The sequence below is a fragment of the Pempheris klunzingeri genome, chromosome 24, assembly GCF_042242105.1.
Source record: "Pempheris klunzingeri isolate RE-2024b chromosome 24, fPemKlu1.hap1, whole genome shotgun sequence".
Classification (NCBI taxonomy): domain Eukaryota; kingdom Metazoa; phylum Chordata; class Actinopteri; order Acropomatiformes; family Pempheridae; genus Pempheris; species Pempheris klunzingeri.
In genome coordinates, this window is record NC_092035.1 from 10961665 (window position 1) to 11105843 (window position 144179).

At 43.0% G+C, this 144179-nt stretch overlaps 4 protein-coding genes across 6 annotated transcripts in view; 3 read left to right on the forward strand and 1 right to left on the reverse strand.

The window, feature by feature from the left end:
• Positions 1-12442: 12442 nt before the first annotated feature.
• tns1a (tensin 1a) lies at positions 12443-66112 on the forward strand. Its single transcript, XM_070855895.1, has 33 exons — positions 12443-12511; positions 21163-21201; positions 24876-24917; positions 30075-30124; positions 31037-31208; positions 31453-31503; positions 31659-31781; positions 32775-32839; positions 33351-33434; positions 36886-36998; positions 37089-37149; positions 37273-37348; positions 37527-37656; positions 38323-38388; positions 38617-38742; positions 50700-52382; positions 53472-53552; positions 54141-54304; positions 54580-54727; positions 58711-58785; positions 59158-59184; positions 59543-59624; positions 60304-60848; positions 60941-61027; positions 61326-61454; positions 61604-61699; positions 61784-61861; positions 61976-62047; positions 62423-62449; positions 62825-62993; positions 63319-63387; positions 63481-63510; positions 63695-66112. The coding sequence occupies exons 5-33, from the start codon at positions 31059-31061 to the stop codon at positions 63822-63824; spliced, it is 4737 nt and encodes a 1578-aa protein (XP_070711996.1). The 5' UTR covers positions 12443-12511; positions 21163-21201; positions 24876-24917; positions 30075-30124; positions 31037-31058; the 3' UTR covers positions 63825-66112.
• Positions 66113-90440: 24328 nt separating this feature from the next.
• On the forward strand, positions 90441-99338 carry igfbp5a (insulin-like growth factor binding protein 5a). The gene is made up of 4 exons (XM_070855643.1): positions 90441-91230; positions 95843-96054; positions 96457-96576; positions 96754-99338. Exons 1-4 carry the CDS (start codon positions 90897-90899, stop codon positions 96889-96891), a joined length of 804 nt encoding a protein of 267 aa, XP_070711744.1. The 5' UTR covers positions 90441-90896; the 3' UTR covers positions 96892-99338.
• Positions 99339-99530: 192 nt separating this feature from the next.
• On the reverse strand, positions 99531-133105 carry igfbp2a (insulin-like growth factor binding protein 2a). The gene is made up of 4 exons (XM_070855561.1): positions 132697-133105; positions 102189-102370; positions 100630-100770; positions 99531-100084 (listed from the first exon to the last, which is right to left on the reverse strand). The coding sequence occupies exons 1-4, from the start codon at positions 133094-133096 to the stop codon at positions 99926-99928; spliced, it is 882 nt and encodes a 293-aa protein (XP_070711662.1). The 5' UTR covers positions 133097-133105; the 3' UTR covers positions 99531-99925.
• A 4366-nt stretch (positions 133106-137471) lies between these two features.
• Positions 137472-144179, forward strand: part of stk11ip (serine/threonine kinase 11 interacting protein) — a 20238-nt gene continuing 13530 nt past the window's right edge. For all 3 annotated transcript variants that reach the window (XM_070855824.1, XM_070855827.1, XM_070855826.1), the window contains exons 1-17: positions 137472-137634; positions 137870-137937; positions 138395-138597; positions 138733-138807; positions 138939-139034; positions 139129-139236; positions 139331-139402; positions 139529-139658; positions 139903-140006; positions 140131-140220; positions 140754-140795; positions 140991-141158; positions 141313-141394; positions 141607-142107; positions 142307-142527; positions 143004-143114; positions 143911-144148. In XM_070855824.1, the coding sequence (XP_070711925.1) occupies positions 137871-137937; positions 138395-138597; positions 138733-138807; positions 138939-139034; positions 139129-139236; positions 139331-139402; positions 139529-139658; positions 139903-140006; positions 140131-140220; positions 140754-140795; positions 140991-141158; positions 141313-141394; positions 141607-142107; positions 142307-142527; positions 143004-143114; positions 143911-144148 (2308 nt within the window). In that variant the 5' untranslated portion in view covers positions 137472-137634; position 137870. The remainder of the gene's footprint in view (positions 137635-137869; positions 137938-138394; positions 138598-138732; positions 138808-138938; positions 139035-139128; positions 139237-139330; positions 139403-139528; positions 139659-139902; positions 140007-140130; positions 140221-140753; positions 140796-140990; positions 141159-141312; positions 141395-141606; positions 142108-142306; positions 142528-143003; positions 143115-143910; positions 144149-144179) is intronic.

Below are 144179 nucleotides of genomic sequence, written 5' to 3' on the forward strand. Positions count from 1 at the left end.
AACTCAGAAACATTGTTTTAAATGGAATTAATCCTGCCTGCAATTGAAGATTATCAATTTATTAAAACATAATTATTTGTGTGATCAATTAGTTCATCATTTAGTCTATAAAATCTAAGAATATAGCAAAAAGTGTCCATTACGGCATCTGAGAACCCAAAGTGATGTCCAGAAACCAGATATTCAATTTTATGTTGTGTTTTGAGGGAATTGTTCATTTTCTCACAGGAAAACTCATCTAAGCTAAAGTGGAAAAAAAAGAAAAACATTCAATAAAACAAAGACATAAGCGAAGAGGTCAACGAAAACCAAATGCCATCAAAGACTCAGATCAAACCCCCATGTGCAGCCACAGACGAATATATCACTGCTGAATAACAAATGTGTTTCTATTGGCCGTGGACCTGCTGGCATCATTTCAGCCGACCCTCTCCTGATCTCTCTTCCTTCCTCTTCTTCCCTCAGCCCGACGAGCTGGAGGGCGTCCACACACACACCTTCAAGCTGAAGCCATTCAAGAAGGCCAAGAGCTGTGACATATGCAAGCAGGCCATCACCAAGGAGGGCCTCATCTGCAAAGGTGAGTGTCTGGGAAGTTCGCCGCTGCTGGGAGTTCAACTTTGAATCTGAGCAGACGGGAGATTAGAACAGGAGATTTGTGGCCAGACAGTGGCCGGGTTAAATTCCTGGAACGGATGAGGGAGCAATTCATTCATAAATATGTTCTCCTGATTCCTGTTCACGATGGCTGGGGTCCATCCCAGCATGCATTTGGGTCAAAAGCAGGGAAAAACAAATCTATAAAAGCAAAATTTTATGGTACAAAATCTAGATTACATTGTAATGCCAAGTGCACAGAAACTGAAAATATAATCATTTATTATTCTGCCACATGCCATAGTGCCGTATTTTGTACAAACTGAGCTCTAAAATAACATTTTAAAGGCTTTTAAGTGGCTGCAAATCATGATTACTATAATTAAACTGATTTAACACACTTTTTGATTTACTAATTCAAAGTTAGTCTACAAAATAAAAAAAGAGGAGTTCAAATGTGCGTCACATGTCTTCAATCACAGTCTGAGGCCTTCAAATTGCTTGTTTTGGCCAACCAACAGCCCAAAATCCGACGATATTCAGTTTACGAGGATATAAAATGTTTCTGGCAGCTGTTACTGCTGCTAGAAACAGAGCGATGCATCACGTCATGTCAGCAGGTTTTTTTTTTTTTGTTTTTTTACCAGGCAGGATCACGCAGATATCAAGGAGTTTCATTGTTTTTGCGAGGCTAAATCTCTGTTGTTCAATGTTTGATAGATTGCAGCACAATCAATCCAAATTAGCTATTTAGGTCGTTTTATCCTTTCCAGATGTATTTTACATCTGTCTCTGTCTCTCTTTGAGGCTCTTCATCCTTTTGTTTGAACTGTGCTGTGCATACTGTGTGTGTGTATATATATATATATATATATATATACATACAGTATGCATGTATGTATGCACATGGCTGCTGTTTCAGCTTTGGTTTCTTCCCCCTCTTCCTCCCTCCCTTTAAGCCCCTGCCTCCCCATCTTCCTCCACAATCCAGTCACATGTTTTGGATTCTAATTTTAGACGAACTAAAGGTTTTATTGTAACTCCCAAGAAAAGTCCAGGGGAAATTAACGTTAGAGGACTCCTGGGCAGCTTCACATTTTTCTCCCTCTTTCTTTCTTGTCTTCCTCCCTCCATCTCTCTTACTCACTCGCTCTCCCTCTCTCCTTTTTGAACTACAAACACAGCGTCTTTAGCAGAAGCCGAGTTGACAAACACTCAGAAGCCCGGCAGTAGGAGAGCGGGCCTGTGCAGGGCTTTGGCTGAGGATTTGCTGTTAAAATTAGCATGGCTGCTGCTGCTGCATTAGCCTAGATAAGAGGGAAAAAAGGGAAAGAGGGGTGAGGGGTGGGCGGGTAGAGAGAGCCAGAATAAAGAGAGAGAAATTGGGGTATGGGGGGATTGGGAGATAGACATGGAAAACAAAGGAAAGAGAGTGCAAAGGGGAGCACAGGAGAATTACTTTCCCTTTCATCCCTCTTTTGTTCATTCATCCTCTATGTTCAAATACAGTAGACTGCAGTAAGCTTTCCTTACCAAATGGTAAAGCTTAAAGTCATCCAGCTAACAGCCCAAAACTGCCTGCTGAAGTCTTACAGTAGTTTTATACGGTCAAACCATCTATGCTATAATGTATTTGTGCTATTAAATGTGAGCCTTTTACTGTAATGTATGTTCACAAGCTAAACACTCGGACACATTTTAATCTGAGCATCCCTCCTGCCCTTTACAGTTACCAGGAAGTGTTGCTAGGCGCCCCAGTAAAAAGGCCACTTTGCCAGAGGGCTTGTGGCCAAGAGATAAGATGTGACAATAAGATGATGTGTTGTGCGCTCCTCCAGATGTGTGCATGTTCTACCAAACTGAGACTGTATCGTTACCTGAAGGGTCTTCTGATTTACTGTTTGTGCCCTTAACCCCTTAAAGGAAGGGAAATATGTTTGTTCTCTGTTTTATGGGGGGTTAATGTGCTGGACTATTTACTGGCTGGAGCCAGTTGCCTGGCAACCATCAAAAACTCTGGGAGGTTCCTCCTCCCAGCCAAACACATTTCCACCAATAAAATGTCAAATTGATGGTTTTAAACCACATTTTCTGGCCTTTGTGCTAAGCTACGCTAACCAGCTGTTGGCTGTAGCCTTATGTTTAACGGACGGATATGAAAGTAATATTATTCTCATCTAATTCACCCCCAGGAAGTGCACAAGTATATTTCCCAAAATCTGAAAGCATTGCTCATTACAAATTCATACTATGCAGCCAAACATTACACAAATCCACAGAAAGTTTCCTAAGATACTAAATATGCCAGAATTTTGTGCAACAATGCAGAAGACACCCAGTTATGTTCATACAGAATTATAGAAATTCCTAATTAATATTGGATAATAAAGATATTTGCAGGAAAGGAGAGGGAGAGAAACATTTGGCCACTTAGTCATGATAAGTTCAAACAGAGAAAAAGCCACTTTGTTACCAACCTCCTGTGGATATTAACAGTGTATAACACCACATGATGATAGTGATTCCCCTCTGGTGCCTGCATGGATGGGATGCAGCTTTCCAAGTCTTATTGTAGTGGGAATTTTAAGGAAACATAACGTATAATGAAACATTGGCAGCTATATTTAAGAATTTAACAGTGCACTTTTGTCCCGGAAACCTGTCAGTCGTGTAGTTTGTGCACTGACGGCTTCTATTTCTGCTTAATTTCCAAGAGTTGTCACTTGAATATTTTTTTTTTTCACACCTGTGAAATAAGAGTTTGCTTATGAGGAACTTAAAATGAACTGACAAGTGCAATCTAATCTAATCTAACATTACAGAAGCTATAATAGAAGAGATGTCACTTTACTTCCTGCCCATTAGAAATTGAAAGCTTCACACTGAACATACTGTAAAAGAAAATAATGGAGATGTATTGCTATTGATTCAAAAACAAAATGTGGCACTGACAAAGATATTTTAATAAAATAATCTGCCATCAGCGGGTTGAGTAGAGCGTGCTCAGTTGTCATGGAGATGGCTCAGTTGTCATCACATGACCTAAAGACTGGCCTTGTTACGTAACGTGATGACAGCCGTGCAAACTCCATCAAACTGCACCCACTGATGAAGAATGCTGTGGTTGAAAGCTTGTGAGTGGACTTTGAGTAAGACTGCTGCTTCCAAAGTCCATAACATATGTCTTAGCACTCCTACCTGTTAAAGTTTATGTACTTCAGTCTTCAGTCTAATTAACATTTTTCACTAGTTTAGACAGCTGCCTGTGTAACTGGATGGATAAATATTTACTTCAAACTTACCTCTCCAAATAATTACCAATCAGCGCTCCACACACAAAATGACCAAGCTATCCATTTATCACCGCCACCAGTTTACCTTAATGAGCCAAACAGTGTTTTTCTAAGAGTCTGCCTCCCCGTAAGACCACCCAGACCACTGACACACCCGCCCCGTCGCCGCTACACCCTTGTTCACTTGATCTACACAAGCACACCACCTGGGGACCACCTAGTTTGACAGCGAGACGGCAGGTGTGGGGGGGTCAAGGGTCGTACCTGCACAGACATTAAAACATGGCCGCTTCACGCTCGGAGGTCGTCGTACTCTCACTTCTGCTTCTGCTTCTCAGGATGATGTAAATACACACTTGAATCTCTTTGAGGAATCCTCTGGCTGTTAATTCGACCTGCTTTGTAGAGTTCATTATATGGAGTGTTTACCGTTTTTAACACCTTTATCTTATTACAGCTCAAGCATCCGAATCAAATAGGGAAATACCAACAAATGAATGGACTGACGTCTGGATGTTTGCTGCATGTGGCCACTTGGTGGCAGCACCACAGCATGTTAGCGTCAGGACATATGCTGACCCTGCTGCAGTTTTCTTTTCAGTACATTCAAAAGCAAACACTCATTCTTGGGTAAAAAGGCTGAGTGTAATTCTACTGCGATGATGAAGAGTACTTATGTCCTTTCTTGTTTGCTTTGAGCTTTATTTACTGGTTTATTTAGATAGAAGCATTAATTTATTGATTTTGTGCATACGTGTGTATTCTTACCATCCACTGATATCTATGTCTCTTCTTACCTGTTTAAGTGAATCTTTATTAACCCAACGTTGGCTCTTTTCTTTCAGCGTGCCGGTTGTCCTGCCATAAAAAATGTGAAGTGAAGGTAAGACATTGGCATCTTTTACTCCTTATTATCAGTGAATTATTTCCTGATATTTTCCTGATTCCTGTCTCTAATCATTTATATATGATCACAGATGTTAAGCTAAGGCTGTCTCAGATTATGATAATGACGATGCTGTGTTCAATAAGGCCAACGCACTGGCAAGACTGAGTCAAGCCTGATCCAGCAAGGCATTTCATTGGCCGGTTAAATACTTCCAAGTGATAATTCTTGGTAGACAACTACAAATACACACGACAGATGAATTCAAGTTTCTTTTTTAAGTGTGTCACATCCAGACAGCTGTAGTATACGTGCAGGTCAAAGCTGGCCCACAGACACTCTGATGTGTCTAGAAATGGAGAATGTCTTTATCCTAGATTCCTTTTTTTGGGGGGGCTGCACGCAGTGAGTGCCTTTGTTTGAGAGGAAAGAATAATACGCAGCGCATCGTCTCTGCTTTGCACAGAGTCAACAGCACTACCTCTTCACAGTCCCATTTACCACATTTGATCCCAATCTGCAGTGGAAAAGGGAAGAATGCATGGGGAGAGTAAATGAAAAGGAAGGAAGGGAGGAATGAATGACGGAGAGAAGGGAGGGAAAGGGCGGAGGGGTAACAAGAGCATAACAAGGCTATTCTTAGTGGTTTTAGTTGTGACTGGTGGGGAGAAATGTTGAAATGCCTCTCCTCTCTTTTCCTTTCCTCTCCTCTCCATTCTGCCCTGACTTACTTCCTCTCCCCTTCATCATCATCATCATCTCGAAAACCATCGCTTGACCCAGATATTACTATCGGAACAAAAGCTGTGTGTTCCCAAAACATCTGAGGAAAAATCTCCCAAATACCTCCAAAACCAGGCAAAGACATTTGTGGTGGCAATTGGGGGAATAATCAGGATGGCCTGAGTCATGACTCATTCATCCTGGTGGTGACAGACATTAGACAGGAAATGTTTTGAAGGAGGAGGAGTAAGTGTGTGAGGTGTGTGTGCCTGAGAAGAGAAAATGGTCGGATGAGCCGATTGAATTTGGTTAAAAATCAGAGCTTTGGCACAATTTTCCTAATCCGTATTTGCTAATGTGCTAATCCCTAAATTGGTTTACTCAGGCCCAAACATTTATGTTGGCTTCATCCAGGGAAATGACCCTCGAATAAAAATAAACAGGACACAATATGGCCGTGGGATGCTCATTGTTTCAGGCCGTAAAAGTACGGAAAAGTAAAGTCTTTGTGCAAATACGAGTGTGGATTTAGGCAGACGGCGATGCTTTCTTCAGATGACTTTGCGCTGACCTTGAGCAGTAAATTTGTCATGAAGCACAATGAGGTTGTCGCCAGCGGTTTGCAGCTCACCAGACGTGAAGATAACTGCTGCACATGCATTGATTTCATTTTCTGTGTTTATTATTTCAAGCTGCCGCAACTTCCCTTTTTTTTCTCCTGTATTTTCACCAGGACGTTAAAGGACAGTTGCTCGAATGTTTAATGGTGGCGTTGTTACGTTTTATGCAGCGTCTCTGTGTTTTTATGGCATTTTAATGGACCCTATTCTGATTTTAACGAGGGTGTGATGACGGTAAATGTTCTTAACGTGTGATGTGAGACAATATGTGTGTAAATTATTTATACTACATTAAGTGTCATGAATTTAATTTGTTCATGTTTTAGTCTCTTGTACACATGTTTCACATGAAAAAGTCATTTTACTGCAGTTCAGGATGGACAGAAGTTATGGAAAGTGTTTAATGAGGTCAGAATTTGTGATGTTTGGGAAAGTTTTAATCCAACAATTACAAACAAATTACTTGTGAGTTATTGGCATGTGATTATCACAGACTCAATATCTGTAATTGTCTGTTTTAGGAAAAAAAAGACAAGCAAATAAAATATTTAGTATATGTTTACTATGTTCATGTATAGAGATGAAACTTCAACTACATAAAACTTAAACTACATAAAATCTTATAGATCAATAAACATTATGGAGATAAGTCTCTTGCAACCCGTCGCACGACTTTCTGAAGCAGATACCCAGTATGATGTTCACTTCACCGAGGAATCTGATTTATTGCACCTTTAAAGTCCATAAAGCATTTTGCCAACGTCCCTATAATCTTGTTGTCAGTGGAAGGATTAGTGATATGTTTCCCTTTCTCAGCCTCAATCTGCTAAACTTTGAAAATCTGTAACCACATGCGGTTCGATCATTAACTTTTAGAGCTTATGAAAATGTCTTTGCAGAACATCCAAAAGACAGATGTCCACTAATGTGCCTTGATGAAGAATCGAGCTAATCGTCTCTGGCTAGCCTTCGTTTTCTGTTTTCCTTTCCGTCCAACCGCAGACCATCTCAGTGTGGACGTCTGTTATTGCAGCCCCGAGGGCGTTCTAGCTCAGCGACAGACGCGTTTTCATCCCGCAGCGTATAGGAGACAGACTTGGTGAACTCAGTGTAGCTGTTATGGTGGTCTATGTTGAGGTGGAGGTTTGTCTGGACAGGGGTGCTGTGGCTGGGATACTGCCTGAAACCTGGCCGGACACCCAAGTTGTGGGTTGCAGACAGAGGCTGCCTGTTACACAGGAGTCTGCTGTGTTGGGTCCTCTTACCTGGCTCAAGCTGTGGGTTCTCTGGGGTGTTTCAAGTTATGCTGGGAAATTTCCATGTCATAAATTAGATGAACAAAAGAATTTGAATTTCTCACAGGCAGAAACCAACCTTCTTGATCCAATTCAAACATCAACTTCATTTTGATGGTGTGAGAACATGTGGCTAATAGTTGCAACAGTAGTTTAATACCTAATACCTAGTATAATACGTAACTGCAGAGTTAGCTATTGATTTCATGAGGATTTGCTACTATATGTATAATCTATTACATGATACAGTATCATGTGATCTGTCGTATTGAGTAAATAATGATTATTGCAACTTTAATTGTGTTATATTTACAATAGGCTTTGGGTTTAGACAATAAAAAAACTGCAGCTCCTTCAGATTTATCTTTGGTCTCTTTATGGGAGACTAAATACAGGTAAACTGTTAAAGTACAGTATGTATGTATGTGAGCACAGACAGCCTATATTTCATGGATGATTTTTGGGTTAACTCATTCAGGGTCACATCTAGATGCTCGCCGCAATCCACAACTTGGATTCAGAGTTCTATTTGGCACCGATGCAACAAAAATATGCAAACAGATCCACCCAATAGCATACCATTAGTATGCGTGTGTGCAAGTATGTGTGTTTTCTTGTGTTGGCTGGATAGCACAGCATCTGTAAGCTCTCTGTTCTCTCTCACCCTCCATGGAAACAAGCCCTCATTATTCCTTATGATTTATCCCTGCCATGTCTTGGAGAAGCCTCCTGGAATGCCGCTGCAGTGGTTTGTGCTGTTCGATAGGCTGGCGGGTTGGAAAACACAGGCGAGGTTTGGCAGGGAACGGCAGGACCGGAGAGGAATGATGGGAAGTGGTTGGACAAGACGAGTGAGAGTGCAACAAGTCAGAATATTCCTCATGTAAACAACAGTGCTGGAGAGCGCGTTCGCCTTGCTTTGGCTTCGTTTTATAAAAATACTGTTTACGTGTTTGCGTTTTATAAAAAGTACAATGTGGTCCTGTCTGTCATGCCGTATGTGTTGCTGCTGCAACTCTACCTCAGCCGCAAGACAAATCTCTTTGGAAAACTCTGGAGCACTTCTGTAATGGATGTTAGGGAAAATTTGACATTGCAGTTCAGGTATTATTGTTTTGTCTGGCCTTGAGGTGCTCACGTTTCACTCTGAGAAACATCCACAGAAATGAATTAAGCCTGATCAGGTTGTGCACCACAAATAAGGGAGAGTTGAGTTGATCACATGACTCACCAGAACGCCCAAACTACTTGAAAGGGCTAAACATAGATGTAAGTAAGAAACTAACCGTTCACATCCATTCAGATGCCATCAATTGAACCGTCAACCTTCTGATTAATGGATGACCCATTACCACTGAGCTACAGCTGTCTGATGTCTGAGTATAGGAAGGAACCAATTATCTGGTCTCTACTTGGAGTTGGGTCAGTCCAAAGCAAATTCTGAAATGGCAAGACTATTGCAGGCTGGGTTTTTGATACGACTGTCAGACACCAAGAAAGAACAGTTTTATTCTGTTCTAACAATAACTGTAAAGGTCAGCAGGCAAAGCCTGAGTTTAGGGACCATTTCTAACCGCTTCCACCCTCCCACAGCACTCTTAGTTTTCAGCACTGGACGTTAGCAAAGTTTTGTTCAGCAAGTAGATTTAAAAAATCTCACGGCTTGTTTACTTATCGCTGCTGTCAGCTGGAGCTGAACAAAGTGCTCTGGTAATCAAGCTCCTGCATTTCCTGTAGTTGTAAATGTTCACAGATCCTGGAGCAGCACCAGGAGTCAAACAGGATGACTAGGAAGTGAGTCACAGTTGCAGTCCAAGAATAAGATAACAGAGGGTATGACACACCAACCAATAGAACATATTCCTGTTGGTGCATTATACTTCCCAACGTGTCGGGCTGAGAGCATCTTAGATCCCTCATCATCTGTTCCCAGTAAACCATTAGCATGTCAAAGCAAAGCAGCTGGTTATTTCACAGTTATATTCATCATAACAATGAAAAAGAAAATCCCTAAATTGTTTTCAAAGACTCTTAATTGAAGGTGCTTGATTTCAGGTTTTGAGACCTTTTCTTTAAGAACTGAACAGTTTAGAATTACATAAATGGAAAAAAAACCTACTGTGTTAATACGTCTGTCAATTACCAGCTTTTATCTGAACCTGCTAAAAGCCTTGAGCTAAGGTTTTGAAGCAGATTTGGCAACCCAGTCACATGGTGATTTTCTATTTTTAGAATGGTTCCTTTGTCATGCAAAAGAAAATCCAGGGGATATAATTGCTGTGAGGAGACTCAGACGGTCCCGTTTCATCTCTAGTGGCCCAAAATCCTTTTCTGTCAGGCTGAGCTCACTCACTGCTTACATAACACGAGCACTGATGTGCAAGACACAGCTAAGCATTTTAGAAAAAGGGAGGGCGAGCGGGATGTCAGGCTTTGTACTAATATCAGAAGACTCTCAGAGTGTGTACCTGCAACAGCTTTTACTGTTACAAAGTGACTTTAAAGCAGATTTGTTTGTCTTGTGAGTCGGTTCGTACACACGCATTCCAAACTCAACTAAGCTTGACTTGAACCAAGAGGGGCCTCCCCCACTGCAGAATGTTGAGGTCAAGTGTTTAGGTTTTTAATCCCGGCATCCTGACATTATAATCCACATCCTAACATGTGTGGATGTGTGAAAGCTAAGAGAGGCCTTTAATTAGAGCCGTGGCAAATTACATGCTCTATAAATTGCAACCCCTCTCTTTAATATTTCAGGAGGCACGGGTGCAACCTCATTTTAGCACCTACTGTAAAAGTCTATTTATGTTAACAAAACACTGTTCTGGGCTTGTAAGCTACCAGGGAGAGACAGATGGAGGTGCAACAAAGAGGCCAGATTCAAACTGGGTACTTTGGGGTTCATGGCTACTGACTACAGTTGTCAGTGCAATTTTGTTTACATTGCATCTTGTTCCAATGCTGTCAATCAAGCATGTGCACCTGAATGCCCTTTCAGAGGCTTGCAGGCTGAAGGAGCATTTATCACATGTCCCCAAAAGCCCCTTTCTCCCTTTTTAACACCCAAAAATATGTTTTTGTTGGTCTTTTAAGTCACTTTGCCCCTAAACGGGCTTCTATGACTTCAGTGGCGTTGTAGAGGATTTTTTTCCCTTCTACGGTTCTCCTTTTTTTTATCTTCCAAAGAGAGACAGTGCGTGGAGCAAGACCGAAAACACAGTAAGACGTGCATAGAAGCAGGGATGAGGAGCGTTCAAGAATGTTGGCATGGAAAAGAGAGCAACTATCCAAGCATGAAAGTGAAAAAGGTAGAACAAGAGGGAAAGAGAGAGAGAGAGAGAGAGAGAGAGGGTGAGGGAGAGAGAAAATGATGAGACACACACGTGCACACACATGCACGCGCATTTGCGAGAGCCAAGCCTCCCCATTCCTCAGCAGCCCTTCACAGAGGCAAGTCTGTTTCCCCGGCGCAAACACGTCACATCAAAGAGCCATCACAGCGGGTCTCCATAGCGACGCCCTTCAGTGGTATAGATGCAGCGCAGTAGTTGGGAGATAGTGCTGGCAGACAAACGGTACTGGCGGCCTAATAACCGGGTGCTAGCAGATGACTGATGGCCCAATTTACCTCAGCCCTCGTCTGGAGGTCAAGAGCTGAGTTCACCCCGAGTGCTTAAAACCCAACGGGAGACTGGCAAATATTTTCCTCCCAAGTATTTTAGAAAAGAGGGATTTGGCTTCTGAATTCTTCTGTGTAAATGTGCGTCCTCGTAGATAGTGGCAGTCAACAGGTAAAAGAACAGATGTGCAACTTTCCTCCAACTCTAAGAGTCGTTGCTTTATTTCGCTGTATCATGTTGTCTCCACTGGAAGGGTGCTCTAGAGGGCACTGCGTTGCATTTTCTCTATTTTTAGGGCACTCATTAGGGCCCAACATCATGTTTGCTACACTAGAATGGCGCTCTAAAGGGCACGTTGCCATGTTTTATCTAACATAGGGGCCTCCAGGAGGGCACTTTTGCGGGGGATTTTTTTTTTTTCAATCATGGGGGCGTTATGTGTAAATAAAATAAAAGAAGTAGAAAAAAGAAAAAAAAAACAAATAATTTGTTCACAAGAGTTCCAACAGAGAGTTAAACCTCCTTAAACTTTAACTTAATTGTCACTGTGGCTGACAACATCTCCCTGTCTTTAAATGGTGTTCTTGCAAACAAAGAAATCCATGCGTAGACCTTACAATGTATAAAACCTGAAACACCCCCACATAACAATGTTTTGCGGTCAGTTCTGTATTTTGTCTCGTGCCTTTAGCTAAAGAAGGGTTTTCCACTTGAATACTGTTTTACACAGTGCGTTTCAATAGGATCAGACGAGAAGAAAATAATATTTGACAGGGAAAAATATTGCAATTGCTGTTTTTTTACACAAAGGAACGTCAACACATACATAAATTTGTTTCGAGAGAGATTTTTACTGCACAGAAGTAAGGACTTCTCTCTTCTTTCTCTCCCCTTCCCGTTCCCTCTATCGCTCTCTCTGACAAGCATGTGTCAACAGCTACAGAGAGGGCTGGGAGGAAAAGGAGGGAGGAGAGACAGAGAGAGAGAGAGAGGGAGAAATAGACGGACAGAGCGGGTTAGCAGAGGGAGGGATTCAGAGGGATACAGTTACTGTCTGCCCCCGGACGGCTTTTGCTCTCTCGTTTTGGGTACCGGAATCATAAGGAGCCCCAAGCCACTTTCTTGGCCTTATATAGCGTGTTTCAAAATTTCTTGGCAGTTGACAGGAGGAACCAAAGCCAGCAGAATAAAGAGTGTATCCTGGTCCAGTCCAGAGGCTGCACAGACATCCACATGCGCACACACACACACGCACAGAATCGAGTTCAGTAGCTCTCTGGCACGCGTTTGGGATTACTGCTGTTGTTTTGAGCGAGAGGGGCGGAGGAGGAGGAGGAAAGTGTCTGTATTTGGTACTCCCTCTCTTGCCCTCTTTCTCTCCTGGAGGGGGGTCTGAAGGCAGGGAGAATGCAGAGGTAGAAACAAGGCAGAGGGGGAGAGAAGAGAGAGCGTGAGAAAAAGTGGCACCGGTGTGCAGGTAAGACATCTGAAGGAGCAGAGTTTCAGATGCATAAGGAGGTGTTTCTGCTGTATATTCAGTCTGTAGTTTAGCTAATTGGCATGTTGAGGAAGTTTTCTGAATTTGCAGTGTTTTGCATTGCTTCATGACTTCAAATGGGTCTTCAGAGAGAGGACCTCAAGCTGCTTTCTGAGTGTTTTTAGTGGATAAAAAGGCTGTCGGAGCACGACTTTTGCGGCTACCACAAAGGGGGATTTTTTTTTTGATGTCATTTCAGCTTTGCTCTCACGTTTCGGATGTAGGCTAAACTGCCACACAGTCATGGGAAAGTTGTTCTCATGGGAACGCCACAGACAGAGTTCATTCGAGTCTCGGGGAGCCTTTCATGACCCGACGAGCTGTGATTTGTGGCGGCAGAGTCGCGGAGAGAGACCCGCAGCAACTGGTCAACACAGCAGGCAAACACGTGTTTTCTCTCTCTCAGCGTAACCTGCATCTGCTTCAGCGCTGCAAGAGATGAAGTAGAGCAGCTGTTCAGGTAGAATGTTTGCAGGGAATTCTTTCTTATTTCTTTGTGCTGTCTTTGCCATCCCTGCGCTTTTTTCTCAAACTTTGTCTTTCTGACACCTTTGAGGGAGGATGCAGACTGATGATGGCAATCATTCACCTTTGACCTTGAGCTAACACGACGATGGCAGTTAAACATGAATGGTCAAGGGGTCGCGAAGGCTTGTCTGTCCTGTTTCCCACTAAAGAGTCAAAACAACAGAAAGGAATGCTGTTTTATGATGGTACCAAAATTGAACTCCTACATATTTTTCCTCAGTGCCTTTTGAATTTCATTTGAAAGCATTACATAACCTTGAACTTGATGCTCTTGCCCTGACATCACACTTGTGAAAGTGGTCATAAGTCTCACAAGAAAAAGCTCTACCTCTTTCTCCAACTTGCCCAGAAACCCTCTTAAGCTGCCAAAAGAGCCCTAACTCATGTCTCCCTCGTGTCTCATAACATGAAGATGTTCTTTAAGAGTGATGCTCATGGAGCGGCTGCTGTCCCTGTAGATCTGTCCCTCCTGAACTATTTGTCACTTCCGCCTGTCTCTCCCATGCCTTAATAACATACCTTGTTTCCCTCAGGGTAGTTCATCTTTTGACACATCACAGGAGTGAAACCTTGGCAACCATAAGAGAAATATTGAGAAAAAAACATCATAAATCACAGAAAATCATCTCGAAAGGTTGAAAGTAGATAACGTTAGACTTTGTCGAATAGCAGCTCTTCTCACGTGTTTGTGCAGAAATGAAGTTTGTTTTTCTCGCGTCATGCATCACCTTTGTTTTTCAGATTTAGTCTGAAGATACTCTATCGTAGGCTTCAGGAGAAGAGCACACAAACAGAGTGTGAAAACTACAATATCCTCCAGCTGCGTCAGCTCTAAAGTATGTGCCGGGAAGTGTTATAAAAGCAGTAGTGACCAGGGAGGATGGCATTTAACATGCAACCACACGAGAGGCCAAGGCTGAATTAGTAGAGGCTCGGCCTACCCACTAACTTATTTCTGTCAATAAGTGACAGGCTGGCATGGAAAAATAAAAAGCAAATTTAGATTAAAAGGAAATTTCAATACTGGGTAACACAAACAATCTGTTTTCAGATTTACACTTGCAAGAAAAGTGCAGACACAAACATAAATTGAGGTTTTCATAAAAGTAATTGCAGCAAAAGAGCGTTCGCGTGTCCTTTTGAGCATCTTGTGTTCTACTTAGCCTATATTTTATTGGACTTTTCTGTGTGTATACCATTGATTTTGGCTTGGCTTTGTTTCTGTGTTCTCGCTTCACTGTGCTATTAGTGGTCGAGAGGAATCATCCTGCAGCCACCCCTAATTAAACAGGAACTGATAGGCAAAGGCTGTGCGGAACAGACCCATCAGCACCATCCAACATCGCCTCCATCCAGTAATGATGAAAACATGCTTGATTCCCACTTCCACAGAAGCCTGGCCTTTGAAGTGTTACAAAATTGCACAGTTTTTTAAAAAAAATATTTCTTTTGTGTTGGTTTAACACACTTTTTCAATTTCTATTCACATTTCCCTATATTTGACATTCCATTATGGATGTTTGGTTCAAAAATGTAATTACAATACTCCCACTCATTTGTGTATTTCAGTTTCCCCACAGCCAAGTTTTTATTGCAAATTGTTTCCCACGAGTAGAAACTCAAGACCTTGCATATCAGGTGAGTTTTGGTTTTAAATCTGTGCCAAATATTAGACTTCTCCCATGACTGAAACCCCAATGAAATGACCTAACATTTATGATATGCGGTCATGCCCCTGTTGCATAAAACTCCAAGGCGGGCTTTCAGATTTGGAGGTTTTCAACCTGTGTCCAATGTGAGCCACAATTGCACATCTGATATTCATCATTTCCTTGTTTAATGGGGTATTTTGTCGTCTGTAGCTTGCAGTGATTTGGTCGTAACTGTACAAAGGCTGAAGTAGCCAAGCCAGAGCCCGCTCACCATTCGCTGTGGCTTGACCATGATCAAATAGCTGCTTCCTCAATGATCCATGGTCTTTGGCCTCTTGCTCGTCCACTTGATGAAGTTCCCTTGGGCCTCAAACCCAACATCGGCATGTCGGTTTCGAGGTGAAATAATGTCAATGCCTTTGTTGGATACAATTCTGAGCTCACTGGCAATCAAAATAGTTGAAATAAGAAGGCAATCCACGATGATGAATCTCATTGTAAATAACCTCCTGTATGTTGTGGTATATTTTGTCTTAACCATTTAGGGTAGAAGTGAACGCTTGTGCTTGTCGGCCGATTTTTATGCTTATTTATGGTGTGTTAACCATGTGGTACTGATTTTCTTCTCATGTGAAAAAATATATCCCCTTCTTGTGTTATCCACAAGATTTAGATAGTGGATTCTTTATGGGAAGACTGGGAACTTGTTGCTTGGTAGCTTTTACGCTGTCAAGAAAGCTTCCAAAGAGCTTCAAAGGCTTTTTTTTTTTGTCTTTCGTCTAGTCATGGTCTTGTCATTTGTTCGACCATCACAGGATGGTTTTCATGCTGTGGGAAGGCCTTTGTTTGTGCTTCACTACCGGGTGTTGATGGACGCCAGTGGAAACAGCTGGCGTGCAGCGTGTTCTACTTCACAAAAACAATTATTTTGACTTTATGTGTATACACCAGCCCGTCTCTATCCATGTTTGGGAGCAAAAGCATCTGAAGTAGCTGTTGGACGTTCATGGAGCGGCTCAGATGGAAAGGCATGTTTCCCAGTGTTTGGCTCCAAATTTAGATATCCACCAAATAGTTTAGATCCCTGACAAAATAACATGTTTAAAGAGTGGATTCTCAGTTTTAAAGGGCACTGAAGTATGAAAAATTGACTCTCTTACAAATGATAGATAGTAGTTTAGTGCTAAACTTTTCCCACGCAGTATTCTTTTTTGGCAGCATTCTGCACGAGTCTTTAATTTTGCCGTTATTCTACTACAACTTGATTTAACTCTCTTTTTAAATTCTACATCAGATATTATTTAACCACTGATGGCATCACTAAAACACTGCCAGCACACTCTTGCCAGAGACGCACTGCCACCCAGTCGAACATGGCGCGTTACACACTTGACATTATGTCAAAATGTCAAAGCGGGAAAAGGAACATGCTCCCCACCATCACAGCGCTCGGCGGATTTATTAGCTCTCCAAGTAAAACAGAAACCCAGCCGATGTATAAATCCCTCCAAAGGGGCTGTTTGAGCTTCAGTCCTTATTTGGCCCCCGTTTGGAAAGTGAAGAATTTACTTTCTCAGGCAAATTGCCATTAGCGCGGCAGTGGCTCTTGTGTGGGCAGGAGGACTGCTTGAGGAATTTTGAGTGTGGTTGGACCAATGGCAGGCTTATTTATTGGAGCCAATGAGATGATTTATGCACAGTGGCAAACACATGCTTTCTGCCATCGGTTAGGATGAAGCAGATCAACTAAGATCACAGCGATTATTGCTAAGTTACAGGAGGTTATTGCTAAGTTAGAAGTGAAAAAAAAAAACTTCAGCTTCTACTTCCAATAAGTCTTTAGATATTTCCACGACAAAAAAATATGATGATCTCATGCTTGCAAAAATGTAAAATTTCATAACCTTTTCTTATGTGGCTGCCTTTATTGTTTGACAAAATGCAAACAAAGAATGTAAAGGTTGCTGAGCACGCCAGTCTTTTTCTGCCCTGGTTATGAGAGGATGCTTGTTCCAGCCTGTTTGAGAGTAAAGAGAAAACAGTTCATCACTATCCTGCTCGAACTGCAGAACGTTTATTCATTATACAATGATTCAACTCAGTGGACCGGGCTTGAGATTTGTGCTTTGATATTCTGCACTCTCCATTTCCATATAAACCCACTTGAGTACTTGAGCAGCACTTTTGCTGAATTCATTAAAGCTCTCGCTGATCCACACTCTCATTGTGAAGGGGGTGAGATTAAGAAAAAGGATGGATGCTCTGTGAAGCCGTAGAGACTCACCTGAGACATTTGACCTTTGGAATTCAACAATGTCCCGCCTCAGCTCACCTCCGTTTGCCCCCTAATGAGGCCTCTCGGCTGGGTTGAGATTGCAGACGGGGCCCCCGTTGGCTCACTTGACTCCTTGTTCTAGTTCAGTGGCTTCCCAGACACCCCTCGTGACACGAAGTGATTATAAGATCCCTGTTTAAGAAGCCTAAACCCACTGTGACTCTCCTTTTCTTGACGTTGGAGAATTTGCTTTGTGGTCTGCTGGTCATTTTGCTGGGAAGTGATTGGGAAGACTTATGCAGAGGTCGAAGAAAAGTTTAACTTTCACTTTATGTTAAGTGGAATCAGGACAAAATGAAGCCTTCATTATATAAGTACAATGCATGGTCAGTTTTAGGTGATGAAAATGAATCAAAACAACTCCTGTGGATTTTAGACAAACAAATGCAAGATAGCATGATTTCAAAATGCTGAAGAAATGCACTGAAAAACTGACTGAGAAAGAGGCAAAGTTCTTTTTTTCTCAACCTTTCTCACTATTGAGCAACCCAGCAGTAAAAAAAAAAAAAAAAACTGAACTGGATCATCTTACAGTCTGCGAGATGGCACACATGAAGTTGCACAAACAATCACAGATGGATGAAGTTCAGGTGCGATGCTGCAGCATGTGGCAGGGCCTCTCGGAGATTCCTGCGCTTTTATCCGTCTGAGCTGGTAAAAACCACGTGAAGCCTCCATTAGTCTGGCTTCCATCTGCACCCACCATATATGGATGAAGTCAGGGTGGTTGTTGTTCTCTCGCTTTCCTGCTCGGTGATGTGGTGAGGATTTTAAGTTATAGTGAGACCCGTTTGAAGGAATGTAAGATTGCATGATTATGAAGTCGGCGTCTGTCTTTTCTCTCTGTCTGCTGCTCTGGTTGTCTATTCCCATGACTGCCTCTGACTGACTAAATCTGTGATTTAATAAGAATATTTGCAAGGCGGTCTTCAGGTCAGATTCCTTGCAAACCATTTTTACATGTGCAAATACATTCCTAAATGAATAATTCAGGATTCATATAGTTATGATCTGACCAATAGTCTTGTTTGTCTGGATGTAAACATACAGTAGCCACTGAAACTCAAAGTCATCACTCCACCCTTCTGACCTTTAGATCAATACTGGAGGGAGTCATCATCAGACGTATGCTACAGTACAGTGCACAGAACAGCTCCTCCTGTCAGCTGTAAATAAAGGCAGATGCTCTTGCTACGAGGCCCCGGGGCCACTGGGACCGCCAACACTGAAATATGAATGTCAGCTGCGGCCCCAGTTAGTGTATGCACAGGAAAGAGCAAGCATGAGCCGACTCGCTTCAGGCTCTTGGTACTAGAACCTGCTAGTACTCTGAAAAGCTCCAGTTGGGTAGTTGGGCAGTAGCTGCCTTGCTAAAGGGTGCCTCGCTAGTAGCAGAAAGAGAACTGTGCTGTAGGTGTTCATTTAATTAACAAAAAAATGGACAAAATAGAAATGATGATTATGTTTTTCCCGGATGAAGATGAGACTATGTATTAGCAAGGGAAAACTGTCCTCATATCTGTTTGCATAATCACTGATGAGAAAATGAAAACTATAATATCATTGTGATGAAAAAGGAGGAGACAGCAGTACAGTGAGAAAACTGATGAGTGATATTGAATGGGATGGACAAAATAATAGAAACACACGACATGTGAAATTCCAGCCTCCAAAGTGACCGTACAGTTGAATCAACACCTGAATCCCCCCCTCTGCAGCGCCTGCAGTGTAACTCATTCACTTTATTAACCTGGAGATTCCAAACAATGACCTCCAAGCGCAGTGTGTGTTTTTCAAGACGAGCGGCTTCTCTCACATGCGTACACATGCACACACTGTGCATGCACTGGATATTAACCTACTGGATTTTAACCTCTCTGGATTTGAATCATGGTTAATGGTTTCAGCCACATAAATCTGGTTTGTAAAATCTTAAGTGATTTTTTTTTTTCTGCACAGCACCTTGAGGGAGATTTTTTGACTAAATGCTTGTAAAGTTGAGCTTATAAAGTCAGATTTTATTGTTTTGAAATGGTATTTAATATAAGCTAGTGGCTGGCTTTAAGATGGAACTCATATTGCTGTGTGCACTCTGAAAATATCTTAGTGCACTCTTGGGCAGCTTCTTCGTGTTTTAGATGGAGCACGTAGCCATATCAGCACTGACTGGTGGACTGATGCCATCACATTGCATATCAGCATGCACTGGGAGGGATCTGCTCCGCTGCGATGTTATCCGACTACTGTATTCTGATACACTTGATGATAGCATTACAAAGTCAACGAGTCTTTTGTTTTCCCAGAGCAAACTAATTACAGCGCCTTCCTTCCCGCCTGTGTCTGTTGTCTCCTGATAGCGCGCTCTCATCTCGCCGCTCGTAAACATCCGTCAACTCACGACGCTCACATGGCGATACTGACCCCTGCACGTTTAATCGTGCAAACGTACGCATCCATGAACTCCCACATGCATGTGTATCTGTACGCACTGAAGTAAATAGAATCAGATGGCGGTTACTCAGCCAGCCAAGCCAGAGAGGGCCTGTTTATGCATCATAATTAGTGATTTGTGGTGCAGGGGGTAATGCAGACTATTAGGTGCCACGCTTGCCTGTCACAAATACTATGAGCAAACTGTTTTGGCCTTAACTGCTATTTAAAGATGCTACATGTAGCATTGCAACATCAGGAAATCAATACCGCTCTTATTTTGAGGTGATAGTATAATTAGGGACAAGTGATACTGTTGCTGGGAGGCCTGGCAACAGATACCTGCCTTCCACACTGCATTTGAAATTATTGCTGCGCCATCCAGCCACATTTATTGGGAAATCCACTGTTTTATTTTTTTTTAACTGAAAAAATAAAAACACAGTTGTACAGCACATAGCAGGGCAGGAGGCTGTTTCACAAGACTGTTACAGCTGCAGTATAAGACTGCATTGCAAAAAAGGGAGATGGATGGTAGAATATTTCTCAGCAGGGAGAGAGAACAAGCAAAACCAGAGCTTTGTCGATCAATAGTTAGTCTATTAACAGAAAATGAATCTGCAACTATTCTGGCAATTAATTACCATGGAAATGATCATTTCTCAAAGCAAAAACACAGAACATTTGATGTTTGCAGCCTCTCAAATAGCAGGATGTCCTGTTTTTTTGTCTGATATGATAGTAAACTGAATATCATTGGGTTTTAGATTGATGGTCAGACAAAATCAGATACTCGAGGATGTAAAATATCTCTCTGGAAAATGACTGTATAAAGAAACTTTTCTGATTTGCTTGCTGTTCACCTAGTTTAACAACTTCTACAACATTTTTCATGACATCATAACACACACACTTTCAAAGAGGAACTATGTTTTTCCTGTCAGGTGGAAGAGTGCCTTTTTCTCATCCATGGACGTCATACAAATCACAAAAGATGGCCAGACAGACAAGCTATGATTGGTCAGTGCGTAATCTGTCATGTCTCTCTGCAAAGTCTGCAAGAATGGATGACTCTCCGGTCACAGTGACCATTTGGAATCCTCACATATGTGACATTTGTTCAAGGTGCATGTGGGTCCTAGCGCCCTCCTCTGCAAGGATGTGCTGCTCGAATCAGAATGTCGCATGATGTTTGACCTGAGGTTTTATTGAATACAAGTGAAATTGCTTTAGACATGTTTGATGAGGCACTTTGTGTTTGCCCGGACTCTCTCAGACAGACAGGTTTTCTGACTTTTACAAGAAGCTTTCTCTCTCAGTGTGACTCCGATGCCAAATGTGATTTAGCCTGGAATGGCCCTGACATGTTTCCCACACAGAAAAACAGCGGTTATTTCTGTACTGTTGACGGTGATTTGAGGAAGACAGTCAGGGAAATACTCAGAAAGTTCCTTTAGTAGTCCTGAAGTACTTCAGCGATGAGAAGATGCTACTAGTTTATGTCCTTCAGTCATTTTGTTGAATTATTCTTCCTCTCCTCTTTTTTTTTTAATGTGATCTACATAATGGTCTAATAAAACAGCCGTTTTCAGCAGATTCGAATGCTTTTTTTCCCACTCATGATTTCTCTCTTTCTCCATTTACAGGTCACCACATCATGTCAAACAACTACCAACTATGAGCTGGTGAGTGCAACGTGTGCGAGCGTGTGTGTTCCTGCAGTACGTGTGTGAATTTGTGCACAAACAAGACCATCGCGGAAACTTCTTAAAGAGCTTGTTGAGCTGTCAGACACCCATAATGCATTGATCCTTCCTGTGATTGTGGCAGAACACACACACACACACAGGGAGCACTGTGGGGTTGTTGCTGGAGGTCAAAGGTCAGAAGGTATAAGCATAAGAGCTTCCTTCCTTTCCTCAAAGGAAAATCCTGCTTGTACAGCTCAAACATGACACCCTCTGCGTCCTGTTCCCAGCTGTAGAGGAGAGAAGAGTTTGATGGTGATGATGCTGGCAGTGAGAGTGCTAAAAGATGGTGATGATTAGTCATGAGACCGCAGTTTTTTCAGCCCTGTCTCCTAGAAATTATGTTTATGTACAACTAATTTGCAACAGCAGATACACTACTCACAAAACGTCAGGGATATTCAGCTTTCAGGTGAAATTTCAGGATGAACCTAAAATGCATTCTAACCTTTCCAGGTAAACTTAATGTGACCTTCTCTAAACTTTTGAATGCACATGTCCAACTGCTCAGTGTCTCAGTACTTTCTGCACCAGTTGCTGTTCTCTAACAAGAAGCTTAACAGCAACATTCACAACAGGTTTGATCCATGAATCCACCAATACATTTCCTGCTTCAGTTAGAATTGGTATTTAAACAGTCCTCCTCATCCTGCTGTTCGCATTCTGACATCGTGAGACCAAGACGACACCTAACAGTTGATCAGCAGCACCTCAACACTGGAGGCTTCAAACAGGAAGTCCTCAGACGGAGGTGTTCACTGAGCTTAGAGGGTCACAGAGTGTCATCAGGAGGTTGGAACAGTGATACAGAGACTGGAAGAGTCACAGAAAGGAGAGGAGTGGACGTCCTTTGGCCACATCCCAATTTAGTGAGACACTGAAAATGTTTTGTTGTGGTATACCTACCACTGTTGGTAGATTTTCTTCAAATAAATTGTTTAAGATAAATAAAATTACCAGTGCATGCTTCTACTTAAATGTCCTACTTTCATGATATAATATCACTGTAGCATTAACTACGTTTTTAATCTCAAAATATTTGCTCTCACAATGCATAGTGACTGCTGCATTATTCAGCCTTTTTTCTAGTCATGTTTAGCCACTGGCCACGCTTGGTCAAGGTCAGGGAAAGATTATGGTCTGTTTTTAATCCAGAAGAAATCAGCAGTGACTTGAGATGTAAATTTTTTTTTTTTTATTAATGTTTAACCAAAATGACAATCTTTCCCTAACTTTAATCAAAGTGCTTTTGTTTCCTAAACGTAACCACAGACGGGAGTGTGGTTGCGAACCCTGGATCTGGTGTCACAGACCTGCACTTTGTGACTTCACCAGGCGTTTCCATTCATCTCTCCGGCGCTTTCTCTGAACATAATCCAGGCTGCAATTACTTTTGTCACCGCAACGTAATTATGAAAGAAATGTAGTAATACACAAACATAATTTCTAGGAGACAATGTTGTTATAGTTCTACGTTACCGAATAGATTTTCCATAATGCTGCCTTGTGACTGGCTGACTGGCAGTGAAAGATAAACTATGATCTCTACTCGCATTATCGAGGTGCGGCTGAAGAAGACATTTTACAAAACGTCACATTGACGAAGCACCATTTAATCGGTCCAAATGAAATAAAATATACGAAATAATATGAGCACCAAATAAGTCAAGCATACCGTGCTTTTAGATAGCTGCTGCTAATTTGAGATGTAGCCAACTTAAAAGATAGCAAACAGAAATGCTTCTGTGAAGACTTAAAGATTTCTTTTAGATTCATTGTTGCTCCCCAAATTGTGTGTATTCTTGTGATCTGTTTGTGCTGAACGTATTTTCTCCCCCCATAACACGTTTGCAAAGCCGTTTTTCCTAAACGTTTTAAACTGGCATCGTTAGCATCCATGTTTACTGTCCAGCAGTGATCTTCTTCTTCGCTGGTTTAATTGGTGTATTTTTGCCTACGGTGGCACATTATCGCTACCTGTTTGTTAGAAACATGTGAAATCATTGGCAGCAATGTGAAACCTGCAGAAGTGGGACTCCACAGGTTACCTTTAATATGTAATATTTTTGTTTTCTGAACTGTCATTTGTCGTCCAACCATCTGTGCTTCATTGATTTGCACGTCTGTTATGCATTGCATCGTGAACAGCGTTGCATGAATGTTGCATTTAAACATTTTCAACTTTCTGCCTTTGTCTGAAACAAGATAATAGAGAGAAACGGTTCCCCAGCTGAATCTGAACTGATCAGTGATTATGTAGAATAGATCTCACAGACAGAGGCCACTGGGATGGAAACCATGTTTGCAACTCTAAGCATGTCTAATTTGTCATTTCTTCCTGCTCCTTTACAAGACAAAATGTGATCCATGCACTGCTACAGCGAGACTTGAGTCACTTTCGCTTTAATGCGCCTGAAATGAGAGTTTTCATTCACTTCCATGAAGAATGCACACTCAGCAAAGGGCGGGACATGATTAGAAAACCAGCAGGAATAGCAATTTGATCATTCTCCTGATTTCTGCTCAATATTCTATTCAGTCAAATAAAAAGTGGCGCAGTCGGTCCTGTTTTATGTTTTCAAGATTAAGCACCAATGATATGACCAAATTAGGAACATTCCAAGCTGCAGTAACTACTTTTCACGTATTTACTTTGGACGCTGGCCTTTTTTACATGACTGCAGCAGCTTGTTAAACAGTCCCCAGTTTTGTTTATAGAGCTCACATCAGCCTAAGACGCTGTGCTTAACTCAGTTAAGAGATTTTCCTTAACACATGGATCACTGTCAACCTTGGTGTGTGGTGTGTGTGTGTGTGTGTTTCTCTCTGTCTCTGTCCCATACTTTCTCTCCCTACCTCACATACTGTCTCTGCTCCTCCATCCCTGCTTCTTTTTACCCTTTGTGACCAGATTAGTTTTTTTTTATTTTCATTTGTTTTCACACTGATAATTCAGCAGTTGTCACCTTGCATTTTTCTTTTTGTAACCACATCCAAAACTAAAAGTCATTTTGATTCGTGAACAGACTTTGCTATAATTGCTGTAATTGCTATCAATTCAATCAACTAAGTTGTATCAATCAGCAACTGATGATAAAGAGGTTTTGGGTCATGAGATGTGGCTGAAACCACATCTAGTAAGTAAACTTTTAGTCAAACGACTATTTCTAAGTCAAGAAGTCAAACAATTTCACACTCTGCATATTAGTGAAAGTTTTCTGGCATCTTCCAAAAGTGACATTTACTGAACAAGGTTACTCTGGAAACAAATGTAGTCGCCACTTGCTATAAAAGAACTGTCACTGGAGTTTTTAAGAACCGTAATGGTGCTGATAGTCCAGTTAAGTTGAGTGCAGGAAAAGGACTCCCTCGTCGTTTGGGTGAGAGTCATAGTGAGTATGTATGTAGAGACAGAGAGAGTCTCCTCAAGGTTAACAGAATGACTGTGTGTCTGGTGTATCACTGACAACCAGGCATGGCTGTCTATAAAAGTCTCTCCACCTCTCTCTCTCTCTCTCTCTCTCTCATCCTGTTGCTCACCATGTTGTTTCTTCCTCAGTGTGAAAGAAACAATGACTAACCCACTGACTCTGTCTCACTTTTCTCTCCAGCCTCCTACTCCTCAGCTGCCATTAAAGCATGTAGATACACCGGTAAGTAACACCTATTCTTTATTAGTGTTAATGCCAAAGAAACATGCTTTAAAACCTGTTCATTCATTAATACTGTTATTGTTATGCAGCAAAGTGCTGGAATAACAATCCTCGTGTACGTTATATGGCCAAATGTATGTGGACATCATTTTACACATACATTTTTGGTCTTCATGGTTTGGAATAGGCCCCCTAACATGTTAGCACCATTACAAATGACAGTTCCCTTCTGCACAAAGCCAGATCCAGAAAGAAATGGTTTTTCCTAGTTTGATGTAGAGGAACTTGACTGGCCTGCACAGAGCCCCGACCTCAACCCCATCCAGCAGCTTTGGGACAAGCCAGGCCTCATTGTCCGACACCAGTGGCTGACCTCAGTAATGCTCTTGTGGCTGAACGGTAGCAAATCCCTGCCGCCAATCATGTGGAAAGAGTGGAGACTGTGAGAGCAGCATGTTAATGCCGAAAGTTTTTGGAATTACTTGTTCAGTAATCACATTTGTTCCAGTGTCCCTATGCTTTTGGCAATGTCATATACTTAATTTCTCCCTTGAATTGCCATTAAAAGAGATAATTGATGTTTTAGTAATTCTAAACAACCGACCCAGCACTCAAATCCCACCACCTGTTCCTGCACACTGCAGAAGGTGGCAGCAGCATGCAAAAGATAACAGTGAGCCAATTAGAGCTCCTGTTGCTGCTCTGTGGGTTGGACTTGGGTTGATTATAGGTTGCACATAGCTTACATACCTTCAAATCTAAGAGACCAGTCTCTAAATTGAAGGGACAATGCTTATGAGTAATTTGAAGACAAAAAAAAAATTCATTTTTTATGCATCATTTGAATGCAAGTTGAATGTAAGTGTCATTAACTATATTAATTCATTAATTGATAATAATGAAACAATGAAAAAGTCTATGATTTTTCCAGTGGCACACCGTAAGTCAATACAAGCAGGTGCCCTGAGGTAAATGATTTAACTCTCTGTCTGCTCTGTGCCAGTTGAAACAAATATTTGGTTCATACCTACAAAATGAGAAAAGCTGCTGTGACATCTGTTGGTGCCATTTCACTGCAAATTGCGTCTCATCTGTGCCAAAAATCGCTGCCAAGGCCTTGCCCGAGACTAGGCATGCATATCTAGCTTGACATTGCTAAACCATGAAGGGTGTGGGCACGGGCGGTGGGTTCCCAGGAAGGCAAGATTCCAGAAAAATAAGAGAGGGGAGAACCACTACAAATGCAAAAAGTAAACAGTTTATGCAAACTAGCAGTCACAAAGGGAAAAATTTGTTGGCTTGTTTAAAATGTTTTTAGATTATAAGGGGCTCCTGTGTCTTTGTTTGGCTTTACATGAAACCAGAGGCAGCGTTTATTCTAAAGATAAAAGCAGCACTCATGTCTTGCATCCCTGTTTTTCCTCTTCTCTCTTTGGTGAGTCACGATAATGAGTCAGTGTTTGCGTCAGATGTCGCCTGAATGTTTGGATCGGCAGCAGAAGTTCAGCGGTGATTCAGAGTGAGATTATAAACACAGATCGGTCTGTGTACACCAGTCTGTGTGGAGATTAATTCGCAGTCTGTGCATCTTTACAGAGTAGAGTGTGGGTGTTGTTATGAGAAATGCTCACACTAAAAATACCAAGACAGAGGCTACTAATTGTCTTGACCATGGTCTTGCTTTATTACTGTAATTATAAAAAGTTGTCACCAATGATTTGACATATTGCTGTTTGGGAGTAGAGAAGAGAAGCAGAGAAGTTAATCCATGTTGCCGGACAGGGTCAAAGGAAAAACATATTCGCTCTCACCAGACTCCACTGACAAAAACGGTCATTTTACTTTGCAGAAACAGGACTGGTCTACCACTGCCTTGATTAATGAACTAACACTGTACTTCTGATTTGATCTAACCATTTAAAACACCAAATTCACACATTAACACAAACAAATTAGGAAATAGCAAATAGTCCAGAAGCTCTTGTGTTCTGTGACGTAAAATGACTGTTTTTGCCAGTTGAGTCTGGTGAAAGAAAGCAAAGAGAGAGAGCTGCTTCAGTTCCTGTTAGAAAGAACTGTCTGCAGATAATATAAAGTGGTGAAAATATTCTAAATATACCGCACACTACAGGTGGGCCCTTTTTTTTTGGGCTAAAATGCATTTTTGCTGCGCCTGTCCATAGCAGTATATTGCTCAGTGTCTGCGTTGGGCCATGGATAAGTACTTTATACAACTCTGCTTCAAAACATCCAAAATATCCTTTTAAATCCAAGATTCATCACCATGAGAGGTTTCTTATATATTTGTGCATATGAGTGTATGTCTGTGTGTGTGTGCATGCTGAACAGACAGCAGGGGGGAAGTGCTGGTGGAACGTTTATTTGGTTAGTCCATATAGGATGCATGCATGGTGGGTTTGAGTCGAAACGCCCCATTGTGACCATAATTGAGTCAGTGTGGGGCCTGTTTTATGGGGATTATTTAAATCAGTTTCTGGCTCAAGGAGAGGATAGAGAGTGTGTAGAGACATGCATGTCTGCTCCAGACACTGCAAATCAAAAATGCTGATGTTGATTTGTATGACAGCGCACAAAGCATACAAAGGAAGAATAAAAGTTTCATCCAATTTCACAATAGTTGTGATGTCCAACCATTTTATTGCTCAAACCAACAGGGACGTATTAAGACTGAACATAAAGAAATATTTTCATTCCATATTTTATGCTTATGTCAAACACATGTGCATCAGACAAGCACAAACATACTGTATTATTCTCACAGGGACCTTACAGTATACAAACACATGGGTTGGGAAAGGAGTCAAGACAAGAGAAGCTGGGGGGTGGGGGGGGGCGGGGGAGTCTGTAATAATGAGAGATAATGAGACCGTGGGAGGAGTAGTTCCAGAGAACACAAAGTGAGTATGAGGGAGAGGACGACTGAAAGCAGGAGAAAGCAGGGAGACGACATTCGAGCGGGGCGGAAGAGAGGGAAGACTGCATCATCATTTATTACATAATCGCCAATGGAGTTTGGCACAAACGACGCAGATTCTAGCATCTTTTCTGTCATAGGGAACTGGAGCACTTCAAGATGAAGCTTGTTATCATCTGGATGATGGCCTCAGATTGAAAACACAGAATTACATCCGACACACAACGACAGATTTTGCCTGGAAATCTTGACTGTGATGTGACAAGCTTGATATCTTTGGTTTAGTTTTACAATCTCTATAGTTGCACATAGAGAAGCGGCTCCCGTACCTAGCCATGTCTCTGGGTAGCTCCGTTCGAAGGCATTTTGCTCACCTGCGTGCATCCTGGAGGTGGAGCATTGGGTACATGTCCAGCAAGGTAGGCCACTCCTACACAGGAAGTCCAAAGTGCTGCAAAATATAGTTTTTTTTTAACCATGTCAGTGAAAAGTGTTATTTACTGCTTAAAATGTGTGTTTTTTAGTTGACAAAAGCTTTTCACAAGGTACATTAGTAGCTGTTCTGGGGCTTTTGATCATATCACATGGCTTTCCCCAGCAGATTTTTTTTTCATGAAATATATGCTAAACTGTCCGACAGATTCAAACCTTTAATTCTATTTAAGTGTTATTCTGCATCTTGTGGGTTTAGCTAATTATCTCCTACTAAAACTGAACATCTTGTTAAACAGGTAGATTTTTTTTTTTTAAATGGCTCAGTATTTTCCCAGCTGGAGATTGTTACAGCTGGAGACTGTAGATTATGACAAATGCTACTCAAAGAGGGCTAAGCAGCGACTTTGTAAGGGACTATTTTTAGCCAGGGATTAATACACATTCACCGACAACGATGGATCTCTACGGCACAGAGATCAATCAGGCTTTCGCGACATATGATTAGGATTATTGTTATTTTTTATGACAATGAGAACCAGCCCTTCACTGTGAAAGCTAGCTTTCTCCTGTTAGAATGCATTTAAATGAAAAGCACTCTCCACTTTACATGCAGCATTGATTTTCACGAGGCGTTCGCGCGCCCATGTCGCTACAAGACAGCAGATTGTTCCTGTGATGTGAAATGTACCGGCGTAACACCCCCGAAGCCTCATGCAAACAGGCTGTTTCATTTTGCAAACACCAGCGTCCGCGGTCCGCCTAGCATCTGGTTCCTGTCAAATCGGAGAGAATTACACTTCCAATTTTGGCTCTTGGGGGTGGGATTAGCTTCATCTGTGAGAGCAGCAACATGTAGAGCTTTGGGGTGTGTGTTTAACCTTGCGTCGTGATTACAGACCCTCCTTGCCAATATCTGTGTTTAACCACTTCACCATTAAAGCGCTCGCTCTTTTTGACGCTGTGGGAAAAAGTAGAGAATGTCACAGAAGACGTCTGTGAAGATAAATTCAGCTGTCTTTCTATCCTTTTGGATGTCTTCATCTTTTTGATGGCAGCTGACTCATGCAGACAAGTTCTCCCCTGAGCGGACAAACAGTAAGAGGAAGCGCCAACTCTCGCATCTATTATGCAGCGATTCCTCGACAGTACGACATATTTAGTTGCATTTTCCTCCGCAGTCCTGTCACAGTAAAACAGCCCCACTTGCACTATTTCCTCAGTAAATAACCAGATACAGGACAGGATGGTTCAAGCGCCTGCTGACGTCCTGACAAGACCTGAGTCAGGCTGGTTTGATGAGGAACACACTGATGTATTGTGATTTTTTTTCTCCTTCTTCCCCTCTTCCTCATCTTCCTCCTTCTGTCACTTCTTCTTTTCTCATTTTCCTCATCTTGCTGTTTTCAACTCTGTATGCCTACCCTTCTTTTCCTTTTACTTCTCTCTCATCATCCATTCTTCTTCTACTCGTTTTTCCTCCTCTGTTCATCATCATCTCTTTTTCTTGTTAACTTTTCTTATCCCGCTTATTTTCCTTCTCTTCTTCCTTCTTTTGCATCTTTTTCTCCAAAACAGTTTCAGCTTTGCCTCTGTGACCTGACTTTTCCCCAATAGGTTATGTCAGGTTGTAATTCAATAAGACGAGCATCATTACCAGCTGGAGGTTGCTTATGAATCATTTCTCCCTCCCCCCCTCTCCCTCTCCCCTCTCCCTCTCCCTCTCCCTCCCTCTGTGTGTTGTGTGTGTGTGTTCTGTGTTTTTGTATATGTGTATGTGCGCTCTCTAGGGATCTACGAGGTCCTGCAAGAGTGTGGAGATAAGGCGAAAGCAGTCGAGGTAAGACACAGCATTGTTACACTGATTGTTATACTATTACTAAACCTACTACTACCACCAGAGAAATATCAGTAGGGATGGTAAAGATATATGTTGGTCATTTATTTTCGCTCCTGCATTACCGGTTTTACCAAAAAGTCCTGTGTGTTGAGTCTAAAAACCTCCTTTGATTCCACAAGATGATAAATTGTGCTACTTTTTTAAGTAGTCCCTTAAATCCACCATGATCCCCAACTCAGCCCTATATTATGATGAACATCAAAAAATGGTTGTTTTTGTGCTGGATATTTTGCCATTTTTCTAGGAATGTACATGACCGTTCCACATCTGTGTTGTCTGTTATTCTTCAGGCATGGCTTGCAGGGCTTTACTGTATGCTCACTGGCCAATAAACCTGATCGCTGTTTGGCCAGTGAAATAGATTGCTTAATATCAGCAGAGGTCACATCAACAGTCACTGGAGGATTGTAAATCTTTCCCTTTCCAAGAAATATAAGAGTGAGCTGAGGGTGTTTACGTTTGATCAAGTTGATGTTTGTGATGAACTCTGTCGTTAGTCCCCGAGAGAAATCGGAGAGTTCTAGAAATGTTCTCACAGCTGCTGGAAAAAACAGTTCACAACAATCCATGTAAAGATGATAATCACTGAAAACTGGAATGCAGTCTGGAGTGAGCAAACGTGGAGATCCTGACTCCTGTGTCCAGTTAATGGTGGGTTTACTGTCCTCTGGCCTCTCCTCTGCAGTGCAGTTCATGCTGTTTATACAAAGTCCAAACTTTTAACATTGTACTTATCTGGTAAGCCAAATTGCCCAGTTTGGTCATTTGCAGGATCTGGAGGGCTACATTTGGCTAAACAGTGTCGATACAAAAGCACCAGATAAACACCCCTCTGTTCCTCTGCCTCCCCAGGAGTCAGAGTGTGGTTCAGGCCATGGAGGAGAGCTATGAGGTGGACCTGGTCTACATCACAGAGAGGATCATCTCTGTCTGTTTCCCCGACGCCGCTGAAGAGCGCAGCTACACCACCAACCTCAAGGAGGTGGCGTCGATGCTGCGGTCCAAACATGGCGACCACTATCTGGTGAGCAAAGCCCCTCGAGTGAATCCAGGACATACGACTCGTTTCGCCTCTTGTGTTGCCTGTTAACACAACTTTGTCCTTAGACGACAAAACTGGACAGATTGTGTCCTGAGTTATTTTTTGAGGGATGTTTTGGAATTATTTATCTTACGAAAGAAGAACAAAAGTCATTATATTGTTATCAGTTTCAAAATGAATGTCATGACTATCAGTGGTTTGATATTTGTTCTCTTTCTCATTTCAGGTGCTCAACCTGAGCGACTGGAGGAGTGACCTGACAAAGTTAAACCACAAGGTACAAACACCTCAGCAGCTGGATCATTTTTGTTATTTGAATCCAAACACATGCAAATCTATCAAGTGGCCTAATGCTTGAGAGGCATCAAACCAAACCCATATCCTCCTTTAACCAGGACGTGTCCTTGCTTTGGTGCCCTTAATCCCCCTCAGGTTCTGGAGTTTGGCTGGCCAGACCACCATGCACCAGCGCTGGACAAGATCTGCAGCATGTGCAAGGCCATCGACACGTGGCTCAATGGAGACCCACGCAATGTAGTGGTGCTACACAACAAGGTGAGGCGGGGATGACCAGTGCAACTGTTCCGACTGGGAAAGAAAAAAAGTATTGTCAAGGAATTTTTGGCTGACGTCGTCATCGTCCTTCTCGTGTAAACTCCCAAAGGAATCGTTGATCATTTCTGAAAATGCTCTCGTTCACTTTCTTGACAAGAGTCATAACTGTTCATTCAGGGTGAAGATGGTGCCAGCAACCAGTTAGCTTAGCTTAGCATAAAACAACAAATAACAGCTAGCCCGGCTCTGTCCAAAGGTTACAAATCTACCAACCAGCAAGTCTAAAGCCGCCTTGTCACGTTTTAAGTCATTAGTTTAATCTTTAGAAAACCTGAAGTGTAAAAAGACTATTTCTTGGCTGGGAGCAGTGACATCCTGTGGCTTTTATCACTGTGAGGTTGCCAGACTATAACGCAGTTCCACAATGTCACACTATTCCTTTTTATTGTGAAAAACGTGGCTGCATTTTTCATCTCTCTACAATGACAAATGCATATGTGGCTTCTGACCTCCTAAAATCAACACAAATCCTTGTAGTTATTCAATTCTTGTTATATGTTATGCAATCCACTGCCGCTTGTTTAAACATACTGTGCCATGCATACAGATACACTGTACACTGTGTATACTGTATATTTGCACATGCTGTACAGATGAAGCAGAAAAAGCAGAAAGGAAAACACTTTTCCAGCCTCCACGCTTTACTCTGGAATAGACTTGTTGCCTTTTTAGAGTCTGACCGTTCACTTTAAACAAGCAGAGTGATCAAATATTATTTCATGTTATTTATGCTTGCAGCTTTTTGGTTTTCAAATATAATTCGCGTAGCTTATTGGCCAGTCCGCCACATCTGAGCATTTATTTGTTCCTCTGTTTCTCGATTAATATAAAGGTCTTTGATCCCTTTGAAATGATCCCTGTTTCAAATAAACTTTTAACTTGAAACTTTAGATCATGTAACTAAGTCCTGTTGTCTCTTTTTCTGCGTGGCAGGGGAACCGAGGTCGAACGGGGGTGGTGGTGGCTGCGTACATGCACTACAGCAACATATCGGCAAGGTATCAAACATGTCACGATCAGTAGACATATCCAACTTCTTGAAATTTAGCATTACATTGTTCTTGGCTGGACTGAGTTTAAACAAGGAGATTGATCCGTGGGGGTGAGGAATTTAGGCTTTCAATATTTAAAGAGTGTGATTTAAGTACTGAAACACCTCCTCGCAAAGTTTTCTAAGGACAGGAGCATCAATCAATCACAGTTAGGCCTTGAAGATTAAACACTGATGTGATTATTATGGCAAAACACTCCATCGTGGCCAGCTTATTTTTCTGGCTCTGTGAGAAGCAGCATTGCAAAAATGTCATCATTCTTTAATGCAACCAGATGTTAATAAATTGGATGGAGTCAGGAGGATTTAAAGCTTCTTTGTAAAGGATGAAGGCCGGGGGTATTTCTAAATCTCAAACTCAGGAAAAATCCAAAACACAGGCAGTTATTGTTTAACACTTAGTGATTTGCAATATGTAGTATGTCAAATAATAGCCTGTGTAATTTTGTGTCATGCAGTGCTGACCAGGCGTTGGACAGGTTCGCCATGAGGCGCTTCTACGAGGACAAAGCACTTCCTGTGGGTCAGCCGTCACAAAAAAGGTCAGTTATTACCTCACTTCCTGTTTGCTGACATCTGCTCGAAATTTATGAGTCTGACCTTTGCTGAAGCGCTTTGTGGGCTGTTTCTGTATTTTCTTCCCTATTAATAGTAGTAATTGCTCAAAGAAGCTTGAACTACGACAGAAAAGTGTTCATATGAGGTGTTTTTAAGGTTTTAGCCCTGACCTGTTGCTATGCCTGTCAAGCTTTCCATTGAGGATAAAGGTGGCAAATCTTCATAATTTTTGAAACAATGGGATTTCAGGCAGGCATAGACAAAAACATGTTGCTTGAAAGTGCCGTCTATGACTGACGTCTATAGCGTCCAGGATTGGCTCCCACACTTTTTACGCAGCTTTTTAAATGTTCCCTTTAGTCAAACATATCCCTTAACATCTATTCCTGACACTGCAGTATTTTTGGTTTTGGAGACGGTAAAAAAAAACCCCCACCAAAGTCTTTATATAAGGAGTGTCGCTCTTACTACAGTCTCACGCACACTGCTTCAACATTTCATGCAATTTAAAGCTTAACAGGTCTGCCTGCCAAGCTATCTATGATTGGACGGTCACTGAGGTTTATGCAAGTTAGCATTCAGTTGAAAAAGAGACTGATCAGTGTTATGGCCCAACTGGTTCCCTCCCATTTTGTTTTCGAAACCTTTTACAGAGGAAATTCTTTCCTTTTTTCCTCTGTTTATCTCCAATTTTGTTTTAATTGGGATAATTGTGAGTAAATGTCATGGCATGGAGAGAAGCGATCTATCTTGTCTGTGAGACAGATTCCACTGGTGTCTCTGGGGAGGCTGTGGGGGCTTGGTGGCAGCTCATTCCTGCCTTCCTAGTATATCAGAGCATATTTTCCTCTCCATTTTTAGCACTGAGTGTTTTGAGATAATGTCCTTTCCATGAATAGAGCAAAACAGTGGAGTAAATTCCAAACCAGAGCGGGTCAAACCAATCAAGAGTGGTATAAAGGTATTCAAACGATTTTTTAGTTTTAATGCAGCACACTAGGGGGAGTATCCTCTGTGACATCCACCTTGTAGTCATAAATCTGCTACGATCACATTATTAGCCCCCTCTGCATTATTAGACGGTCAACTACTTAAAGGCTTGACCCCTCACCGTCTGTCTTCTTCACCTGCGGAGAGAGAAATACTGATCTGAAGGCTTCTAGGAAAGGATGAGCAGGACAGAGGTGACAAGGAACAAACGAAGAAACACAGGAAACAGCAGGGGACTTAACACCACTTCATTTAAGCCGGTGAATTAGACAGCCAGCCATTCTCTAACAGATCTATAGGCTTGCCCTCTGCCCCGCTGCTATTTCCTGCTTCGGATATAATTATCTCTGCCCCTGGAGTCTGCCAGTATTATGGTCTGGAATGTGTGACATTAACATCAAGAGCAGGAGGTGAGCTCAATCTGCTGCTGCTATAAAAGCATGTAAAAGTTTGGATCAAAGGTGTTACGTGCAGCATTTTAGTATCATTAAGTGATTACCGCAGCGGCAGTGAAATGACAAGAGAGCTACAGTAAACAAACTGAGCCCCCGCTGAGAGGTTGGGCTCCCTCTTGTGTGCCACTAGGTCAGATTCGGTCAGAAAATGCGCTGAATCGATTCATGGCACAAAACGCCATGGAAGCAGGGTTTCTCGCTCTAAGTGAGAAACTTGTTTTCATGTGCATTTTAAAGCTGCTCACAAGAAAACCTGAATAAGAATGTGAGGAACATAACAAATCCTTTAGTCAGACAACCCAGGGCCGAGGTTTTGCATGCCTGGATGATTGCCATCTCGGTGTTAAAAGAAATGTTATTTATGAGCTGGAAAAGTTTCTATTTCAATAAAGCAAAGACTGCAGGGCCTGCTGCTTCTGGGACATGTTTTCCTTTTGTCTTATTCCTAACAGTGTAGATCAGCTTTGAGGTATTGCTTTCAAAAAGCCTGAGATTCATAGGATACAATAATGGGGCCCATAGTCTTATTCACTTAATATGCATGTGTACAGTATGTTGACATTTCAAAGGCTTCATGCAAAACCTTTAATATCTCGATAAAAGACATGATTACATCTCATAACACACGCAGGTACTGTAACTACAAGCCGCTTCCTGCTCTCCACGCTGCTCTCACGGCGTCCCGGCTCAGTCTAATTGAATTAAAGAGAGGCCAAACCATCTGGCCACTGACAAGCAGAGCACGTGGGGCGTCTGCATGTGGCGACCCCACGGTCAAGGTCACGTTCGGTACCATCATCATTATCATCATTAACAACCAGACCACACTAACTCAACAGACCCCCAGCTGGCCTCTGCGCACACCAATTCAGTCTGACATTTCCCGTCGTGGATAAAGGTTGTTTTATAGTCGGAGTGGAGTTCACCTCAGGCTGGGCTGTTGGAGCTGACGGCCTGTAAAGGTGAACCACACAGGATGAGGGTTTGCTGTGTTTGGATTTGGTGTGTAATCTACCCACAAGGTCCAGAGGCGGGATAGTTGTTTAAACCATGTATATGAAAAAGTATCAAACAGATTGCCACAGAAGTGGAGATAATATAATGATCTCTAATTGTTTTGGTTGACCCACAACCTTTAATCCATTCTAAACTTACCCTTCATCACCACTTTGTTCTACTACTAACAATAGACAAAAATGCATGCCAGTACAGAAGTTATAAATATAATGGACAGATTCCTATGAAACTTATCTGGCACACCGCTTGTCTAACTTCTCCACACTCACGCCAAAATATCACTTTTGCAGTCAAGATATTGCACAATATATATATATATATATAGCCTGGAATAATCCTGCACAAATACTGCTGCCAAGGGGATAAAATCCTGATTTCAAAGATCACCAGGGGCTTTGTTTTAGCAACACAAAGCAGAGGAAACTTTATTTTTATTCCCTTTACTTGTAAGGCTTTAAGAACAACAAAATCATGCATCCGATGCATTTTTAATGTACAGTGAAGTAATCATTGCAGGTCTTTAGTAGGGAATTGTTTTCAGTATTTTGAACGCAGTTTTATGCCACTGTTTTGCTACAACAGTCCGTGTCGAGAGCAAAAGAGGTGGAACAGATTCGCTGAAATGCAATCTCAAAACCCATCAGCTCTAATCTAACAATGATTACGCTTTTTATTAGCTTTCTTTCTTAAATGTATCCGCATTCATATGAAGATGACTGTATGGAGATTATCTGAAATGTCAAAGAGAAAGGAATTTTCTGGCCTGGATGTCCTCTGGCTACACTGAAATCACAAAACATTGGCTTTTCCCCCCCGAGAGGCTGAACCATCCGAGACTGCTTGTTTAATAACTTCTGCAACAGTATTGGTTCATTAGTGTTAGAGTGTATAATCAAAAGTTTTAGTTTTAGACCAGGCTTGATGTTTAAAACAGTACCTAGAGGCTCAGTGCTGACTTTCCTTTGTTTTGCAGGTATGTGCGATACTTCAACGGCCTTCTGTCCGGACAAATAAAAATCAACAACAAGCCCCTGTTCCTGCATCATGTCATCATGCACGGCATACCCAACTTTGAGTCCAAAGGAGGTGAGAATGTGCCTCTGCAGAATGAACAGAAACAACTCTTGGTTTTCTTGAAAATGCGTCAATTACCCTTTTCATCGTTTCCCTTCACAGGCTGCCGTCCTTTCCTGAAGATCTACCAGGCAATGCAACCAGTCTATACGTCAGGAATATAGTATGGAAACTTTTATTCCAGTTCAGTTCAGTGTGGTTTGTGTTTGAATCCAGGGCAAAGCTGACCCTATACTAAATCCACCTAATGAAAGTTAACCAGACATTATTATTGTTATTACTGCAGCAATGTGCAAGGAGACAGCAACACCAGTATCTGCATTACTATTGAACCTGGCCTGCTTCTGAAGGGAGACATCTTGGTAAGATTTGAATGATATCATTGATTGATTTCCCTTTTTCTTTTTGATCTAGAAACTCTTGACTTGTTATGTATCCAAAATAGAAAGTAGTTATATCTCCCAGAGTGCAGAGATATTTCCTGATGCATCGATCAGTGCAGAGATGTTTCACAGTCTGACTTTTCCTTTCTTACCACAGTTGAAGTGTTACCACAAGAGGTACAGAAGCCCGAGCAGAGATGTGGTGTTCAGGGTGCAGTTCCACACCTGCGCCATCCACGACCTCGGGGTGGTTTTTGGGAAGAACGAGCTGGATGAGACCTTCAAAGGTATGTCTGTGCCTGGGTTTTTGTGCTTGGTAGTGTTTTGCCTCATTGTATGCTCATAATAATACTAAACAATACGTGTGAGTCAAGCAGAGGGTGTTGACTTTAAGTGTGAGGAAGAGTTTACAGATACAGATATCAGATTTGTGTATGCATACTGGTTTGCATGTTGGTTTTTACTGGGATTATTGGTTTCCACTTTGAAGTTGTTGCACCATATTGTAGGAGGACACTGTTCCTCGTATTTTGATTGTGAACAGGGTCCTCTGGTGGTGAAGGCAGCTCAGGATTACTGTAGACTGATATAAAAGGAAAAATAATTGAAGAAAATGCAAGAGAGCAGCATATTGTAGGAAAAGAATTTAGAAATAAGACTAAACATTGAAACACAAAAACAACATTTTTACACAAGTATTTTCGTTATTGATTTTTGTTAACTGTTCAAAATGAATACAAAGAGATGCACACATTTGCTGTTTGAGGCAAAAGTTGAAAAGCCTGAACCCAAAGTTTGCTGAATTAAAATTAAAATCTTTGCATATGATCTGTTTTTTGGAATTGTGTGTGTTTCACTATGGTGCCTCTTGCATGTTTCACCCACACATTGTGTTCGTGTGCATTCGTGTCCACTGTTTCACCAAAAGATTTTTTCATGCTGTGTGTCTACAGATGAGCGGTTCCCAGAATATGGAAAGGTGGAGTTTGTTTTCTCATATGGACCAGAAAAAATCAAAGGTAATCCTGTTTTACTGACTTAAAGGGAAAAAGTGATTTAGAATATTAAAAATAAATTTTTAAACTGTAATTCAATAACATAAATTATCAGAACATGAGAATTGTCAAAACAGTGATGCTGACATATTTCTGCAACCAATTGTGTTGGAATAAATGCCAAAACGATAGACATTTGCATTTGGAATCTATACGAAGACTCCATTAACCATCATGCCTTGTGTTCCTCAGGCCTGAGCCACCTGGAGAACGGGCCGAGCGTTTCTGTGGACTACAACACCCAAGACCATCTAATCCGCTGGGACTCATACGAGAACTTCACGCACCGCTGTGAGGAACCTGTGGACGGCGAGCTCGGTACGTCCACCCACACACACACACACACACACACACACACACACACACACACAGTTTGATGGATAGGTTGTCTTCGCTCTTCCACAGTTACTAATAGAGACTTTCAGACTCGCAGCTTTGGTGTTTGATTTTCTCCCTCTCGAAGGATGAACAGGGAACCCAGAGACGTCACAGTTTCAGTATCCAAATTAAACTTGAGACTATAAATCATCATAACATTTTTTGGGTGGAGCTCAGTAGCATGGAGGCAATGGACCGTGGATACACAGATAATATGGAAATAAAGAGGGAAAAGGTGATTTCTGCTCTCAAAGGACTTGCAACACTCATTACATTAGCAGGAGTACAATGTTACAATGTCTGAAAATACTGCACAGAGCAAATTATGGCCTGAAACATTTAAGTTTTTCTAATAGGACTGTTTAATGATGTTGCAAGTCCAGCAGAAATCACAATTTTAGTTTGTTGGACTGAGCAGCTGGACAAGATGTGAATGAGTTTTGCACACTGGTTTATAGAAAAGGGACTAAATGATGATGCAGGACTACATAACGTACTTAAGAAATTAATAATTTGGCACAAAATACTGACCTAGAAACTATTTTGTTAATTTAAAGATTATTTTTTGCATCCGCTATCAAAACTGCGTCCATAGCAACGGACTCTTATACATGGCAGATCGTAGAGTGCTGTGATTGACTAATCACAATCAAGTGTTCAGCAAAGCCGCATAATATAAAAAGGTAAAATATAACAGCATTGGTATCCTTTCAGACAAATACCAAACTCAGTTTTGCCCAATTCAGGTGCAAAATCTCAGAATTCAGTTTCACCAATTCACATAAAAGTTTTAGTCCACATAAAGATTAAGTGCACGTGATGAAGATTTCTGGCCTTGATGCCCTCTGCACGCCACTGCAGAGACGATACATCCATGTTTTTCTGCTCCTCACTCACCTCTCCTCCTGCCATGCAGCCCCCCCCCCCCCTCCCCTCACCCTCCGGCCTGTCAATTAGGCCTTTAAATAGCTACTGCAGAAATAGGGGGGCGTCAGTCGCCCTGCTACTGGCTGCCCTCTCTCCAGGGGGGTTGTAACCTGAGACGCCACCAACCCTAAGTCCCGCTAGTGCCCAGTACCCACCTCCCTGTATCATGTACCCCCTCCTACCTATTCATCCATAGACATGTCAGTGCAAGAAATGAATGCCAAATACCCATACATACCTGAGTGTGCTCATTTGTAGGTATGTGTTTAGTGAGTCGAATGTAGCTTGGAAGCAGCCCATGTAACTTCTAATAGGTGATGAATAGAATTATGAAGTGCTGGCTCTTTCCCCACTCTTAACTTTCCTTATGTTGGGTTATTAATATGGCTGAGTAATGGAACATCCTGATGCCAAAGGGAAGCTAGACCACTAAACAGTAAAGCATAACACATCATTAAAGATCATTTCTGAAATAAGCTGAACATCACACATTGATAACATCGTAAAATATCCTGTCCTGCAGAGTCTCGCGGAGTCCCTTTACCTTCTCAGTTATTACGGGATTCATCATTGCTGCTGTTAATCTGAGAAACCTGCACGAACAGGGGGATGCACTCACCCTCAGTTGAGTCAGGACTTGGCAGCCATTGCAGCGGCATCCACTTTTATATATGGGATTTTTTTTTTTTTTTTTACGGCTTCGCTAAGACCCATTTCATTTTTATGAACATCCCCAGAGAACCGTTGTGGTAATTGCTGTGTTGCAAGAAGGTCAGTGGGAATCTGCCAGGATTGCAAGTTTGATCCTAATTGAATGGGCGGCAGTGTTCTCAGCACTCAGCAGAAAAACCTCTCGGCCAGTTTATTCATTTCTCTAATTGCAGCCTTCGCTCTTACGCTTGGACGTGAGAATCCAAATGTTCAGAGGAGGCTGGTGCGGGAACACAGTGTCTGTTTTTACAAGGACTGAACAGACGGGGATTAAGGCAGGTCTTGTTTTTCTTGGAAGATCCAACAACGTGATGACAAGGAGCCAAAAAGAGATTCAACAAAATTGCAGGAGAACTGTTAAAAAGTTCCATCAACAAAATTTAGATTACTACCTTTGGAAAAAAGAAACTTGATATATGACAGATTATTAAAAGGCACAGAGAGAATGTTAATCAGGTGTCAAAGACACATTTGAGGTGGCCATCCCAGACGACCACATACACTGATGCCACATGAGTGACGCTGATAAGCTGCATGACAGAATGCCCTATTTTTACACGCTGTAGTACAGTGGACACTTGTCACTCACCAGGTATGGTTTTGTTGAAGCCAGACTTGTTTATTTGTCTGGGTGTTAAACGAACGTTTCATCCCCAGGCGTTGAATGCTGTATGCATCTGGGGCTCGGCTCCCTCATCCTGATGCCATTTTTAACAGAGTCCGCCGACCTTGGAAATCCAGTTTAGAGGACTCAACGAAAGATGGGAGTCTTAAAAGGGTCTGCAGGATTAGGCAGCTTAGAGTTGTGTGCATTTCATACAGACGCATACTGACGCTCATGGGGAACGTGAGGAGAGGAGTCCTCAGGTTTCTCTAACAGAAGGTATTTGTGACAGTGCTGCACTTGAGCGGTTATTGAGTGTGGCGGTGTGAAGCGTGTGTGTAAAGGTATTTGTCCAGCTGTTTGTGTTGGTGTTATTCAGTATTTTGCGCTATATGGGCATGCTTTGCTGTCTGTGTATGCCTGTAAATTCTTTACTCATTTGTGTGGGTCTTTTGTACTTTTTATGTGGTATTTTTCAGTGTGTTTGTGTGTGTGTGTATGCAGTGCACCTTGTGTTTGTCGGCTTGCCTTTGCTCCACTAATAGCCCTGTGGTGTCATGGCAGCTGTCGACCCGGAGGTCAAACCAGTCAGAAGGCCACCGTTTGGGCCACTGAGCAGCTTTAGAGCGACTGCACTGCTAAGAGCAAATCTGGTTTTAAAAATGACACGTATCATTTGAAAATTGGACATTTATACATTTTAAAACATTGGCACTATCACAAAGTTGTGCACATTTAGATTGAAATTAAGACGGCAGTCTGAGTTCAGCACAGTAGAAGCTGGTTTAAAAAGATCATAGAATGATCATTTCCAACTTGTTTATCCTCTTCTGTCAAATCAAAGCAAGAAACCAAACGTTTGGAGAGATTTGGGGAGAAATCCTGGTGGCCATTTTGCTCTTAACGTTGAAAAAAAACAGCAGCACTAACAACATCACTTGGTGTGAGATAGAAATGGCCTCATTTGTTTGTGGTTCGGTTCATCTAGATCTTATTTGACAAAACAGCAAATAACCGCTTCAATTTGGATTTTGTAACAGTTTTTATTATTAAGCTATTAAATATATTTGAAGTTTCTAAATTGTGTGTTAGTGCAGGTTCTAGGAATATAATGATCCCTTGGGAATAACCACTAAACGTAGTGTCTTACCACAAGAGAATAAGTTGTGTGTGTGTGGTGTACAGTAGGGCAGCAGGCCCAGTGACCGTACAGACTGTCTTCCTTGTTTACCGCCCTCCTCCCATATTTGGCTGGGGCTGAGCCCTGAAACATGTCTGGAATAGCTGGTCAGAGACAAACAGAGAAACAGAGATAGAGAGACAGGCACAGAGAGGCAGAGTGTAGCGGGGAGGACCAGACCTTTGCAGAGTTTTGCCAAAAGTCTGAAGCAAGTCAAGTGATTTTTTTTTTAGTATATTGCTGAAGTTTGAATGAAGGAGAAAGGAGATATGAAGGAATGAAATAAAATCAAGGAGAGACGGAGAGCAGCTAAACAGCACTGGTTGGTGAGTAGTACTTTAAGGCCTTGGGATTACTTCTAGCAACTTTCTTAACAAATTAGAAACCTCTGTCACGTTCAAAAAGCCAAGTGTGTATATAGTGATCATCAAAACTGCTAAACCTAATGGCTCCTCTGCAAAATGATGCAGGATTTGCTTTCTAAAGCGTTCCAGTGAAGATGACAGGAACACAACGTTTCGTTCATTTGGTCGGCAGGCATGAGAGTCTGTTTGTCTGTTTGTTGCGTCTCCATGCCGACGCTGTTGCATCCTGTGTGTTTGGCACCTATATGGTATAAAATGAGTCATGGAGCAAGCAATTTGTGTGTGGAACATTTATGAGCGGGCTGCAATTTGGGTACACCAAAACTATTAGAGACCTTGGTTGGTAACTTCATGTGAGCTCCAGAGAGCTCGAACTGGGATTCAGTGCGTGTAAGAGTTATTTCATAACTGCACCGGAGACTCTTTTTAAAATGTTACAACTTTTTCTTTATTTGTTTACATGCATATATTTAATTTAATGTATTTGTGGGGTGAACAATACAAAACATGAAATATCCTTGAAAAAGCGGCACCCTCCGGTAAAAACAACTCGACAGTAAGTAACTTAAGTCGATGCCTGAGATGTGATTTTTCTGAAACATACCCTAAGTCTGCAGGAATGGAGAGCAGTCAGGTATTTTAAAAGCGCCCTGTGTGTGTCTTGCATGAGCTTATAATGCTTCTAGTTAGACCTCTTGCTGACAGCACAGTGAGCTGTAGCAGCAGGTTCAAATCCCAGCCCTGGACACCCTGCTGAGGCTGTCCTCATCTCTTAATGCCTCCTTTCTCCTACTGTCTGTCTGTCTCTGTATGGCTTTCTCTCTGTCTCTTTGTTTCTAAGGGTCTGTCTCTTGCTCTCCTGCTCTGTCTTCTATTTTATTTAACTCTCTGTCTCTCTGTCTCTGTCAAATCAGAAAAAATACAGAATGAAATTAGTTTGCCTGACAGCTACCATCAAAACTTACTGTTTTGTAGTTGACATTGTACATCTGAACTGTAAAGTTTATTCATAAAAATCCAAATTTATTATGAAGACAAACGTGAATGCTTACAATTCTGACTGTTTCACACTTAAATCTGATGTGCAGCGCTTACAGTAGGTAAAAGGTTGTCTGTCTTTGAGAGTTGAGCATTCCACCTCAAAGCTCTCAAAGATGGCAGACCAACATGTAGGTAGACAGCAGGCAGATGCACTTTTATGACAGCTAGTAATCCTCATGAGTGAAAGACAGATGGACGGACAGATGCACAGAAAACCAACCCGCCAGTCGGGAGACAGCCAGACGTACAGAGGCAGACATGCAGGCCACCGAAGTACCTTAACATGATCCTTTTGGTCCTCTTCCTGATGCCTGAGTAAAGTTTACGACACACTGGCAGTATCATTTTGTTCCTGTTCATATGCAAATATGCTAACTTTAGCGCTTTGGTTTTTAACTGATATCGAACAATATTTTTGTACCTAAATGATATTTTTATTCCAATATTCAATTTATTTATATTTAAGAAAACGGTATTCAAAATGTGGAACATTAAAACGGTGATGAATGATGATGAGGAACACTGAGGCAGATTTCATGTCAGATTCTAAAGATTGTTCCCCTCATGAAGAAGCCATCCGATTCAAAGGGGAGTGCTCATTCCAGCAAATTATGACTTTAATTTTATGATGGGAAGGCAGCTGGTTAAGTTTAAAGGCGGCCTATGGAGAGAAAGTTATATAATGTGTATGCTTGAAGTCAAATGTATTTGCTCACAATGCCAGTTTTCTAAATATTTCAGACCTTGTAATGTTTCCATGCATGCTTGCTAGCTTGCAGCCATCTTCTTTGCAGTTGTTGGTTCATAGCTGCATTTATTTAGACGTTACCACCAAATGTGGACCAGTAGAATAGTGGGAAACTGGCTGCACATCACGTCACATCCATCCTTGAGAACTACAAAGAAAATGAGGACCCACTTGAAAAAACATTGCTCATTAGGGCGACTAGTGGTCAAAAACTCCACAGGGTGCCTTTAACCGTACGTACAAGTAATTCTAACCGCCAGTAAGTGTGGCTCATTCAGGTTTAACCAACTACAAATCCCTTTAACCGCTCAACCCGGCTAAAAATCCCAATCTGCAGCTTGATCTGACATTTCCTCTCTTGCAAAGAGTCGACATGAATCAGACGTGAAGTGTAGCTGGTTGTCAGTCAGATACACAGACAGTCAGACAGATAGCTTTTTTATGACTATCACTCAGATGACAGACAGGCGGATGGATGACATCACCCTGAAAGCAATCTTGGGGACAGACGCTGGATACAGTCACGTCACGTTACCTCATACTGTGACAGCTGGACACTGGGTGATAGATGGACTGAGAAGCAGACATGACAAATATAAAACTGCGACAGTTTTCCTCGTGCGAGTCACTGATACATCAACCATGACACCTTTTTCACTGACGGACTGTCACATCATCCCTTATGAGGGTCGGTCTCTCTTCTTCTCTTATGCTCTGCTGCAAAAAATGTACAACCTCAAAGGCCCGTTTGCAGCCTAAACTTATATCTTCTTATTTATATGTTTTATTATGTTTTGGGCTTTTTCTGGAATTTCAGGCAGATTGCTTCATTGGACTTAAATTAGGAAAAGTTGTTCTTTTTATCTTTATGTACATGTACACAAAGAGAAATTAATTGCGCTAGAAATAAGTGAAATTACATCAAAATTCTCTTGAAACCAGTATGAAGAAAAGAAACACTTAAAGAGCAAGCGTTTGGCAGTGTCTCCTCTCTCTCTCTCTCTCTCTCTCTCTCTCTCTCTCTCTCTCTCTCTCTCTCTCTCTCACACACACACACAGGTCTTTAATACAAGTCAGTTGTCAGTCAAACCCAGTCACCCACTGCTGGCATGCAGACTGGCCGTCGTCACGGTGATACGAAAGCTGTGAAGGTGAATGTCACATCCCGTTGTGAGATACCCACTGGCTCGCTGACAGCACCATGCCTGCCACTGCATGTCACTGTGTATAACTGTACATTTAATACAGTCACCAACTGACTCGAAAAAAGGTTGTGCCACGTGATGAGAGTGACAGATTAGATCTTTAAATCACGTAGATACACCAAGACAAAGACAAACATCCTAAGAATTCTTTAAATCCAATGAAATTCGTTCTTAAAACTGATTTCTATCTTTGAGGGACATTTTTTGCAGTGGATCACTCTCAGCTCCTTCAAGTTTAACTTTTGGTTTTCCTTTGATGAACAGTGGAGAACAAATGTCTCTCATCTTTGCCATCTGGCTCTCTTTCAAACAGGGTGCTTCCCTTTTTCCCAGCCTCCCAGTTTTACTGCTCTCACACATACACACCCAGTTTCCTTCTGAGCTCCAAATCGACCTTCCTCGCACCGGTCAACCCTCTCACTCTAAATAGTACTTGTATGCATGTGTGTGCATTTACTCATTTATAAACACATATGAAATCATACACCATATCCAATAAAACTATCATTGCGCTCCTCTTTCCTAAATGAGTGAGAGAGCTGGGATGGTTTAATCATGCGTGTGAATGTTAGGTGTGCTTCTATATTTGTGTGTGTCTGCAAAAACGCCCTTTGGCTCTTTTTATAAGGTCATCATGTCCCATATAAAGGTACCAACCCCGTCTTTAAGTTTCCACCATCCCATGAAACTTCTAAGGCGGCATATAAGTTAGTTAATTAGATAGTTAGTATGTGTGAATGAAACATTTTCACTTACAGTGTCCAGCATGTTCTTATTGCTTTATAGTCATGTTGACAAATCTGCTGGCGTCATCACCCTGTGTCTGTTCATCTCATATTTACATACACATATATATACTTTACATATAATCCACACCGCAGCTGTTGCATTTGATACAGCAATAACAGTGGTTGTAGCGCATTGTCTATTTATAATAAACCATTGGCCACAGATGTTCAAATGGCTTTTTAATGGCCTCCAAGGTTGCAATGTGGCAATGAGACACTCAAGCGAACACTTAAGAGACTACGACCAGGCAGGTGCCGTGTGTCAGTGTGTTTTTGTGTGTGTGAGCAATGCCTCTGGCGCTTTCACAAGAGAGGAAAGCACCTGTCACATGAGAGACTAGAAAGAATGGACAGGTGTGTGTGTGCATCTGTAGTTTTTAAAGACAAATCTGGTTTGTATTTAGTTCAATATGTGAGTTAGTGGTAAATCTGGCTTTGTTCATTTGTTTACTGCAGTAGGAAACAAGTTATTAGCTATTTGTGTTACTTGGTGACTCAACATATCTAATTTGAGATCTGCTGCAGCTGTTTATTAAAACCAGAAGAAAGTTTTTTGCTCCATTCAGATGAAGAGCTGTTTGTTTGTGCCGTTCACAGTTATGGTCGGTGGATTTAATACCAGACTGCTATTCAGATCTGAAGCCCTCTGTCAGTGATGTTACTGTACAGTAGGTGGTGCAGGGTCATTTAATAATTCTAATATGTTGACGTACAGTATTTAGATCATACCTAAATATCAGGGTTGTCCAATTTCAAGTCTGATGTAGGATATCTCTTTTCTTATTGTTCACCTCCACTTCAGCTTTGAGATGCATTGGGTTATGTACAGTGCTGTAGATTGGTAGGCTCCAAAAGTGAAACACTAGTGTATGTCAAAAGGACCGGTAACTGTGTTTTTTTGTGTTTTAGATTATAAAATAAAAAAGTCTGCAAAGTTAGAATTGCTGATCTTTTTCTGAAAGTCATTACTTTTTCCTCCTTCCCGGCAGTAATTACACCCGTTTTATAACCAGACAGGTTTGTAGTAGTACAGTACTGCTGAGATTGTTCTAAGAGGCTCTCACATCCAGGATTTGACAGACAGAACACACAATATGGTGAGTAGTTATGTATGTAGTAAAGAAGCACAGGTAGTAAAAGAAGTGATTCAGTGTCGAGCTCAAGGGCACTTCAGCATGTCAAATTCGTGCATACAAACTGCTCATCCCTTGGTCATCTGACCCTGTTAACCCCGGTCACCCCTGCTGCCATCGTATATGTACAGAATATGTGTGTGTAAGTGTAGAGTATGTTTCTCCCAGCTTATGGACATGCCATGATTGTGGGGCAAATGTAAAGGTTGTGACCTTGCAACGCTTGTTTACTAAGTTCCCGTCATGCCCAGTGATGTTTAGCACTTCCGCTCTTTTCTAAGTCACGAGAATTACACCAAACTCGCAGGCCTCTTCTTCCCCATTGGTGAGCAAGAGAGAATAGCGCGGAAGGTGTAAAAGGAGGTGAGTTTTTGCTGATTGATTAAAAAGATTTCCAGGTTTTGATGAATCTGCAGATCAATTTAGTCTAAATAAGCTGGAATATGACGTTTTTTTCTCCTCATACACAAAAAAAAATGTTCTATTGGATTTGTATAATTTGAATTTGCCCAAATTGGTACATGTGGATCTGTTGGTTTGGTGATTCAGTGGAAACTATCTGGGCAACATCCCCAACAAAAGGCACCAAATTGAGAAAGGAAAAAAAATAAATCAAAATGTTTCTTGGTGATACAATTATAATTACAATACCACAGCAACTGCTTGCTTACAAAAACAGTTGCTAAGTGAATTTTTAGCCTCTTCCTTTCTTTCCTACATGAGCCATGACAGGTTAAATAATAGTCTCTGCTCCCCTGATTTAACCTCAGGATAGGGTTAAGCAGCAGCTGGAAAAAGTGTCAGCCTGGCAAACTTTTTTTTTTGCCACAGAGCACTAAAAGCTCATCTGTTATGAACTAGAACAAGGGCATTCCCTATTCTGTTAAAGGTCAGGGTGAAAGAGAAGAAGAGTCAAAGACAGACTGAGCTCAGCTTGTGGAAAATGTAAATGACAGTTGTCTGAAAATTGTTGAAATGCTGTAGATTACCCTCATTGAAGGCCTTAAAAAGTAATAACACCCAGTCATTAAGGATTTATGTCATGCAATAAAAGCGAAACCTTTTTCAGAAAAAGGAGGGTGACCCTGAGTGAGGGGATCCCCCCCTGATGACATCAACAGGCAGGGGTGCTGCAGTCCCGTGGCAGACAGATGGCGTGGGAGTTGTAGTTTATTTGAAGCGGGGGTGGTGACGGCGTCCCTCCCCCGCTGCCGGGAACACTCAGAGATCCCGTAGTGCCAGCTCACCCCATTCGGCAGCTTCAGTGGTACAGCCCCGCCTCGCTCCACAGCAGAGCACATGTTGGGTGATGAGAGGACATGAATCAGAGAGGACAGGGAGAGTGAGAGAAGGAGCTCAGAGGCAGAAAGTTCAATCACAGAGAGGCTACTGACGGACTCTGGATGTGTAGACTGAAGTTTGGACATTTGGGTTTTGATCTCAATGTAAGCGGGCGAAGGAAAGAAAATATTTCATCGTTTTTGACTGGAAGTAAATATTCAGAGGGTTGACCTACAGTGCAGGTAAGGAGGATGTTTCCACTTAGTTTGATGAGACGTTATTACGACTTTAAGCATGTCAGAAACAGATATCCAGGATTTGGATCATGGGTTGCCTACTTTGCTTATGTTATAACTGTCAGGAAAGAAGCGTTAAGCTTTGTTATTTTGTCTTCAAAATAACTACTTTTTTTTAAAAATATAAATTAAGCTTTTGCCTCAACATCTTGTTTGCCAGGCTTAAGTCTTATTTAAGTCTTATTCCACACAAATTAAACCCAACTCCCAACAGAATGTAACACTAAACCTTGCCATTTACTCTCATAATGTTAATCCCTGTGCCATCATTAAAAACAACCACAGGGACAAACTGTGTTTACAACTTCCTCGCCTGCCCTTTCACTCTTGCTGCTACTGTGCCCGTGAGTTGTTGTTGACATGGGTTTTGAAATAGCTGCGGTCCAAGTGATCCACCATCTGTCCCCAGGGTATATACAGCAAGTATATGTTGTGTATCACTTTGCAAATGTATACTGGATACGGAAATACTGGATATTGGTGTATTATTTTCTTCTTGTAAGCACAAGTGTTACTACAGAATGATCTGTTGCATGTGTCATCATCATTGGAGCAAGTATAGTGTTTTACAGTTTGAAATAGTGCCCCAGCCAAGTAAGCATTATATCTCCCACTGTGTGAATCACAGTAATACATATTACCTCTGTTTATGTGTTCATGTGCCACGAATGTGTTATGCCAACTTTTCTTTTTCAATATTTCAACTTTTTAAAAAACTTTTATAGGCATTTTTCGCCATAGTTGCACTGTGACCTTTTAATAATACATGTGATGACAGGAGAAATGTCAAATTAGTTAGTACCCACTTATGATGGTATAAACAGATGGTGATTTTTCCCATGCTTAGGGTTTTTAATTGATGTTGCCATGAGGAGTGATAACTGTCCAAAAGTTAGAAGCCTACAGACTGTTTTGAAAGTTCATTCCTTCATTTGAAGCACAGCCAGGCCAAAAGAGTTTGGTTCAGTTTTTCCGTTTCAGTCAAAAACCCAGACCCATTTGCAACAAAATAAATACACAAGAAATGGGTCATAAAAAGAGGTGTGGATACTTTGTAGGCAATCAGTCTGACTTTGCCAGCATGATTCAGCAGCCAGAAATCAACTTGAGGAAGACAGCTCGTTTTCTCCCAGTGCAGCCCAGGGCTTTCAAACTGGCACTGCTGCTCTTCGTTTTGGCTCACGCAGACCAGCTGTTTCAGTGTGTTGGAAAGGACCTGCCCTGGTTCACGTCACACCATGTGGACCTGCACTGACGCAACGTGACAGGGGCTTTAGCCCTGTATATTGGCTATTAATAGAGCTGGAGGAGCCGTGTTGCTGGTGGATGGCTACATGCTGAACTTCAGGGTCAAAAAAGACGGGTGCAGAGGGGGGTCACTATGCTTGTGGTGTGTGTGATCCTGTCCCATGCAAATGTGACTTAATGATTGCAGTCCATGACGCCTAATGAAAGACAAGATGATTTAAAACACCACCAGGAGGATTCTGTTCATACTTGCCTGAATTATCTATAGTAGAAAAAAGACAAATGTGTGTCCCTTTCTCCATATTTTGAATGGTTACAAGTGCATGAAAATGTTGATATTTTTAATAATTTCAGTATTTACCTGTTTCAGATGTTGTTCACACCCAAGGTCCACTTGATGGAAGCCTATATGCCCGAGTTCGGAAGAAAGACTCCCTGGAGGGAGTTGTCACCATCAACGGCCTCCCAGTCCATGAAAACCCCTTGACCAATGCTGAGAATCCATTACAGCACCCCAACCATCCCCTCCAGACCACTGAACAGACCCTTCCTGTAACAGGCCACGCCTCCCTCCCTGCCGTCGACCACACCCTCTCCGTGAGCAGCGACTCAGGCAACTCTACTGCATCCATCAAGACTGATCGTACCGATGAGCACAGCCAGTCCTTGCAGAGCGCCGTTAACCACAACAACCCAATAGCGACCCACCCACCACTCAGCCCACAGGAGAAAAGAGAGCTCGACCAGCTTCTGAGCGGCCTTGAGGCACCAACTCATCAAAGACAAGCCTACTTGTCTACATCCACCAGTCCAGGAGGAGGAGTTCGGCACCTGGTCCCAGCACAGGTGCACGTTAACGGGGGCCACACCAGGCTAGTTGGCGCGCCGTCAACAGAGGAGCGTGAGACAGATATTCTTGACGACGAGCTGCCAAATAGCCAAGAGGGCAACAGTGTGGACAGCTTAGGCACGCTCTCATCGCTAGAGGGCCAGGCGACACCGGCTGACCTCTACTACCAATCACAGACGCCCGTTAGCAGGCAGAACGACGGGCCCTATCTTGAGAGAGGTGTTCTTGGGGAAAAACTGAGCGAAATGCCTGTGCATGGAGTACGAACTCCCACGGCGATGCAAGAGAGGTCTGTGGACTCTGCATCACCACAGGGGGGATACAACAACTATCAAAATGGAGGAGGGATGTACCGTTCACAGTCCTTTGGGAATCCACCAGCAAGCAGCCCTGAGACCAACCCTAAACTGATGCCCAGAGCCCCAGAGAGGAGCACTAGTAGTCGGGAGGCTGTTCAAAGAGGTCTCAACAACTGGCATCAGTATAGCCTTCCAGATGATCCGTTTGGGCCTCCTCTTCAGTCAACCCATAGCTTGCCCCATTTCCCCACCTCAGCCTCACAGCGGGACATTGAACAGTCCATTGAGGCCCTCAACATGCTCATGCTTGACCTGGACCCGATCAACTCCCACATGTCCAAGTCTCACAGTGCACCTCCTGGGGAGAACAGCCTCAATTCATCCCAGGCGCCCTTCTCCCAGACCCTTGCAAGACCCTCATACCAAGCAGACTCTGCCATCCATGGCTACAACAACTCTGGGTCTGCCAACACCTTTCATCAGCCCCTGCGGTCGGCTGGGAGAGTCTCAACATTGCCCAACCAGAGCCCTGTTATAGAGTCCCCAGTGTATTCTCCACAACGGTCCAATGCCGGTTACCAACACCAAAACACCACCCCAACACACACCCCAGAGCCCTACCTCCACTCACGCCAAGCAGCCCACCACTACCCCAGCGATTCCCCCTCTAATTTCAACCAGCAGGTACCATCGAAGCCTGTGAACTCGTACCCTGGCAGCGGGGTTTCCCATTCCCCGGATCTGCAGGGTTCTTCTCCTTATCCGGGCTACAGTGCCTCTTCCTCTCCGCTTCCCACACTCACCCCCCAGCCCAAGGATACATCGTCTTCATCCTTGCCCCGAGAACAAGATGCAGAGGAGGAGACACTGAACTTGGAGGGCCTGGTGGCTCACCGCATCGCTGGTAAGACTCAGAGTTATTGTCTGGAGCGAGAGAAGGAATGTAAGAATGAATGATGGAAAACAATCATTTTCCAGCGTTCCCATCATATTTAAGGCTTTAATTATAATGTGCCACATTTCAACACACCTAATCAAATTTCATTCTTTCAGTAAGGGTCTGTGGCCTTCTATGTCTGAGATGGTGTACAAATTATATTATTTACTGATTTAGGAGGAAAATGCTGTTCTTTCATTCATTTCACCCACATATGATTTGTTACTCTTGAACAGGTGATGTAATGAAGATGTGATTTAGAGGTTATTATGGTTTATAGGTTATAGGTTTAGAGGATTATATGACCTGCAACTACAAATCATCTGCACTTTACTACGGACAGTTCTCCTAAGAATACTAAGATAGATAGATAAATGTGTGTTCCTCAAAAATGTTGCTGAGGCTCACTTAATAGGGCAGTCGACTGTTTTCAGAGTTTACTTGAGTTGAGTTTCAGCTTCAGCTGGAAGCATCCTCAGTCTTAAGCACCATGCAGCACGTGAGCAGTGCACCTTTCAGCAGTTTGTGTTACAGATTCATCATGGGGTGCCGCACCAGAGGAATGGCCTGTAGTCTTAAAATTAGCTCTGCAGCTGAAATAAAGCAGAGCTGTTGGGAGTAGAGATGGGATGAGAGTAAGAATAGCCGAGCGTTCAGAGGCTCCAGCTTCCATGCATTGTCTGCATTCATATTTACCTTAATGTGAAACCATGAGGAAGCTCCAGGCGCCTCCCAGTGGAACAAAGTTGTACATTTTTAACCAACATGATAAAATCATCAGTCCTACAGGATTAAAATCATCTTGCAGGTTCATAACTTAAGTGAACTATGAACAAGCTTTCATCTAATTTGATAAATATCTATTCATTTTCTCTTCACTTTCATTAGATCCATTTCTGTTCTGATTTTTTTTTTTTTTCCTTTTCTGTTGAATCCATCTCTCTGCCGTATGGACAACCCTTCCCACCATTTGCTTCTTCCTCTGCACCTCTCTCACCTTCCTCCTCTACCTTCCTCCTCCACCTCCTGCCCACCATGCACCACCCTGGCCTCCAGAGTACAACGCTCGTATTCGGGGCATCAGTGAAAGCATGTCACCGCAACAATCTGACCGCCATCGCTCCTATTCCTTCTCTGGTTTGTCTACTTTCCCTCGCTTTTATTTTCTGACTTTTATTTTCATTTTTAACTGCATTTGTAGAAGCTTTCACTGCTTCCCAACCATTTCTTCAAATTCTTTTAAGATCTCTTACGATTGCTTCCTCCATGATTTTTCATCAATTCCAGTTTCTGCTTTATTTCTCCTTATCCACTGCTTTTTTTTTATTCACTTCACTTCTTTACAAACCTCTTTCTCTCTTTGTTTCTCTTTCCCTCTGTCTGGCTCTCTTGAAGGCAAGTTAAGGTTATGTGCGGGTTTTGCTTTGAAGAATGGAGAATAAACCTACATACTGACTAATTACACGAAAAAGGATGATGAGACCCTGTAGGAAAAAAGTTCCTGTTCAAATTTTTCAGTTTCTTTACTTCCAGACATTTTTGCAGCATGTCAGATTAAAAGGAAATTATTCTATCTTTTCCTGTGTAGGTTGTTTTTTTACTTTTGATGATTTATCTCCTCAAGAAATCGCAAAATATTCCCATGATGTTGTAATTAAAAAAGCTGGTTTTAATATGTTCCTTGCGAGTCGACAATTCCACAGTGAATATTTTGGGGCATTTCAGGGGTTCGCTCCAGAGGAATGACCCCAGAGGTGACGCAGGAGACGGGTCGGCGTCGGACCACCAGTGAGGGACAGTACCAGAGCAGCCATGATAATGTGTCGTCGGTGGATTCGCCAGACTTCGCCAACAACCTGGCCCTCAACCCGGGAGGAAGACCAAGAGAGGTCAGCATTCAGTTTTAATGATGTGAAACCAGACAAGATAGTATGAAAGGGTCAATTTAACTTTAATTTACAGATGTATCTACACAAGCTTACCTGAAACTGTTGAGGGCATGGCTCCTTTATTATTGAAGCATGTTGATATTGTGTCACATGGTGTTGTGATTTGGAAACATTTTTACATATAAATCTCCAACGGCCATTTTTTTTGCCAAAACATTTAAGAACATTTATGCTAAAGTTTCTGTGTATACCCGTCCCCTCCTCATCTCCTCCAGGGTCCCATGCACAGCTACCGGGAGGCGTTCGAGGACGACGAGGCAGACCGGTTTGCCAACAGTCCCACCTTTGGAGGCGGTGGTGGTGAGAATTCCCCCCAGACCCCCAGCTTCCCCGTCTCTCCACAGACTCCTTACTTCAACATGTGTAGGTTCACCCTGCCTGCAGACCGGGGCTGTCCTCCAATCCTCTCAACACTGACTTTTGACCTGAATTACTCTCTTTTGTCTTTGATTGTTACAAATGACTGAAGTAGTGAAAAGATCAGAAGAAAGAATAATACAATGAGAACAACAAAATATTTTTATTTGATTTCATTTGTATTTATTTTTAAGTTAATGATAGTTGAGTTGTGCAATAACAACAAAATGATAAAATACAGCAAAAAACACACGTTCACACCAAAAAATAAACTAAGCTTCACATCAACAGTCAAAAATACAATTTAAGGTTAACTACAATAAATGAACTAATAAACAAAGTGATACTAATTAATGAGACTTCAAATAGATTTAAAAAGGTGAACTCTCAGTAGCAAATAAAATGGAGTCTCTTCTCACAGTTATGAGCCTCCCATGCGCTTTCCTTTATATCTGCAGCATCATGTACTCCAAACATATTTGGCAGATCATGAGCTAAAAGGTTCACACCATAGCTTCCTGTTGTATTGCTGTGAGTCGCCCCTGTTCCTACTGTAGTATTAGTGAGCGGTGTAGAGTCTGTACTGCTGCTCTGCGTCCGTACCCTGACTTGTAGGGCTGCACACCCCAGCTTGACTTCTGGACACTCGGACTTGTCCTCTTCACCCCAGGCTTCATAGTTCAACTGCTGCCCGTCTACCCACAGCCAGCGTCCAGAGAGGAAACGCAAACCCAACCAAACGTGGTCCGTGGTCTCATTTTTGTCCAGCTCTTTCTGGATCAGCAGCATCTCTGTCTCTGACGCCACGCTGGCCAGGTCTTGGTGATGCTCTCTACAGTAGTCTAAAGCTTCTTCCCAAGTCTTTCTCTCCCTCACCACGACCACGCTGTAGCAAAGGAAGGGGACTCGATGGTATGATTGTAACTCATACCACCTATAGTTATAAATTGCGCCATAGTCTTGAAGATGATAGTCCCAGGGCCAACCTTCTGCCCAGAAAAATGTGGACACCCCGCCTCCTCCTGACCATGTCCATTTCTCACGGTCTGTGGAATTCCTCTCCAGTCCTATCCAGATATAGAAATCAGCCCTGCCGAGAAGCTGCCGAAGTAGGTTATTGTCGTGTTTGCTACTGATTGGAGCCAGGTCTGTGTGAAACTGGCGACAGTACTCCTGAGCATCATGCCAGTTTACTCTCTTCTCAATGTAAACATACTTGCCAAAAGTTGCAGATAAGCTCAGCAGGAGCAGGATGCAGGCGAAGGTTTGATCCATCACTGTCTTGTGTCAAAGAAGAATGAGTCCTGCAGCACACTGAGGGTGCAAAGGGGTTTTGAAGATCTATGTGCTGCAGTTTGTTGCCCTTTGTGGTTTGCATGGGGTGGATCCTCCTCTCCACTGAAGCATCCTGTGTTCAGGGGCGCCAGGAGAGCACACAGCTGCTCACTTCTACTTAATGTTAGACCAATGTTAGACGAGATTTTCAGACGAAACTAGACATATTTTACCTTGAAGACATTAGTTTGACAAAAAAATAACATGAGGTTTTCTTAAAATCTTCTCTGTTATGTCAAATCTCCGCCATCAGTCAGGTCAAGTTAAGTCAGTTTCATTTATACAGCTCAAAGTTGCAAATCAAATCTATACAGCTTGTGACAAAAAGGAAGAAACCTCTGAAAGAGCAATAGAGGACGGATCCCTCTTCCAGAATGGACATAAATAAATAAAATAGATATCGTTCGTATATAGTGGACAAAAATAACAATAATGAAATTACACTATGGAGAATCACAAAGACTCACTATGGCATTACGTTAGAGTCATGCAGGTATATCAACTACATCAAATTAGCTGAACTGGTTCATTTGTTAAAAATGAAATTCTGCCAAATGGTCTATTGGGGGTCGTAGTCTCATAAAAAAGAGATGAAGTGTCTGAATGACACTACATAAACATATTTTGAATGTGGTGCATGGCTTGACAGCGAAGCACAGCTCAGAGCAGGTGCATGCAAACCGTGCCAAAGGGAAATTGTCATATTGTCATGGGTTTCCTCGAAAAAGCAAATGTTGAGAGGGTAAATGTAAAGTTGAGTGTTTTGCATTAATTTTATTCCAAGCACGGGGCAGTACATGTGGAGGCTGTAAATGATCATGATAACTTTTCACAAAAGAATCCTTCTCCTTATTCCCCTTTCTCCAGCCGTTTGCTTTTTTCATCTTCTGCTGTTTAAAATGTGTGCACTTAGTCAACTATATAGCGATATGAACCATGGATTGTAGCTGAATAATACTGTCGTGCAGATGCAATTGGTGTGCAACACGTGTGAGTTATTATAGCATTTCTTTCATGTATCACTACAGTACATTGCTGATGGCTTATTTGCAACCTGCCACTCTTCAGCACAAGATCCACAACTTCTTGTTTCCACAATATTTAAAACAGATGCAAAGTTGTAGCATTTCTGTTGCATGACACCTGTTCGTAGCCTCATGTTGTCAGGTCTGTTGTTGGGTTCTTGTAGCGCCAAAGTTTTCTATGTATGTTTTTTTTTTCTCCTTAACATCTTTATTTTGACATTTTGAGATGAAGGAAAAGTGACAGGAGAGGCCACACACTAATCAAATAACCTAGTCTTCCTCACTGGACCAAATCCCTTGAGACATTTCTATTAGATTGCCAGATACCCACTCAGTCGGACCTCCCCGTTCAGCAGGTTTGTTTGACACACTGTGCTGATTGTGAGGAGACTTTTGTAAAGCAGCCCTGCCCCCCCCTCCTGCAGTCAGTCCCGAACACGCAGCTGTTGCAGTAAGAATCTGCTCTGTGGTGCAAACCTTCATATTTACCCCCCTCCCATCTCTCCATGCCACCTTAAGTGAGCACTGGCCTGAATCCCTGTCAAGCTATTGATCTGGATTCTTCGTAAGTGGAGGATTAACAAAACCGAAGAGGTCATTTTCAAAATGTTGGATGTCCATTAACTGGAATTAAATCAACCACTTTCTCTAATATAAAGAATTTAGTCTATAAATGATTTTAATATGCAGCTAGTTAGCTGATTTAATGGTAATTTTGCATTTTCCATCACTGCACATTGTTAATTTGGTAGCAATTTCAGAAAAACCAGTGTATATAGATCAGATAGAATAGAATCAATGACAAGAGGAAAGGAAAAAAATGGCATCTCATTTTGGAAATTACCTTTATGTTTTTGGACAACTTTCGTGTATCTCTTCCACCAATACGGCCCCATCTTCAACCATTATCCAGTGTCACTGACTCATCCGGCCTCTATCTAACCTGGACCCAGTCATTGTTTGAGTAGCAGCATGCTTTGAATCTGCCGACATTTTCATGACTGCATACTTGTGCTCAGTGGCTGTACCATCGCTCATTAATACCAGAAATGTACACGTCAGATAATCTTGTGTGAATATGCAATAGTGAATACTTTGAATATGAATTCTGTGGAGATATTTATACCTGATCTGGCATGTGGAAACATGCAGCATTTCAACGATGAAGCTGGGAAAAAAATCGGCCTAGCTTTGTTCCTTAGGTCTTGTGCTGTAATCTATTGATTTCCTCGGCCCTCTGACCTTGGACTTTACTATTTCTATACAAAATTTGTGCAATTAATTAGAGTATTTGTGCTTAATTTATGCTTATCCCATTGCCCTACTTGTTAACCTCTCAACCCAAAGTGGAAATGGTGCAGTAAACACACCTTAGTGTGCTTGTTGACCACATGTATTAACTTGGTTAATCTTACATTGTGTACAATCTCAAGCATGTAAATCTGCTGTCTTAATTCATTTTCAAGTAGCATTTTCTCTTTTCATGCCCCACATTGGTTGTTTTCCATCCTTGCATGGCTTGTATGTATAGTTCTCATCTTGCTGTCGCTGTGATTGTTTTGTTGATTTCATCCCAGTAACATGCCTTCTTAACATCCCTCTTTCTCTCTATGTCTGTTCTCCCTGTAGCTCGCTCTCCTCCAGGCTTGACTAAGACTCCTCTGTCGGCACTGGGACTGAAGCCTCATCAGCAGTGTGGATCAGGTCAGTTTGCACACATCAGACATACTTTACTCATCTTTATTTATGCTAGATGTCCTGTATGTTTTCCCTCGGCTGATCTAGTCATTATCAGGATCAAAAGTAAGAACAGTAAATATACAGATGCTCTGACTCTGTAGCATCTCTGCATTATGTCTTTATTATGAAATAGGCTCCAACACTGTAATTGTGAGTGTCTGCTGCCCTCTGGTGCTCAGAGCTGTTCTTACTCTAAAAGCTTCCTCTGAACGCCAACAGCAAACACACATCCTCCAGTTTTTGCTTTGCACTCAAGTTTATCCTCCTTGTCTCCTCCTCTTCCACACATCTCGTCCTCCTCTTCCTCTCTTGCTTTCTGTCTTTTCTTGCCATCAGACTCTGATTCTAATGATGGAGAGCAAGGTAAGGGCGTTTCCGTGGCAACACACCTGTCCTGTGAGCGTCTCTGCACCCAGCACGGTCTCCTGACCCCGACAGATCTTTTTTTTTTCTTCTTTTTTTTTTCCAAATCTTTTATTTGTGTTTAACTGCAACCAAACGTTGTCTCTTTCATTTCTGCATCCCAGCTTTCCACAGAACGTTTGTTGTATTAAGAATGACTTTTGGATCATTTCCGTTACTTCAGCTTTTTGTTTGGGTCCAACGCCTGATAACTGCATCCCATTTGGCTCTCGATAAAAACACTAAGTAAAGACTGACTGACTGTGTGTGTGTGTGTATGTCTGTGTTTGTGTGTGTTTTCATGCTTGGTGGTTCTCAGATAATCGCAGTTTTGGGGACTTCAGAGCACAACCGTTAAACGCTCCTCTGTCATCCAGCAGTCCAGTCCACGGCGCTGAAGGGTGAGTCATCACAGAGGACAGCTTGGTATTCTTAGTGCATCCTGAAACAATCTAATGGTCACATAATCAGCAAATGACCTGCTGATGAGAAGGTTTTAGGTATGAGCTGAGTAAAAGTGACGTTTAATACAAGTTTGTTGTTGCACTTTATCATCTATCTATCTTACTTATTAGTTATGATGCTCTCAGTTAAAACACGGATTAGACTGCACTCAGATTTCAGATTTTCTTCTTCAGAAGTTTTATAATAAATACATTTGTAGCTGGCAATTTCTTGGCAAGCCTAAATTCTCCATTAAATGAGATGGATAGAAGGTGCTGAGTGCTGTGCAGATGAACAATTTAATACCATCAAATCAAATGTTTCTTCATTTTCCTTCATATATTTTGCCCATTGACTTTCAGATTAAGGGAAGGAAACAGACAGTGAAAGAAAATGTTTTGGATTTTCAATAAATGCACAAAATATCAAATTCTCATAATCAGAGATGTTCTGATTGTATAATACACTAATAAGAAGTAAATCCAGGTCACTGTTCTTTATATATGATGCCTCTTTAACTATACCAATCACCAATCACTTTCTCTGAACAAAGAGAGTTCAGTATTTTTCATATTTAGCATCACAAACATACTGGTGAATGATAATTATGTCTATTTTTGCTTTTTTCTTGTCTAGAAGGAGGATTGGTTCTTCAGACCCTCAAAGACCCTCCTCCCCCGAGGGCTCCCAGGTCAACATCATGGGCGTCCACACCGTCCCCGGCAGCCCCAACACCCTCCACCGCACCGTGGCTACCAACACGCCGCCAAGCCCCGCCCTCCAGAGACGCCTGGGTCAAGCCAGCCCCTCACTGGCCAGACACCAGCCCCCAGCTGCCAGCAACAGAGAGGGCGTCCCCTCCAGCCCTCTGATTGGCCGAAACCCTAAAACTGTAGCCGCAGGCGTGCCTCCCAGCCCTCTGATGGGGCGCCGCATGGCAGCGAGCGGCCACAGCACACCTGACGAGCTGGGGGCCGCTTCCCGTCAGGGGAGCGCCCAACCACCCTTCACGCCTGCCTTCCCCGTCTCCCCGCAGCTGCCGGAGAAGAGGCACATGTCCAGCGGAGACGCAGAGAGGACGGACAACAAGAACCTGACGCCGACACCGGCCAGCGGTGGCAGCACGCCAAACCTGTCCACGCACACACACACGCTCCCAGACGTCTCAAAGTCCATATACGGTGGGACTCAGGACGATGAGATTGTAGTTAAGCTCACCGAAGGTTTGTGACCTCTGCAGTGATCACTTTCCTTGTCTCTTTGGTCCAAACAGATGGTTATCCAGACATTAAGATGAATGTCAAGTTTGTCCAGGACACCTCAAAGTACTGGTACAAGCCAGACATCTCCAGAGAGCAAGGTGAGTGGTTCATATTTCAAACAACCCACCGCTGTGAATTTATTGATCGCAAAGTGAAAGAGAGTAAAATAACAGTGACAGCCGTTCACCACCGGATTGTGTATTCTTCTTTCATCTTCTTCGCCCTTCTATTTATCCCTGTTTTGTCCTCTCGTCCGTTTTATTTGATCAATGACTCACATGCCTCTCATTTTGTTTTCCTCTTGTCATCTACTTCCTGCGTCTTCCTTTCCAATCTCTTCGCCCTCCTGCTTCTTCTTCTCCTCCTCCCCGCTGTCCTCCTCTCTCCTTCTTTCAGCCATCAATCTGCTGAAGGACAGGGAGCCCGGGGCGTTCGTCATAAGGGACAGCCATTCCTTCCGAGGAGCCTACGGCCTGGCCATGAAGGTGGCCTGCCCGCCACCAACCATCCAACAGAACAAAAAAGGTAAAGAGGGAAACTTTGGCAGCGTAAAAATTTTATTTTGAAACAGAACATCTCTCTTTTTAAGACCTGATCTTGTTTTTTCTACCTGATATCCAGTTATCAAACATCAGCGGGGGAATATTTGCATATACATTTCTATATTTTTGCAGTTGGTGACATGACTAATGAGCTGGTGAGGCACTTCCTGATTGAGACGAGCGCCAAAGGTGTCCGTCTGAAGGGCTGTCCCAATGAACCCTACTTCGGTGAGTTTATAGCTCCAGCCTTTAGATCAGCATTTCATTTGATATCAAATCCAATTTAACAGAGAGATGACTTTGTGTTTGCAGGTTGTCTTTCTGCTCTGGTGTACCAGCACTCGATGACCCCGCTGGCTCTGCCCTGTAAGCTGATGATCCCCGCCAAAGGTCAGCTGACAGTGTTTGTAGATGACCAGTTTGTTTGTCGCACTCCATTTTGCATCATTTATTTGGCATAATCGTTCTCTCCTGTTCTTCTCTATTCTATTGTGTCACTCACAGATCCAAACGAAGAGGCGCTGGAACTGGCCACACCTACCGATCCAGTTGTTGAACTTCTTAAGCAGGGAGCAGGTAAGCAAGAGGAACTTGAACGAATCGTCACTGCAGTTCACCCCGGAGAGATGGTTTCCATATTGAGTCACAAAGTTCCACAGAGCCAGTTCAGCTTCCATCATCCCAACAGAAAGCAGCCATGGGTATTCTTTTAATGGGGTGACAGGGGCTCTCTCCCATCAAGACGAGTAACAGATGATTGACCAAATGAGTAAAAGGGCAATTTTATAACAAGAAAAAGCTGAAGGACATAGTACACTAAGTTGACTCTCCAAACAAAAAAAAAAAAAGAAAAAACAATAAATGCAACTCCAAACACATTTTTATTCTCTCTACTTAAAACCTTTCATCAATTAATTCCTTTCTTCACACGTTCTCACCCTTACTTTACAGTTCAGAAGGTTCCCGAGGACGCCCATGGTAAATACTGGTTTTCTCTGCAATGCATCATCATGCACTTTAACTGAATGCGAATGTGATGATGCCTGCTCAGACAGAAGCAATGCACGCTTAGACTTACAGTGGTTCTTCCCTGTTTATTTGCAACTGAGAGCAACTTTAAATGACACCTCTTGGAAAAAAAATAAAAAGTTCAAATGCATGCACAATATATTGAGACTTGCAGTGAGTGTCTCATGCTGTGCATGAGAAACTTAACTACACAACATTCTTCATTGGAACCGATTCAAACACTCCTCACTGCACCATTGATCACCTCACATTAAACTGCATGCTCACTGATTTCCTCCTGTGTCTGTTTGTATTTAACAGCGGCAATGTGTTGTTTACTTGCAGCGTGCAATGTTCTCTACATCAACTCCGTGGACATGGAGTCTCTCACGGGGCCTCAGGCCATTGCCAAGGCGATCAGTCAGACACTGGCGACCAACCCCCTGCCTGATGCGACCACCGTCCACTTCAAAGTGTCCGCGCAGGGCATCACGCTCACCGACAGTCAGAGGAAGTGAGTCGGCCCCTGCAAACAACAGCGCTTTCCCTTGAGGTGGCAGATGTGTTATGTTCCTCCATATTTCATCAGGTTTTACTCTGCTACAGAGCAGGAGTCGTGTTTAAACTTGTATTTTAGCGACACCAAGTGGCAAACTTGAAGAAGACAGGAAGAATGCAGATTGTGTCATCAGAGTACCTGGAAAGATGCTTCAATCATGAAAGAGTCTGGTGGCTTTAACAGATGCAGAATGGCACTAATACCCCCACCCAAACACACTACTCTGCTGAACACACACTCGCTCCATGTGGTAATCTGTTCTTCATCCCTCTCGCTGCAGACTGTTCTTCAGGCGACACTATCCAATCAACACAGTAACCTACTGTGACACTGATCCCCAGGACAGAAAGTAAGGAACTTCAGCAATAACAGTAACAGTATGAAAACAAACTACTACTGTGTTGTTGTTTCACCTCTAAACATCTTATTTTTGTCTCTTTAGATGGGGCAAAGAAGGAGGTGGCTCAGTGAGGTAAGTGTAAATATTCCATGGTGGGAATTGTACAGAACAGTGGGGATAAACAGGTTTTTCTCCATCCAGACCTACAAACACATCTTGGTGGCTTTTCAGCTTATTGTTATTGTTGCTAGAATATCAGCAAAATGCTAAACTCCGATGCAAACTAAGTGCCGGGTGTTTTTCTCAATCCCGTCAGGCTTTTTGGATTTGTCGCAAGGAAACAAGGAAGCACAACAGACAATGTCAGCCACCTGTTTGCTGAGCTGGACCCAGATCAGCCCGCCTCCGCCATCACCAGCTTCGTCTCCAAAATGATGAAGCGGTGAAACCCCGACGTCCAAATGGCAGTGGCCATTTTGAAATCCTCCTACGTCATTGGTGTCTTTTTCGCCAGGACTCGATGATGTCCTTTTTTTCTTGTTTCCTGTTGGTTTGTTTCTGTTTCCCTTCTCTCTCTTTTTTCTCTCTGCCTTGCTGGTTTGTCTTGACTTTGGTCTTTTTTGGAAGAGTCTCTATTTGAAGGATTTGGTGTGAATCCAGACTGGCGCTAGTGGATGTGTGACGTGGAGCTGTGAACGTGACAAACATGGAGGCCATTGAAGGGAGAAAATTTACTCACAGGGTAACCTGTGCTAGAAGAAATGCTAGCTAAAGACTAAAGGAACAATGCTAAGTTCGGTCAGGGAACATGTGAGGACTCGTACGTTTCAGGGTTTTCTGTTGTCGTTTTTTTTGATTGATTTACCAAAGGTAGTTGCAACACAAGTGCAAGAATGATGTAGCTATTAAGCCATTATTATTTCCTCTTTTCAAAAGATGAAGTGTTGAACAAAAAAAGAAAAGAAATACGGTTTCTTCTTGAACTTGTCTTCAGGAAAAAAGTTGGCCTTGATGGCTTTTAGCAAAACAGTGTCTGAAGACCTTATGCATGTTAGCTTGATCTTTAAGCTTGGTTCTTCTACCTTCCACAAAAGTCATTGTGAAATCCTTAAGAGTGGTCATTTCCGGGTCTGTTGTGTGTTGGAAAGGGCTCTGCAGTGAAACAACGACTGATCTAAACTGCGCATAGCAGACCAGACTCAAAAAAACGCCACGCTAAGGTCACCGCACTTTGTGTCAGTGCAGCCACACTCGCATCACCTCGGCCTCCGGTCCAAGTCTGATCCCTCTCTCACAACTCGCTTATTGGATTACTTTCGCCTGAAATAAGCAAGCACCTGATTGCATGGCAGACAGAGAGAGGAAGACTGTTTGTCCACAAGATGGCGCCACTCATTCAGGCTTGGACCCTGCCCCCCCCCCTCCCCCCAGACTTGCCCATCACCAACTGCTTGCAGTAGTGGATCTGTTGATAGACGCTGCCACTGAAACACACTGGAAATCACCAGGGACTGGCCCCATGACCTGGACCTATGCACTGTTCTTTATGCATGTTGTTGTCCCAAAATGCACCCACCCTCATAGCTACATTCAACATCACTGAAAACATTCTATGCTTTGTGCTAAAAACGACTTAAAAACCTTTAGACAAGTACACTGAGGTTGTATGACTTGTCAAAGACTGCATGAAATAGACAACATTTTTGTACTCTTCTCAGAGTCCTGAAAAGAAGTAGACAACCCATTGTTGAAGTAGTCACATGATGGTGAGATGCTATATTTTTACTTATTTTTCTTGATTTTTTTTTTTTTTTTTTGGTCCATTTGAGCCAGGGTTACCTTTCACTGTATCAAGGACAGTCTTTGTTAATCGTTCCACAGTGTCGTCAAAAAAATTTACATTTAGATACCTTTTAGGGCAAAGGAAAATAAAACAAAAAAACACAAGGAGTTTCCACACTGTGCGCAAATGCCTGCTTGGTGAACACATGCTCAACCATTCACAATAAGCTAAGGAAAATTGATATTGATATAAATGTACATAGATATACTACTTTGAAAGGTGACATAGCGAAAAAGTATTTATTTTTGTTGCTTTGGTCCCTCATGATTACTCATATATACATATATTGTACAGTCTAGATAAAGAAGATTACCTAATGGGTTGAGAAAAAAATATATACTTATTTTGGCTAATGATTTCAAAGTCTGACGATTTTGAAATGTGTTTGAATATATGGTGTACATTACTTTGTACATGTATATGTTTGTTTTTCGGCTTGTCATGTTTTTCATTTTTGCGTTCTCTCAGAACGAGGTAGGGCATGAATGAGATAGAAGCCAAGAGTCTGAATTGCATGGACAGAAGCATTTGAGTGCGTTTCGACGGCTGAAGCGCGCTCGCAGAAGCAAAAGCGTTGTAGCTGGTAGACGTTAAGGTAAAGACATGCCGATTTTGAAAAAAGGGAAGCACGACAAACTTCAGAAGCCAACCTCAAATGCAATATGAAAACAGCTGTATGCATCCATGACAGTTACAATTATAATTTTGCCAAAGATTCAAACACTTGACACATCTCTGCTGACTGGCTGCATGTCGCTTTTTATGTTCAAACTGCTACTCAGTTTCCATGTTTGCGTTTCACACTCAAAATTGCTCAGCTTTAGCAGCAAATTTAAGAAAGCTCAACCAGCCAGAACACAGAAAAGTGTGTTTTTGGTCAAAAATAAGTTACATTTGCATTTATACAGCGAGACATTCACATACAGATGTTTTGACTTGTCTCAACGCTCCAAAATCATGTCCACCTCCATGGCGTGTTCCCCAGAGAACAGGCCTGCTGTGGCCCAATTGGAAGTGTGTAAACAAAGCACTTATATTCACAATACCAAAAGAGGAGTGACATAAATTCCATATGGGTGTCAGTGCTGGAGGTAAATACAGTTAGACGTGTCTCATCGTGATGCTAAAGCTCTACAGCTGCAGCCTTGTCAGACTGCCAAAGGTGTCTTCTCTGGCCCTCTCGAAAGTCAGTGACTTATTTATTCTTATTTATTCTTTTATTTTTTCCTTGACATGTTTTTAAAAATCTCGTTTCATCGTCGCATTATCACATTTTTGCAAGTTTAACGTCCGGTGTTAACGAATGGAGGAATGTATGGTGGCGCTTTATTAAAAGCAGAGAGGTACAGTGCACTTAAATTGTCTACTAATAAGCTTTACGTCATTTTTAGTCATGTGGAGGGAAAAAAATACAAAAAAATAAGTTCTCTAAATTAAAAAAAAATTAAAAAAATCACAAGTGGCATTGTACCTGTTGGCTTTGAGTCAAGAGTTACCTTGTTTCAGTGAAAAAGAAGTGATTTCTGTGACCCCTATGTACAGATGGGACTTGTTGTATGAATGTGCTACTATGGATGTACAAAAGGGTCTCAGATTTTGTTTGCGCTTATCATTTACATTATATTGTCATGGCTTACCTGTTCCTAAGGAGAAAAAAAACATTAAAGCAATACAAATCAGTTACATTAAAGCTATGTGGGTGGTTTTTGTGACTCGATAAATGGGTTTAGAAAAGCAATCTTGATTTTACCGTCAGGATACCAAAATAATCTCACAATTTCCTTCATCTACTTTTTGTTTTCCGTTGATTCGGGCATTCAAACATCAACCTCAATCCGTCATCATTCAGCCTCTCTGTCAGGTGTGCAGCTCCAGGCTGAATCCCCTCATTAGGTTTAATATGTAACACCTTGGGGAAGTTCATTTAAAGGGTGCAGCTTGTTCCCTCAGTGAAATGTGGTGCGAGATTAAAGCAAGATTTTGGTTGCAGCTAAAGAAGGGAAAAACCCTTTTGTTCAAAATCAAAACCTTCTTCTCATATGAAATAAGTTTGCGTAGGAGTTGAAGGCACATGTGACCGTTGGTTCACCCGCTGCCCTGTTCAACTTATCGTCCCGCCACATTATTTTACTGTCAAACTGCTGCCTGTTTTTTAGCTGGTACTTCCCCTGTGCTTTTCTGATGGGGAAGCTCTACACCTGTTCATTATTTGCATTTTACACATCAAGCTGCAGGTGACACAACACCCAAAAGCCACAAATTAAAGCGATGGGGTGTTTTTACATGTCACTCTCCAGAAAAACATAAAATAAGTGATGGCTGAGCTCCGTTTAGCTGCTTCAGTCTCAGGGTCTCTGCACCGTGCATGTTGGTTAATTCAAGTGTCAAGTTTCCATTCAATATAGTGCAGCACATTTATAGAAAGCTGGTCAAATAAAATGCTAAAAAACCACATTTGTATTTTTAATCGTATTGAAAGTGGTGGAGGGAAACACATTTACCATGGTTAATGTTAGTGCTTCTTCAAGTTACAATGTCTGCTGAGAAAAAAAGCTTTCAGTTTTACAGCCTGTGACTGACTTACTCCACTTCTCATCTAGTGCCAGCTGGAATTGGCACCAGCCCCAACTGGCGCAGCAAATTTCTTATCTGAACTTTCTCTCCATTTTGTTCTGCAAGTGTTCAATCAGCTATGGAAACATTGTTGACATTATAATACCAATGATCAATGATTTAACATTTAAATAAGTTTGTCAGTGCTTCAAAAGGCAAAAATGTGTTTCTGTATTTACTGATTTTTTATTTTTTTTTATCCTTTAAGCCTTAGCACGAACACATTCAGAGTAAAGTAATCAGTTTTTGGTGTTTGCAACTTGTAGTGTGGTCACTCCGACTGATATTTATTTATTCATTTACATGTTTTGGTGGTTCTCTTCAGGGGGTTTCTGGTTGCTCTGAGCAACTGTTTAATTTCGTAGTAGGTAGCAACATCAACCACAACCTTAAAATAAAATACTTCAGAGCTAAACTATGGCACAAAGGCAAACAGATTGATAACAGGTGTGTGTTTGTGGCCGAGCCACTGAGCCACTTGGGGAAATCCAGCGCTACAGAGTCAACAAGGCAGTTCTCCAAGCAGTAGCCCAGTCTGTTTGTTTGTTCGGTGTTTGTTTCCAAGTTTAAGGCCCGGGCCCCACCACGCCTTAGACGAACAAGAGTCAGAGGCTTGAGAGTCGGAGACTGGCAATAAAGAAATATAATCAAAACTCTGTGAGGTTCTCACGCCTGCAGACAGTGTTCAAACTCGCAAATATGCATGACACACTTCCCCCCTTACAAATTGCATACGCAATGTCGCTTTCTGCTCCACCACGACACATTATGAGCTGTAAGGGAGGTACACGCTCCCACCAAGTGCATCGTGGGTCTCTCGGCCTGGTCCTGGCTTAGTTCAAAGACACTGCTACATATGTATTCACCCTGTAAATGGACAAATGTAAAGGTAGCGGGCTGTGGGTGGAAGGCACGTTCCCGGTCCTGTCCGCAGCCACTGTGATTTGATTTGATTTGTTTTGACAACTTTATTTGAACAAGGAAATCCCATTGACAGCGAAGTTTTCTTTTACAAGAGATCCCCTGTGCGCAGAATAAGTTTTGCATTTCAATAACACGAAACAGAGAGAAAACAAAGCAAACTCAAAACATAGAATCTGTCAAGGCAATAAAAACACAGCTAAAGTTCAAACATCAGATCAGCGGAGCGGCGGTTAGCATCCACCCTGATACCGGGTGGCTTGGGGTTCGATCGACGGCCAATTCATTGAATTAAAAATCAGGACCATATGCCTCTCTGCTTTGAAATCGGCTTTGAAATCCGAGGGCTGGCAGGTAAGCCTCTGTGGTGGAATGACGTCCAGTCTAAAGGTTGGTGTGAAGGTGTTTCAAGAGCAAGCGGCAAGTGAAAGCAGTATCAAAAGTCTGTGGCCTGTGATCTACCAAGGTTCAAATACACCTGACAAAGCATTTTCAGCCCTTTCCTCATCAACTAAAATGTAGGCATTTCTCCAGCTTGTCCTCGGTTCCAGCAGATCTAAGCGATAAAACCTGAAATTCTAAGAAGTCAAGTGGCCATAGACAGATTGAATTTAAGGACAGAGTGCAGACATGTCTTGTTGGATTGTCTTGATTTAAGTTGGAATCCTTGATTATATAATGGAATAAGATCAATTGCATTAACTCTAGCTTGACATCTTTAACCAAAAACTGACTCATAAGGAAGCATAAGGATGCATCCTCTGGGAACCCTGAAAGTAAGAGAGAAGCTATTGTATTAGCGGCTGCAGCGTTTGAAGTTCATCACACCAAAGATGAACTGCTTTTCTTTAGTAGGACGAACCGTCTAAGGCCTGAAAGCTGTTCTTTGATGCTACACATCATGAAAAGTTCACGAATCATGTAAGATCATCAGATTTTGTTTCCCTCAGAAGTTCACTTCATGCAACACATGGCCAAAACACGAACATGAACCTCTCAGTGTTTAAGTGAGCCAAAGTGCGCAGTGGAAATCTGTACGGTCTGTGGGAGGCATCTCACCCAGGTATGACCTTCCTACTCATAGACTCTTTTGGAAAAACCTGACCCCGTGCACATGCAGATGCCACTGGACTGTAAATATTCAAATAAGGGAAAATTCCCACTCTGCTGTTATCAAATGGAAAAATCAACCTGCTTGTTTTGGTTTGCACTCCACCTCCTCCATGAACTTCTTTTTTTTTTTTTTACTTCTCAAAGAGGAGAGTCTTTTCTCTTGGACAGAAAACAGATGAAATGACTGTGAGGTTTAATCTTCCGTAGGTGCTCACAAAGCAGAGCAGCAGGTGCTTATTGAAGGAGACGTTAAAAGCATAATTGCCTTTTTGCCGCCTCCAAACATCCATGAAATGATGATATTGTCAGTGTGCAGGCTGATGATGAAGAGAAATCTATGAGGGAAATGATTAAAAGCTCATCAGGTATTTTTTTTCTTATTTGTGTGCTGTGATAATCTTCTCAGGAGAAGCTTTGATTTAGTCAGTTTGATGCAGGAAACATCCCCGACTCCTGTCATATTCACAGTTTGAACGATTTAGAGCTCCTGAGGATTTCTTTAAGATAACAGCCCTGAGTTCAGGCTAATTAAGGGTGGCAACGGTACATTGGGCTGCTCTTCGAATCCACATGTCGGTCAGAAAGAGAACGGCCAGCGCTCAGCTCTGATGCGGGCCAGCTGTTCTCACGCCAGTGCAGCAAAACAGGGCCTGTCAGACTCTCGTCGTGTCCCCGCAACAGCTCACTGACTCCCTTTTAGCTTCATGCTCGTGTGAAATCTCTCCGGAACAACGATCGTGCATCAGAGCGCCGATCAGTGCTCATATCTGTCACACTGGTGTACATTTTCAAAGTCACTCATTCAAATCCAATCCAGCTTTTTAAGGGTCAAGTTTTAGGAGATTGAGTGGAGACTGTGAGGCATCTCAGTGGAGCGTGCCACGAAAAAAAAAATGCGGATCTTGAACTTGTTTTGTGGTTTTAACAAGAAACTGTATTTTGTGATCGGCAAAGTGATTTGAATGTCGAGGGGAAAGTTCAGCATTTTGGAAAATGCACTGCTCGCTTTAGATGAGAGGAGGGTTAGCTTAGCTTAGCATGAAGTCCAAGCCTGTCTGGCTCCCTCAGAACACCTCAGCTTGTCATTTTTGCACAGATTAAACAAGTCTCCTGGCTTATTTAGCGTACAAATAGGACGGTGACAGGCGTCTTGTGTAACTCTCAGCAAGAAAGCGAAGAAGCGTATTTCCAAAAATGTCCATTACTCATATTAACAGGTCAAGTTTTCTTACTCCTGATGAATTTGGTCATCATTTCTTTCTTTTGTGTTTGCAGAAAGCAAGCTAACTGTTTCCCCCTGTATCCAGTCTTTATGCTGAGCTAAGATAACCAGCTGCTGAATCCAGCTTCACATTTAGGGTACATGAAATGTTTTAGCTATTCCTTTAAAAATAGGGGTCAAAAAGTTATCTTACAACTGCTGATACCTGAGCTGTTTTAGGCCACTTCACAGTCATAGAAAGTCTGCATCTTGCAGGCATCATAAAACCAAGTAGAGCAGCTTGAAGTGTGCAGGTTAACACCAAGGAGAGAAAGAATTCAAACCATCGTAGGAATGATACCTAATGGTCCAGAAAACAGGAGTAGGAAAGTAGGAAAGGTCATCTGCTTCAAAGAAATACTGCACATTGTATTGGAGAGAAAACGCAAACTGTCATAAATGTGACTGCTGCAAAACTTGTGTCATGTTGGGGCGCAAGTTTTTCTTTTTACAATGCAGCCCTTGAGGAGCTTCAGGGCTAGGGCTAGGGTTAGGGTTAGGGTTAGGGTTAGGGTTAGGGCCCGTTCACAGGCCAGCTTTTAGGAGCCAGGATCTCTCAAAGTGTCCACAATGTATGGAGTTACCTGCATAATTCATTGCACATGCTTTTATTCACTTTTTCCCATGTGACATGTATATACAAGGCGCCTTTTTGTCATCACATCCCTTTGTGAGATCTTATTTCTGAAAATCTTTCCAATGTAGGGAGAAAGAAAAGAAACGTTTAACTTGAAGATTCTTCTGGCTGGAAACTGCCCTGTGAGGCGCTCACATGCTCCCAGAGCAGGGGAGAGATTTCTCCTCAATGGTTGCCCAGTATCAAAATGTTGAGTGTACCAGACAGACACACATGAGTGGTTTTAGATTTTGGATCGATGCAACATGGTCAGTGTCTCTCCAAAGTTCATAATTTCTTTGCTTTGAGTGGGTTTTGCCTTTTTTTTTTTTTTTTTTTTGCCTCAAAAGCCAGTGATAATTACCAGCATGAATGAACATGACCACCGCCATTTATTTCCTGTGTTTAAGGCAGCACCGATTCCATTACACAACCATTATTTAGTCTATGATTTCTGCCAATGGCAATAAAAATCGAGACGATCTCCTCCACGGTGGAACTTACACCCCTCGACACATTCATTCAGAAAGGAAGCTGCCAGAAAACTGCAAAAAGTGTCTTTATCTCCTTTTCAGTCTTAAAACATCATATTTTCCCTCAATTTGGAAGACCATTCTGCTTTTTTTCCATTTTAAATGAATCTGTCCGAAGAATCGGAGAGACAAGTGTGCACATTCACACACCCTGCGTGTACTGTATGTGCTGTAAATTCCTTGATCTGTAAACTGCAAACGTGCACCACCTTGTAAATCTGTCCAACATAGCAAGAATTCTTTCAGAGCAGTAGGAGTTCTGCATTAACATGATATCTTATATATGATACTGTATATCTCCAGTTTGGTATGTGCCCCTTGTTTTTTTTTTTTTTTACCTATATTTTCTTTCTCACATCATTTCCATCAAGTTTTGTTTTGATAACTTTTCCCTTGCTTCACAGTTAAAAAATTAAAAAATGTCTGCATAATGGATGAAATTTTTTACGTTTTTTTTTGCATCATGTCACTTCAGATTTATCTGTACTGCAGTGAATCACTTGATTTTGATTTTACATGCTCTCTGTCGTCCTTTTAAGAGACGATACAAGCTGCACATGATGAGATAAAGTCTCCTGCTAGGAAAGACACTTTGTGCAGTGTGCTGAGTCAGCTCTGAATATGGGAAAAGTGGAGTGTCCAGTGCTGTGAACTGCAAAACCTATTGAAGCCTTTTATGATAGAGAAATATTGTTCGAGGCTGGTTGTTTTCCAAGTCAAACACAGATCGAACTCCAACATACTGATAATAGTGATGGATATCAGTTATAGAGGCGATCAGCTGCCCCTCTTGTCTTATACACATTATAATGACCTTTACACCAATAGCAGCAGACCCTGCTCTCTCTCTCTTTCTCTCTCTGGTCTTACCTGTGCCTTGAGCAAGAGAAACCTGCAACTGATACCAATAAGATCTGGTTTTTATAACACACTGGGCTAACTAGCCACGTCATTCATAACACGGTGATCGTGTTACTACTTTATCACTCGCTGTTTGACTCATGATCACAGTTTTACTGCCTCACGCCGGGATCAGACTACACAACATCCGTCTTTCGAGTTGTTTGAAGCTGTCAAATTAGGCGAGCGCGGTCCCGTTTTATTTCCAACTCTAACCCTAGATGAGAGGCAAGACTACATGTTGGATTCAGACCAGTATCAGATGACCTGTGTGGGTTTGGGTATCGTCAGGGATTAGAAGATCAAGACTGTCAAAAACCATGACGTCAAGTGCCATGAAGTACGTCGTAGGAACTCTCAAATACCACGAGCCATTACATGACGTTTTTAGACCCAGTAGAGGAGCCATTGGTTTTAAAGGGGCACTACGTCATCACATTTCTGGTCATGAGATTCAGTTTACTCGCCATCAGGAATATAACCTCCCATCTGTTATTGTCTGATAACGATTTTGTCTTTCCCCCTGTCTCTCTCCCTCATGTGTGTCTGTCTCCCCCTGTCTGTCACCGGAGCGGAGTCGAGGAGGTCACTCCCGGTCGATCAACCCACGCACCTGCAATCTCCACACTCACCTGTTCCTGATCACCAATCAAGCCACCTCCTCCTCCCCTACCTTTGTAAGAACAGCTCAGTTCTTCCCTCGTTGCCTGATTGCCCGTTTCCACATGGTAAACTACAGGCTCCCTGTTACTAGACTTCGTGTTTGCTCGTATTTGTTCGTCGTCTCCGCGACGGTTCTGACTCCCTGCACCACCAGCCAGCTCTTCCTGGTCTCCACTCCGGTCCTGTTCCCCAGACCACCAGCCTGCTTCCCCTGGTCTCTTCCCCAGCCCTGCTTTGGTTCATTGTTGTAAATAAACCTACCTGTCTCCCAACCTGTGTCCTCGTCTGCATTGTGGGTTCAGCCGGTTCCGTTCGGCCTAACAAACTTAGCCTTTAAGGGTAACAGCCTTTTGTTCAGTGCTTCCGGTGTAGCCAGCGGAAATCTGGATTATGGATTTTCCAGCTTTTCTGGATCTTGACCTCAACTAGAGACTAAATGTCACAACATCTTCACTTCTGTTTGTTTTTCGAGAGTGCCCATGATTTCTGGAGGTGCTATCAAATAGCTGGAGTAACCCTTTGATATGACATAAGATAATACTTAAGTAAGCAAACTCAGTTTGTTGGGAGGAAAGCAGTCATGTCCAAACAAAAAAATCACACTAGAACAGATTCAAAAACCAGCAATCTCAGCACCTGGCAAAGTGATCGATGAATCACTGGCATTCATCATCAACTCTGTCAATCCCCTAAAGATACATGATACAAACTCCTACTGTAGCCTGGAAACACACACACACACACTCGCACAGGCTGGTGTCTGCTGGGTTTGACCACTTTAAATCCCAAGTCTGGCTGGAAAACTCAGGGCAGAGGAAGCAAAAAAGCATAATTCACCCTTCTTTCAACACTAACTGTCAGAAGTACCCTTGAGCAAAATACTCAACCCACATTTGCGCCAATGGAGCAGCTCAGCGGTCAGCAGAAGAAGACTGTGGCTTTACTGAGCAGCTCCCAGGTGTGATGCTGTGAAATTTTATGAGCCGAGTGATGCAGAGAGGAGAGCGTGCCGCCTCAGCAAAACTTGACTGGATAAATAAAGGTGAGAAAAAGAAACACGTGCATCACTGGGGAATAGCTCCTGAGGGATAACAGGAGGATCCCAGAACTCAGAGGCTGTCTCGCCTCTTTTGTTCAGCACACTTCTGGACCTGAGCTGATCCCACTGTTTGCCCGGAGAGGGGGCTTATAGTGTGTTTTTGGCGAAATCCCTTTTCTCACTTACCTGACAAAGAAAAAAAACACCTAGCCACGTTGGCTGACAGCATCTTTGGCCTCTGTCCGCTGGAAAAAAAAGGTCACCACTTCGACCCTAACAGCAGCCAATGTGTCCATCAGCAGCTGTTTGAAAGGTGCCTTTTTGTCCTGGGGCAAAGTTCTCGTGTGAATTGACTTTGGACAAAGGCATCAACGTAAGGCCTTAAAAATTCATCAGTATCATCTTTCTGAGGCAGACCTCATGTGGAAATAAAGCAAGCGTAAAGCAAAGAGACGAGGTCGTGAGGTTCAGTCAGCTATGTCTGCATGTACACTTGGCCAAAAAGTAAATATTCCTTCTGATTTTATGAACCAAACTTTCCCAAACTTATTAGTATTTCAAAGCTTAGAAATCTTCTATGTTACCATCCTTCAACTTCCCAAGGTGCATGGAGAAGGGAAATATGTTGAACCATATCTGGAGGTTTAAGCTTGGTTTTCCAAAGCTTGACTCAAAGCTACTATAGTTATAAAAAGAGTTAATCAAATGATATTAAGAGTTCATGAGTAGAAATATTTCTTTCATATGTTGCAGCACAAAAGAATAATCCTACAAGTCAAAAAGACTTTTCAGAAGCAATTTAAAGCTTGTTTTATCTTATAAATAGAGCTTGAAACATGTAGGCTGTGGTGCAGATTAATGTGTATTTTCTTAGTCATAATATAAAATCAGTCAACCAATTAATCCATTGCTGGTCTGACAAATCCCAGGCTTATGTTACGATGTTTTTGCCAGGCTACGGTCCGGACTTTCCTCTGTCTTTATCATCTTACTATTTAATGAACCATTAGTGATGTTTAAAAAAAATCAGGAGCTGGAATCATAATGTCTGTCTTGTTTTTGTCCATTGCAAATGTTGGTTTAGCTGTGACTGCATCCCAGACTGCGCTGCCTGTTTACGACCACATCTGCGACTTCACTTAAGCATGCAGGTTGTTTAAAATGTCAACAAAGGGGTTCCGGTGTAAATGCAGGAGTTAGATATGGGTCACGTGAAAAAGCTGGTACAAACAGGAGGTCAGGAAATTAGACATGGCTGAAAAAATTCAGAGGTGAGCATATAGTTCATAGTTTGATGATGTGATTCATTATGTAATGTTTACCAATCGGCAGATTTTTTTTAACTGTGCTGTTGACACTGTTAACATGTCACATGTATGTAGAGGAATGTCCTGTTCTCTTAATATCCACCGAGCATCGTGTGAGGCAAAGGGAGGCAGAAAAACACAGGCCTCGACACAACAACTCCTTGACGATGTGACTGTGCTATGGCTGTTTTGTCTTCCCCCGAGTCTCTTGTAGACAGAAACTGATGATGGAGCCTTTGATGACAGTGTTACAGTCCACGCACACACACACACACACACACACACACTTTGGGGCTGTCTTTTAGCGAGGTGAGTCATTTAAGTGGGCTAGAATAGTATACAATATACTATATTGAGTACATTAATTTTTTTTTCAAACATTATAATCTGTAGAGAAAAATGTATATTTATATTGTCTAGACATTTATGGCTCCCAGATGATGCAACCGAGAGACTTTTTTAGTGCATCATCAATTTAAAAAAAGAATTTGTGCCACACTTTAATTTATTACCAAAACCCTGCGAAATGAATGCCATCATCATCATCATCATCATCCCCAGATGCTCTTTGAGTTTAGTGCTAATTAGCGAATGCTAACATGCTAAACTAAGTTTGTGAGCATGCTTGCATTTACCTCAATGCGCCACTTCATCTCGTGTCCATATTCACGAGTTCCTGTAAATGTATGCAATAACTTGGTCACACTTAATTTCTATGTGATTTTATACTTTTTTTTTTTTACAGAACTATATGATATATAATAGTTATTGCAGACTTGTAAGTATGCACTAATTTGTTTGAGTTTGTAAGAGCCAGGTAGGGATATGGTAGTTAAGGGCAGTGAATGAGTAGTTGTTGATTTCCAGTGGAAATCCTGAAAAATATTGCTAAAGTCTTGGATGGAGAACAATTCAAACCCACACAAATATTCATATTTTCTGAAAGTTTATACTCAGTGTTTCTTGAATCGTGCCCAGATTTTTGTCATGCACAGTTGACCTACTGTGCTGTCAGTAAAAGACTTTCTAGACACTAATTTAAAGTTATTTAATTTGACATATATGAACTGAACAATGTTGGATTTTCCATATAATTAGTGCCAGATTACATACCGTACTTCTTTCCAGGAAACTTTCTCTCCAGGTTCTTATTTAGGAAATCATTACAACATAATGGGACTTGTAAAATAAAGTGTTACCACACTTGTTACATGCAGTTTTAACAGTTTGAAATGTCCTGTGTAATAGCAAAGTTGCTTAAACTTCATGCAGTCAACAATCTGAACGCCTAAACACGCTCAAAGCTGGAACTGTCATCATATCCAACAAGTTCAGCAGTGTTCTTCGGCAGCAAGCCATGAGAGTTTCTCCACTCGGGGATGATCCTGAAACCCTTCTGGGACGCACAAATTCACTGTTCACACACAAACAGCAGCAATGCGTTGCACCTCTGCTGTCACTGAAACAGCCCACTGGGTCTCATCTCTTTCACACACCTCCACAGGCAGATCTCCCTCCACATCTTCCCATCAAAACAACACGGCGTAGCCTCATCCATCATTCTGACACTGAGTGTTCTCCCTTTGACTGCACAGGATGTCCTCTCCTCACAGTTTGCAGGTAATGTCAAAGAAATAATGGCTATTTACGATGTGTTATCTGCAGTGCAGCGGGATGTTGTCGAGGGCCCTTAGCTTTCCAATTGACAGTTTTGAAGAGCTTCAGTAGCTAACTCCCTTTTAAGCTAAATGAGGGCAACTTGCTTGACTTCTTTTTGGTTTCAACCTTCAGAAAAGTGTGATAGGCAGTAAAAATACATTTCAAATACCATGAATGCACGATGTTTTTAGGTAAACGGTATTAGCGAAGGACCACCTAATGTTAAAATCAAGTTTTATCATCACATCTCAGTAGTTCTTGACCTTGGAAAGGCTTCCTTCAATAAAATGTAACATCTTGAGTGTAATGATTGCAATTTTCCCTCTCCCTCCCGCGCTGTTTTGCTGGGTTGATATGGTGTTATGCATGTTTAAAAACTTACAACCTCCCACACAACCATCTGCTATCACGCTGTGTGTTGGAAAGTATTTATCACGCACTCGTGCAATCAGATTCCTCTGATCCTGCAGAAGTTTGTTCACATAACTTTTCTTGCTGCCAATTGTAAAAGTTACAAACTATAGGGGATACAATCACATCGCTTTTGCATGCTGCTTTTCCCATCACTCTTGTAGTCAAGAAGTGAAGATGAAATGGGAATTATGATGCTGCAGCATGCAGATAACAAACCTCCCCTCCTCCCTCTCTCTGATCTGCTGTAAGAGGATCTGTGGGCCTGGATTTGGCATGGCAGCTGTACAAGGCACCAAGCTTCCAAGCACACCGTATCTGTTTGCTTTGGATACTAGTGTTGTTGCGAACCTCCCGCAAGAGGATAATATTTCTTTGTAATTAATAGCAGCCTGTTCTGTCTTTTGGACGGGGAAGGAAGCTGGTTTGCATACACAGGGAGACGGAAATTTCGCTTCCTTGCCAGCCGTGGTTGAGTTGGATCAGCTGGACGGAGGCAGCGGGGAGAGCGGCTCTTGACCGCGAAGACTCAGGTTCAGGCCCCCGTGGAAGCAAGGATCTGCCCTGCCCTTGTGCAAAACATTGAATCCCTGTCATCACACTTACCTGCAGAAATTAAGATAATTAAGAGAAATTAATTTCCCAAATCATTTTTTAAAACCAACTCTCCTCTTTACCACATTGATGAACAGTTTCCAAGTTCCTCCAGTTGCAAAGTAAAAGTCCTACTATGAGATCTGAAAATGATACAGGTCATTAGTGGGATAAATCATGCTTCAATGGGCTCTGCAATAATATACTCTTCTAACAAAGCCTAAAAGGTGTGAGGTTAAACTGCCTCCTGTATTCACATATTCCTCCCTATCTAATGTCAGTGGGTTCATTAGCTTGGCTTGAGCTCTATGTGAATTGGCATCAAGAAGGGTACACGCAGTGTATGCAGCATAATCCCCAAGAAATGCCACTGTCTAAAGCTGTAATCCTGGCAGGCTTTATGACTCTCGCTTTGCAAATACACTACAACTATAAAAGCTCTCTTAAGATATTAGTTTAGCTTAAAGTCCAGATGTTTCATGCACATTTGGAGGATCCAGGTGAAGATGTCTCATTTGAATTTGGTTTATTTATCTCTGCGCCAGCGGAATGTAAGCAAACACCAGGGTAACTACTGTATTAAGCAAGTGGAAGAAACAAACTTTAACCTATTCAAACCTTATAGAAAGAATAAGCCCCTTAGACAATGGGCAAAGCATCAACGTGCATACGACACACATCCGGCTCTGGCCAAAAACAAGAGCGGCTCTGTATATGTGGTGAGGAAAGAGGTGCATCCCTCTGACACACTTCAATCAACTCCCTAGTGTGATTGTAAGAGCCTCATCTCCGCCAAGAAGAGTGACTCAGGCCGCACTTATGACATGTCATTAAATCAAGACTGTAGCGTATTAAGACGTGTCAGTGACAGCTTAGTGAAAGGTTTGTTTTGCCTTGTTTTTCTTTTCAGGTGAGTGCAGACTGTTGTAGTGCAGCTCTCAACGGGTCGAGGAAAAGAAAGAGACAAAAATTAGGCCTTAAAAGTTGCAGGTATGGAAGATTTAAAGTGTGGAGGTGGATTCCTTTCATCTTAAAAGCACAAACAATGGAAAAATTGAACCCAATGTTGGATTCTCAACAGTTTCACATTTTTAGAAATACTCTTATTTCTTTTCTTGCTGAGAGTTGCCTGAGGTAATGGGTAACAAGGTAGTGTCACCCCAAAGCATACCCTGCTCTGTGGTTTATTTTACTCTCAGTGGGACCAAATTTACAAAATGCACATCATACTTGAAGAAGATTAGCGGTTGAGACAATAAACTCGCCAGGAAAGTGTTTGTTGAGGCAATAAATCAAGTGAGAAGACATCCACAGACATCCATACAATCAGATAAAGACTTAAGATTTAGGCACTCGAGCATTGGCTTAACTTTTTAGACCCAAAAGCAACGTCCACTTTTTATTGTCTGCCTGTTCTAAGAAAACCATTAGAAAATGATTTTTGATACTTGGGGCTGCCATCGCCAGAAGACAGTGTGGAGGAATTTCAGCATAAGGAGGAGGAAGGTGTCACAGCCGAGAGGGAATACCATCGCCATTTCTCTCTGGATTCTGTGGTCACGTAGCACCAATTTAAAAAAAATATTTGTGCCTTTCATAGCGTAAAGACTGAGGCTGTCATAACATAAGCTGCCATTTTTACACTTCAGTTTTTGTATGGCTTAAACTAACCTTTGGACCAAACCCGGCTAGATATTTAACCCAGTTCTCAGTCTTAATGCTAAGCTAAGATGACTGAGAAGATATGAGAAGTATCGGTTTCCTCCTTACTAGCTGATAAAGCCTAACTTAGGCTTTGTTTTGTCCAGTCCTATTATTTGCCATTTTCAGGTTTCCTTCCCCTCGTCTTTTAAAACATCGCGCCAGCTGAAATCGCCTTTATCTCTTCAAAACTCACCACCTAAGCTCTTCAAACCACAGCACGTCTCTCAGTCACCAGCGAATATGTGCACTCACTCACTGTTTGTGAGTTTTCTCTCTACAAAGCGCGACACCCTCTGACTCAGTCCAGCCTGACAATGCCCTCCTGTTGCGGTATCGCATGCCTTGGAAAGAGACACAGCTCTGGCAGCAGCTCACAGATCCCCAAACATGAGAACAAAAGCTTTAATCCAGCTGACTTTTGGAAGGTGCTGCGCTGCACGTATCTGATACTTGACAGATTTTGAGGGGGAGGCAGACTAATAACTCAAAACCAGAATGAGAGACAGGTAGGTAGACAGTTTAGTTTTTGTTTTTTTTTGTCTTGCAGGAGACAGTACGCATTTCCATGATTCTCATCAGTGTGCAATCTCAATATCTCTGCATCAAAAAATGCGGAACTGACAAGCTCAGCAACTCTGATAGGAATCTGCAACGCTCACGGAAACCTTTATTTTTCTCTCGTCCACTTATCATGCTGGTCTCCTTTGCCTCTCACATTGCCATGATATGCAAGATCCCCAAGGACACTGACGAAAGCAGGATTTCTTGAATTGTTGCGATGACTTACCTGATGCAAGCTGTGCCAGCATTGTAAAATAAACCCCTGGATTGTACTCCCACCGCAGATTCTCCACATACAGATGCATCATTGTACACAGGGCAAAATTGTCGAAGATAATTAACCTCTGAGGGTGTAAAACCACAGTGTACCAATGTTTATACAAGCCCACACCCGCAGGAGAACTAATATAACATTTCTGAGGTTTGAGCACCCCATCAAGTCATTTCTGTCTAAGAAAGATTTGTGGCAGATGAAAATGTAGTAAAAATACTTTACTTAAGAAACGTAACCTTGTGTAGGAACAGAACAGAATAAAGCAGGTTGCTTCACTAAAATCAAGAAAAAACTTGATTCCCAAAATGATTTGAAAGAAGTCGATGTGCTCAAATCACATTCAAATGCACTTACTGCAACACTTTATAGACTCAGTCATAGACCAAATGACCTTTAAAATGCTTGATACTAATTTGAAGAAGCATGCATTTGTGCAAAAGGAACAAAGTGAATGTAAGAAATAAGCGTTCATGAGGGTATGTCAGGGCAAAGAGCTTCATTCTGCACCTGCAGCAAACTTTTCGGTTTGAGGCACATACTGTTCTTTGAGTCAAGCCGAAGGATATGCACCCTATATAATACCATACTATAGTCAAACCAGATTAAATTAGGGGTGTTGCTTTATGAGCGTTCAAACTTGACACATTTACTGCTTGATTGAAGGTTGGTTGTGTTGAGGTGCGCGAGCATTCCCACGTCAGCAAATTTCAATGAATGATTCGACTATTTTGAAGGAAATTACTCTGTCTTAATCGAGACAGGAACCAACCTGATTAATCTGATTACACAGCTGCTTTATTGCACTCAATGGAGGAGACAAAGTCCTGCATTGTGAAGACACAGCCTCTGGTTATTTATAATTGGGATTGGCACAAGGATCGACGCTATATGGAAGTTTATTGGTTCCCCATTAGTTGTTGCCTTGGCAACAACTAATGTTCCTGGGGTCCATATTCAAATAAAATACATGTTAACATTGTTTGCACTTGCACACCATGCAGTAAATTATAAAGTTACAACATTAACACAATAAAGCAGCATAATAAAAGCATATCAAAACCCAACATCTACAATCTAAACTATTAGATTGATTGACAGGTGAAACAAAATAACAACAATAATCTCAGCTCATCTGAACATACATATTGCTTGTTTTTGCAGGCTCAGTCGTGTCGAACCACATAACCCCCCCAGAGAGATAGACCGTAAGATCCTTTTTGTTTAACCACAAACAAGCCGATATATCACTTGATTCAAAACCACCCGACTCCATTGTGAAAAACAATCATTTCCCTGAAGGATTGCCCTTAAAGCCAGCTGCTGGCAATCCTCAAGACTAATTCCAGAAGGTTTTGTACCTACCAGTCCATTTTGAACCCAAAATATGCAAAAGTAACTCGGCAAGAACAACTCCTCCAGCAGGGTGAAGGACATGAAGCACACTGGCCGTTTTGTTTTTACTGATTATCAGTGAAATAATACAAAAACTATGAGAATAAGTGGTGGTGGTTCAAATTAATGTTCAGTGAACAACTGAAGAAAACGTTTATTCTATCATTTCTATGGTGCTGGCTCACAGGCGGGTTAGGGTTAGGGTTAGGGTTAGGGTTAGGGTTAAACTAAACTAACCCTAACCCCATCAGAGAAAGCAAGGGAACTGATGATATCATTATGTTACAGCTGAGATGTGGTGCTCTATCTAACCTTTGTCCCAGAGAGAAATGTCTTGGATCGATGAAGCAGATTCAGGGCTACCACTGGGTTTGCATGATTTTTCCCTGCTGTTCATACCAGAGATCCTTTTTCCAACAACAAAGGAGGACAAGATCCACCGGCCTGAAGTCAGTTTGTGCTGCCAATGTTTTTCCAATTGTTAATCTTTAAAAACAAAAGTAACGAACCCTAAGACATTCCCAGCAAACATCTCGCTCGGTGAGATAAACGGCTTGCATCGCAACCAGCTCACAAAAAAGCACTCACAAATATGAGGTGGAGGTTGAATATCAACTAGTGCATCTCTGCTTCATGCCCTTTGAAAGCCTGGTCACCCATATTCCCTGTCGGCGGCTGTGTTTGTGTGAGTGGATGTTATGGATATCTTTATATATATACTTTTCATCTGTTTGTTTCTGTGAGCGAGCCATCCTGAAATGAGGATGTTAACTGGAGGAAGCACTTCTCTGGCACTTCATGTGCAGACGTGCTGACACAAATGATGCACGAGAAGCGCGAGGACTTAGTTTAGCCTCTCCAAGTCACACTGACCCCGAAAAACCACAGCAGGACTTATTCTGGGAAAGACCCTTTACAAAAACCTAACCATCACTCACTGCGTTATGCACCGACGCCAGTGGGAAAGTAACAAAGTGGAGGACAGCGTGACCGCAAATTCAAACTGCTCAGGCCCACAACAAGGGCTGAAGCCTCGGAGCAGTAAATCAAAATGATTCCTCGGAGAGCCTCCTCTCGCCAAATTCATCCATATTTTCTTGGGAGAGCTTCTGCATGCCACACTGCAGATGAGTAGAAACTGCAAATACCGAGAAAGCATTTTCATGTGAGTGATGATGCCAGATTCCTGTTTTCCAAGAAATGTTTTGCTAGTTTCCGACTTTGCGCTCTGCAGGTGCTACGGCGGGGTCGCTGTGCATCGCGGCCCTGTCCTGAATTTAGTACGCAGTAAATCATTTGCTGAGAGCCAGTGTACATATTTGTACTTTTACTAAAAACACATTAGATTTAAGAGTGTGTTTTTAAATGTGGGATATTGGAAATGCAGGACGTCTTTGTCGCATGTTAGCGTACTTGTTAGGGATGAAATCTGTGCCACCTCCTTTTGAGGGAAAGACCACCGGACGCAATTTGTCTTCACTGCACGCCATTTAAATCCATCTCGCTTCGCAAAACACAAACAATTTGCCGACAGATTCCATGAATTCACAGAAAAAAGCACTTGTTCTTTGAATAGAATCGCAATGGCACAGGCGCGCCAAAGCTTTTCCAACATCTGGATCCAATGATCTGCCTTTGTCAAATCCACGGTTGCCGGGGCCACACAGATGTGCTGACGGGGTTTTAGCCAATCTGCCATCTCACGTACTGCTTCCTATAACCCTCCTCCTTCACCAAACTCTGCAGCCTGCAGACCTCTTTAAACACCTCTCTCCTGCCTGGTTTGCCTCCTCTTGCCTTGTGCTACAATTTTGCATGCAGATCACAGCATCCTGCTGATTTGCGGTCGACATTTCCCAAACATGCGCTGTCCGATGTGTAATTTGGTGACTACAGCTGCTGTGTCATGGAAATAAAAGCACCCTGTCATCAGAAGTTTGTGAATCAGAGCAACCACAGCCAGGCAGTTTACAGTAAAACGCAATTTTTGGCAGAAAAATATTGATTGGCACGAGAGTTGTTTTGTATCTGTTCCGTTGTGTCTTCAGCCTATAAACAACACCGTTTTTTTTCTGGTTTTGATTCAGATAGTCTTGATGCTGTGCAGCCACTGATGTGGTACTGTTGCGCTTTACTTCCCACATATAAAATTGAAATCTGGCAGTGTGGCCACGACCCAGACATCTTTTTTTCCTGGGATTTTCCCCTTGATGAAACTTGAATTTCAGTAGGTGGCGCTGTGATGAGTTCATCATCCAGTTTGTCATCTATTTATCCCAAACAAAACACTGCTGCTGATGCCAGAAACATGAAATTCATTACTTCCCGAGCTGCGTAGGATAATTATTCATATGAAAATGTCGGTTTGTTATACTTAAACAGCCATTAGGCATGCTCAAGAAATACAGTATATCTTGGTCTTTAGTCTGTCTCAGTAATTTCTAGCATGTTTTGTGGGAAACATCCGGTGGTCAACACCCACCAGCTCCACCTGTGCTTAAACACACAGACACAACTGCATTGTTTGGAGTTTCAGCCCAAGTTTATCCAGCATGGTCTCCTCTAATTGTTTCTGAAAATCCAGTACTTTCAGTGTTCTGGGAATTGTCTTTTTCTCCGTGTGAGAACGTATGGGGGAGGGCAACGCATGCTGCCTCAGCACATTTCCAGTGGTTTATTCGGCGTTGTCACTTACAGTAAGCTCTGACTGTGGCATATGATTAACGCCAGTCACCCATAGTCATAAGGCCGGATGCAGGGATTACTAGCATCAACTTCAAGTTACTGTAGAAATGCAAGTGGTCTGTTAGCCCACATATTCTTCTGTCTGGCTCAATCCACCTGTCAGTCTTTGTTTTATGCTTTATGCTTATCTTGTCCGTCTGTACACTAAGATAAGGCCACACATTTTGATTACCACAATTACATGTGATTTATTGAGTAAGGAATGGTTAAGTCAGAGCTACAGTGTCCTTATACCACTTCAAATAAGTGGGATTAGCTGTAAAAGGAGCTAATAGCTAAAAATAGTTATTTCTATTATTGTGTATAGAAACCTACTTCCAACCCTAAAAAACATCTTGCAGCACAGGCTTTCAAGGTATCACTTTTACAAGGATTACTTCATTGTCTGGCTTACTTTTTCTCTCCTGACTCCACTGTAATGCAGCACGTTAGCCCGAGGTCTTGGGGCTGAGCAGAAACACGACACTGGAGGGCTGTTTCCCATAGATTGTATCTGGGCTCCCGAACCATTTTGTGCTGAGGTTGCTTCTTTTCTCTCGCTTTTGATCATTTGCTCCGTTCAGACATCGCTCAAGTTGACTTCAGCTCCATTATCTTTTCCAGAACAAGTGCTGCAGCAGCTTTAGTGTCTTTGACAGATAAAGTAGGTCAGGATATGAAAGCCAAGCTGCAGACAAACAATGGCAGAGAAAGAGTAGGGAATCACAGACAAGAGGAGCAAAAGATGGATGACTTGAACACTACTGTATATGAATTCTGAGAAGAAAATACCTCTGAAACATCTTAAGAATCTACAGGGAGATGTTCCTACCTTCGTGCCGGCTTACATATTATCAGTGAATACATCACTAATAATACAGGTACTTGAAATACTGATATAAAAACACTGTGAAGAAAGCCAGAGAGGGTAAGAATGAGTTGGATATTTTGGTGGCATGCCAAACATGTGTCCATCCGACATAGGATTACACAACACCAGTTGAATTATTTAAGGCTTCCTCCTCCAAAAACAGAGAGATTAACCTGCACTTTGCTCTAAAACTCAACTCAAAAGAAAAGACAGGCAGAGGTTAAGAACCAGGAAAGAAAGGGAGAAAAGGGCTGTCGCTTTCGAGAAAGAGTTTCCTGTATTGGCTTGTTTTCACGGGGGAAGTCAAAGGTCAGCGTTACTGAAGCTGATGCAGTTTCAAGAGCTGTGTGCCAAATCACAGGCTGGATCCCTTGAAGGACACAAACCCTTAAGACTGGGACATGAACCACGACTACCTCACCAAATGACATAATCTAGCCCCACACAGGCTGAAAGTAATGGTGCACTCTGGTTTCCCCTTAACAGCTCCACAAGTGAAATATATATATTATTCTCTTTATCCTTTCAGGTCATATAACATAATTTTCATTAGGGGGTAATTTCATGAAAGTTCAAGTGCGATCGAAAGCTCCAGAACAGCTACTAAAGGGACCTTTTTAATGAGAATGTTTAGTTGGCCGAAGTTGATGTTTGGTTTCCATTATCTACATCCTGCAGTGGCTTTTTCCTAATGAATACTAATGGACATGGTCATGTGAAAGTTCCCAAATGTACGAGTTTGACACCCACTCACTGTGGGTTCTGGGACATTGAGAGCTCCAAAAAAATGCACATTTCAGATTTTTGTCAGCCACATTTTGAGAAGCATTTTTAAATGGGACAATCCTCATCAATCTATTATATAACATATTTAGTCTAGAACTGTGAACTTTTGGGACGGGACGTACAGTTTGGTATTTGACTCTCTTCAGTTCAGCATGTCCTGTGAACCAAATCAAATAGGTCTAGAAGACTCTAATTAGGATTACATCTTACCGTGTGTAAAACCTAAAAAAAACCTGCTCACCCACGCAAATGTTTCCAGTTAACTTGGCTAATTAGACCTCAGGTTTAACATGGGGGCAACTACACTGAGAATTACGTGGGGTAATTGGACTCCATGTACCAGAGAATGATGACACATCCATTTGTCACATCCTAACCAAAAGCTATTTGGAGAGTGAGATGCTGAGAAAGCCCAGTCTGCACACGCCGACACAGCGCCGAACAGAGCACCAATCAGCCAAAATAAGTGAAAACACCTGTGTGGATGCACCATGTGTGCGCAAGGCCTTTTAAAGTGTGAGTTGTTTGTTTGCTGAACCCTGAATGCACCGCTCATGTGGAGTCTCATGGTTGGGGTGGGGGAAAAAAAGGGAAAAACTAGAAATGTTTGGTTGTGTTGTGGTTTCCAATTAAGTTACAGGAACACTGGACTAAGAGTGGTGGAACTGTGTGCCAACACTACTGTGACATTCAAAGGCATTGGCATTGCTAAAGGAGCATGGATTTGCTAATGGAGACACCCAAAGCATTAAAAACTCCTGCAGACCTGACATTGAAACCTCAGTATATATTTATTCCTGGGCTTAATCTCAAGGGAATTTCCAAACCATTCACGTAGATCCAGAGCAGCTACATGCACCATCTGTGCATCATATGGCCCATATACAACAACTGACTCAGACCCAAACTATACAGGAAACCCAACCTCAACAGACGTAGCGATGGGGTTTATGAACCATAGCAGCCCCTGGACCACAGTTCCTCCATGTCTCACATCTGGAGAAAACAAAACAAGTATCGACATATTAGCGTTTCCAATGTGCCTCTGGGTGATAAATCACCAATTTATGAATCATAAATGTGTAGGAGAGTCTCTGGACAATCTTTGAGAGGGAGGTTTTCTGTTGGAACCTGTGGAAGACAGATGTGTCGCGCAGGTTTACAATGTGAATGGCGCTCTTTCTTCTTATCTGGGCAGGTAGACAAGAGGAATGAAAGGGGGTGTGTGGGCGACGCCGAGCTGACCTTTCCGCCACGTGTGACGTCATTTGACACTTGATACGGCACAAAGGTCAAGGGCAAAGGCAAAGAGGGGTCAGATGATCTGAACACAGTTTGCCGACTAAGTTTCACAAAGGGGGGAACGGAGGAAGAGGAAGTGAAACTCGAGTGCAGGAGTGGGATAAAAGCTTTGATCAGTGTGGGCTTTTTTTTTTTTTTAAAGGTCAGTTTCAGCGCTGACTGACGTTACAACATCTGAAATGGGATTAATCCCATCATGGGACACTAGAACTCCACTTACAGTGTAAAATCAAGATGAAGGATAACAGGATGTTAACAAAGAGGTACATAAAACCAAATAATCCAGAAAACTACACACATAAATAGTCCAAGAGGATGAACATGACCAGGGTCAAAAGCATTGAATTAACTCCTCCTGGACTCTGCTGTTTACTAAAAACAAAAACATGCTGATCATCTACAGTCCTCAGACATTTATTGGTATCGGCCAAAACATCAAGTGAATTATGAGTGTTTTGTACTCGGTTATGCTCCATGAGAGCTGACCACTTATCTCACTGGACGCTGACCTCGTCGAGTCATAAAATAAGGTCAGTCTGAGTGCAGTTTGCCCCGATCTGGACCTTTTACAGCGAGTCATTGTGCAGATCTTCGGAGAATACATTTGTTATGGTTAAGGCAGCATCACACAAATATTTAAAGCTACAGTACTTTGGCAAACGAGAGAAACCCAAAGATATCTGAGGGGAATTATAAAAGTGTTCTTCTTTCACGAGCAGGACCCCACCCTTAACTTTGAAACCCTCAAGTTGCGTTATATAATAAGTGCATTTGGTGCCATTATATGGTCAAATTTCATTAAAAGGTTTCAGGCATAGACAAAGAAAGAAGAAATGACACATGTTAGGGTGTAGTGGGGTGTATGTATCCATCTGGCAGCTCCACAGGGGAACAGTGAAAACCATGTTTGCGGTCAACATGAGTATCTGACTGTGTCTTCCAAGGAGGTTATGTCGAACAAGTATTTGGATTTTGATGGATATCGGCATCTGGGACTTTTGCTTTTTCCACTCAAACTTGCACGGATTTGAAACCAGTCCCAAGCCCGAACACCATTTTTCCGGGGTCAAGTAATCAAACTTGGAATCTAAGTGTTGTATGTTGGTGTACAGCAAAATGGAGGGCCTGCTTCTATCCTGTGACAGATGTGAAGATAGGAGATAATTAACATACAGTTGGACCACAAAACTCCCATTCATATGTGCACGAGCACTAAAAATGTCATTCTGAGTAAGAGCAGAGCGTTAAGTGAGTCTATATTTGTTTTAATGGGTTCTGTGACCAGGGGAACAGGCAAGAATCACTACATTTTCATCTGGACGGCAAAGAAATCACATTAAGGGACTAGTAACACGCTCAACAATAAATATTTTGTCAGTCATAATCTCTCCACTGAACATAAAAAGAAATAAATCTATTGGCAATGCAGCGTAAATCTGAAAGAATAAATAGGTCGCTGAGTTTTGTTGACCCCAAAACACATTACAAAGCAGATTATTTCCCCATGATAATCAGCAAATGACACGAATACTGTTAATTATGTCCCATTTTCTTCTTTCTCTGCCAAGTTGTCCTGCTTGCTGTTTAATATGCTCCCTGTGAGGTCTGTAAACTCTAACACTGCTTTTTTTTTTTTTTTTTTTCCCTCTTGAGAAATCCGACAGCATGATTTGGAAGTTCACTGGCCCCACTGAAATAACCTCCATTTAAATTAAGTTTCCAGAATCGTGAGCTGAACAACTAAAATAATAATAATGATGATGATGATGATGTTGTGTTCAAGAGCCTGCGAATACTAAAGGGCCATTCTGCAGCGAGAGACACAGGGTCTTATTCAGTCGCCTTCAGGAGCATCGTCTCCTATCTGGCAGATCTGGAGGCATGCCAGCACCCGCCCTGTGAAATCAGCATCGCAGCGCAGACCAAGTTGACAAGTGCGCCTCCCCCTGCAAACGTTGTTTGACATACCCATCGTTATAGGCTTCGCCTCTGGCAGTTTCTTTTTTAAAAGGCAAGCTCAGAGCCACAGATTATACATTTTGCTCACAAACCGTGCGGGTTAAATATCCTACAGAGAGGACAGCGGGTATCAGGCTCCTTCTTTCTCATTTGGACACGAACAGCTTGCGCGTAAACGGCACCGGGCATCACTGAAGGGAGAGATACGTGCTGTCTTGTCTTTTTTTTTTTTTTAATTCATTGCTGACTGTTCAGGTTGGAGGACAGCGCAGAGGGAGCGGGGTGACTTTGTGGATTGCGTGCATCGGATGCGGTGATATTTAGGACTTGAGCGCGCAAGGCACCTGTGGATGCAACACCACCCTGATGTTCGGACTCAAATCTTGTGCAAAGAAAGGATTCAGCACAAGATATAGTTGATAGTCGTTGCGGTTTCAGTCCGACAGCCTGCTTTAAAGCCGAGAAGCGCACCATGCTGTTGAGTGTTTCCTTCCTGGTGGTTCCCCTGCTGAGCATTACCGGCTGCGGCTCGTCCTACGTGCCGTGCCAGCCGTGCGATCAGAAGGCCCTGTCCATGTGTCCGCCGGTGCCGGTGGGCTGTCAGCTGGTGAAGGAGCCCGGCTGCGGCTGCTGCCTGACGTGCGCGCTCGAAGAGGGCCAGCCGTGCGGCGTGTACACCGGGCCGTGCACGCGCGGGCTCCGCTGCCTGCCCAAGAACGGCGAGGAGAAGCCGCTGCACGCGCTCCTGCACGGCCGCGGGGTGTGCAGGAACGAGAAGTTGTATAAACTGCTGCATCCGTCAAAAGGTAGGCCTGTGGAGAGATGACTGATTCAGATCACAGACGCTGAAACAGGTCACTGGCTTTCATGGAGCATTAATTAACTGAACTAATTGAGTCATTAATGCGTTACAGCTTCATTCTTTATTCATTAGAGTTTGTCTAAACTGTCTTTTAACTCCTTTCCTCCCATTATGTTTGACTCTAAAACTTTAAAGGACCCTTACAACACTGAATTTGCTGTACTTTACTTGATAAAAGCAATCATTTCAGTCCTCAGGTGATATTTCTACCAGCTCTGATTGTGTCTCTGTGTCTTTTGCATGCCAAATATTATTATGCTCCAACCTAAGATCTAAAGGGCTCTGGTGCAATGTAATAGCAAACAGCTGGATGGAGATGTTACTCCTCCCTTGTCAATGCAGGAATTTTAATGAAGCCCTCAAGTGACACATACACAGAGACATGCAGTGGTTAATGAAAAAAAGATGAAGTAATGACCACCAGACTGTGATCACCAGTCCAACAATCTATTACATTATTTCACACCCTCCATAAACTTCACTCCAGCATGCATGCAATTAATCTACATTTTCTAATTGTTGGGGTGGGGGTTAAAAAAAAAAGTGGGTGAAGGGAGTTTAGGTGCCCTCCTTTGTTTCCTTGTCTCTTTGGGAGCCAGCGAGGCTGATGTGGGTCATCTCCCAACCCTGTTTAAGACGGGCTGACACCTGTCATTACCAAGGCACACGACTCAAAAGCCCCCGTGCGCCTTGACCCTGTGAACTCTGTCAACAATTGGTGCCGAGTGCCAATCAACCTGTCATCTCAGTTTGAAAGGCTTGTGGGGGGGCCCGCGAGCCGTAAATCAGTAGGTTTCGTGTGAGTGGCCCATCGCCTCGGGGGGCCCCTTAGCCGACATAAAACAAGGGAGAAGATTACAGGTGGTGCTCGGCGAGGCTCCTTGTTGGCTCCCTTTGAATGGCAGTGCGGGGACAGTCACTGTGTGGAGAGCTTTGTGGGAAACGTCGTCTTGTGGCCTTTGCACTCGCTCTCTTCAAGGTGTGAAATCATAGTTTGCCTTTTTCCGTTCCCTTACAGTTTCTTGTCTTTTCTTTTTCCCCCCTTTTTGTCTTTTCGCCTTTCTCTCGCCCGCTCCCCTGCACCTCTCTACCTCTCTTCATTCACCACCTGTGCCTTTTCCCACACCTAACCCATCTTTTTGTCTCGCTCTCTCTATTCTCTCCCACCACACTGCCTCTTCTCCTCTTTCCCTGCCTGGCTACAGTCCCTCTTCAGCTTTTCCACCCTCTCCACCCCCCCGCCGTCCCCAGTTTCACCCTTTCCATATTCTCTCTCGTGCTTTATTTTCCTGCAGATTGGACTTTTAGAGTATAAGCAAAGCTACTCTGGAAACATAAATAATGTCGCTGGCTGTGTTAAACCTCTGTGGGCTGAGGCAACGAACCACAGTGTTTCTGGCTACGTAACGTCACACTGAAGTCCAATAACAAAAAGCAGAAGATAAGGAAGGAGGAACTATTGAAATATTACCATGCAAACTTAGCAGTGTCACATTCAAATAAGCCCTAAAGATAAGCTTGTTCCCTGGGATCAATCTGACATTTACTGTGCAGTTTTTTTTGTTTGTGTGATCAGGTTTCCATTTTTACCATCCCATTTACATTTTTCACTCAAATAAAATCCTCTGGTTGCGCTGCATTCAATCAGATTAACACATTTATCAGCCTTCGGAGCAGTTCTGCATCGGAGAAATTGTTGTGTAACCCAAAAAAAAAAAAAAATCTCCAATCTTCTATTCATCTCTCCTTCCCTTTTCCTCCCTTTCCCACACCACCCTTTGCTCCCTCCCACCACTCTTCGTTAGTCCCACCCTGGTCTCTTCATCTGTCACCCCGCTCCTCTCCCTCCTCCTCTCCCTCCCTCTCTCCGTCTCGGCGCTGCAGGCAGGCCCAGGCTGTGCAGTGATTCAGCAGAATGCAGGCTGAGCGTGGGTTACTGATCCCCCCATCTGTCTGCCCGTCAGCCAGCTTCTCCATTAACTCCACATCTCCTGCTGGGCACTCTCTCAATACATAAATTAAACAAAACCCACATGCACACCTTGTACAAAAATCACATTTTACAGACACTTGAGTAGACGTACAAAATGAGCCAAAAAGGTGTATGCATGCATACTGTAAATACAAGAAATGTAGTGGGAGTTGCTAAAAAGGTTGTATCTGCATTTTTAACACATCTTTAAGTACACTTAAAGTGTGATTTGCACTGCTACATTAATGCCCCACTTGGCATGTGTGCATTTTGAGCATTTTGCACATTTGCAATGTGTCAAAAATCAGCAAACAATGGCTCTCAATGTCACTCGATAAAAGCTAAAAATAGAATTGTCCTGTTTGTAAGTGCATGTAGCACTATGATACCCAGGCTATAGTTGTAACTCTGCAACATCGTCTCAAATTTGTTTATGTCGATTTGACAGATGAAGCGAGGAAGACAAATCCTTGTCAAGTGCAAAGGCAGAAACAAAGCAAGGAAGGAGTTTTTTTGTCATGAATTCCTGCAGGGATCTGGCTCTCCAGGATGACCGTGTCTCACAATTCAAACATGAGGAAAAGGGAGAGGAAGAAAGCGAATGAAAGACGTGATCAGTCAGCACAGGTCAGATTAGACGAGCTGGAGGATTAGCAAGTGAGGACTTGATTGGACTTAGACTGGCTGCTGATCTGCTTCAGCTCTCTCTGGAGGGAAAAAAAAAAATCAGTGTCAGCAGGAAACTGGAGGATGGGGAACCTCTCTTTTTCCAAGAACCTGTCATTATGTGACATCATTGTGATCTTCATTATCATCACTGGGGGTGGAGGGGCTTGGGAGGTTTTAAGCATCATCTGCAATGTGGCGGTGACCTTGTTTCACTACCCATTTAGCTTAGTAGCTTAGCGATCACATCAGAGCAGAAACGGAGGGGTTTATATGCAGAATCTGCAATCTGCCAAAAACGGAAACAAGTGCGTGACACAGCAGTGGAAATGGGCCAGCTGTGGCTTAGGACACGTACTGTACAAGGCTAATGCATGTTTAAAGCTATAAAATGAAGTGAAATATCAGTTTAAAGTTCTTTGGGGGGAAGAAAGCCGCAGCCGCTCATTCTGGCCTCAACACGGTCGTTGTGGTTGCATGAATAGAGGGTGGGACAAGGGCGAGGGGCGAGCGCTGAGGTTTGTGTGCAACTGTGTGCGACTCCCCAAAATTTAGAAAAGAGCTGTGTTTTTGCACAGATGAAAGATGCATGTACATGAGGGCTTCTGTGGGGGTTGGGACCCAAACTGGGCTGCGGCTGTTTCTGGTGGCTTGCCACATGACAAGTGTAATAGTATGTTTTCATGGGCCCGGGTGCCAGGGTGAGACTAAATATCTCATTTAGGTCACTGGCTATAAAAGTTTTAAAACCCCTGGTCTACATATACCCCGAACTGGCAGCCTAACTTGCCGTAAATGTAGGCTATGTTGTTGCGTATGTCAACACATCCAATCTGAAACTGGCCAGAAGCCACTAACTGTGCTAAATAAGCATTTAGCTGGTGCAGTGAAATCATCATGTCCAGTTGTGACGTTCACGAATTCAGCACTCATGTGCTGCACCCTAATGAGTTTAGCTCTACTTTTGAATTCAAGCCAAGCCAATAGCTACACTTCCAGGTGGGAGCCATCATACTGCTCTTGATTTAGACCCTTTTTCAAATAGTCACGTAGACAGAAAAATGCTTTGAAGCCCTGTTGGCACAGGACTAATATTACACCTGTGGACATTAAGTTGTTTGTAATGATTGGTATTAATGGTTATTTTAATCTTGCAGGTCTGTAATTTGTGAAGTTCCGGTGTAAATTACTGACCAACAGCTGTGTGATAATAGTAATTCTGCAAGAATCGAGCTTTAGCTAACGGCAGCGGGACGTTTTGGGTCCACATTCTTGTTCTTGCCTTTGTGTTTGTGCCGTGTCATGACTGTGCAAATAACTCTAATTCAACTGTGAATTAGCGGTTTTATGCCAATTTAAAATTGTATTAAGCAATAGCAGAACTGGAAGGGAGGGTTTTGAATGACTATTTAAGCAAACCCTGTTTTGAAATATGACTTTTAAAAAAAAATTGATAGCATATGTTTGGCAGACATTTATTTATTTATTATTTATTAAACTCCAGCGCACTGCCAATGAGACCTAAAGGCACCGTTGATTAGGGCTGTAGAACAGTGTCTTCATGAGTGAGTCCCTGTTTTGTTTGCATCTGATGTTCTACTAGCACATGCAAAAGTACATATATGTGCATGCACAAGCATGCGTGTGATATAATACACTATGCACATTCCTGTTGGCTTCCCACAGTTTAATGATATTCCAATGATGACAGTTGTTGGTGGCAGCGCGCCAAAGCTGAGCAAATTATTACTATTCAGAGAAAGACTTTTTTCAGGCCTCGCGCATACACACAGTGTGTTTTGGTGAGAAGCACTGAATGTAAATGTAACTTACTGTTTACAAGAAAAGCCCACAGGGTACTTTCAGTAAATCTCAAACATGCATGATAATAATGAGTCTGTTTTTGCCTCCCTGGCAGACGGAGAATCTCACGATGATGCCATGCTACCCGTCCCCGAGTCGATGCTGCCCCAAACCAAGGTGCCCTTATACGGAAGAGACCACATCAGCAGTCGCAAGGCCCAGGCCATGAAGCTGGCCAAGGACCGCCAGAAGCAGCTGGCCAGGCTGCGACCCGCCAGCAACCATGACTTCTCCACGCTCAGCCTGGATAAACTGGAGCCTGAGTTCGTAAGTGAAGCAGGGATTACAAAGAGTGACTCAGCTCATACGGAAGTTTTCAGAAGCATATTTTGTTTGGATATTGGCAAAAGAACAGATGCTTGCTTTACTTTACATCAGCAAAATCTCAGATAGTGCATCCTACTGCTGCAGCTTTATAAAGAAACCAGTTCTGACAAATCAGCCAAGATGCCCTGCAGGGACACTTTCACATGTGACAACATGGTGTGAACTGAGTGAAATGCCAAATGACTAAAGTCCTCATTAGTAGAGGTATTTCTCGCCTTGTTATTATTGATTTGTAGGGTATTTTACAAATTTCCAGGACATTTTGAGCCTTAATCTTTAACTCTGGTGCACAAACACACACTGAGACCATGCAAACACTCATACCTGTGCTTGTGTGTGTAGGGGCCCTGCAGGAGAAGACTGGATAATCTCATTCAGAGCATGAAGGACACTTCTAGGGTCTTGGCTCTCTCTCTGTACATCCCCAACTGTGACAAGAAGGGTTTCTTCAAGCGCAAACAGGTATGGATACATCTTTTTGTCATGTCATTAATTCAATGAACAAGTCAGACATGGGTTGCATCCCATCAGCATTTAGTGTTTGACACAAACCTTTTAATTGCACAGTAAATCAGAAATACAATAAGAAATGATGACAAGCCAGCGTCTCATCGTTTTCTGTTAACCCTTTACCTGCAGTGTAAGCCGTCCCGTGGTCGGAGGAGGGGGATCTGCTGGTGCGTCGACCGCTTTGGCGTGAAGATCCCCGGCATCAACTACGCCGGAGGAGACCTGCAGTGCAAAGACCTCGACAGCAGCAGCAACAGCAACGAATGAGAGTGAACTCTTTGAGCCCCGTTCTCCTTAAAACCTGCCAATCAAGCTAGCACACTTAATGACTGCCAAATCAGGAAAATATGGCACAAACACTTATATATATATGGTCAGGTGTGATGGACTGTGCTATTTTTGTTTTTGAGGGAAGCTGAACTGAAAAGCTTGCTTGGGTGAAAATCCGCACATGTAGGTCTTAACTCTGGCTCCCCACTGACTGTGTACTATGTCTGAGGTTAGCTACCGCCTCACCTCTTTATATCCATAGATAATAGAGGATTATATATATTTGTATGATACTGACAATATGTTGTGTACTTATGAGTCTATTGCTAAAGTTACTCCTAGAAATTCTAAGACAAGACATATTTTACATGTGGCTAAAAAATCAATATTTTTTTCTCACTTTTGTTCTTTTTTTTTTTGTTTGATCAACATGAAATGACACGACATGAAAAAGTTATTAGTTATTATGGAAGAGTGAGTCACTTTGCATCTAAATCAGCAATGTTTTCCTAAATGTTAATTGTGTGAACGACGTCCTAATGTAAAGATGCATTCGTTTTCTACATCAAATAACTGCCACCAGCCTGTTGTCACTTAACAGGAGGCTTCTGTGCCAAGCAAGTAAAAAGGGGAAAGTAGGAGTGTATATAATGTTGGCATCAAACGAGAAAACCAGCTCATGAGGTTGTTTAGGACACTTTTGGAAATAAACTCTTTTGTTTTCTTGCAGAGGGTACTGACCTCTTATGAATCTAGAGCCACAAAATCCACCTACCAGCACCCCCGAAGCTCACAAATGAACATGTTCTATATTTTTTTGTTTAATCCGTGCAAAAAAAATGATTAAGTTCGCAAATTGCCGACAGCGTTCAGCTCTCCTCGCAGTGCACTTTGCCGTAACTGTAGCTTATTATTCTGGCACTATTTGATGAATCAATCCCTTATAAAGTGATATTCTGGCCCTTAGTGTAGTCTCATGGTTGGATTCATGTCTAACTAGCAGCGTTTTTTAATTTTTCTCTTTTTGATGTTGGTGCTCACTGAATATCTTGCTCTAAACTCACACAGACCCATAGTACGATTATATTCAAGAATACTGTAGGGTAGTGTAAAAGATTCAATATTTAACACTTTTCAAAGCAGACAACTGCGTCCACTGTTTGTAAATGTTTGTACAGCGTGTGTGTGTGTGTGTGTGTGTGCATGCTCCCGAGTGTGTCCGTATGTGTGTGTGTGTGTACTGTACTGTACGTGCCATGCCCTTATAGTTCTCAACTCCAAAAAGCTCTGGTTTAAATTTTCACAAGCCTAGCCTACCCAAGCTACTGTCCAACAAATGTGGCGCCGTGCATTTCCCTTCACACACAAATCGAATGCAAAGGCCCCGTGTTGTTTGTGTTTCCATGTGTGGGGGTCTTCACTGCCACCACACATGCAAATCTGCCAGCTGACGGTGACTTGCTCTCGGGGTTTATCGGGTCCTTTCCCCTGCGAAGAGCAAGGTCGCCGAGTTTGTATGTAAATTCAAGTGCCTTCTGCCCCACGCCACTTTGAATTTTGATTTGCATGTGGACCCATTGTGTTGTTGAATGAGGGACACTCCAGCACAAGAGGAGAAACTTTGAGTGTGGATGTGGTCTGAAAGACCTTCTGTTGAGTTTTAGTTTTCAGTTGGATGCTGACAAAGATTTTTCATGATCTCCCGGTCAAGCGCCGCTGAATCTACACTGCCAGAGGACAACCTTTTTTTTGTTCTGTAGTTACAAAGTTGCTTAAGATCCTTTTCCTGTTGTTATAATCTTGATGTTCAATTAATGACTCTTACTATCTCAGACATTCCTGATGCTGAATCACCACATTGTGATATCTGGAGAGCATTGACAGGGGCTCAGCGGTCAATTCTTCCCAATTAAAACACCTCTCTCATGCTGATTCTAGCACACATGTAAACACGACACAGTGACACTTTGAACATTTCAGAATCTCAGTTAAAAAAAAGTAAAAAGATTAATGTGAAATATTTATCAGGCGTGTAATTGATGTACTCGTTTTTTTTTTTGTAATGACGAATCACTATTTAAATAAAGTTCATGTACTCACAAAAATACATATCTGCACTGTTGTCTTGCATGCGTGAGCTCTGCAAAGATGGTAAAGTGTTGAGTCAGTGGTTGTGTTTTCTCGTGGCTTGCTATCTCTATGACCTTGCAACTGTTGTAGACAGTCATGCGCTTCTCCATGCAGGTTGTTTCCATCTGCAAAACTGCTTACTGTGACATAACGCGTACTCAGTGGGGGCCAAAGGTGAGGCATGTTTTGAAAGATCCGACCCATAGAGGGCAGCACGGCGACATTTTGCACAAAATCGTACTCGCTGTGGTTTTCTGTAGTCAGAAATATGTCTGTTCGACTGTTGGATGGTCTGCCATTAAATTTTGCACAGACGTGCATGGTCCCCAGATGATGTATGCTACTGACTTTTTAAAAAACTTTATTTAAAAAACCATTCAAAACAACTTTGGTTCAAGTGCACTGAATTTCTAGTGTCTCCAGATTAAAACACAGGCAGGCACAAATTGAATTTATTATCATTTTAATGGCGTTATCTGTTAATGAGGCGTAACAGTAGTCTGCAAGCTAGGACACAAAAACACACCTAAAAACACCAAATATGTTGAAGGCTTTTCATTTTTCAACACATACAGTACAAAACACTGATAACAGAGCAAATCTGAGCAAAGTCACAATTAGTAAAGCAAAGTCACCGACACTCCAGCTGACACCTACTGAATATCTACAAGGGAAAAGAAGTCTTATCTTTACTTCTCCTAAGAATAATCTGCAGTTACATCCTACGCAGCAAGCTGGATTCTATCATTTAATCCTTTTTGGTGGTTACGATTTCAAATGTCACTGTCATCAAATGAACTAGAGACACATACACACAGAAAGATAATATATAGCTTACTCAGATGTTCTTTGTTCCCAAGTACTTTACAGTTTTTTTTTTTTGTTGTTGTTTCATGCCACACTATATCTGGGCCATGTCAGGGAGCTCCAGCTCCAGCTCTCTGAGGTACTGGCTGCAGTTGGGGTCTCCCCTCACGGTGGGGGCTGATGGGATAGGTCGGCCGGTGTGCGGGTTGACGCACCAGCACTCGCCCCTCTGACCGTGGAGAGACATCTTGCACTGAAACACAAAATGCTGTGTTGTAGTTTCGGTCATGTTATTGGTGCCGTTTGTTTGTCAGCAGGATTATGGAAAAACTACTGAACCAATTTTCATGATTTACTGGAGGAAGGTTAACGTATGGGCCAAGGTTTGTGCAAAAATATACATCAGACGTGTTTGTAATCAGTTTTGCGGTGCATGTGTTTTAATTAGATCCCCTTTCTTTTGCATAAGCACCTGTATTTGAATAAATATATTAAAATAAGAGTTTTAACAAACGTGAATGCTATAAAAATGATTTTTCATTCATTATCAGGGATGTAGTAGGAGACAAAGTGACAAAAAGTCACTTTAGCCTGACAAATGTCTGAAAATATAGTATTTAAAGAGGCCGACATGTGATTCAATGGCTTTGTGTCGTCAAAATACAATATACAATACATTTCTGTTGAATCTGTGGTTAAGATGCTTTCCCCACCTTTCCTCCTCTAAATACTTGGACATTATCAGATGGTTACACCCTCCCCGCCCATCACCCTCCTCCCCAAAATGCCTGGAGTCACCTGTTTGAGGTTATACTGCCCCCTCTTGTCACAGTTGGGGATGTGCAGGGCATACAAGTCTTCCAGGGGACCTCGGTTATCTCTGAAGGGCATCTTGGATATCCGCTCCAGGATCTGGTCGAGCTCCTGCTGACACTGAGTCTTGAAAACAGCAAAACCAACAACACCAGTCATGTACACAGGCCCGTATCACAGCATTCGGGTGTGTTACAGTCACCGGGCTTCTGGGAGAGATGAGTAAAACGTGGTTGGCCTGCGGCAAAAAATGTTCTCTACAAATGATTCTTGAACTTTTGTGTGCAGAAATTAAAGTTTTTCCAATTTGTGAATGTGATTCAAACAACTATTAACTAGGAACTACAAGGAGACATCAACACCGAGATGTGTTTACAAGACAATCAGCACATTTTTGACTTGTTACATAAAATCTCATATAAAAGGCACACACACACACACACACACACACACACACACAATAAAGCTAAAGGGATTTCTGTAATGAGCAAATGAATCATGTTCTCTTGCCAGTAATGAATAACTCCTGCCAGTGACCTCAGGTTTACCTCACTATTTGACAGAGCCAAACATCTTGTTATGACACTTCTAAGATTCTGGTAGAGCAATAACCTTTAAGTGATTTTTATGGCAGATGGAAAATACCACAGCGCTAGTTAGGGTTCACACATAAGTCCCATTTCTGGGATACAGAGCAGGTCAGGTGTATTTAAGGTCAGTAAATATCTGCCTTTTGATTAAAGGGCAGTGGTTGGTGGGAGTGTTGAATGGAAGAAAAATGAACTGAGGAAAAAAAAAAGCCTTTTCTTTGTGCCACGACTGTTCTAATCCTCTTAAAATTATTATTTGGTCTTTACAGTATTTCCCTCTCGGGCTTTGGAATGAATTCACTACTTATCAACAGGTTCGAGCATTAACTGTTCTTTGAATGATATTCATATATGGCAGTAAAAAACTTCTCAGTGCAGCATCCAAACATCCAGAGGGAGGTGGGACTGGTGGGATGTATTGCAGAGTATCATGTTGCTCACAACAAAACACAGCACTTATTACCGACACAGTACTTTGTGCTTAATTCCAAAGTGCTGCTCATATTAGAGGATTTTAATTCACTGTCCTGGTCTGGGTTGCAACTATAACATTGATCCAAACTCCCAGCAAAGTGGCAAAAAGTAATGACATTAATTCTTGACGGGGTGTCAGAACAGACGTAACCCGTCAAATTAAATCTTGTTTCTTCGTCAATGTTGCTCTCAAAACATCCATAATACAGAACACAAATGAAATACAAGGACCCTATAAGCTGTATGGTTCTTTATGTCTGCTGTAATTTAAAAGTTCTTCATTCTTCTCACAGCACAAGAAGCTAAAATGGACATTATATATTATAGACTCAAAGTTGTGGCACTGGAGTTACAGATGGATCTATCAACAGGACTACACTAGTGATTTTAAGTTTAGGCATCACAATACTACGAGTTATCACTCATGTACTACTGGCTTTCCAAGCTTTCCAATAGCTCCGACACTCTGCCGTGCCTCACCTGTTTGGGCCGTGTAGGTTTCACCTCTTCCACCTTGTTGGTCTTCATCTTGGTCTTCATCTCCTGCCTGTGCTGGCGTACAGCACTCTCTTTGGGTCCCAGCCAGGTGGTCTCTTTACTGGGCTTCCGGATGGCCGGGATCTCACTGACGCCCTGCTCAGGCAACGGCTCCACGGCCTCACCTGCGGACATAAAATCTGTCAAATCAAAAGGTAAGGATCCCAGATTTTTACTTTAGCAAAAAATGTAATTGGAAAGGACTTTGGTGTCTTGCTCAAGGACACTTTGATGGACATGCTGGCTGCTAAAAGCATTTAACCTGTGACTTTCCAGGACAACCTCTCTGCGCACTAAGCCGCTCTGTTGCCCTCCTGCTGTCATTTTGGTAATGAATTGGGCTTTTTAGAGGCTGGAAGTGGGGTGAAATAAGCTTCGCATTGCACACACCATTAGTCAGAGTGACAAAGTTGGTGGTCAAAAAAGATTTCTCCCGGCTGTTGTGCTCACCGGTGTTTCTGTGTCTTTTCAGATGTGGCGGCAAAATGAGCCATTTTTGATGAAAACCTGAAATTGTATTCAAAGTATTTATGGCCTTTTGGATGTTTTTGTGCAGTTTAATCGACTTGTTAAATGTCTTTTTTTTACTTTATTTACTTATTTTGTTGGAGAAATGTTCAGAATTTCCATACATACCTTCCACAGTGTCCAGATTAAATTCAGGAGGCCAATGGTGTTGTGTTTAATCGAGTTTGTTAAGTTTAATTCACGCGTTATGTGTTTGTTTTATTGTGGCGTTCAGCTTCTCCCTCTCGTTTCAGGCCCCTTGACTTCCTGCTCTTGTGATTGTCGGCCCACCCTGATTGTTTCCACCTGTGCCCCCCTCCCCGGTGTATATATTGTCTGCGTCGTCCCCGGTCCTGTGCCAGATCATCTTGTGCCCTTCTGTTGAGCGTTCCAACATCCTAGTCAGTGTTACACCTTGGTGAGAGTGTTAGAGTATTATTATTAGTATTTTCCAGTATAAAGTTTTTGGATTGTGTCTGTTTTTGATGCCTTGTCTTTGTTAATCATGTTAAACAATAAACTGCACCTTTTTTTTTTACCATCTGTTTGCCTCATGTCAAGCATTTGAGTCAGTTTTCTTGTGTGTGCTTCTGGTTGTAGCAAATGGCCGCTCTGGGGAATCATCAGCTGATCTAGCTCACCTGGACCCACCAGGATATGAAGCTTGCTGGTGAGCTCAACTTTTCCCTCAGCTGTCATTCCCCATTTCTTTCTTTTCATTTTGGCACATTTCAAGGCCTCCACACATCCATGCTTTGCTTTCATTGCTGACTTTGCTAATTTCAACCCCCTGTTGTTTATTTGATTTAGGTTCACATTTTGTTGAGTATATTTCTTTTGTTTTGCAGCAATTTTCCATATTGTCACACTTGCCATTTTCTGTAATGATAAAGGTGGTGGTGCTGGGGGGGGGGGGATAAGCTCTGCAGTGTCCAAACCACTGTTAAAGTGCTCTGAAATGCATCAGCACAATCAATGAGTCACGATAATCCTTTCCTTTTTCATAGAGCGAAGCAACCACATGCAGCTCCGTTAACAAGCTTGTGGGCTGAGAAAAGTTGGCCACTGCTGAACTTCAGTCACAGTCAGGTTTTTTAATTTCATGAGCAGATGTTAAAAGTGGTGATAATTGAACAAACAGACGTTTATTGGTGTGAATGCTGAAAGCATTCACAACATATGTTCTTCGACTTTATTGGTGTGAATGCTGAAAGCATTCACAACATATGTTCTTCGACTTTATTGGTGTGAATGCTGAAAGCATTCACAACATATGTTCTTCGACTTTATTGGTGTGTATGCTGAAAGCATACACAACATATGTTGTTGTACTTTATTATTATTATTATTCCGGTGCCTGCTTTTTTGGCTCACTTCTCCTACCAGAGCTTACAAGATAGGAAAACCGTTCAAACAGGAAAACGTGCGTCTCAATCGGGAATGGTGCGCTATGACTTTTCTAAGTAATCGGAAAGCACGTTTTGGCGCAACGCGCCAAAACGTGCGCCAAATCTCCCATAGAAAATGAATGGGAAAAATGTTCAAAAGTCACATTTCGTCATCAAACTTCAAGCCCTCACAGCTCCCTCATACGTTCAGCCAGAAACTCCATTTAACCTGTAAAACGTTCATCATCTCGACCTCTGTCAGTACACCATTCAACCCCGGTCGTGGCATTCACCGTTTCACCACGGTCGCCGTTCAAAAAAAAAAAGTTTTTCGCTCCGTTTTCAGATTTAACATTAGTGTGTGTGTGGTGGAATGTTCGGGGCTAGAGTGGGTGATATCATCGCTAGAGTGGAGAGGGAGAGAAAAATCGTCTGAAAATTTCGGGAACAACTCGCTCCCACGCCCACAGCGTGTCACTCAGAGTCATGATTTATACATCAAAACGTAGGCCTGCTCGGCCCGGTCGCGATGGTGTGACTTTGGACCCACAGAAACGCACGCAGCTCCCGCTACGAGCCTCCAAGCGACGGGGAGTGAGACCAACTGCCGCCTCAAGTGCCATGTTAAATGGCTGCACAAAGCTGAGGAGGGAGGCAGACGCAACCACTTTTCTAACCTGCGTCAGAGCTCTCACCTCACAAGTTAGAGACCTCAAATTACACGTATGTGTTCAGGAGACCCTCCTCTGTCCACTGGTCCACACGCCAAAGCTCTGACACTTACGGTGCCCAAGTAAAGGCTGCATTTCCGGAGGCCTTTCACAGGCCTGTCACAGCTGAAATCTCCATGAAAACAGCTGTGTGTGGACCAGCTGGCTAGTCACCATGGTAACCGGACAGCTGGAGGAAATCAGCTGATTTGTGACCTTTGACCCACAGAGACAACGAATTTCAAAATAAAATGCCTCAGATGGTAAATTGGTGCAGTCTGGAGGATATCAGCCGATTGGTGAACTGTCACTCACTCACTCACTCACTTACTCACTTACTCACTTACTCACTCACACACTCACTAACTCACTCACTCACTCACTCACTCACTCGCACATCCTTCAACTTCAATTTGTGCTGGTCGAAGACCAGCACAAATTGATGTTGAAGACACAGACAGACAGACAGACAGACAGACAGACACACACACACACACACACACACACACACACACTCACACTCACACTCATAATGATGAGAATTTGAATTTAATATTGATAAGTAAGTTGGTTTAAAAGGTCCAGACTTTGAGTGGTGACATTTCCTAGTTGACTTGAACGCACCATGAAATGAGGTAAGAACACAGGGAGTGCTGCAAACTAATGAGGTGGTGTAAACATGAACATGCAGGGCAGCGGGGCAGGACAGCAGGGCAGTTTGGCGTGAGAAGGGCAGCGGGGCAGGACAGCAGGGCAGTTTGGCGTGAGCAGGGCAGCGGGGCAGGACAGCAGGGCAGTTTGGCGTGAGCGGGGCAGCGGTGCAGGACAGCAGGGCAGCTTGGCGTGAGCAGGGCAGCTTGGCGTGAGCAGGGCAGCGGTGCAGGACAGCAGGGCAGTTTGGCGTGAGCAGGGCAGCTTGGCGTGAGCAGGGCAGCTTGGCGTGAGCAGGGCAGCGGTGCAGGACAGCAGGGCAGTTTGGCGTGAGCAGGGCAGCTTGGCGTGAGCAGGGCAGCTTGGCGTGAGCAGGGCAACAGACAGCATACACACCGCAATTTCTCCAGAAATTGCAGTTTCTAGTTGGTGTGTATGCTGAAAGCATACACAACATATGTTGTTGTACTTTATTATTATTATTATTCCGGTGCCTGCTTTTTTGGCTCACTTCTCCTACCAGAGCTTACAAGATAGGAAAACCGTTCAAACAGGAAAACGTGCGTCTCAATCGGGAATGGTGCGCTATGACTTTTCTAAGTAATCGGAAAGCACGTTTTGGCGCAACGCGCCAAAACGTGCGCCAAATCTCCCATAGAAAATGAATGGGAAAAATGTTCAAAAGTCACATTTCGTCATCAAACTTCAAGCCCTCACAGCTCCCTCATACGTTCAGCCAGAAACTCCATTTAACCTGTAAAACGTTCATCATCTCGACCTCTGTCAGTACACCATTCAACCCCGGTCGTGGCATTCACCGTTTCACCACGGTCGCCGTTCAAAAAAAAAAAGTTTTTCGCTCCGTTTTCAGATTTAACATTAGTGTGTGTGTGGTGGAATGTTCGGGGCTAGAGTGGGTGATATCATCGCTAGAGTGGAGAGGGAGAGAAAAATCGTCTGAAAATTTCGGGAACAACTCGCTCCCACGCCCACAGCGTGTCACTCAGAGTCATGATTTATACATCAAAACGTAGGCCTGCTCGGCCCGGTCGCGATGGTGTGACTTTGGACCCACAGAAACGCACGCAGCTCCCGCTACGAGCCTCCAAGCGACGGGGAGTGAGACCAACTGCCGCCTCAAGTGCCATGTTAAATGGCTGCACAAAGCTGAGGAGGGAGGCAGACGCAACCACTTTTCTAACCTGCGTCAGAGCTCTCACCTCACAAGTTAGAGACCTCAAATTACACGTATGTGTTCAGGAGACCCTCCTCTTTCCACTGGTCCACACGCCAAAGCTCTGACACTTACGGTGCCCAAGTAAAGGCTGCATTTCCGGAGGCCTTTCACAGGCCTGTCACAGCTGAAATCTCCATGAAAACAGCTGTGTGTGGACCAGCTGGCTAGTCACCATGGTAACCGGACAGCTGGAGGAAATCAGCTGATTTGTGACCTTTGACCCACAGAGACAACGAATTTCAAAATAAAATGCCTCAGATGGTAAATTGGTGCAGTCTGGAGGATATCAGCCGATTGGTGAACTGTCACTCACTCACTCACTCACTTACTCACTTACTCACTTACTCACTCACACACTCACTAACTCACTCACTCACTCACTCACTCACTCGCACATCCTTCAACTTCAATTTGTGCTGGTCGAAGACCAGCACAAATTGATGTTGAAGACACAGACAGACAGACAGACAGACAGACAGACACACACACACACACACACACACACACACACACTCACACTCACACTCATAATGATGAGAATTTGAATTTAATATTGATAAGTAAGTTGGTTTAAAAGGTCCAGACTTTGAGTGGTGACATTTCCTAGTTGACTTGAACGCACCATGAAATGAGGTAAGAACACAGGGAGTGCTGCAAACTAATGAGGTGGTGTAAACATGAACATGCAGGGCAGCGGGGCAGGACAGCAGGGCAGTTTGGCGTGAGAAGGGCAGCGGGGCAGGACAGCAGGGCAGTTTGGCGTGAGCAGGGCAGCGGGGCAGGACAGCAGGGCAGTTTGGCGTGAGCGGGGCAGCGGTGCAGGACAGCAGGGCAGCTTGGCGTGAGCAGGGCAGCTTGGCGTGAGCAGGGCAGCGGTGCAGGACAGCAGGGCAGTTTGGCGTGAGCAGGGCAGCTTGGCGTGAGCAGGGCAGCTTGGCGTGAGCAGGGCAGCGGTGCAGGACAGCAGGGCAGTTTGGCGTGAGCAGGGCAGCTTGGCGTGAGCAGGGCAGCTTGGCGTGAGCAGGGCAACAGACAGCATACACACCGCAATTTCTCCAGAAATTGCAGTTTCTAGTTATTCTTATTCTTCCGCCGCGTTTTTCGCCGCGCTTCTTCTTCCACAGCATTCAAAATTTCAAAACCATTCAAACTTCAAAACATTCAACCTATTCGGGAATCGAGGGCTATGACTTTTCACGTCCATGACATTCAAAACTTCCGAAATATTCAACGTTTTCCCCGGAAATTTCCCCATAGGAATGAATGGGAAAAATTTCAAAAATTCCCATTTCTTCAACCAACTTCAACCAACTTCAAGCCTTCACAGCTTCCTCATACATTCAGCCACAAACTCCATTCAAACTTCAAAAAATTCAACATCTTCTCCTCATTCAGCACATCATTCAACCCACTTCGTCCCATTCACCCTTTCACCACATTCACCTTTCAAAAAAAAAAAGTTTTCCACCCCTTTTTCAGATTTAACATTAGTGTGTGTGTGGTGGAATGTTCGGGCCTAGAGTGGGGGCCAGCATAGCTAGAGTGGAGAGGAGCAGAAAAATCGTCTGAAAACATCGTGTTTAGCTCGCTCTCACGCCCACAGGGTGTCACTCAGACTCACGATTCATACATCAAAACGTAGGCCTGCTCGGCCCGGTCGCAACGATGTGACTTCGGGCACACAGAAACGCACGCAACCCGCGCTACGAGCCTCCAAGCGACGGGAAGTGAGACCAACTGCCGCAAAAACTGCCATGTTAACTGATGCACAAAGCTGAGGAGGGAGGCAGTTGGTCCGTCACCACGGCAACCGGACAGCTGGAGGAAATCAGCTGTTTTGTGACCTTTGACCCAAAGAGAGACACAGATTTTCAAAGTGAAATGCCTCAGATGGCAAATTGGTGCAGTTTGGGGAAAATCAGCTGATCAGTGTGAACTGTCACTCACTCACTCACACACACACACACACACACACACACACACACAGAAATCAGCTGATCAGTCAACTGTCACTCACTCACACACAGAGACATGCAGACAGACATACAAACAACTACAAGTGTTGACTCAGCAAGATGCTCAATTGGAGGACATCAGCTGATTTGTGACCTTTGACCCACAGAGACACACACACACACACACACACACACAATGACAGCCAGCCAGATTTTCAAAATAAAATGCCTCAGATGGTAAATTGGTGCAGTTTGGAGGAAATCGGCTGATCAGTGAACTGTCACTCACTCACACACAGAGACATGCATACAGACAAACACACAACTACACGTGTTGACTCACAGCAAGATGCTCAATTGGAGGACATCAGCTGATTTGTGACCTTTGACCCACAGAGACATCGATGAAAACTGCCATGTTAGCTGATGCACAAAGCTGAGGAGGGAGGCAGACGCAACCACTTTTGTAACCTGCTCCAGAGCTCTCATCTCACAAGTTAGAGACCTCAAACTACACGTGTGTGTTCAGCAGACCCTCCTCTGTCCACTGGTCCACACGCCAAAGCTCTGACACTTACGGTGCCCATGCAAAACCTGCACTTTCAGAGGCATGTCACAGCTGAAATCTCAATGAAAACAGCTGTGTGTGGACCAGCTGGCACGTCATCACGGCAACCGGACAGCTGGAGGAAATCAGCACACACACACACACACACACACACACACAGACAGAAATCAGCTGATCAGTCAACAGTCACTGACTCACACACACACACACACACACACACAGACAGACAGAAATCAGCTGATCAGTCAACAGTCACACACACACACACACACACACACACACACACACACACACACACACACACACACACAGAAATCAGCTGATCAGTCAACTGTCACTCACTCACACACAGAGACATGCAGACAGACATACAAACAACTACAAGTGTTGACTCACAGCAAGATGCTCAATTGGAGGACATCAGCTGATTTGTGACCTTTGACCCACACACACACACACACACACACAATGACAGCCAGCCAGATTTTCAAAATAAAATGCCTCAGATGGTACATTAGTGCACTTTAGAGGAAATCAGCTGATTTTTCACCACTCAAACTATTCCTACATGGATTCTGTACATCTTTCAACTTTGCACCTATTCAGATTAGTAGTTTCTTCATTCATTCAGGTATTCAATGTTTTTATAATTCAAAAGGCAGCTATTCATTGTGGCGTAAGCCATTCAGCTTCACCCTTTCACCTATGGAGATTAGTAGTTTATTCATTCATTCAGGTATTCAATGATTTTTCAATTCAACATGCAGTTATTCAGTGTGGCGTAAGCCAATTAATAGTTTATTCATTAATTCAGGTATTCAATGCTTTTTCAATTCAAGAGGAAGCTTTTCAGCGTGGCGTTAGCCATTCAGCAGAAAGCATTCACACCGCAATTTCTTCAGAAATTGCATTCTCTAGTTGGTGTGTATGCTGAAAGCATACACAACATATGTTGTTGTACTTTATTATTATTATTATTCCGGTGCCTGCTTTTTTGGCTCACTTCTCCTACCAGAGCTTACAAGATAGGAAAACCGTTCAAACAGGAAAACGTGCGTCTCAATCGGGAATGGTGCGCTATGACTTTTCTAAGTAATCGGAAAGCACGTTTTGGCGCAACGCGCCAAAACGTGCGCCAAATCTCCCATAGAAAATGAATGGGAAAAATGTTCAAAAGTCACATTTCGTCATCAAACTTCAAGCCCTCACAGCTCCCTCATACGTTCAGCCAGAGACTCCATTTAACCTGTAAAACGTTCATCATCTCGACCTCTGTCAGTACACCATTCAACCCCGGTCGTGGCATTCACCGTTTCACCACGGTCGCCGTTCAAAAAAAAAAAGTTTTTCGCTCCGTTTTCAGATTTAACATTAGTGTGTGTGTGGTGGAATGTTCGGGGCTAGAGTGGGTGATATCATCGCTAGAGTGGAGAGGGAGAGAAAAATCGTCTGAAAATTTCGGGAACAACTCGCTCCCACGCCCACAGCGTGTCACTCAGAGTCATGATTTATACATCAAAACGTAGGCCTGCTCGGCCCGGTCGCGATGGTGTGACTTTGGACCCACAGAAACGCACGCAGCTCCCGCTACGAGCCTCCAAGCGACGGGGAGTGAGACCAACTGCCGCCTCAAGTGCCATGTTAAATGGCTGCACAAAGCTGAGGAGGGAGGCAGACGCAACCACTTTTCTAACCTGCGTCAGAGCTCTCACCTCACAAGTTAGAGACCTCAAATTACACGTATGTGTTCAGGAGACCCTCCTCTGTCCACTGGTCCACACGCCAAAGCTCTGACACTTACGGTGCCCAAGTAAAGGCTGCATTTCCGGAGGCCTTTCACAGGCCTGTCACAGCTGAAATCTCCATGAAAACAGCTGTGTGTGGACCAGCTGGCTAGTCACCATGGTAACCGGACAGCTGGAGGAAATCAGCTGATTTGTGACCTTTGACCCACAGAGACAACGAATTTCAAAATAAAATGCCTCAGATGGTAAATTGGTGCAGTCTGGAGGATATCAGCCGATTGGTGAACTGTCACTCACTCACTCACTCACTTACTCACTTACTCACTTACTCACTCACACACTCACTAACTCACTCACTCACTCACTCACTCACTCGCACATCCTTCAACTTCAATTTGTGCTGGTCGAAGACCAGCACAAATTGATGTTGAAGACACAGACAGACAGACAGACAGACAGACAGACAGACAGACACACACACACACACACACACACACACACACACTCACACTCACACTCATAATGATGAGAATTTGAATTTAATATTGATAAGTAAGTTGGTTTAAAAGGTCCAGACTTTGAGTGATGACATTTCCTAGTTGACTTGAACGCACCATGAAATGAGGTAAGAACACAGGGAGTGCTGCAAACTAATGAGGTGGTGTAAACATGAACATGCAGGGCAGCGGGGCAGGACAGCAGGGCAGTTTGGCGTGAGAAGGGCAGCGGGGCAGGACAGCAGGGCAGTTTGGCGTGAGCAGGGCAGCGGGGCAGGACAGCAGGGCAGTTTGGCGTGAGCGGGGCAGCGGTGCAGGACAGCAGGGCAGCTTGGCGTGAGCAGGGCAGCTTGGCGTGAGCAGGGCAGCGGTGCAGGACAGCAGGGCAGTTTGGCGTGAGCAGGGCAGCTTGGCGTGAGCAGGGCAGCTTGGCGTGAGCAGGGCAGCGGTGCAGGACAGCAGGGCAGTTTGGCGTGAGCAGGGCAGCTTGGCGTGAGCAGGGCAGCTTGGCGTGAGCAGGGCAACAGACAGCATACACACCGCAATTTCTCCAGAAATTGCAGTTTCTAGTTATTCTTATTCTTCCGCCGCGTTTTTCGCCGCGCTTCTTCTTCCACAGCATTCAAAATTTCAAAACCATTCAAACTTCAAAACATTCAACCTATTCGGGAATCGAGGGCTATGACTTTTCACGTCCATGACATTCAAAACTTCCGAAATATTCAACGTTTTCCCCGGAAATTTCCCCATAGGAATGAATGGGAAAAATTTCAAAAATTCCCATTTCTTCAACCAACTTCAACCAACTTCAAGCCTTCACAGCTTCCTCATACATTCAGCCACAAACTCCATTCAAACTTCAAAAAATTCAACATCTTCTCCTCATTCAGCACATCATTCAACCCACTTCATCCCATTCACCCTTTCACCACATTCACCTTTCAAAAAAAAAAAGTTTTCCACCCCTTTTTCAGATTTAACATTAGTGTGTGTGTGGTGGAATGTTCAGGCCTAGAGTGGGGGCCAGCATAGCTAGAGTGGAGAGGAGCAGAAAAATCGTCTGAAAACATCGTGTTTAGCTCGCTCTCACGCCCACAGGGTGTCACTCAGACTCACGATTCATACATCAAAACGTAGGCCTGCTCGGCCCGGTTGCAACGATGTGACTTCGGGCACACAGAAACGCACACAACCCGCGCTACGAGCCTCCAAGCGACGGGAAGTGAGACCAACTGCCGCAAAAACTGCCATGTTAACTGATGCACAAAGCTGAGGAGGGAGGCAGTTGGTCCGTCACCACGGCAACCGGACAGCTGGAGGAAATCAGCTGTTTTGTGACCTTTGACCCAAAGAGAGACACAGATTTTCAAAGTGAAATGCCTCAGATGGCAAATTGGTGCAGTTTGGGGAAAATCAGCTGATCAGTGTGAACTGTCACTCACTCACTCACACACACACACACACACACACACACACACACACACACACACACACACACACACACACACTCACACACACACACACACACACACACACACACACAGACAGAAATCAGCTGATCGGTCAACTGTCACTCACTCACACACAGAGACATGCATACAGACAAACAAACAACTACAAGTGTTGACTCAGCAAGATGCTCAATTGGAGGACATCAGCTGATTTGTGACCTTTGACCCACAGAGACACACACACACACACACACACACACACACACACACACAATGACAGCCAGCCAGATTTTCAAAATAAAATGCCTCAGATGGTAAATTGGTGCAGTTTGGAGGAAATCGGCTGATCAGTGAACTGTCACACACACACACACACACACACAGAAATCAGCTGATCAGTCAACTGTCACTCACTCACACACAGAGACATGCATACAGACAAACACACAACTACACGTGTTGACTCACAGCAAGATGCTCAATTGGAGGACATCAGCTGATTTGTGACCTTTGACCCACAGAGACATCGATGAAAACTGCCATGTTAGCTGATGCACAAAGCTGAGGAGGGAGGCAGACGCAACCACTTTTGTAACCTGCTCCAGAGCTCTCATCTCACAAGTTAGAGACCTCAAACTACACGTGTGTGTTCAGCAGACCCTCCTCTGTCCACTGGTCCACACGCCAAAGCTCTGACACTTACGGTGCCCATGCAAAACCTGCACTTTCAGAGGCATGTCACAGCTGAAATCTCAATGAAAACAGCTGTGTGTGGACCAGCTGGCACGTCATCACGGCAACCGGACAGCTGGAGGAAATCAGCACACACACACACACACACACACACACACAGACAGAAATCAGCTGATCAGTCAACAGTCACTCACTCACACACACACACACACACACACACACACAGACAGACAGAAATCAGCTGATCAGTCAACAGTCACACACACACACACACACACACACACACACACACACACACACACACACACACACACACAGAAATCAGCTGATCAGTCAACTGTCACTCACTCACACACAGAGACATGCAGACAGACATACAAACAACTACAAGTGTTGACTCACAGCAAGATGCTCAATTGGAGGACATCAGCTGATTTGTGACCTTTGACCCACACACACACACACACACACACACACACAATGACAGCCAGCCAGATTTTCAAAATAAAATGCCTCAGATGGTACATTAGTGCACTTTAGAGGAAATCAGCTGATTTTTCACCACTCAAACTATTCCTACATGGATTCTGTACATCTTTCAACTTTGCACCTATTCAGATTAGTAGTTTCTTCATTCATTCAGGTATTCAATGTTTTTATAATTCAAAAGGCAGCTATTCATTGTGGCGTAAGCCATTCAGCTTCACCCTTTCACCTATGGAGATTAGTAGTTTATTCATTCATTCAGGTATTCAATGATTTTTCAATTCAACATGCAGTTATTCAGTGTGGCGTAAGCCAATTAATAGTTTATTCATTAATTCAGGTATTCAATGCTTTTTCAATTCAAGAGGAAGCTTTTCAGCGTGGCGTTAGCCATTCAGCAGAAAGCATTCACACCGCAATTTCTTCAGAAATTGCATTCTCTAGTTGGTGTGAATGCTGAAAGCATTCACAACATATGTTCTTCGACTTTATTGGTGTGTATGCTGAAAGCATACACAACATATGTTGTTGTACTTTATTATTATTATTATTATTATTATTATTCTTCAGCCCATGTTTTTCGGCGCGTTACTAGCCCCACGCCATTCAAGATAGGGCAACCGTTCAAACAGGAAAACGTGCGCCTCAATCGGGAATGGTTCGGAATGACTTTTCCAAGTAATCGGAAAGCACGTTTTGGCGCAGCGCGCCAAAACGTGCGCCAAACCTCCCATAGAAAATGAATGGGAAAAATGTTCAAAAGTCACATTTCGTCATCAAACTTCAAGCCCTCACAGCTCCCTCATACGTTCAGCCAGAAACTCCATTCAACCTGTAAAACGTTCATCATCTCGACCTCTGTCAGTACACCATTCAACCCCGGTGGTGGCATTCACCGTTTCACCACGGTCGCCGTTCAAAAAAAAAAAGTTTTTCGCTCCGTTTTCAGATTTAACATTAGTGTGTGTGTGGTGGAATGTTCGGGGCTAGAGTGGGTGATGTCATCGCTAGAGTGGAGAGGGAGAGAAAAATCGTCTGAAAATTTCGGGAACAACTCGCTCCCACGCCCACAGCGTGTCACTCAGAGTCATGATTTATACATCAAAACGTAGGCCTGCTCGGCCCGGTCGCGATGGTGTGACTTTGGACCCACAGAAACGCACGCAGCTCCCGCTACGAGCCTCCAAGCGACGGGGAGTGAGACCAACTGCCGCCTCAAGTGCCATGTTAAATGGCTGCACAAAGCTGAGGAGGGAGGCAGACGCAACCACTTTTCTAACCTGCGTCAGAGCTCTCACCTCACAAGTTAGAGACCTCAAATTACACGTACGTGTTCAGGAGACCCTCCTCTGTCCACTGGTCCACACGCCAAAGCTCTGACACTTACGGTGCCCAAGTAAAGGCTGCATTTCCGGAGGCCTTTCACAGGCCTGTCACAGCTGAAATCTCCATGAAAACAGCTGTGTGTGGACCAGCTGGCTAGTCACCATGGTAACCGGACAGCTGGAGGAAATCAGCTGATTTGTGACCTTTGACCCACAGAGACAACGAATTTCAAAATAAAATGCCTCAGATGGTAAATTGGTGCAGTCTGGAGGATATCAGCCGATTGGTGAACTGTCACTCACTCACTCACTCACTTACTCACTTACTCACTCACTCACACACTCACTAACTCACTCACTCACTCACTCACTCACTCACTCACTCACTCACTCACTCACTCACTCTCACATCCTTCAACTTCAATTTGTGCTGGTCGAAGACCAGCACAAATTGATGTTGAAGACACAGACAGACAGACAGACAGACACACACACACACACACACACACACACACACACTCACACTCACACTCATAATGATGAGAATTTGAATTTAATATTGATAAGTAAGTTGGTTTAAAAGGTCCAGACTTTGAGTGGTGACATTTCCTAGTTGACTTGAACGCACCATGAAATGAGGTAAGAACACAGGGAGTGCTGCAAACTAATGAGGTGGTGTAAACATGAACATGCAGGGCAGCGGGGCAGGACAGCAGGGCAGTTTGGCGTGAGAAGGGCAGCGGGGCAGGACAGCAGGGCAGTTTGGCGTGAGCAGGGCAGCGGGGCAGGACAGCAGGGCAGTTTGGCGTGAGCGGGGCAGCGGTGCAGGACAGCAGGGCAGCTTGGCGTGAGCAGGGCAGCTTGGCGTGAGCAGGGCAGCGGTGCAGGACAGCAGGGCAGTTTGGCGTGAGCAGGGCAGCTTGGCGTGAGCAGGGCAGCGGTGCAGGACAGCAGGGCAGCTTGGCGTGAGCAGGGCAGCTTGGCGTGAGCAGGGCAGCTTGGCGTGAGCAGGGCAACAGACAGCATACACACCGCAATTTCTCCAGAAATTGCAGTTTCTAGTTATTCTTATTCTTCCGCCGCGTTTTTCGCCGCGCTTCTTCTTCCACAGCATTCAAAATTTCAAAACCATTCAAACTTCAAAACATTCAACCTATTCGGGAATCGAGGGCTATGACTTTTCACGTCCATGACATTCAAAACTTCCGAAATATTCAACGTTTTCCCCGGAAATTTCCCCATAGGAATGAATGGGAAAAATTTCAAAAATTCCCATTTCTTCAACCAACTTCAACCAACTTCAAGCCTTCACAGCTTCCTCATACATTCAGCCACAAACTCCATTCAAACTTCAAAAAATTCAACATCTTCTCCTCATTCAGCACATCATTCAACCCACTTCATCCCATTCACCCTTTCACCACATTCACCTTTCAAAAAAAAAAAGTTTTCCACCCCTTTTTCAGATTTAACATTAGTGTGTGTGTGGTGGAATGTTCAGGCCTAGAGTGGGGGCCAGCATAGCTAGAGTGGAGAGGAGCAGAAAAATCGTCTGAAAACATCGTGTTTAGCTCGCTCTCACGCCCACAGGGTGTCACTCAGACTCACGATTCATACATCAAAACGTAGGCCTGCTCGGCCCGGTTGCAACGATGTGACTTCGGGCACACAGAAACGCACACAACCCGCGCTACGAGCCTCCAAGCGACGGGAAGTGAGACCAACTGCCGCAAAAACTGCCATGTTAACTGATGCACAAAGCTGAGGAGGGAGGCAGTTGGTCCGTCACCACGGCAACCGGACAGCTGGAGGAAATCAGCTGTTTTGTGACCTTTGACCCAAAGAGAGACACAGATTTTCAAAGTGAAATGCCTCAGATGGCAAATTGGTGCAGTTTGGGGAAAATCAGCTGATCAGTGTGAACTGTCACTCACTCACTCACTCACACACACACACACACACACACACACACACACACACACACACACACAGAGACACACACACACACACAGAAATCAGCTGATCAGTCAACTGTCACTCACTCACACACAGAGACATGCAGACAGACATACAAACAACTACAAGTGTTGACTCAGCAAGATGCTCAATTGGAGGACATCAGCTGATTTGTGACCTTTGACCCACAGAGACACACACACACACACACACACACACACACACACACACACACAATGACAGCCAGCCAGATTTTCAAAATAAAATGCCTCAGATGGTAAATTGGTGCAGTTTGGAGGAAATCGGCTGATCAGTGAACTGTCACACACACACACACACACACACACACACACACACACACACACACACACACAGAAATCAGCTGATCAGTCAACTGTCACTCACTCACACACAGAGACATGCAGACAGACATACAAACAACTACAAGTGTTGACTCACAGCAAGATGCTCAATTGGAGGACATCAGCTGATTTGTGACCTTTGACCCACAGAGACATCGATGAAAACTGCCATGTTAGCTGATGCACAAAGCTGAGGAGGGAGGCAGACGCAACCACTTTTGTAACCTGCTCCAGAGCTCTCATCTCACAAGTTAGAGACCTCAAACTCTACGTGTGTGTTCAGCAGACCCTCCTCTGTCCACTGGTCCACACGCCAAAGCTCTGACACTTACGGTGCCCATGCAAAACCTGCACTTTCAGAGGCATGTCACAGCTGAAATCTCAATGAAAACAGCTGTGTGTGGACCAGCTGGCACGTCATCACGGCAACCGGACAGCTGGAGGAAATCAGCGCACACACACACACACACACACACACACACACACACAGACAGAAATCAGCTGATCAGTCAACTGTCACTCACACACACACACACACACACACACACACACACACACAGAAATCAGCTGATCAGTCAACTGTCACTCACTCACACACAGAGACATGCAGACAGACATACAAACAACTACAAGTGTCAGCCAGCCAGATTTTCAAAATAAAATGCCTCAGATGGTACATTAGTGCACTTTAGAGGAAATCAGCTGATTTTTCACCACTCAAACTATTCCTACATGGATTCTGTACATCTTTCAACTTTGCACCTATTCAGATTAGTAGTTTCTTCATTCATTCAGGTATTCAATGTTTTTATAATTCAAAAGGCAGCTATTCATTGTGGCGTAAGCCATTCAGCTTCACCCTTTCACCTATGGAGATTAGTAGTTTATTCATTCATTCAGGTATTCAATGATTTTTCAATTCAACATGCAGTTATTCAGTGTGGCGTAAGCCAATTAATAGTTTATTCATTAATTCAGGTATTCAATGCTTTTTCAATTCAAGAGGAAGCTTTTCAGCGTGGCGTTAGCCATTCAGCAGAAAGCATTCACACCGCAATTTCTTCAGAAATTGCATTCTCTAGTTATTCTTATTCTTCCGCCGCGTTTTTCGCCGCGCTTCTTCTTCCACAGCATTCAAAATTTCAAAACCATTCAAACTTCAAAACATTCAACCTATTCGGGAATCGAGGGCTATGACTTTTCACGTCCATGACATTCAAAACTTCCGAAATATTCAACGTTTTCCCCGGAAATTTCCCCATAGGAATGAATGGGAAAAATTTCAAAAATTCCCATTTCTTCAACCAACTTCAACCAACTTCAAGCCTTCACAGCTTCCTCATACATTCAGCCACAAACTCCATTCAAACTTCAAAAAATTCAACATCTTCTCCTCATTCAGCACATCATTCAACCCACTTCATCCCATTCACCCTTTCACCACATTCACCTTTCAAAAAAAAAAAGTTTTCCACCCCTTTTTCAGATTTAACATTAGTGTGTGTGTGGTGGAATGTTCAGGCCTAGAGTGGGGGCCAGCATAGCTAGAGTGGAGAGGAGCAGAAAAATCGTCTGAAAACATCGTGTTTAGCTCGCTCTCACGCCCACACGGTGTCACTCAGACTCACGATTCATACATCAAAACGTAGGCCTGCTCGGCCCGGTCGCAACGATGTGACTTCGGGCACACAGAAACGCACGCAACCCGCGCTACGAGCCTCCAAGCGACGGGAAGTGAGACCAACTGCCGCAAAAACTGCCATGTTAACTGATGCACAAAGCTGAGGAGGGAGGCAGTTGGTCCGTCACCACGGCAACCGGACAGCTGGAGGAAATCAGCTGTTTTGTGACCTTTGACCCAAAGAGAGACACAGATTTTCAAAGTGAAATGCCTCAGATGGCAAATTGGTGCAGTTTGGGGAAAATCAGCTGATCAGTGTGAACTGTCACTCACTCACTCACACACACACACACACACACACACACACACACACACACACACAGAGACACACACACACACACAGAAATCAGCTGATCAGTCAACTGTCACTCACTCACACACAGAGACATGCAGACAGACATACAAACAACTACAAGTGTTGACTCAGCAAGATGCTCAATTGGAGGACATCAGCTGATTTGTGACCTTTGACCCACAGAGAGACACACACACACACACACACACACACACACACACACACACACACACACACACACAATGACAGCCAGCCAGATTTTCAAAATAAAATGCCTCAGATGGTAAATTGGTGCAGTTTGGAGGAAATCGGCTGATCAGTGAACTGTCACACACACACACACACACACACACACACAGAGAAATCAGCTGATCAGTCAACTGTCACTCACTCACACACAGAGACATGCATACAGACAAACACACAACTACACGTGTTGACTCACAGCAAGATGCTCAATTGGAGGACATCAGCTGATTTGTGACCTTTGACCCACAGAGACATCGATGAAAACTGCCATGTTAGCTGATGCACAAAGCTGAGGAGGGAGGCAGACGCAACCACTTTTGTAACCTGCTCCAGAGCTCTCATCTCACAAGTTAGAGACCTCAAACTACACGTGTGTGTTCAGCAGACCCTCCTCTGTCCACTGGTCCACACACCAAAGCTCTGACACTTACGGTGCCCATGCAAAACCTGCACTTTCAGAGGCATGTCACAGCTGAAATCTCAATGAAAACAGCTGTGTGTGGACCAGCTGGCACGTCATCACGGCAACCGGACAGCTGGAGGAAATCAGCGCACACACACACACACACACACACTGCGTTTTTCGGCGTTTTTCGCCGCGCTTCTTCTTCCACAGCATTCAAAATTTCAAAACCATTCAAACTTCAAAACATTCAACCTATTCGGGAATCGAGGGCTATGACTTTTCACGTCCATGACATTCAAAACTTCCGAAATATTCAACGTTTTCCCCGGAAATTTCCCCATAGGAATGAATGGGAAAAATTTCAAAAATTCCCATTTCTTCAACCAACTTCAACCAACTTCAAGCCTTCACAGCTTCCTCATACATTCAGCCACAAACTCCATTCAAACTTCAAAAAATTCAACATCTTCTCCTCATTCAGCACATCATTCAACCCACTTCATCCCATTCACCCTTTCACCACATTCACCTTTCAAAAAAAAAAAGTTTTCCACCCCTTTTTCAGATTTAACATTAGTGTGTGTGTGGTGGAATGTTCAGGCCTAGAGTGGGGGCCAGCATAGCTAGAGTGGAGAGGAGCAGAAAAATCGTCTGAAAACATCGTGTTTAGCTCGCTCTCACGCCCACAGGGTGTCACTCAGACTCACGATTCATACATCAAAACGTAGGCCTGCTCGGCCCGGTTGCAACGATGTGACTTCGGGCACACAGAAACGCACACAACCCGCGCTACGAGCCTCCAAGCGACGGGAAGTGAGACCAACTGCCGCAAAAACTGCCATGTTAACTGATGCACAAAGCTGAGGAGGGAGGCAGTTGGTCCGTCACCACGGCAACCGGACAGCTGGAGGAAATCAGCTGTTTTGTGACCTTTGACCCAAAGAGAGACACAGATTTTCAAAGTGAAATGCCTCAGATGGCAAATTGGTGCAGTTTGGGGAAAATCAGCTGATCAGTGTGAACTGTCACTCACTCACTCACTCACACACACACACACACACACACACACACACACACACACAGAGACACACACACACACACAGAAATCAGCTGATCAGTCAACTGTCACTCACTCACACACAGAGACATGCAGACAGACATACAAACAACTACAAGTGTTGACTCAGCAAGATGCTCAATTGGAGGACATCAGCTGATTTGTGACCTTTGACCCACAGAGACACACACACACACACACACACACACACACACACACACACAATGACAGCCAGCCAGATTTTCAAAATAAAATGCCTCAGATGGTAAATTGGTGCAGTTTGGAGGAAATCGGCTGATCAGTGAACTGTCACACACACACACACACACACACACACACACACACACACACACACACACACACAGAAATCAGCTGATCAGTCAACTGTCACTCACTCACACACAGAGACATGCAGACAGACATACAAACAACTACAAGTGTTGACTCACAGCAAGATGCTCAATTGGAGGACATCAGCTGATTTGTGACCTTTGACCCACAGAGACATCGATGAAAACTGCCATGTTAGCTGATGCACAAAGCTGAGGAGGGAGGCAGACGCAACCACTTTTGTAACCTGCTCCAGAGCTCTCATCTCACAAGTTAGAGACCTCAAACTCTACGTGTGTGTTCAGCAGACCCTCCTCTGTCCACTGGTCCACACGCCAAAGCTCTGACACTTACGGTGCCCATGCAAAACCTGCACTTTCAGAGGCATGTCACAGCTGAAATCTCAATGAAAACAGCTGTGTGTGGACCAGCTGGCACGTCATCACGGCAACCGGACAGCTGGAGGAAATCAGCGCACACACACACACACACACACACACACACACACACAGACAGAAATCAGCTGATCAGTCAACTGTCACTCACACACACACACACACACACACACACACACACACACAGAAATCAGCTGATCAGTCAACTGTCACTCACTCACACACAGAGACATGCAGACAGACATACAAACAACTACAAGTGTCAGCCAGCCAGATTTTCAAAATAAAATGCCTCAGATGGTACATTAGTGCACTTTAGAGGAAATCAGCTGATTTTTCACCACTCAAACTATTCCTACATGGATTCTGTACATCTTTCAACTTTGCACCTATTCAGATTAGTAGTTTCTTCATTCATTCAGGTATTCAATGTTTTTATAATTCAAAAGGCAGCTATTCATTGTGGCGTAAGCCATTCAGCTTCACCCTTTCACCTATGGAGATTAGTAGTTTATTCATTCATTCAGGTATTCAATGATTTTTCAATTCAACATGCAGTTATTCAGTGTGGCGTAAGCCAATTAATAGTTTATTCATTAATTCAGGTATTCAATGCTTTTTCAATTCAAGAGGAAGCTTTTCAGCGTGCCGTTAGCCATTCAGCAGAAAGCATTCACACCGCAATTTCTTCAGAAATTGCATTCTCTAGTTTTTTACACTTTTCTAAACCTTGTGTTTGAAAGACAACACTGGAGGTCTTGACAGAACAAAAATATATTCAGACTTGGCATATCAATACGTGGAACACCAAAGTGGATCCAGTAGGACTCACCTATGATTATCTATTGCATCCTAATCACCACGATGTTTTCAGGCCAAACACAGTGTGGACTGTGATGTGAAGAAGGAAAATTGTTAAAAATTCTGTGAAAACCCCTAATCTCAATGCCACTTGCTAGCTTTCGGCACATTATGGATTAAAGGAATGTTATAATGTGAAATGCAGTACTGTGGGAGCTAAAAATACATTATTCCTTGGTTTAAAAACACCACATAGGTGAAATTTGAGTATCTCACACAGCTAATAATGGTTCAGACCTGAATGACACAAGTGAATCTATTGAAACTGCAAAGGCAGGACGAATATCACCCCTGTACAACACTGACGAGAAGGCTAGTCGTCCATAGATTGAAATCTATGAGAATAACACTTAAAAAAAAAAAAAGGAATTCATATTCAGTCATGTAACAAACTTTCCACTGCTCTTAACCAATAACAAATGCATTGCACGTATGGTATGTACTGGATAGAGTCCCTGCGGCCATCCAATAGTTCCTCCAGGCGGTTTTCATTGCGTTTGAGTCTCCTCTCTCCTTGGAGTCTTGTTAAACATCAACCTAAAAAAAAAATCCCTCTCTTCAAACAGATGGAGCAAACAATGTGAGAGGCCATCAGGTCCAACTCAACATGTTGTTTCTGACAACAGAGCATACTTCAGGGTTGAGGGTTGACGGGCAGGGAGTGGAAAAGGAGCGTCATTCCAAACCAGCTGATTTGAAACGAACAAATGTTACATTATGCAAATTCCTCATGAAGCAACGTGATCACGCTTCAGCCCAGTTGAGGTTGCGAGAATATTAGTTCAAATAGTGAACATTGATAGTAGAGGACTGTTTCTTTTTGCTGGATTTTTGCAGGAAGGCATGTATTTCACCTACGCAGGACTTCACTTGACACCCCGAAGGAAAGAAGGGAAATAAGCACAGACAGTAGAGAAGGTCAAATAGTCGGGCCAGTAAGTGGATCACAGTTATGCAAGGGCCAAGCTGTAACGTGCAGACTTGTGGAAAGGCGTTTGGTGGGCCGAGAATGAAAGCGAGTGTGTGTTACTGGTGGTGGTGGTGGACTGGAGAGGCATTCTCTGCACTCTGCAAGAGGTAAATTTGACATCCGGTTGTAGAATATGATTACAAAAGGCCTAAGAGAGAACGGGAGAAAGGAAATTCCAAACGAAGCAATAACAAGGTGCTGGCGCCTTTTGCCATCAGATAGATCTGGTGTTGTTGGACTTCAGTTCCCCCTGTGACACTCCACCGTGCTCTCTCTGGCTTTTCTTTGAAGACTGAGTTTCTTCTTAAAAAAGGGGCATAAGTCAACTGAAATCAGGTGTGTGCTCGCATGTGTGTGTGTGTGTGTGTGTGTGCACACGCAAGTGGCGCAGATAAACACACGACACACTCAGGAATATTGGCAGCTGGGGCGCCTTTTGTTTTGCTGTCTTACATAATCGTGACAGTATCCAACTGCAATACCATCACTCCCTCTCTTCTGAGGAAACCTGATGTTCATTCAAATACACAGTCTGGACGCACATAAATGGATTCACAAACATACGAATTCATAACCAGCGAAAACAGTGATCTCCCTCTCGAATGTACACACACACACACACACACACACACAAACACAGAGGGTCAGGACCCCACTTTTAGGGGGCACTAGGCCTCTGCAGTCCAAGCCGTTCCACAGCGGTGGGCTTGGGATCAGCAGTATCAACAGAGCAGCAGGCCTACTGTCCAGTCTACTGCTTGAGTTAATCCTCACACAATGGCCGGAGAGGCTTCCTTTCTATATCTGATCCATGTCGAATTCCCAGGTGGCACGTAGGCCAAAAGTGTCATGTCCGATTGTCCAGATTCTGGTCAACTGAGCAAATGGCAGACTTGGCTGGGTCGTGGAGAATGGAAAGGTTGAAAACGGAAAGATCCAAGCGCACCAGCACTCTGGCTCCATCCTTACATACAAATACGTATCTACTCGCTTTACTGTCGGACAAACTGTGATGTCTGCATTATGTCTCATCCCGCAGTCTGAAGACATGTTGACTGGTTAGCTCAGCTCACCAAACACCGACACTTTCAGAAATACATTGAGTGTTTCGGTGACCTTTTAATGTGAGGGGTCCCGTAGTATCCGTATCATCTCATTTCGTAGAGAGGAACTTGCATGTGATCGTAAATCACAGACGTCCTCTGAGGAAACTATTTGGGAACACAAACGAATGTGTCACTGACTTTCATCTGGACTTCCATAATAACTTGTTTTGTTGGATGTTTTGTCATGTTGCTGCTACGCAAGACCAAAAAAAACATGTACAAAGTATTAATGCACAACACACTATGTTTGAAATTTAAATGGAAGTAAATGGCTGTTGTTGCATGAACTCTACAGTATTGTGATACTGTTGTTGATGTTATAATAGAAAAATGACTGGAAATTTGTATTTCATACTTTAAATAAACCTTCGAACATAGAAAATATGACATACAATTTATTTTTTCTTTATATCTTCAACAGTTTGTTCTTGATTCCACATACATCCCAAAATGTTGCTAAGCTAAGCTAAAATGACTGGTCATTATACCTGTGCAGGAGATATACAAACTGCACACAGACATTAGCAAAGCAACCTCCTGACTGAAAAATGGGAATAACATTCACCTAAAATTGAACTATCCCTTTAAATGTCGGAATGTGGGAATCTTTAAAAAAAAAAAAAAAGTACAACATCTCCCTCAATATGGCTTTTAACGCAGCTCTGAGGTGTGAAATAGGTCATGTGCCACTTAAAAAGCTGATGAAAGGGACTGCTAAGAGTAACTGCAGTCCATCATCCATTACAAGGCCTTATGGGACTGTTTTCCTAGAAACACAAACTCAGCAGAGTGCAGATATGTTTACCTTCCAGGCTTTCTGGCCTGCAACAGTCATCTAAAAGCAGGCATTGGACAGGCTCTGGCACGTACATACACACATACACATACACTGCATCCAAGGACAGGCATCTCGCTCACTACCGGCACCGCTGGCTGAACTCTGAAGTGATTGTATGGGGTCTAAACTAGGACAAGAACTGAGGCAAGCTGGAACACATTGAACTTGTCGGGCATCACATGCAGCTACCGCTGACAATCATTCCCAACCGCTGTGGGAGAGATAGCAGGGATGTGAGTGGACAGAGAGTGCAAAAACCTCTTGGGGTTTAAAGTTTTTTGGTTAGAACCGCTACTTTATGACAATAGTGATGTGTCTGTCACAGGATGGGAGCCTCAACCAAAATCCCACATGAGCGTTTGAAAACCACTGAATCGAAGAAGCACTCAGAGATGACGACGTTCCAATGTTTAGCAAAATAATGAGTTTTGCATTTCTATCAATAACCCAAGCAGCTAATAAACAATAGCTAGAAGCCTTATAAGGAGGGGAGCGACCCATATTAGTTTATCTTGTCCATTGTATGTTCTGTAAATTGATCAATCAACATCTTTGTTCACCTCAGCCAGTCAATAGCCGGAGCTTAAGCCAATTAAAGCCAGTTATTAAAAGCAAGAGGTATCTATTTTCCTTTATCGCAAACTCACAGTACAGTATTACCACAATAAAAAGTGCACAACACGACATTTAGCACAATATTAAAAAAGAACAAAAAACTAGAAACGTGCACTCAGTAAAGTGCAGATCTCTGCTACACCTAAACATAACCTTACCTGAAACTATAAATACTGTAAGCTTTACAAGCTATTAACACACATACCAAGGGATATTATCTCACCGTGTGAAACTATTACAAGTTCAGAAACTGTCCTTGTGCCCCGTGACGCCCTGCGTCCCCTTCCCCTCCAGTGTCAGTAGCATTTCAGACAGTGTTTGTATTGTCTTAAATCACCCTTGACCAAAAAGGAGGGTGGGAAGTTATTCTGGATCTCAATAGGCACGAGGAGATTCTTGGCATGGGTACACGTGAAGTAGACGCCCAGGGGGGAGATAGCACAAATGCCCCTGTTTTTGGAGAAGCCTGGGGTGGGGGGGATTATCTCAGAGCTATTTCAGTCCTGCGGGCTCCGTCTGGATGCCCCCACAGGTACACAGGAATGCCCCTTGTTAGCTAACAATGGTTCCTCAGCGACCAGATGGCAAAGGAGTTTTCCACTTTTCCTACTACCTCATTTGTCCTCTCTATGGTTGCATAATTCCGGAAACATTTAGGGTGTAAATTTTCCACGTGTAATGAGAATTTATGGAGAATTTTAAGGGAAATAAATGGAAGTGGAGTAAAATGGAAATATAAGGGTTATTTTCTCAGGCTGTATGTTTTATGCAGAGAGAGAGAAACCTTTTAACATGTCATAGGTAGACATAATCGTAAACCCTTCAAGTAATAACAAAAGAATCTTGAACGCGAGCTTTAATGAAGAAGTTAACCCATTTTCCAATGTTCAAAATCCATGGCCCCCCCTCCAAATACAAAAAAACTGGATAAAGCACTAAAGCAATGCCACATACAGATCCCCTAAAGACGAAGCCCTTTGCTCATGAACAGAATATTATTTGAAGACAAACATTTGTCAGATACAAACAATTTAAATTTTTCTGCATGGTGAAAAATAACTTAACCTCACTTGGAAAATTTTCTAGAAATGCACTGACCTTTTCCAACCAAAGCCTTCTCCATAGCGACTTTTCTACCGGCATGACAAAACAGGTTTATGTTAAATTAACATCAAAACAAATGATTATTTTGAGGATTAATTGCAAATGAATAGTATCTCACACTACAGAGTGCCTTCACACCGCTCTTTAGAATTCATGTGGCATTCAGGCGACCAGCTTTGAGCTCTGTTTGGACTTTGTTAATCAACTTGTTCCCTCTGGAGGTCATATTTGGTGTGATCCCAGTCAAAACAACCAACGCCTAACCAATCTGATTATAGGAACCTTTATTTGGGTCCAGATTTCTGTGGGAACAGAACATCAAGTGATGCTGTGATTAAACACAGAGGGTGGGGGGGGGAAGTTCTGGGTGTTAATTTTGAATACAGAGAAGCTGTGGCTCCAAATCAATGAGACATGGGAACATTTTTAATATGAGTCTGTAATTGAAATAAAAACATACTTCCTGAGATTTCTGTATTCTAATTCTAAAATCTCAAATGTACCCATTTTAGTCCGTTCTTGGAGTGTCTAGCCCCCGCTTACACAATACTACATTTCTTCATTTCATCCCCCTATTTTGACCACATTACAGAGAAGTCCTGGTGATTTCGTGTTGGGATTAAAGATCTTTTATTGATTGAGATGGTCTCACAGAGCCAACAATCATCTCTGGCTGATCACCATCAAATTTCCATCTTAAGTGAATCCATCCCATGATCCTCTGTTCTCCGTGAAAGCTTGTAGATATTAAGTTGCATGTTTACAAAAACACAAGAAATGTCATTATAGTGTGCGAATGTCTGATGTCTGATGAGATATCTAACCCAAACCAGAGTGGGCTCAGTGGGAAGGATGTAACATGTTGCCCTTCATTTGGTCTGATGTCTTAATGCGTCTGGCTTTGGCATAAAATTTAGGAGATAAATATCGTCTGTATCCATCTAGTTAAAGTCATGCACATCCTTTGAGTTCTGGCACAGAGTGGAGCCAAAACTTTACTCCAAGCATCAACACTGTCAATGCAAATATAATATTTTCTCAGTTTATATGAATAAAGCATATTCATTTTCTCGGCATTGTTGCCTCCAGTGCAACACATGCAGGCAATCACTGGTGCATCACACACACATCGGAGATGCTGAAGGCACAAGAGAGCACAGGGTTTGGTTTTGGTCTTATTCAGCTTAACCAAGCGCATTTTCATATTTTCACGTTTTCAGTTGAGATGTTCAGATGTTCAAACGCGTCTGTGTGGTCCCGTGCATAATTCTAAACTGCCTCCGGGCGCCGCATGAAACATCACAGGCTGAATTGGGAGTGTCACAATAACATCTCACTCCGTGACTCCGTCTCAGCAGCTTCAAGTAAAGAGATAGTAGATGTTTGAGATCGTCATCGGCAAAGTAACCTTAAAGTCACTGCATCCAGAGAGCTTTAAAATACTGTGCAAAACACAATTAATCATTTAGTCAATGGACAGACGATTAACCAGCAGCATTTAAAAAAATTAATTATCTTTTTAGTCATTTTACATGTAAAAATGCCAAATGTGTTGAATGTGAGGTGATTATAAACTGAATATCTTTGAGTTTTAAGCTGTTGCTTCGAAAGAACAAGGCATTTGACTACTTAGACAGTGGGAAATTATAGCAAGCATATTTTCACATTTTCTTAAATATTTAGAGAAATATTAGTCGATAATGAAAATAATTGTCATCTGCAGCCATACTTATGATGCACTATGATCTTATAACAGTCCTTTCCTTGTGCTTTCAGACTCAGTTTTGATGAAGCAAACATCGATCAGAAGTGAATGTTCAGTGAGGCTCAAGACATATAAAGTTAAATACATTTTGAAATTGCTCTATACTCTGTGTTCATTTGTGATTCATGCAGCAATACCTTACCCTGCTTACTGTGTTATTAATACACTGAAATTAGTGCTTCAATCATTTTTAAAAAGTGGACAAAAAAAAAAAAAAGCATCCGTGGTCTAGAGCAGAGGGGGAAATGAGCCATGCAGTGCCAGGACATTACATCCCATCAGTTTCATTAAAAACAATCCCCACAAATAAAGACGTCATATTTGGTCGTGTTATGTTTTGCTGGTGTTTCGACGTTTCTGTCGGTATTTAAACAAAGAAAGCGACTGCAATATTTTCACATAACTTGACACCATGAGGCGAAGCAAATGTTTTTAGTTCAATGCAAATAGCAATTTAACAAAATCTGAATCCTGCTTTGTAATCTCCCACTCACTTTCCTCCAGTTCCCTCCTCTGACTGGCTTTTGTTTCTCCTTTCTTAATTTCCCAAGGTCTTCTCTCTTACATGATTGTTCCGGGGTCCAGAGAATATTGGCTCTGACCTTTGGCCCTTTGGCTGTTAGTTGTTTGGAGTGGTGATACAGGAGTTTACAGGGATTGGACTGCTGCTGTCATTGTGAGCTGCAATGGATAAGACCAATCAATTCTTCACAGGCATTAAGTGCTGCAAAACCTCCAACTCAATTCAATTCAATTTCAATAGAGGTTCACATTTTAAATTGATAAGTGGCTAAATTCTTTTCATGATCACTTTTATTTTTAGTTTCTTTTTACTTATGGACCGAATTATACTGATTTCAATGTTGAAATCCTAAAACATTGTATTGTGTCCAATGATTGGAATAAACTAAGCTAGTAAAACAGGATGTCGAGGCTTATAAACATCCAAATAAAGCAGCTGCGATATTTCATCCTTTGATTTTTTGCCCAGGGTGTCAAATCAGCTCAAGAGTCATTCTGCCCCCCAACCCCTGCTTAACTAAACTAAACACAACCACTTCATTATTGGATTATAATCAGTCTTTTTTTCCGTAATTTACAGATTAATTCCTGGAACAAAGGAGACGCAGTGGATAGAAGCCAGAACTTTAAAAGTTTGCTCTCAATCTTCCAACAGTCCCTATGAGCTGATTCCTATCAGGGATTCCATTACTTCCTCTTTTTGATGTGTATCTGAGAAGAATTTATGACAGGAAATCAAGTCTGTGTAGTCTCAAACTGGGCCAAATGAAAGGCAAGCGAGTGACAGTAAGCATCTGTAACACCAACAGTAAGTTTCTTACGTTATCTAGAGAAACTGAGGGGCAGAAATGAGCAGAATGGGAAAGCCTGTCGACTTCTTTTAAAGCTGACACAGTGGTGATGCTGCAGTTCGGCTTAGATGTGTGTTTATTGCATTTAAATTTCAATTTAATTTCCATTTTTACCCAAAGAAAGAGCGCGGCGGCCTGCTCAGCCTCGCCGCCTCTTATAAAAAAATGATTTCCTTTTTCTCGCATGACCTTGCAAATGCTGCACACTTTGCTCAGACCACTCGCTGTAACACTCTGTACCTCCGTCTTTGTCAGAAATCACTGTTCCGTCCAAAACAACTCTGCATTCAGCCTTTGGAGCCAATTCCTAAGCTCTTACTGCTTTTTGGACACATCTAGCTAAATCTCGGACCTTTCAACCTGCAAGACGAAGCACAGCCTGACCCGAACCTGAAGAAAAAAAAAAAAGACTTTAAACAAAAGAGGCTTTACGTGATGCATCTTTGTGTTTTGTCCTCTTGTTTTGCTCTTACGTAACCCTGTAAATTCTGCCTTTTTTTTTTTTATTACTCGACTGTTATTGTTTGAATAGGGCTACAGAAATAAACTTTGCTGCGTAAGGTTACATAAATGTGGGATTAAGTCATTGTGATGGCTCGTTATTAAATCACAAACGTGTCGCCAAGCTGTTTTGACCTTTTGTCAGCGTGCTGGTGAGTCTTGCAGAGAACAGGGTTACTCTGAATGCCGTCTCCGGTAGTTTCTCTACGTTCCAGGACTTGGGTGCCAAAATAAACACGTGTCAGTCTGGAGGTAAACTCTGACAAAGCACGGATTTGGAAATGAGTAGAAATCACACCCCGGCAGGCTCCACTGGACACTCATTGACTGTGTGTGTTTGCAGCTTGAAAATCAGCCGATTAATGAGGCTGTTTACTTTTCTTCTTTACTGTGACCTGTCCTTGTTTAAACACAAACCACATGAGCCTTGCTGGCTGCAGGCCGAGCGAAGCCTCATTGTGATCTTCGCGCACATACATCGAGCTCATTTTTCCAGGTAGACAACCCAGTAAATGTAGTCACTGTCAACACCAGTTTAAAGTTACTTCTGGCCAAAGCCTAAAGTCCACTTTTCCAATCAATGCAGCATTCCTCCTGCTGCCTCTCTCTGTTTCTTTCTCTCCACTCCCCTGTGGAAATGTCAACATCAATACTATGATGTTTTCTGAGTCCATCCCACTGAGTACAACTTTTGGGAATTTTTCAGGCCACTACCTTGTTCTCTGCTACAGTGTTTTAAAGGCAGAGTTGTTTTTTTTTTTTGAGGTGGTGGGGGGGGTATTGGGAAAGGCTGGAGGGCCAGCTGTTTGGAGCATAGTTGGGGTTAACTTGGGCAGCGTGACTGTTCCTTATGTTTCTCTCTTCCCCTGCACACAAGCATGACCCAGGACACTTAAAACTGGTCTGTGCAGCACAGACTTTAACATGAGCACAATCCAACAAGGTCACAGCCGCAGTAGAAGTTAAGCAGCTGCACAACTGCAATGCATAATAAAGGACATAAGGAATATACTAATGCAACATGACAGACTTAACAAAGAGCTGCTGGTGCCAGTTTCTACCTTATTTCTATGTCTGTAGGTAAATCCTGAAAGGTGGGGGCTTAAAGGGTAAATAATTATCCAATAAATGGATGCACTGCAGATACTTAAGCTACACTTAATGTGATATCTTCAAAATATTTTAGGAATATCATCCACTAAAGTGCAGAATGGTCACTGAAACTCACTATTGAGTAACAGTCCCTGCTTGACACAGATTTGGGCTCAGCCTCCACGACAATGCAATGTTCCTCCAGTATTCCTCATGCTGCAGTCTAGACAGTGTCATTAAAAATTGATAGAATAAAACCTGGTTTCCAGTAAACTCACTGACCGCTGGTTTGCTCGCGGTGCTCCTGGCTGTAAGTGGTCGTTTCGGTGTCCACTTTGCGCCGGCACTGCCCCTGGCCCTGCACCAGTTGCTCCAGGGGAAGCTCCGAGTCGGGCGTCGGGTAGCATCGCAGACCGGTGGAGCACCTCGGGGTGTACACGCCGCACATCTCGCCCTCTTGCCGGGCGCACACGGGGCAGCACCCGCAGCCCGGTTCGCGCACTATCTCCGCGCAAGTCTCGGTGAGCTTTGGGCACAGCGCCTGGCGCTCCGCGGTGCAGCCCGGGCAGCGGAACACCATCTCGGCCAGGGAGGCACCGGCGAGAGACGCGGAGAGGATCAGCAAGCTGCAGCCCGCGTACGACAGCATTGTTGTAGGCATGAGGTTTTTGGTCATTATCATGGGGCGATGGAAGGCAATCCCAAGTGGAAAAAAAGGGGAAGAAATGTGCATGCGAACAGGTGAAGCCGGGGGCTGGGAGGTCTGCTGGGTCCTACAAATTCCCAGGTTTGCTCTTGGGGCCACATGTTGGTGTTAATTTGGGAAAATGGGAAGACATGGTATTTAGTGCAAATGTCATATTTTAGATGTGCTGAAATATTGGCAGCAGATAACACAGACAAGAGAATAGTGAGAATAATGAATTTCAAAGTTGTGGTGAATTGAATAAACTGAGTGCATTTAAAGGTCTGAGAATACAGCAGCCTGATTGGACGAGCCAGACTATATGTGATATCACAGTAAGGACTTTAACTAAACTGCATTTCTGGCTTCACTGACCAGATGGGATTCTCATATTTTAGCTTCTTTGACAAAGACAGCACGTACAAACATCTTAATCAACACAATAAGATAACATTTTACTAATCCGACTATGGGAAATGAAAGCCTCACCATCACCATCTTTTAATCTCCCTCCAGGCGACCTGTCCTGCTACAGGTCTACATCTCTTTAGACTAGTGGCAGATCTAAATAAAATTGTTTTCCTAATTGTAAACCAGAATTTGCAATAAAAAGAAAAGTAGATTTTAACTAGTGCTCCAGTATCGAAAACAAGGCAGTAAATTATAGCTCCCTGGATGGAAGACACTATCCATACTGTGGCCTGTTTGTTTCAATCAACACAGTCTGCCCCAACTCCCAGAATGCATAAATAAATAAACAAACAAACAAAAGGACTATGTGCACAGCATTCCTTACATGGAAAGACCTCCCCACTGTGGCAGACATGTCCATTGACACTCAATTAAAACTCGCCAGCTGCTACCAACTTACATGCCTGTGTACAGTAATGCTACTGTGCACATATACAGCAATGTTTCCTATCGATCGGCGAGGCCAAGCCTTGAGGTGTCGTGCTTGCCCACCGAACAAGCCCCTATTAACCCTGTCCAGTGCAGCAGACTAATCTGTGTTTATCCAAGGGCCCAGAAATAGAAGTGGCATGTGTAACCTTACTCCGCAGATATAAATGCAGATTATTTTGTTTTGTGGGTGCCCCCTGATTTAATACTATTTGGCCCTATTCAGGATCGGCATCCTAGCTCGCCGTGGGGGCGTTGGGAAGGAGAAAGGGCACATTTGAAGCCGCCTTGCATCTCAGGGGTGTGAGTCAGGAGGATGCCCAGAGGGATGTTTGCACATAGAACCTCATATGTCATTTTATGAAACCATGGATGGAAAAGCAGCAGGATGGCCACTGGCTAATAGGCCTAACAGGCCGCAGTATCTGCCCATGTGTGCAAAGTAATCCCGACCAAGGTCAGTTACTTAAATTCCTCCCCAATGGAATTGTTAAGCAAACACAAACTCTGGATAAACTCCACATTGATAGAGGAAGGTGTGGGATCACTGATGGGCTGAGGACACATACAGTACATGTGTCTCAGCAAGTATACAGAGAGACGTCTGTATGCGACAGGTCATCTTCTTAATTACAGAACATTAAGTCTCTGCACAGTCTATTAACCATATCATTCCACTTTATTTCACCCGCCTGTTTGGCATTTATAAGCAGAACACAAACACATAATGATGAATGTTTTATAACATATTAAAATGTAATTGTAAGCAACAATAATGACATTTTTAAGTGCTTACTGATGTATTTTTCAACAATTATGACTCCTACTATGAAGGAGCCAAAATTTGTGTTTAACACAAGGGAAAAAATACGGAAGAAACATCTTTAAATATGATTAGAACAAGCATTAATTCATCATTATCTTTTTATACAGCAGTTTTAAGATGCTTTATTTGATGGGTTATAGTTGTTGAGAAATACATTAATAGGTAATCAAAAAAGTCTGTTTACACATGTAGCTGGTTATTTGTTGTTCATATGCTCCTTATAAATACTAAATATGGGTTGCTAAGATAAAGTGTTATTACAAGTCATATAAAGCATAAATGTGTAATGTGTGTGTGTGTGTGTGTGTGTGTGTGTGTGAGTGTGTAATTCACACAGGCTGATGCTGATTACAACTTTTCAGCATTGCACATCTTGCGTAAATTTGTGCTAACACTAAACGATACTAATTAACCAATAAACACCCAAATTTCCAACTGGAAACATTAATAAATTCCTCTTTACGCCTTGATATCCCACCACAGTCTAAAATAACCTCCCACAACGAGCCAAATATTTGAATCCTAATCGATCCAGTGGCGACACAACCTAACTAACTAGGCAATTAATGTTTGTAACGCTGCACTTCATCCAGCCTAATTTCGAGCTGTTAAGCCTCACAGCGGGCCTCCTGGAAGACAGCTGCAACAATGGCAGCAGCATGCTTTAAAGTAAGAAAGCAACAAAGACTGCACTGTCCTTAAAACCAACTGCATCTCGTGTTTTAAAGCTCACAGCAAGTTATAATTTCACAACTGCCTCTCAAATGCATATTCTTGAAGCTCACAAAACAAAGTGTGGTGTTACTGTAATTTTGTCTCCATACTAGGTTCTTATCGGCTGAAAAAGCTCCCTAAAGACATCTTTGTGCTCATTTTACAGACTTTCATAATGAATGAGAGCACTGTATTGTGTTTGGCTTTGAGTTTACTTAATTAAGGTCTCCTTTGCTTGGACTACTGATTAGATAAGTAGAGGCAATGAGTAGGATGGTTGGAAAAGTAATTCATCATCTGATTAGTGGGCCTGTAAATAATGAAGTTATACTTACAGCAACTAAAAGCTGGATTATGTGTTTATATCCTAACTAAAGCATTACAAATTGTGATTTGTATTTTTAGGGCAATACTGCACGAGAAAGAGTTCATCTGGGTTAGAAAACTGTCAAAACTAGCTTTCATGCATGCACAGTTAACCAGCTGGTGTAATGTGCAACATCTCACTGAATGGAAATGTTTACCAAATTACAGTACATAAATCCTTACATGGAAATGTTCGCATCACAGCCCCAAATGGAAAAATGCTTATGAGTGTGTGTGTGTGTGTGTGTGTGTGTGTGTGTGTGTGTGTGTTTTGTATGCGAGTGTGTGTGCCCAAGTGTGAGTGTGTTTGTTTGCTGCCTAGCAACAAGTGATGCAAGTGCAAATTAGGAAAGTTTTTGCTTTCTTCGGGTCATGCCAATCTTTGTGAAGTATCTGTTATGGAGCCACAGCGCTACATATTCCCCAGTGAAACACAATAAAGACCTGCTGAAAGCAGCTCTCTTTATGTGTTGAGGAAATGCGTCGCTCTACACTTTTACTGTCCAGCTGAAGCTCTCAGCCTGGTCATATGCTGATGTCAGCTTTACACTACACACTGACACTAAGCAACGGCAGCTAATAGGCATTTCAGGTCACACGTTTTTCTTTCTACGCTGCAACTTACACGAGACAAACTTGTTTGCTATTTCTTTCTAAATGCAGCACTAATTAAAAGCAGACGTGGTTTAATCTGGTTTGTTCAGAACTCAGTGCACCACCTACAGCTGCATAAGTAACACTCACACTCTCAGGCCACCCAGCTTCCCAGATCTGGTCTTTATTGGTGCCACGACTCGGATATGGTTTGGTGTCAGATCCAGGTTGGTAAATTTGACAGATGGCATTTATTAAAACCTCAACCACCACAAAACCTGTGCCATACTGCATGTGTCTAAAAAAAAAAAGCTGGCAAGTGCAAAATGTCTAGTAGTCAAAGTGGAGTGCGTTCAAGATTTGAAATGCTGTGACAGACAGACACAGAGCTGTGTTTGCTTCTGGCTGTGAGAAAGAACAAAACGTGTGAACCACTCGTGCACGGTGCAATGAATGGTTGCAGGGACTGTGTCTTTGCTGGTTGTATTGAAAACTGAATTTGACGTTTTCATTTGCATGCATGTTGTGTGTGTCTGTGTTGATCAGTCTTTGATCCTTGCTAGAGTGCGCCACCTAGTGGCCGTTTACGGCAAATAGTCCATGTTATCGACTTACAATGACAAAGCAGCACAGAAATGTATTTATTTACTGTGAGTTTAAGATGAACCCAGCGCTTAAGATGTTTTCTCTTATTATAGAAAAATATTTCCTAACAATGTGAGACAAGATTTATCACGTTTTGTTGAGTTAAAAGGTTGACCACGATTTATTTGATATTACGTAGGCTATTTTGTCATAGTTGTGTCTTTTAAGCAGAGGATAATTAAGATCGAATTATAGGCTGCAATTTATTTCTAAAAAGTTTTTTTAAAAATTTAAATAAAAATCTCTTTTTTTTTTTTACAGGGCTTGTTTTGAGTTTTCCTTTTTGGTATATCGGGGCCGCCGTAGCCAAACTATCATGTGACGAAAATATGTCAACATCACCATAAAAGACATATATGTCGCTGATTACCAACAAATTACCACTGAAACGTCGTTTTTCTTCATGTACAACTATGAACATGGTTTAAGTGCTGACCCCTGGGAGTAAACCTTTATGCTAGCTGTCTATTTTCTGGCTGTCACTGCACAGGTATGTCGTTTTTAGCTTAGCTATCAGGATATTAGTTAGCTAGTGTACATTAGCTTAGCTAACGTTAGCTGCAGGAAGTGCAGGGTTTTGAATGCTGTTAGCCAGCGTTGCTTTAGATGCATTGAGTTTAAGTACACTAAAATGATGTATAACAGTCAGATATCAGCAGCCTAAGATGGAACATATTTCTGTTGATGTGTTGCGGTAATATCCTGCCTTGTTTGAAACGTTACAGGATGGCTGTATCTCACAGTAGCCAGTCCTCCCTGGTCCATGGCTTGGCCACGCTCCTCCGAAATGATGGTATGTTAAAGTATATGCATCTACTCAGACAGGCACTTATCAAACATTGTGAGCTACAGACTGTCCAGATTCCCTTTTAGCTGGGAAGCCTGATATTAGAAAGAGTCTTTCTTTCTACTTCTTAAAATCGGAGTCACACTAAGTGACACCAGTTGTTGTTATAACAGACATGTGTACCAACCTTGTGATAGCTAACTTGAATTTGGCAGCTCCATCAAAACTGGACAGGTTTTTTTTTTTAAAGGTCCATATTTTATTGTCTCTTTATACTTATTGTGCTAATTTTGAAAGCTTTCTTTGTGGCATGCTTTGCATACTTGCTTGCAATGGCTGTGATTTTATATTTGCCTTCCCATGATTAATTTTCCTACGCACCTGTCCACCAGGTGTGCATTAGACAACACTGATTAGGTTATTATATTTCCAAAAGTTGCATGAATTGTCTCCCAACCTGCAGGCGACATCGTGCTGGATGGCAGCAGCACACTGACCTTGGAGGCGGCCAGCTTGCAGCAGCTCACCAGGCTGTTTGAACAGTACTTGCTGTCCAGGAGCCAGCAGCACGGCTTCCTTGCGCTTCCCTCCCACCCTGCCGACACGGCTTCCCTGCTACAGCTGCAGTTCCTGTTTGACATCCTGCAGAAGACCATCTCCCTCAAGGTGAGCTAGGAATTAACTTTAAAAAGGTGTCTACTCTAGTTCTGTGGGGGGAAAGTTGCTTACATATCTATTCACTTATACCCCTGTTGAAATTCTCATTTATTACATGTTGTTTGTCTATATTTCTAAATGAAGATCATCAACCCGCCTGGAGTGAGAAATCATCCCGTGGTGAAAATCTTCCCATTCAAGTCTTTGAAGTGTTTGGAGGTAGATTATGAACACTGACTACATTCATTGCTTCATTTTTTTCCCCCTCAGCCTGTTTGATATTCATCCTGCTTCTTCAATTTTCATAACAAAAATATCTATTATTTTTCTTTCTGTGTCTTCCTTACCAGCTCAAGCGAATCCCTCCACACTGTCTAGAGGGACTTAGAGGAATTTACTCCCAGTTGGAGGTCTTCACATGTTCAAAGAGCGTCAGCTCCCTGGAGGTACTGTCCTTGTGCTGAGCATTTATAAGCCAGTGTGGCACCTTTGGCTATAAAAGAGACTCAAAAGCTAAGGGATATATGTCTGTTTCTTCAGGAGCTCCTCTCCCTGTGTGGAGGTGACCTGAGCTCTGCACTGCCTTGGCTGGAACTGCACACCCTCAACTTCAGCTACAACTCCATTATCTGCCTTGACCAGTCCCTAGTGAGACGAATACACAAACAGATGCATAATTACTGACTCGTTCACTAATATTATCCTCACTTGACTTAAACCCTCTCTTCTCTTTCTTTCGTAGAGTTTACTGAACGTCCTGAAGTCTTTAGATTTAAGCCATAATAAGATTCAGGAGTGTGCTGAATTTTTCAAGGTTTGTGTTTCTTTTCATTCAGCTTTGTTAATAAAGTTATTTTCCTCTTATCTGACTGGTGAAATCAGAGGTGACAGCCCCTCCCTGCTTCTGCCCGTGTCTCATTTCTTCATCGCTTTCTCTCAGCCTTTGAGTGAACTGGAGCATTTGAACTTGGGCTACAACTGCCTGCAGAGGGCGCCGACGCTGGGCCTGAGTGCCAGGGCCAAACTCCTCACACTCAACCTCAGGAATAATGAACTGGAGACTATAAACGGTAAAGTAAACAGACGCAGACAGTCTCATTGTTTCTTTCTTGTTCTTTAAACACAGACAATCAGTCACAGGTCAGATCTGCCGGTGTAGTCAGCAGATCCATTTCAAGAGCTAATAAAACTTATAATAATGTAAAAACAGGAAGTTGAGCACTATGCACATACACAAACTCAAAACCTAATCTTTTATGAGCTAGCAGACATTCTCTGACAGTGACAGACACCTACCACTGTTTGATTAAACAGGTGTTGAGCAGTTGTCTTCACTCCAGCACTTAGACCTGGCCTACAACTTCCTGTTGGAGCACTCCCAGCTGGCTCCTCTCTCCCTGCTGCACTGCCTCAACACAGTAAGGAAGCATGTACAGCCACAAAGTATCCAATATATCCTTTACTGGACACATTTATTCTCTTGGGTACTTTAGGTACTGCACGTGAGACCATGGCATTGTAAAATGTGATGTGTTCTTTTAGCTGAACCTGGTAGGCAACCCACTGTACTTCCAGAAGACCCACCGCAACTGCACCGTCCGACATCTCTCCCCAAAGGCTGCAAACCTTAGAGTGAGTAATAATAGTGAGTTTTAGACATCTTGGCAGCAAGAAAAATGGCATAATAGCATTTATAGTGAAAAAAACAGCACCTCACAGCTGGCAGAAACAGATCACAGAATGTCCTGGTTCAAAAAACGTAACATTTACATAGATAAAACTGTCAAAGTTGGGAATAAAACTGTGGGAAATTTCCAAAGCAGGCTGTGATCTAAAAATACACTGTACAGTTGTAGCAGCTGTTGACTCATCTGCTTTCTATCAACATAGGCATAATGTTGCGTGTCACAATGTATCTGAAAACTCAGCCTCTCTGCTCATACAGAACAGCCTTCTGTCTATCATGTGTGAACTCCAAGGTGTTTTCTGCGCAACTGGCTGCACTGCAGACTTCAACTGGCTTCTGGTCTAATGTCATATTTGGTTGAAAATCAATAGCAAACCGGAGTGATGACTTCTGGAGAACTGGTTGAGCAGAAGGCAGCACTGACGAGTTTTGGTGTTTTTTTTTTTTTTTTTCACTTAACCAGTGTTTTTCTTTCCAGCTCAAACTTGATGGTATCCTGCTGTCCTCATCTGAGTTATCAGTGAGTTTCTCTATCAATATATGATCATCCCACTGTAGCAAACTGTTGATAGTCTTTTTGAATACTCCATTTGACATTGAAGAAGACATTTCTGGGTAAATGAATGTAAACGTATGTATGTGTATATATTTATCAGATTTAATTCATATTAATAGAGTTAATACTAGTATAATATTAGACGGCTGTCCTCTGCAGGTTCTTCCAAGACCAGGCCAGCTGATCATCCAGGTACAGACTGCACCTCCGGTTTCTGCGCCACCAGACCGAAGTAACCAGGAAGTATCCAGTGGGGCCGGTGAGCTTAGTGACAGCTTGACAGTTGGAGAAGTTGCAGTATCACAAATTCGGAGGAAGAAATCCAAGGTTAGTGTTGAAAATGATTATGTAGTCTTTCTCTGTGATGTGAAATATTTCCTGTGTAATAACTGAACTGAACTCACAAACTTTTCTTATTTGCTGATCTATCTAGACTGGTGAATACTGACAAATTGAATCCTGTGGCTTTTTTCTGTTTCAGACCAAGGTGAAAGTGCGAAGGGCCAGCATATCTGAGCCCAGTGATACAGACTACGAGCCCAGACTGCTCTCCTCCGCACAGAGTGGGTTTTAAAAGCATGTCTGTCCAATTTGATTCCACATTTGTGTAATATCATACAAATATTTAGATTCAGCCCCTTCTTTTCCTGACTTTTATTATTTTACTCCACTTGTACTTTTAACAACCAGCTGCTTGTAATGTCGCTGACAAGACTAAAGCTTCTTCAGCTGTTACATAAATATCTAAAACATAACAATGTTATTTTTCCACTAGACATTGTCCTTCCCCACCAGCAGGAGATTGAGCGCATGTCCAGCTTCAGAGACCAGCTGGGTGAGGACTGGCTGAGGTACCAGCATCATCTAGATGGAGCTTACCCCTCTACCATCACCGCCTCTGTCAGCGCCAACCAGCCAGCTCCTCACAGTCAGCCCCTCCCCAACGGCTTCAACAACACCCCGTGTCCATCCACCAACCCCGGGCATGAGCCGTCTCCGCCGTCCCCAGAAGTCCCAGAGGTCCTCCCCCCACCGCTGCTCTCATCTGAGCTCAAGTCGGAGACGTCCGACGCAGAAGTAGACCAGGAAACGGAGTCTACCCTACAGTGGCGCGGTCAGGGCTCTCGGTACACTGAGTCCACCTTGGAGGACAGCTTGATGGACGGCCCGGTGGTGAGCCAGGGAGCGGAGAGATCAGCTGGTCCGAGTCCGCAGTCCCAGAAGTCGGCTAGAGGGGAGAGCATCAAGGAGGAAGAAGAAGAGGAGGATCTGGGAGGTAGAGTAGTCAAAAAGATGTGGTATCACTAGCATTAAAATAATACTGACAACACAAGGAGACAAGCATCACCTATATATGTGAACTACTAAAGCCAAACAACTTACTTACACAATGATTATTTCATTAGAACAGACCACGCAGCTCTTCTGAAGCCATTATTCAGTGCATAACGTTTCTTTTTCTTTTTTCTTGTTAGTGGACCTGTGTCACCCCTTACTTGTTGGTGTCCTATCCGACAAAGAGGAAAAAGATTGTGAGAGCCATGGGGAGAGGAAGAGGAGGAGGAGGGAGGTGTTCCTGCGCATCAAACAGGGCCTGGTGCTGGAGGTGGACACGCAGCGCGGCCAGGAGAAATGCCGTCTGGAGCTTGGCAGCCTGGCTCGGGTGGAGACCACAGAGGCTGCCTGGACCCGAGGGGTGAGAGGAGGAAGGGAGGGATGAATGAAGAAACAGACGGAGGGGTGGAAAATGATTTGGATTTTGTGGAATTGTATTATAATGATATGATCATATTGTGTTAGTATTAGTACAAACATCCAATTTCTCTTCATTAAAAAATAATGACCTTACTTCTGTATATTTTAGGTATAGAGCCTATAGATGAACAAAGTCAAAGTGATCGTCTAGTCCTTGAACAGACCGCCTCAAATGAAATAGAGTAGAAATTACATTTACAAAGTTGACATGCAGAGAGGAACAAAAACAAACAGATAAAAATTCTATAATGAAGTAAATGATGCAAAAAGGAGGATGAAGCAGATAAAATTATCCAAATTTACCCCGATTAGTTGCAACACAGTACACTGCATTAATCATCCACTGTTATTTCACAGTAAGGGAAAAAGAAAACATTTCAACAAGTTGTCAAATTGTGTTTTCTTTGTTTCTCTCAGGAGACAGAGGAGATGCTTCCAGCTGTGGAGCTTCAGTTCGACTACATCAGCAGGGAGAAAAGGAGGCGATGCTACGTCCTGCTGGATGACGACCCTCAGCAGGCACTGCAGGTTAATAACACACACACACACACTGAAATTCATACAAACACACACTCTTGAGTCCTGTTGTACGTTTCACTCCCTCTGGAAGAAATATTTTTATGTGATTACAGTAGTGTGATTACAAGTTTGCAATCTTGAAAACCCACACCCACACGCATGATATGCATGACATACAAGGTACATACAGCGAATCCTTTGCACGTGCACAGAAGTGTGAACAACACCCTTCTTGGACGTTCTGAACACGTCTGGTCACGCTCACTGGCTGCCCTCTACTCAAACCCTGTACCCTTTCATTTCCAGTGTGACGTCAGCATCCACCAGCACACTCTGTACCATGTTTACCGTCTTTGTTTATGAGTTTGGTCTTCTCGCATTGTGCAACATCAACTCTGTGCCAGATATAATTTTAACACAGAGTGCAAATAGTAACTCCATGTGATGTTTTTTGCAGATTTATAGTGAACAGTCAGAGACTTATAATTTGTGTTTTAAAAACACACAAAGTGACAACGAGTTTCTTGAACTCTACCAACACTGTGGTTACAGAAACACTCCCACATCGTGCCCTACACCAGCAGCTATGATGTATCCCAGCAAATTTGTTTTTTTTGAGCATAACATCACATTAAGGGAAATGTCTAATCTTGGATATTAGATGAGCTGCTGTCAGCCGAGAAAGTCAGTTTTGGCCAACTTCTCTGAGCTGACTCGCTTTTTTTCTGCATAGACAAAGGTCACTAGCCCCTGGTTGCTCAGTTTGTCAGTTGACAATATAATGACTTTACTTTTTGCTGACTAGGCTCTGGTTGACGTACTGTCACATGTAGCGGAGGAAAACCAGCAGCGCGACTTCGAGCTGCGCCCCGGCTGCATTCGCCTGCAGTGCCTTCGCTGCAGGTCGGAGTTCACGCAGCAGAGAGAGAGCAGTGAGGAGGAGGCGGGGGGGAGAGCGAGGAGGAGAGGGCCTGCGATGCTACCAGAAGGTGTGGAAGAAGGGGATGAGGAGGAGCTGACAGAATGTGATGATGAGGGCAAAGGTGAGACTGTTGAAAGAAAAGTTACCTTTTT

Excerpts from the sequence above, each read along its gene's own strand:
- igfbp2a (XM_070855561.1), bottom strand. The coding sequence starts at position 133,096 with ATGATAATGACCAAAAACCTCATGCCTACAACAATGCTGTCGTACGCG. Across the intron at positions 100,771-102,188 it reads AACCTACACGGCCCAAACAG|ACTCAGTGTCAGCAGGAGCT; the intron begins GTGAGGCACGGC and ends GCTGTTTTCAAG. Across the intron at positions 100,085-100,629 it reads GGCAGTATAACCTCAAACAG|TGCAAGATGTCTCTCCACGG; the intron begins GTGACTCCAGGC and ends TTTGTGTTTCAG.
- igfbp5a (XM_070855643.1), top strand. The coding sequence starts at position 90,897 with ATGCTGTTGAGTGTTTCCTTCCTGGTGGTTCCCCTGCTGAGCATTACC. Across the intron at positions 91,231-95,842 it reads ACTGCTGCATCCGTCAAAAG|ACGGAGAATCTCACGATGAT; the intron begins GTAGGCCTGTGG and ends CCTCCCTGGCAG. Across the intron at positions 96,577-96,753 it reads GTTTCTTCAAGCGCAAACAG|TGTAAGCCGTCCCGTGGTCG; the intron begins GTATGGATACAT and ends CTTTACCTGCAG.
- tns1a (XM_070855895.1), top strand. The coding sequence starts at position 31,059 with ATGGAGGAGAGCTATGAGGTGGACCTGGTCTACATCACAGAGAGGATC. Across the intron at positions 37,349-37,526 it reads TTCTGAAGGGAGACATCTTG|TTGAAGTGTTACCACAAGAG; the intron begins GTAAGATTTGAA and ends TTCTTACCACAG. Across the intron at positions 52,383-53,471 it reads GGTGGCTCACCGCATCGCTG|AGTACAACGCTCGTATTCGG; the intron begins GTAAGACTCAGA and ends CCTGGCCTCCAG.